At 40.8% G+C, this 144,179-nt stretch overlaps 1 protein-coding gene and 1 pseudogene across 1 annotated transcript; one reads left to right on the top strand and one right to left on the bottom strand.

Moving 5' to 3' along the window:
- Positions 1–9,984: 9,984 nt before the first annotated feature.
- vstm2a (V-set and transmembrane domain containing 2A) lies at positions 9,985–120,282 on the top strand. Its single transcript, XM_085467473.1, has 5 exons — positions 9,985–10,532; positions 11,707–11,873; positions 88,676–88,726; positions 90,975–91,308; positions 116,521–120,282. Exons 1-5 carry the CDS (start codon positions 10,454–10,456, stop codon positions 116,595–116,597), a joined length of 708 nt encoding a protein of 235 aa, XP_085323599.1. The 5' UTR covers positions 9,985–10,453; the 3' UTR covers positions 116,598–120,282.
- LOC146701158 (general transcription factor II-I repeat domain-containing protein 2A-like) lies at positions 107,901–109,063 on the bottom strand (annotated as a pseudogene).
- Positions 120,283–144,179: the final 23,897 nt, after the last annotated feature.

A 144,179-nucleotide genomic window follows, 5' to 3' on the forward strand; every position in this document is an offset into this window, starting at 1 on the left:
AATATAGGATTTCCTGGCTTCTGATTGGCCAGTGAAGTATCATGAGGAATGTACAGGAAGTGTTTTGTTGTTGTCGAGGTGTGCAGAGAGTAAAGGAAACATCCACATAACGAACCTTCAAGTGTAAGATATAAGTATAATCATTTAAATCATTCTCCATGTTTCATAGTTGTTTTGTGCCCTGTACAGTAATCTCACTACTTTTAGTAAGACAGCAATGTAATGTGTTATTGTATTATATTCAGTAAAAACATTGCAGTTACAGTTATGTTGTTACTTGCATTACAACGATTCTTCAGTTACCTGCAGAACAAAATAATTCATTTAATTGATTGATTGATTGATTGATTTATACAGCAACAAATCACAACAACAGTCGCCTCAAGGCCATTGGAAGATCAACTCTACAATAATACATACAGAGAAAAACCCAACAATCAGATGACCCCCTATAATCAAGCACTTTGGCGACAGTGGGAAGGAAAAACTCCCTTTTAACAGGAAGAAACCTCCAGCAGAACCAGGCTCAGGGAGGGGCGGGGCCATCTGCTGCGACCGGTTGGGGTGAGAGAAGGAAGACAGGATAAAGACATGCTGTGGAAGAAGAATAAAATAAAATTCAATACAATACAATAAAATACAAGCTCGCCATCCGGGAGGGGCTCAGAGTAGAGCCGCTGCTCCTCCACATCGAAAGGAGCCAGCTGAGATGGTTTGGGCATCTGACAAGGATGCCTCCTGGGCGCCTCCTGGGTGAGGTTTTCTGGGCATGTCCCTCCGGGAGGATTATACAGTGGGGCAAAAAAGTATTTAGTCAGCCACTGATTGTGCAAGTTCCCCCACTTAAAATGATGACAGTAATTTGCACCAGAGGTACACTTCAACTGTGAGAGACAGAATGTGAAAAAAAAATCCATGAATCCACATGGTAGGATTTGTAAAGAATTTATACGTAAATTAGGGTGGAAAATAAGTATTTGGTCACCTCAAACAAGGAAAATCTCTGGCTCTCACAGACCTGTAACGTCTTCTGTAAGAAGCTTTTCTGTCCCCCACTCGTTACCTGTATGAATGGCACCTGTTTGAACTCATCATCTGTATAAAAGACACCTGTCCACAGCCTCAAACAGTCAGACTCCAAACTTCGCCATGGCCAAGACCAAAGAGCTTTCGAAGGACACCAGGAAAAGTATTGTAGACCTGCACCAGACTGGGAAGAGTGAATCTACAATAGGCAAGCAGCTTGGTGTGAAAAAATCAACTGTGGGAGCAATCATCAGAAAATGGAAGACATACAAGACCACTGATAATCTCCCTCGATCTGGGGCTCCACGCAAGATCTCATCCCGTGGGGTCAAAATGATCATGAGAATGGTGAGCAAAGATCCCAGAACCCCACGGGGGGACCTGGTGAATGACCTGCAGAGAGCTGGGACCAAAGTAACAAAGGTCACCATCAGTAACACACTACAACGGCAGGGAATCAAATCCCGCAGTGCCAGACGTGTTCCGCTGCTGAAGCCAGTGCATGTCCAGGACCGTCTGAAGTTTGCCAGAGAGCACATGGATGATACAGCAGAGGATTGGGAGAATGTCATGTGGTCAGATGAAACCAAAGTAGAACTTTTTGGTATAAACTCAACTCGTCGTGTTTGGAGGAAGAAGAATACTGAGTTGCATCCCAAGAACACCATACCTACTGTGAAGCATGGGGGTGGAAACTAGAGATGGACCGATCCGATATTACGTATCGGTATCGGTCTGATACTGACCTAAATTACTGGATCGGATATCGGAGAAAAATAAAAAATGTAATCCGATCCATTAAATATCACGAAAGCACCTCACAAAACTTGCAACACGCCGTAACTCACCTCAGAACGTTAGCACGTCGGAGCAGTATGCATCACGTGATAGAGCGGCTGTGGCATGCGGGACCTGTCGGTGGTCTGGATAGCAACCCGGCATTTCATCTCCGACAAAGTTATCCCAGAGAGAAGTAAAGCAAGTGTGTAAGTCCATCTCTGAATGTTTGTAAAGCATTCCTGCGTTAAGCTTAACAAGCGACTGCCTCTCCGGCTGCTACTTCAATCATGAAACTGATCAATGATCAGCTGATCGGCTTTTCTGTCGCGAGTCCGTGTCTCTAGTTTGCTTTTGGCCCACTTTGCACCAGAAAGAGGAAACCAGCGGCTGAACAACAGCAGCACGTTTAAGCTTGATCAGCTGTTGTTTGAATGTATTTAATATTACTTTCTACTCCAGGATCTTTTTCTACAGCTGACGCTGGTAACTGTGCAGGGGCGGATCTAGCAAAGTTTAGCCAGGGGGGCCGATAGGGCATTAACAGGGAAAAGGGGGCACAAAGACATACTTTTCTTTCTTATTCTCATTTAAAATGTCTAGCTTTTAATAAATAATTATCTGACACCCAAAGTTTTAATTTGATGTAAAATGAATAGAAGTCAATTACTGTATATAGTGACTATTAAGTCTAATATATATACCCTAGTAAGCTATAGTACTTTTTCCTTTGGGAAGGTACCATCTGTGCAGTCTGCAATTTTGTTGAAGAAAGATGTTGAATCTATTTAATATTTCTTGAAAAATAATTGATTTCTGTGCATTTTTTTTTCACACTGCATCAAATTAAGGTTGATTACGTTGATTAAGCATCATGAGGTGGAGCGTGAGGGGTGGTTCCCTATTTTTTATTTATTTATTTTTGTTGTTGCTGGGAGTTGGAACCCTATTAGTTAGGTTGCTTAATATTTATGCTAAGTACTCTTTAAAATACCAGAATAGGGAGGATGGTGTAGGTTTAAGTTTATTAGATTGATCAGTATTGCTGAACTATGAAACATTTTTTTTTTGCATACAGGTATAACAGAATAGCTTTAGTGTAGTTGTTGTTTTAAACTTGAGTATGAACTTATACAAAATGCAGCAAGATATTTAAAAAACAGTTTTGTTGATTAAAAAACACTATATCGGATTCATATCGGTATCGGCAGATATCCAAATTTATGATATCGGTATCGGTATCGGACATAAAAAAGTGGTATCGTGCCATCTCTAGTGGAAACATCATGCTATGGGGCTGTTTTCCTGCCAAGGGGACAGGACGACTGATCCGTGTTAAGGACAGAATGAATGGGGCCATGTATCGTGAGATTTTGAGCCAAAACCTCCTTCCATCAGTGAGAACTTTGAAGATGAAACGAGGCTGGGTCTTCCAACATGACAATGATCCAAAACACACCGCCCGGGCAACAAAGGAGTGGCTCCGTAAGAAGCATTTGAAAGTCCTGGAGTGGCCTAGCCAGTCTCCAGACCTCAACCCCATAGAAAATCTGTGGCGGGAGTTGAAAGTCCGTGTTGCTCGGCGACAGCCCCAAAACATCACTGCTCTCGAGAAGATCTGCATGGAGGAATGAGCCAAAATACCAGCTACTGTGTGTGCAAACCTGGTAAAGACCTATAGTAAACGTTTGACCTCTGTTATTGCCAACAAAGATTATGTTACAAAGTATTGAGTTGTATTTTTGTTATTGACCAAATACTTATTTTTCACCCTGATTTACGAATAAATTCTTTACAAATCCTACCATGTGGATTCATGGATTTTTTTTTTCACATTCTGTCTCTCACAGTTGAAGTGTACCTCTGGTGCAAATTACTGACCTCTGTCATCATTTTAAGTGGGGGTACTTGCACAATCGGTGGCTGACTAAATACTTTTTTGCCCCACTGTATCTCTCGGCTGGCCTGGGAACGCCTTGGTGTTCCCCCGGATAAACTGGAGGAGGTGGCTGGGGAGAGGGAGGTCTGGGCTTCTCTGCTTAGGCTGCTGCCCCCGCAACCCGGCCCCAGATAAAGCAGATGAAGATGGATGGATGGATGGAAAATACAATGAAATAAAGATCAAACATACCTTTTTTTTCTTTTCCTACACTAAAAACTGCTTATTTCACATGTGCAGGGATGAGGAATATGGCAGAGCAGTCTATACAACTTTTGCGGAGTGGAAATGCGGATATTTCTTTACTCATTGCACGAAAGAACAAGATCAGGATGGTAAAGTGCAAACTGGGCTCATGACAGAAACAATGGCATTATACTGTTAACACTGCATCAGCTCATTGCAAGCATCTGCACAGACAGTATTGTAATATAAAGCTAGAGAAGAACCCAGAGTGATGTTATAACTGAGTGCATGCTGAGCCCAGCAGCCTGATCTTCAACAGGTAACAAAGGCAGTGATGAGCAGTGAGGCTTACAGCACTGTACCCTCCATTTCTACTTTGAAGTCTTTGAAGTCTTTTGGGGGCTGCTTTTTTTTAAACATTTCTTTCTGTTGTTGGTTATGTGTTCATACTGAAGAGTAGAAAAAAAAGGTCATGTGTGTATGCTGATTACGATATGGATTTGTGTAATTGTGTGGGACTAGAGCCTCAGCTTTATATGTTTTAAGGCATTATTTTCGAGTCACAATGGCAACACAGTTAGTTTTTGTAGTTGTGCAGCCATCTGTAACGCACATGTAATGTGTCTGTTTTTTTGCTGCTTCCACTCGCTCCATATCAAACAGGGCAACAAGTTGATCTGCAGTGATACATGGACATGTTTGTGCTCTTCGTCTTTACAAAGGAAGGAATTCTGTATAAATGTGAGTGAAAATAATCAGGCCTCACTGTTAAGACTGTGTTTCAAACAAATGACCAAACATCTTTATTGCTGTGATTGACAGGATGTCGGAGGAACATTGGGAGAGCAGCAGCCTTTGACGTATCATCTGTAATGTCTTGATTCATTTTTAACTCTTATAAGAAACAGGTTTTACTGATTGAGAATTTCAACTCGTGGGGAAAATACCAAGGTGACTGAGAAAAAGCTGTAGTACACTGTGAACAGGTAACTATTGCTAAATGAATTCCAGTGTTGGGCAAGTTACTTTGAAAAAGTAATTAATTATAGTTACTAGTTACTTCTTCAAAAAAAGTAACTGAGTTACAAGATTCTAAAAGTAATTAATTACTTGAAAAGTAACTATTGTGATACTTTGAAAAAAAATGTTTAACATTTTTCCCAGGGTATAATTTTTACTACTTTTGATGTTTCCTCTACATTTCACCTTTAAAAACGTTTTAGTTTGCCTTGTTTGGTATCATCAGCACAACCTCACGTGTCTGAATTTACAGTTATGTTTACATTTTGACAAATTGTATTAACACAATTGATTTAAAATCAGACAAAAAACATAAAATCTGAGTAGAAAAAGTTGTATTTTTTACTGTAACCACAAACATGTTTAATGCATCATATTTCATAACTTTAAATGCAAATATAAATTGTTAATTTTAAAATCCTATGCACAAGTTTTGCAAACAACAAAGTTATTTGCAGCCATTTACCTTTTACCCTCTTTTTTAATAACCATTTCAAACTATTCACAGAACAATCAGCTGTTCTGCATTCACTAAGAACAGCGGTCCCCAACCTTTTTTGCGCCACGGACGGTTTATGCCCGACAATATTTTCACGGACCGGCCTTTGAGGTGTCAAATACAACAAAATAAAACTAGTACCAGTACCGAAAAAAAGAAGATTTATTCATAACACACGTGAAAAGACCCAGGAAAACCGAGTTAACGATAAAAACGATAACAAAATAACGCTGAAAATCAATAAAAACCCTGAAAACCCACACATTTCAGACCTGAGCCTCAACTCTCACGGCCCGGTACCAAACGACTCACGGGCCGGTACCGGTCCGAGGCCCGGGGGTTGGGGACCGCTGCACTAAGATACCACACAAATTATTTGTGTCACTCTAAATATTTGTGTCCACTATAAAGGAGAACATCACAGCCTGATACTTGCTGGTCTGATAGCAGGTGTATCACTCCTCCTGTTCTCTACCTGGAGACAGCCATCACCTGATTGTTCTGACACCAGTGTTGGGACTAATGCGTTATTAAGTAACGTGTTACAGTAACTACGTTATTATTGTGGTAACGAGCACGGTAACTAATTATTATGCCAAAATCAGGAACACGTTAGTCATTACTGGGATTTAGATAGGGTCGTTATTCGTTACTTCGTGTGGTGGCTATCGCGGAGCTTCCACAGATTCAGTAACATTAGCAAGTGGTGGAGGCCAGCAGGTGGATGAAGGAAAAGGGACGCAGAAGGAAAAGAGACCCGAGGCGGCCGAGTGTCAGGTGAACTGAACTTCAGGTAAGAAGTTATGACCTGCAGTCTATCTGGGTCAGATATAAACCAAGTTTAGGTGGAGTTTATTTTCGTTATGCTGACTTTTTAGAGTCAGTTACAATAACTCGTACTGCGTTCTAGCTAGCATGACGGAGTTTCTATACAGCTGGGTGGGTGCTATGATGTTACTGATAGTGAACTTTATTTTGTTCATAAGGTTAATTATTAGAGTTTCCAACCGTCCCCTAAAAAACGGAATTCTCGTATTCAGAGAAAATATTATTTTTGTATTGAGATGAAAAAGGAAGAGTTTGTCCCGAACTTCAGCTACAATGAAAAAGACACAAAGCTGGAGTTATTCTGTGTTTACGCTGCACAGCTGCCTGTTCTTCTCTCATTCTCTCCCTCCCTCTCCTGTTTCTACTTCAATCAAGAAACTGATCAATGATCAGCTGATCGTTTTTTCTGTCGCAAATCCCGTCTCTCTTGTTTGTTTATCGCCCACTTTGCGCCAGAAAGAGGAAACCAGTGAATGTCGCGTTAAACAGCAGCAGCACGTTTAAGGTTGATCAGATCTGTTAGAATTTATTTAATATTAATTTCTAGTATCAGCTGATGTTTGCTGGAGCCACAGCTGTAAAACTGCAGGTCATGATGTCGGTTTGGTTATGTGGTGAGAGGAAAAACATGAAGATGAAACCAGGAGATGTCCTTACTGGATCATCAGAGCTGAACAGGTGATGGAGAAACAGGTTTACCTTTTAGGTGACATGAATGAGTTGAAGGGAAGTTATGAACTGTTTCTGAGAGACAAATAACCCCAGGATCCTTTTTTAGGTAGCTGACAGCTGGTAACTGTGCAGGGGCGGGTCTAGCAAAGTTTTGCCAGGGGTCCAGGTGGGGCATTAACAGGGAAAGGGGGGCACAAAGAAATACTTTTCTTTCTTACTCTCATTTAAAATGTCTCACTTTTAAAAAGTAATTATCTGAATCTTACAACAAAGGATTGATAGATTGATTCATATATACCATCAAAACAGTGTACATCACTGTCACAACAGCGTTTGTTTTCATTCAAAGGCTTTATGATTTTTCCTATATTTTTTTGTCCCAGTCCAGCCCTGTATGCAGCTCATCTGCAGTCTGGTGTTACCTACATCTTCCTACAGAGATTGAAAATGTGACGTCATTTCCGGCGTAAAACCGCAAAGAATTGTAGGTACGAGTGGCAAGCGGTACTAGCGCGCGCAGGCTTTCACAAGAAAACAGTCACACAGCGATAAAAAGAAACACAAAAAATGGCAAGAAGCTGTTGTATTATTAACTGCAATAGCCGGTCGCACGACAGCCACGGGAAGCCGACGGGTAAAGAGATCGGTTGTTATCGGATTCCATCGTGGAAGAGAAATTGTTCAAGCCGTGTTACCGAAGTAACAAAGAGGCGACGGATGGCCTGGATTGCAGCCATTCAAAGACCAAATATAACGTTCCAGAACACTCCAGCTCACAGGTTAGTCTGCTCCAAGCATTCCCACAGAGGTACGTCTTCTGTTGTAGTTATTACGTAATTTATCATAACATTGCACTATGCTGCTTTGTTCACTGTGGCTTTGCGGGCTAATGTTTGTTGTGTTTTGTAGGAAAACCAGCCTACAAAATGCAGGAATGCGATCCAGACTGGGCCCCTCTATCAGCCTGGGTCAGACCGAGTTTAAAGCTCCTACCACAGCCAGATTTGATCGGTTAAGAGAGAGAGCGAGATCAAAACACGAAACGTCACGCATACATGTGCCCAAGTGTTGTATTGAAGCAAGCAAGTGATGAATAACCATTTTCCAGTATGTTGTTTTGATATGTTTTGTTTTTTTGTTTTTTTTTGCATTGTTGATTTGTTTTTCACTGAAGCAGCTAATAAAGCACAATGGAATACAATTTTGACTCTTTCTTGTGAGATTCAATAATAGCATGAAGCAATAATGCTAGTTATAAATAATGACAATAAATTGAGTGAATTATGAAACACTTATTTTATTTCTATTAGATCTGAAAATGTTGTGTAATACTACAACCTGAAACGTCAAATACATGCGTTGGCCTGTACAGGAGATAAAGGAAAAGAAGTTTAACAACAGCTGTGAGATGGAATCGTCCAAATCACCAAAGTAAACTGCACCTGGGCTTGTTGCAGGGATCTGAAGTTACTAAACATTTTGGACCATATAATAATAAATATGTGTGTGATGAAAGTTGGGCAGTACTTACTCCACTCTGTATGCTCATATGGGTCTGACTCTTTCACTCCTTTGATTTTTTCCTTGTACTTTTTTTTTGCCTTTGCGTGAACTCTGTCTCTGTACGGACCGGACCTGCCGTGTTCTCCGTCGTTTTGTACATAACTGTTTTTGGACCAAATAAAATGCAAATAGGGATTAAAACTGCAGAATTAATGATTACCACCACTGGAAATGCTAGCGCTTGATGGAGTGTTTTGATTTTGTTGCCACTCGTATCCACAATGCAATGCGTGAATGTCACGTGGTCTGTCAATCTCTATTTGGAAGGCAGAATTTCTGTTCTGAGTACATCGAAAGCACCATGACTGCAGTTTTATTGTTGGATGTAAAAAGCGCACATGACGCTGTGACGTAGGCTAGAATCATGGCGGCGGTCAACGACGGTCCAGGCGTGGGATTTCTCTCGTGGAAATGTGCACATTATTTTTTCCTTTCTGTTGGTAGGTGGCACAGTGCACTTGTGGCAAGATCGTGCTAACATGTAAGCAAGCTAGAAGACTGGCATCCTTGCTGGGTATCCAGTAAACGTGACGAAACTATTCAGGAAAAAAATATGTATATATTATTTAGCATTACTCTGGTTTTAGGTGGCCTATCAACACAATTTAAAAACTGGTATATATCACCTTGTTGCTTTGTTATCTTTAAGTGGTCAAACAGCAGCACTTATGCGATTGTTTTGCTCCCTTAGCTCCAGGTGTTGTGCCAAAAAGTGATCATCAGGCATCAAGCTGCCGCTGCAGCTTAAGCGGGCGAAAGTGATTGTCTACCTATTGTCTATCTAGCTGTCTACTAGATTTTCTAGTAGGCAGCTACTTCTGATGCGGTAAGGTGCGGTAAGCTGAAGGCAGCTTCAACCGTCTGGTTGTTGAAAAATAGTAAAGCGACCACACCGCATTTTCTTGTTAGTAAAGGTAACGGCGTTGTAATGATAGAAATAGTAATTAGTTATATTACTGAAAAAAGTAACGCCGTTAGTAACGCGTTATTCCCATCACTCCTGAATTCTGACTTTATGCCAGTCGACCTATACACACCTGTCCGCCTCCCCAAAGGATGAATGATCTCCATTCACGTTATGAGCAGACATTAGTGGTGCCACGATATGTAAGCACTGCATCAAAGGCCAAAATGTTCTCACTCTTTCCGGGAGACTAATAGCAAATTCCAGCAGGCTCTCTTTTAGCTTAATGACTCGGGACATGTTATGCTTGCCCTGCCATGACCCACCTCCAAACTGTCATCTTTCTTATTTGCTCACTTGTGAAGCTACAATATTTAGACGAACTCCTGACTGCGTGAGTGCACCAGATTTTGACACACCCACATTTAATACGCGCTCTTGTGCATGTTAGACAAACTTTAAGGTTCTCTTTCAAAAAACTGAAGTTTTGTGAATAAGTAGGACCTTTAAAAATCTGTATTCGCATCATTTGGGCATCATTTGCAAAAATGTCCAAATAAAATAAGCTCGTTAAAAAGTAGTAACTGTAAAGCAAACGCTCGGTGCTGCTTTTGTTTAAATTAAGCGGTCAAGGTGACAGGAAAAAAGGGCCGGATGAGGACTAGATTTGCAGAGGTGTGGGGAGAGTGTGGATGCCACAGTGATCCACTAGACTGACGTCTCTCTGGTAGCGCAGAAGAAGACCGCAACACGGTTATTTCACAGACTTCAGTGCAACCAGGCAGTCGACAGTCTCTCCCGCAGAGAGGCACAGAGAAAGAGAAGGAAGGAGAAAAAAAGAACTTCGGCAACGACAAGCTGTAGCTTTCCAGCATGTTCAGCCTTCTGAAATCTCCGTTTAAACACACTCGCCCAGCAACTGTTTGATTTTGCTGGTGTGCAGGATTTTTCCCCCCTCTTCGCCCCCTTGGAAAGATTCGTCTTTTTTCTATCCTCCTCCGGCTGATGTAAAAAGAAAAACGAGCCCCTTGATCTTGGAATGATGTGGACCTCACACGATACTGTTGGATTTGTTTTCTTAACCGGATTTTGCGTTCAATTCGGATTCTCTTTTGAAGGTAAGGATGGCATATTTTCTTAACCAAAAGGGGGGAAAAACAATGTTGGCGTGCGAGCGCGATCGTGTCTGGCTTTGCTGCCCTGCACTGGTGGGAGAAAGTGTTAAAAGTGCGCAGCTTTGCTGGCGGAAAACGGGGAAAAGAGGCTGTTGTGAAGGGATTTTTTTAAGTGACTGGAGAAAAAAGAAAGGGAAAGCGATCTCAGAATGAATGTTTCTCCTGAAGCTGATGACGGAAAAAAAATGCAACTGGTGATTGTTTCAGATCAAGTCGTTTCACGTCGCGCTCAGAAGAGAAGGGGGGGCTCCTTCCCCCTCTTCCCCCCTTTGCACCTCTTTCACAGCGACGCTTGATGGGGAGATAAAACTTGTCTTAAAGGCTGCCTTTCATGAGAAGCTTTCAGCACCGCGGACAGCTGCAGCTGCCTGCGTCTGTCCGCGCTCCTGAAAAGCTGACGCTCCGGATTCCGTGTGGCTGCTTGGTGTCGCTCGCCACTTTCAAACTGCGTCGGTGCGGGCTCTCTCACGCTCGCCTTTGGCCGCATCGCAGCTACAAAGCTCTAAACAGTTTAACCGGGAGTTTGTCGAAAAGGACGTAAACGACGGTTTGGTTTAAAAGTTTACAAATGTCATGTCGTCACCGCTCCACAGAAGGCTATCTTCAAACCAAACTCTTTTATCAATCTGTGCTTTAAAAAAAAAAAAAAAAAACACCCGTGGACTGAATCACACTCAGGCAAACACCACGAAGCTTAGTTGGAATTTTTAACGCGGTTTCAACCAGCTCCGCCGTGGCTACAAAGATACACGCATGTATAATAGGAAAGGTTTTTTGCGGAGGGGGGCATGGCTGCTCCAATTTAGTTTGTGAATAATGTAGCAGGAGTGCGTTACGTAAATTCCAGATGAAGACGCGTCATTATATGTGACGGTGGTGATGGTGGTGCTGGGGAGTGTGTGTGTGTGTGTGTGTGTGTGTGTGTGGGGGGGTGCTCTCTAATTAAAAACAAGAAGGCACCTTTCGTCAAACGTGTGCCTTAGTAACGCAGCTGCTGCGGCCATCAGCGAGCAGGAGACTCGAGTGATTCTGTGCGTGTAGACGACGCACAAACTAGCCTCATCATTATTACCCCCACCTCACCCCCTCCTCCCCCCGCTCCTTCTCTCATCCGCAGGTCGGTTCACGGACCTGCCCTCCAACATGACCGTCAAAGAGGGTCAAAACATAGAAATGGCGTGCGCGTTCCAAAGCGGAACCGCCTCCGTGTATTTGGAGATCCAGTGGTGGTTCGTGAAAGCGCCGGAGCCGAGTGACAGCGAGGAGGACATCGATGCTCAAGAGGTACAAGGGAATCTCTCCCTCTCTCTCTCTACATCTCTCTCGGCGCGTGCCCTTTCCCTGTCAAGAGTTGTGCGAGGCTTGCTTGGAGCACACCCACTCATGAAGGAAATAAGGGCATCCAGTTTGTATCCCCTGCTATTCCGCACAAGCACCTTATGCTATCAAACCTCGTCCCTCTGTAGCCGACAGAACACTAAGTTTTTGGGTATTTGTTTTCTTTTCTGGAACTTTTTGTTAGCTTCATCCCCCCACCCCCAGCTGCTTCCCCGAAGCGGTTAAACATTTCTCATTTCCATAACTTTTCAATCCGTGGCTCTAAGTTCAGTTCGACTACTTGGGCTTCCAACTTTTCCCTGAAACAGTTTAAAAAAAGCCCTCCGCAATCCAAGCAGGACGCAGCCCCATCAAGAAGAAAAATAAGAGCATTAATCACAGAAAAAAGTGGAGGGTGGGAAAGGGAAAAAATGAGCTCGTTCTGGATATTAATTACATGATAAATGAAGTAAATGAGCCCAACTATTCATGGATGGATAAAAAGTGGCTGAATCAATACAGCCAAAGCATATTCCTGCACGCTGCCTCATTTAACAGTGCATTGGAGGCTCTTTGGCATTTTGTTATGTATTGCTGCTGCATTACTGCTGGTTATGACAGCAAATAATGATCAGCTGCTTAGTGAATGAGAGTGTTTACTGCATTCAAATGAATGGAAATGACTTGCTTCCATGTTGTGTGGTGAGGAGCTGCGTTTCGTGATGTGCGAGGCCTGTTGTCATGACAGACATCAAACGGTGATCTGTACATTTCTATGACAAAGGGGAAGCGAGAGATGTGTGTGACGGGAGGTAGCTGGATATCCATGTGGCTTTAATTATTGTTCCATTGTTGCCCGGCTCTCACAGCAGCGTCGGCCAGGCTTTGATGTGGGTTTGATCCCACATGACTCTTGGATGTTGGGTTGAAGTGGCCTATTGATGCAGACATCACATTGTTACCCATATTTCTTATCAGGGATGGCTGTGTGACTGAAAGCTGCTGTGTGTGTGTGTGTGTTTGGCCTGCAGTGTTTCACTTTGAATGGCAGTGTGCGTGTGTGTGTGAGAGAGAGATAGTAATAGAGAACGAAGTCACTTGGTCTCCTGGAAATTTAGAGGAAATGAACACAATGTCTTAGAATGCAAATGTTTATGGAAATCCAAGCTGCATGCACGGAAAGTAAGACTCGGATGTTTGAAAGGATGATATGAAAAGACTTGAGAAGACAGACAGCAGCTCAGTGCTGAAATAGTGCAGAGGAAGGGTAGGTGGGCGGACACTTTATCTGCAACTCTTAACGACCCAGGTTTAATTCTTACCTGCACAATTATTCTACTGTGAGCTTTTATTTTTTTAATGCAAATATGCAGTTATTGCCTGTAGCTTTTATTGTGTGACAAGTTTTACAATAGTGGTAAAGGATGGGAAAAATAAAAGAAGCAAGGACATATACACAGAAACACTATATGAACTACACTTCTTGTTTTTTGAACTAAGTCCGTCTGTTTGTAAATGTAGACTGCATTTTGAGGTGCTGGATTATACAGACCTGTGTATAGGCACTGAATTTAAGCCTGGGACTGTAGTAGATTGTCACCATTGTAACAATTCAGTCTGTAAAATTTTCTTCCATCCTAAATGATCCACAATTGAGGGTATTGTTGCAAAGTGTAAGTGTTTCCGCAGTTTCACACGCAGTTCAGCCACAAAGTGTCAAAAGTGTCAGGCCATGTAACTTAGAAGTACGTATGTGTTCCAGGTAGGGAACAGGCATCCTAAATACATAGTTTAAAACATGTGCAGAATGTAACAAATGCACTGCTTCTTTGTGATTGTTTTACATGTTAATATATGAGACTGGGCTGGTTGTTGTTCCACCATGGTGCAGTGCTGTTTGAAAGTCATTTTCTATCATTGTAACATTGTGGAGCTTCCTGTAGGATCAGTGTTGGGTTCCTTCATAGAAAAAATGAATAATGCATTTTTTTAAACGTACATATTGGATAGGTAACTCATTACACTGCTAGTTACATTACTTTCATATTACTCTGCAACAGTCTGTCAAGTCGTAACATTATAACCCTCTTCATAAGAGTGACTCATATTTCAGTGTTTGAGCTTTTATGTTATATTTAAATGTGTGGTTTCAGTTAGCACATGCATCTCTTCCTAGATGCTCTATCATGTAAAACAACTAACATTATCAGTTTTTATAATACTTCAGCCATTGTAGAAATAAAAGAAAGACGAAATCAGATGACTTTGTGAGTGTGAAAGTAGGTGTGTTACCCAGAGGCAACACTGCAGAGGGATAGTGTCGACTATTCCTACAAATATACATTCAGTGAATAAGTAGAAAGTGGATTCAGGCTGACATGTAGACACTGAAAAATGTAACACAAATCCACAAATTTATGTAATATTTCATAGTAAAACTCAGTTCTTCTGAAGCATTCCCAGGTCCACTCAAGTCAGTAAAGAAAGGAGTTTCTGCCTGCATCAGATCTAACGTTTGCCATATGCAGCAGGATTTGGTAATGGGTATTTTTTGTAAAGCACTAGAATTAACTTCTAACAAAATGCTAAATCAGGTCATTTGTGTATCCACATAAGCACAGTTTTCTCTATTTTTGCTGTTGTTGAAATATAAGTTAAACTTAAACATGTCAGCAGTATTAAACTCAGTGCCATCTATAACCAACACATTATTCAGTTCAATTCTATTTTATTTTAGTGCCAAAACCATAACAACAGTTACCTCAAGGTGCTATATATTGCACTTGTGTATACAGAAATTCTATATGCACAAGTTCTGTCTAAGTGGTGCATTGCTCCACCGATCGCCAGACCTCGTTTTTTTCAGCAGTGCTCACAATAGTGGCTTCTCTGCACTGCAGTATGAGTCCAAGAAACTGGACAGTTCGATTGAATGAGTGACTAGCAGCAGGATCTCCAACCGCTGCACCACGTCTGGTGGTGATTTTGAGGAGCTTTTTCACTGGACAGAGTGCACATGTGGCCTTATCAGCTCTGAAACACCATCAAGGACAAACTGGTCTGGGATAAAGCAAGACGTGCGCCTCACACATGAAGGAAACACCTTTATTAGAATTCTGCAGTCTACTGAAGAGTCACTGGTGACCCATCTAAGGTCAGGGTTTGATTAATGCCCGCCTCTTTTTGATGCAATTTTCAGCCCATTATCACTCACAGTGTTTAGCACTTGATTTTAAATAGATAAATACCTTTTGTTTTATTAAAATTCATGTATCCATGTAGTATATGCCAAACCCAACCCTAATCACAGAATGGTCACTGTTGAGGTGGTTATTAAATAATGCATCAAAAGCACTGAACACCAAGACGCCCTGGCAATATTTAGTCTTCTGGAGATACCTGTACCAAGGCCAGCCTGTGTCTGTTAATAGAACTCAAACAGCTGCCATTTTAAAAGGTAGTAGAGTGATGCACTCAGTACTAGTACTACTAGGACTAAAGTGCATCATTTGTGTAACATCATATTTTGCAGAGTTGCAGGCTGAGAATTTTTAGAACACGTTCACAAACCGAGTGACTCCTCTTTATCAGGATGCTATTCATTGGCTCGTGTATATTTTTGATATGCGGTAAAAATATATATTTGTGCGTTGACTTTTTCTGATCTTTCCCTGACCCTGTGATGGGGACCTGGGGTCTTATTGTATTTCAAATTTTCCCAAGTGTCGCGGAAGCACAGAGCCCACAGTTGTTCATTTTGGCCTTGCAGTCGCTGAGCTGTGACAGAGTGCATCTGAGGCTGCTTTTTCAGGTGAAAATTTAAAGGAAAATAGCCCAGGGGTTATGATGGTTTATTATGGGGGAAATGGTTTATAAACTGCGAGCTCTGATTGCACTGAAGACTTGTTTGGAGTTTTACATGTTTTGAAACTGGTCTTTCGCTTGATTTCGTTGGTGGGAAAGTGGCAGTATGGAGAGATTATTTTAATATTTTAAATGGATTTGAAAAATTTTTGACTCCATGAACAGAGTCTCAGACGATAAACATGTAGCAAAAAATGTACAATTGTGTCAACTGCACTTAGATCACTGCCGATAAAATAATGATCTGTCACAGGGCTTCTTCCTGCGCTTTCTCTGTTTGTTAAAGGACCAACATGTGGACTAAGAGTAGATGTAGGGGGCATGTGAATTCTTTGGTGAGATAATCCCTTCAGAAGATGATAACCACTTCTGCTTCCCCCCACTGTTTCCCATTAATATTAAATTGATGCTGCGTAATAATATTTTCGACTATTCATTTGGATCTTCTAAATAATTATTTCTGCATGAGGGCAAACTGTGTTGTAATATAGTCTATAACAATATCATCAAATCCAAAGAATAAAAAATCAATACATCTGATCATTTTTAAAGCTCTGCTTAAGGTTTGTTTAGATTCGTGTTTGACTAGGGCTTAGTAAAGACTATTACATACAGTTAACTGTTTGAAAAGCAAGGAACGATTGTGGTTTGGGTTAAAAGAGATCAGTGTTGAGTGTCAGATGAAAACAGGAGGAAATGGTGCATTTGATCGGGACTATTTTCAGCATTAATCCGCATTTGCTGCTCCAATGGTTATTTCTGACAGAGACTTCTCAGTTAGAACATTTATCTACTTGCAGGTTTTTAGCACCGTGATTAAGATAAGAAAAAATAAACTATGCTCAATTTGTTGCCGTTTTCACTTATCAGCTTTTGGAATAACAAAAAAATAATATTCATGAAGCGTCTGTGCTCATTGCTTTTCCAAAATTCCCCGAGCCTACCTTGGACACAGATTAGAGTAAAAGAAAGGAAAACAAACATGTCAATAGAGAGAGCTGTTTGGCTTCAGCTTCCACAACAAGTGCTAAATGATTCTCCTCTCAGATTATAAATGACGAGCTGCCAGTTCATAATTATGCACAAACACAGACAGACAGAAACAAAATATTCACACCTCCATGACAAAGAGGAGTCGTGCCGCTGACGGGATTCGCTACACTTGTGATTTTGTTGATTCAAGTCAGAGAGTAAAGACACACAGAGAGGAGGAGAGCGATCGCAGAGCATGAGTGGGAGCTAAACATTTGCTGTTACGGAACAGGAGCAGATTGCTGTGGAAACACGGGGTCATCAGTCTCTACGACACTTTGGCTGCCGTTCTCTAACAGAGGCTGTCTCACCTGTCAATTCATCTATAATTATGCAGCATTGTTTTCAGAATGTTGGGTTATAATCCAAAAGGACTAAAGTGTACCTCTAAAAGAATATAATATGCTGCACATTTATATGAATGGATATGTGGATGCAAGCTTTTAAGCTAAGAGCAGAGGAAAGTAGTTTACTGGTGGTCTTGTGAAGCACTTCTGCCATTTAAAAAGACCAAAGTGCCGCACCAGTGAATTTTTTATTTCAATTTCCAATGCAGGGTACATTTTCCAAATCAGCTCTCCAAGATGGCCATAATGAGCTGGAGAGGACTGGCGTGAGAGTTGTGGTGCATCATGCAGATTTTTCTTCATAGTTCCATTACTCTGCTTTTCATGAATCCAGTTGAACTAACTTCCACAACTGCTTTATTTTTAGTCTCTGAGGCTGTTCTTGAGTTCCCACCAGTTAGCCTCATTAAGACATTAAAACCACATCGCTTTGTTCTACAGGTGCCCTTAGAGTGTCCCTGACCTGGAGGATAAAGGAACCCTGTTCCACTGTGTTTGACAGTGTTGAAAGATTAAAACATTTTAGGAAGAAGTCACTGTGGCGTGAAAACATGCACTATATGGACAAAAGTACTGGACCTTGTTTCTCATCCATTTTTAATCCATTATCACTGGGACCACTTTAGAGTTTTTTGCTCTTCACTGGGATTTCCACATCTGCTGTCTTCTGTTTTTTATTAATTATCAATACGTCTGGTTGGCTGGCCATTTATTACTGTGTAATCATACATTGCCATTAAACCTATTTGTGTTTTACGTATGTAGACCCTACAGTAATAGGGAGAAGCCCCCAACAATCACACGACCCTGTTTGAGCAAGCACTTGGTGACAGTGAGAAGGAAGCCTTTAAGCAGGAAGAAACCTCCACACTCAGAGAGAGGCAGCCATGTACCACGATGTGAGCAAAGACAGGACTAAAAATCCTGTCGTTGCTCACATCGTGGTACATGTCAAAGGTAGCCAGAGATTAATAATACCTAATGATTAAATGCAGAGTGGTGTGCAACCACACAGGGTTAGAAACAATAGAAGCTCCCCCCAGCAGCCTAACAAAAGGGGGATTCAGGATCACCTGATCCAGCCCTAACTATAAGCATAATCATGAAAGTAGAGATAGTCCTCTGAATCCAAACTGGGAGCTCGTTCCACAGAAGAGGGGCCATGTACGCTATCGGCTCTGCCTAAGACCGAAGCGCTTTATTGAAATACTATGAATACTATAAATTTGATATATTTGAAATATGTTGTCTTTGTTGTCCCCGTCAGGACTCTTGCTGCAGCATTTTGGATCAACTGAAGGTTTTTAGGGAGTTTTTAGGACATCCTGATAGAAGTAATAAATGCATCAAAATCACTCAGAGACAGGATGCTTCTAATTTTTTAAGGTATTGAGGCAATGTAAGAAAAAACTCCTGCGTGTTGGTTTAGTGTGTGCACTGGAGCACAAAAACGACTCTCCTGTGACGAGTCCTTTTCATCACAATTTTTTTTACAGCTTATTGACTTTGGCGAGATAGATCCGCTTCATTTGGTTCATTAAACTAAATGACCAATATTGCTGTGTGATACGCAAATGTTGGTATCAACACAGACTAACTAAAACAGTTTAGTTAACAGTTAAGGACATGGATACTGTGGGTTTTTTTAGAGACATGGAATGTAAATGTGCCTCCCTTTAACTGACTGTTGGTCAGCTTCTGTTGTTTAAATGTACTTTGGGCTATAAAGAATTAACATGACGATATTTTTCATAAAAAAAGTATATAACACAGTTCAGTGGGATGCAGTGGGGTTAAGTTAACTGGTGATTCTCTGCGTCAGGGTATACACACTCTAAGACAGCTGGGATAGGCTCCAACCCCCCAATACTAATTGCATTAGTATCGTTTAAATACCAGTGTTGATGTCGATACTATCGATATTTGGATCAATCTGCCCACCTCTAATGACCAAAATGTAGCATCATTGCATCAGTTCAACCTCTTGATATTTGAGAGGTTGTTAGTAATATGCTTATGGTTGTGGCTAGGTTTTTTTATATATATATATCCACCACTTTATGTTGATTTTTAACCCATCTGCCAATCTTAGAACAATCCTGTCATGGTCCTGAGTCTGTTGACTCTGTGTTTTTGTTTTGATTAAGACTGTTGTGTGTTTTGGATTAATTCTTGCTAAGATTTGCTTGTTCTTAGGTTTTGGTTTCTGTTTAGTGTCTAGTCTGTGTCTCTGTGCCTGCCCTGCTCCCACGTCTCCTGTCTAAGTTATCCCTTTCCTTGTGCTCTCTCTATACTGTGTCAGTATTGCGATCTCAGTCTGTATCTGTAAGTTCAGTTGGTGTGCTTCCTGTTTTACTAAGGTCCGTGTCGGTATTCTGCGTTGCTTCCCTTGTCTCGTCCTGCCCAATTAGTCCCAGCCATGTTTCCTTTCTGTCTCCCATTTCCTGATTACCCCGCTGTGTATTTCAGTCCTCTGTCATCCCCTGCTTGTTGTCGTGTCGTACCCTCTCCATGCTGTGTCTTGACCTCCGTGTTATGGTAGTTTTCTAGTTCTCCGTTCACAGCTTAGCTTTCTAGTTTCTCCAGTTTCCTTACTAAAGCTTAGTGTTTTGTATTCATGAAGAGTTCTTCTAAAAGCTGCATTTAACTTTCCTTCTCCGAGTCCTGCATTGGGTCCCATCTCCTGCCTGCCAAACACACCTGGACAAGATCTGTAAGACTCAAAAGCTTGTTTAGCGTTTTTTAAATTACACCTAGCATTTTGATGAAAGTGGATATTTCAATTAATATTTAATACCTAAATATAATTCATACCATTATAAAACATTCCAACAAATGTGAATAAGCGTGCAGGCTTTGTTTTCAGATTTCTGACTTCAGCCAGTCATTGCTCACAAAGGATTTGAATTAAACTGCTGAAAACAATATTTGTATTTCTAATTAATTTGGTTTGAGAATTACTTTTGAGCCTCTGGAAATGGAAGCACTATGTATAAATGGTTAATGCAATATTTTGTTAAACCCCTTAAATTAAAGCTGAAGGTCTACACTTAAATGAGATTTTGATTGCTTCATTTCAAGTCCATTGTGAAGGCGCAAATTTAGAATATTGGATCTTTGTCTGAATACTGGCTGGAAAGGCTGCTGCTTTGACCTTCCTCATAGATGTACAAAGCCTACCTGAAGGTTATGTCACGCATGACGGACAGGGCCTCATTTCCATGCATTTGAATGTTAAAAAATACATTAACGATTTTATTTAGTTTTAAACTCTAAATCCCTCTTATTCTGAAGAGGTGGATATAAATCTTTTCAGGCTTTGATCTCTTCTTTTTATCCAGCTAATCCGCCCACTGTTGTTTGCCATAAGATCAATTTACTGAGTAAATCTTTACCACCCCGTCCACTGGTAATTCTATTTGGTGTGGGATTATGTTTGGATAAAAGTGAGGGAACGGGAGAAAAGCTGAGTTTTATCTGTGGAGGTAACTGTTCCGATCATTTCAGCCACTGCTCTGTGAGCTCTCGGTTATGTATTATTCCCACAGACGTTGGGAATAAATACATAAAAATAAAAGCAGCTTAAAATCAATGTAATTCTGTGTGTGTGTGGGGGGGGGGACAAACATCTTTGTATATCTGGAATATCATAAAGGCCACACCTTGACAGTATGAATTTCTAAGCTGAAGTAAAGGTTTAGAGAAAAAATCGGAGATGATGCTGGAGACCTGGCGCAGATGTGTGCTGTTTAAAAATGTATACTGCATTTCATTACTCAAATACTGCCTGGAGTGCATGAATGGTGAGACTGCTGCTGGATTCAAACCTAGATCTCCATGAAACACATCACAGCACTGGCATGTCTTTCTAAAAGCGAGATGTTTTTTTTTTTAAGAAAAAAAAAGGAGGTGGACATGATACGAGGTCACCCTCAGCCGCCAGAGAAAATAGAGATCAGCTGAAGCCTGGGGTAAGAATACAAACGACCATTATATAAAGCATCCACCTGCGCACTTTGACCAAATAACACTCAAACCACTGCGAGCTTTACCTCTCTTAACAAGTGAGTTTATAAATCCACTGGGTGTAACAGCAAGGAAGCATAAAATCCATTGGCAGCCATGCTCTTTGAGTGACCTTACTGTCTGCCTCCCTGCCTCTCCATCATAGTCTGACTGCAGCTTATGCAGCCTCCTCCTCCACTCAAGCTGAGATAACTGCACCCGGAGTCAATACCATGCACCAGGTATAGTCTGCTGACTGCTCTCCTCAGCCATTCTGGCCCCTGCCATTCCCGCACACGCCTGTAATGATCTGCAGTGGTTTGTAAACAGCGAACATGAGTTCTCCACAGGAGCCTGTTGTGTATGTGTGAGCATGCACGAACACATGAAAGAGCTCGCTGCTTTGTTATTCCACCTGTGGACTGTCAAGCGATCCACTGACAGGCTCAGCTGCAGCGGCGGAAGAAAACCAGGCTTTTGAAATCACTGGAATTCACTGCAGAAACGACCGAGGGCTGTTTCCAGTATTGGTAAGGGGGTGGCAGGAGGTTGTTTAAGGTGGGGTGAGTGTCTGTGTGTGTGTGTCTGTCTGTCTGTGTGTGTCTATTTGTGTACCGGTTTTTCCTACCTTTGTGGGGACCAAAATTTGAAATTTACTATACTTGTGTGGGTCAACAGCCCATGGTCAGGTTTGGGGGGGAGGGAAACTGCATCAAAGCTCCTATGGATGGTACAGTATGAGCCGGCACTTGGTGACAGTGGGAATGAAGAACACCCAAGAAGTTTATGTTCTGCTTTATTTATGGTGAGTGAGTTTCTAACATATTTTTAGTCTCTTACTTGCCCAAATTTATGGATGTAGCTTGCTAAGCAAGCTAGTGTTAGCTAATGGCTTGTTTTATTGTAGGGTCTACCTTATATATACAAAGCACCTTGAGGTGACTGCTGTTGTGATTTGGTGCTATATAAATAAAATTTAATTGACTTAATTGGTGTGTAAACGTCTTCCCATTTCTGTGTCCAGAAAAACTAACATGGTGTGAGCAAGAATGCTAATACTAAGGCTTCAAGATGTAAAGTTCAAAACCATTGGGCAAGTTTATAGTTTAAAGCATCAAATGTGAGGTAAGAGAGCCAACAAAATGAGATGGCAAATAAATGTATTTCATTTTAGAATGATGTTAAATGGTAAACCAAATCACTGAGACCTATATAAAGCATGAGAGTGTATTTGTTTGCATCTATAATTACCACAAAAGCCCCCTGAGCCACGGTCACCATTGGGGCGACCGTGGCTCAGGGGTTTGGGAACCGTATCTGTAACCGGAAGGTCGCCGGTTCGATCCCCTGGCTCTCTATCCTGGTCGTTGTGTCCTTGGGCAAGACACTTTACCCTACTTGCCTACTGGTGTTGGCCAGAGGGGCCGATGGCGCGAAATGGCAGCCTCGCTTCTGTCAGTCTGCCCCAGGGCAGCTGTGGCTACAACCATAGCTTGCCTCCACCAGGGTATAAGTGCGAGTGAATGAATAGTGGCATTGTAAAGCGCTTTGGGTGCCTTGAAAAGCGCTATATAAATCCAATCCATTATTATTAAATTCAAGTGACTTAATACAATTGACATGTTTTCTTCAACTTTATCTTTGTTACTGTCAGGCCAATTTTAAGCATTTCTGCTTAGATATTATGAAATGAAAATTATGAAATGAAATAATGTGATTTCTCAAAAAAGACATAAATCATATACGATTTGTTTCATCATCTTGAACATCAGCTTTACTAAACAGAAACATCTGAACATTTAACTGAAATGACAGGTGTCCTTCCTTCTTGGAGTCAAAATTCATTTTCTTGAGTTTTTTTATAAAACTGAAAGGATGAAAAAAATAAGATCTGAAATGAGAGATTGATCCAAAATAGTCCTTTAGGGTCTGAAGCTCAGGTGTATCTGTTTGACTGACAGCTGACAAGGGCATGGAGAGACAGTGTGAAGGATGCTACACTGAGAAATTCCACCAGCAAGGTAAGCAGCAGGGCTGAAGGATAACTGACAACTGGTTTAAGCTGCAAATAAAGATTGTTACAACAGAGCAGGTAATTAGCCATGGTAACATATTTGCTAATGTGGTATTTTTGCCAAGTCCCCTGAGAACTTGTTGTTAAAACTCTGTGACTGTTGTTCAGATTTGTGCTGATATCTGAAGGCAAGCGTGTCTGTCAGTCTTCCTACAACAGAACATGAATGAGTCCAGTTCTTCACGTACTGTGTCCTGCTCAGTTTAAGCACACAGAGCTCTTGGTTCCAGGGCTTATTATATTTGCTTACGGTATTTAAAAGTGAATTAATAATTTTTTCCCCAAAATACTGTGTGAGCTTTAATCCTGGTGTTTTTATGCAAATGTATTTGAAGCTCTATAAGCCTGTTCTGCAGGTGTGCTTTCAAATATGCACAAATCTGGTTTAAATGGTTGTTACCATCTATGTGTAACACACAAAAACCAAGTTAATTTGGAGGAATTCAATAATACATTAAAAACTGTTTAGTCAGAATTTGTGTGTATTGATCAAGTCCTTTATGTGAGTGTATGAAAGCATGTCCATGTGAGTGTGGGAGTACTTTTTATACTGTGTTGCTATGGTGAGACTATACGTAATGATAATGGTTTCTTTCATGTTTACTCATCTCCGGTCAGCGCATGTATAGACCTGGATATGTTTTTTGGTACTGCTGTGAACTGGTTAATATATTTGTAGCATTATTCCAAACTTCAATATTTCTAAGCTGTTTTTATAATATCTGTTTTTATGAATTCTGATGTAAAGGGTACAGACAGTGGACTTGAGTTAGCACACACTGAGTACACGGATGTACATGTAAGTCAGGGGGGCTCAGCTCCCAATCATAATGTCATGCATCCAGTGACTTGTAATTAATATTAATGGAATATGCTGTTTGCAGATGTAATCAACGCTTCTCACATTTGCAATCCTCAATACAATTGGATAAAAATGACAAGGATACATTTAAAAGCAACCTAATTAATTGCATGACCTGTTGTAGTGTCTAAGAATATTTCAGAGTGAATAATCATAGATTTCAATCTAGTCCACCTGTTTTAGGGTGGAGCCTTTAGTTATCAAACCCGAGGCAAAGTGTCAGACATTAATCACAACAACGCCAAATCACAACAACATTCGCCTCAAGGTGCTTTATATTGTAAGGTAGATCGTACACAGTGTTGGGAAGGTTACTTTTAAAATGTATTCCATTACAGAATACAGAATACATGCCCCAAAATGTATTCTGTAACGTATTCCGTTACGTTACTCAATGACAGTAACGTATTCTGAATACTTTGGATTACTTAATATATTATCATGCTTTTTACAACAACGTGAATGTACTATTGCTGTGTGATTTATTAGTATTACTGAAGGTCCGCGACTCCGAACTGTAGTAAAGGGACCTCTGACTAATACGGCGGGGTCCCTGTCGGCTCGTAGCCGAAAAATAGCTTTACTTTGTTGTGTGGGTCAACTTTTCTTACGAGAGACAGAGAGAGGCGTTGAAAGGCTGCTCCAACGGAACTTATTGTTTCGGAGGAAAACACAAACACAGCGTACAGTCGAGTCTTAATAGCTTACTTACAACTGGGCTCGTCAGGCACTCTTCTTGGCTGAAGTGGTTATTATTATATTTACATGCTTCCAGCTCCCGTTTTTCCTCGATGACAACTCGTACCTTTCCACTCCCCTTTTTCTCCCTCCTCGCGCTCACAGACCCATAACGTGTATGGCAGTCCATTCTCCCTGCAACACGGACTACACTGCCCATGATGCTACATTCTTTAGAGCTATGCTTGTAGCATTCTGCCTGTTAGCTTAGCACAACAACAACAACAACAACAACGAAAAGGCGCTCTCTCACCCAGGAAACACACAGTCGCAGAGAGAGAGAGAGCGTCGCCCTGTAACCATGGCAACCGTAACGCTGCTGCCTGGAACAACAGAACGTAGCTGTCAAACAAAACCCAAACAGTCCTGACCCGCGACAAAATGAAACAGGAAAGTACCGCAGTGTAATCCATTTATTTCAACAAAGTAACTGTATTCTGAATACCACCTTTTTAAACGGTAACTGTAACGGAATACAGTTACTCATATTTTGTATTTTAAATATGTAACAGCGGTACATGTATTCCGTTACTCCCCAACACTGATCGTACAATAATACATACAGAGAAAAACCCAACAATCATATGACCCCCTAGGAGCAAGCACTTTGGCCACTCCCTTTTAACAGGAAGAAACCTCCGGCAGAACCAGGCTCTGGGAGGGGCTGTGATTGGTTGGGGTGAGAGAAGGAAGACAGGATAAAAGACATGCTGTGGAAGAGAGACAGAGATTAATAACAGATATGATTCAATGCAGAGAGGTCTGTTAACACATAGTGAGTGAGAAAGGTGACTGGAAAGGAAAAACTCAATGCATCATGGGAATCCCCCGGCAGCCTACGTCTATTGTAGCATAACTAAGGGAGGATTCAGGGTCACCTGGTCCAGCCCTAACTATATGCTTTAGCAAAAAGGAAAGTTTGAAGCCTAATCTTGAAAGTAGAGATAGTGTCTGTCTCCTGAATCCAAACTGGAAGCTGGTTCCACAGAAGAGGGGCCTGAAAACTGAAGGCTCTGCCTCCCATTCTACTTTTAAATACTCTAGGAACAACAAGTAGGTCTGCAGAGCGAGAGCGAAGTGCTCTAATAGGGTGATATGGTACTACAAGGTCATTAAGATAAGATGGGGCCTGATTATTTAAGACCTTGTATGTGAGGAGCAGGATTTTGAATTCAATTCTGGATTTAACAGGAAGCCAATGAAGGGAAGCCAAAACAGGAGAAATATGCTCTCTCTTTCTAGTACCTGTCAGGACTCTTGCTGCAGCATTTTGGATTAGCTGAAGGCTTTTCAGTGAGTTTCTTGGACATCCTGATAATAATGAATTACAGTCGTCCAGCCTGGAAGTAATAAATGCATGAACTAGTTTTTCAGCGTCACTCTGAGACAGGATATTTCTTTGTTATTTCTTTGTTTCGCAAATGGAAGAAAGCAGTCTTACATATTTGTTTAATATGTGCATTGAAGGACATATCCTGGTCAAAAATGACTCCAAGGTTCCTCACAGCGTTACTGGAGGCCAAGGTAATGCCATCCAGAGTAAGAATCTGGTTAGATACCATATTTCTAAGATTTTCAGGGCCGAATACAATAACCTCAGTTTAATCTGAATTAAGAAGCAGAAAGTTAGCGGCCATCCAGGTCTTTATGTCTTTAAGACATTCCTGCAGTTTAACTCATTGGTGTGTGTTATCTGGCTTCATAGACAGATAGAGCTGGGTGTCATCTGCATAGCAGTGAAAATGTATGCTATGTCTTCTAATGATGCTGCCTAAGGGAAGCATGTATAATGTACACAGAATTGGTCCTAGCACTGAACCCTGTGGAACTCCATAATTAACCTCAGTGTGTGAAGAGGACTCTCCATTTACATGAACAAATTGGAGTCTATTAGTTAGATATGATACAAACCACTGCAGTGCAGTACCTGTAATACCTACAGCATGTTCTAATCGTTCTCCATAGACCTGTAAATGAAGCAAACTGGTAAGGGATTTGTTTTATATTAAAGTTTTCGAATTCATACCAACCCTCCCTTTATTATGCAGACTCAGCACAGAGCATCATGTCAACCAGTTTCTCGACTGCAGAATAGATTTTTTAGTCTGTCACATGAAGGTAGTGACAGCCATCCTGTTTAGAGTGGTATGAACCCTGTACAGTGCTGCCATTTCATATTAATATGCTCTATTTCGTCCGCTGGCATTATTTAAGTTTGCTACTGGAAAGCATACAAAGCATCCATGAACTACATAAAAAATAACTTTTGTTTTTCCAGCTAACTTCACTATCTTTACTACTTGTACAATCTCTCTATTTCTCCATCTCTCTCCATCCTCCTCACTCAACTAGACACTAGAAAATGACTAAAGTATAATTTTATAATAATTATTATAACAGCAAGTGGGGGATCCACAATTGACAACAGGACAACAATGTCTAATTATGTGAAATCATCATCAATCAATGTGGATAAAACAGAAGCTACAGTTTTATCATTTTTGATAAATGTAAATGTTACAGTGAATAAAAGGAATAAACTGATCCATGCCAGTTTATTGCAATATTCCAACTGAATACAGGCGCTGCTGGACATAGACAGGTAACATCATTTTGACTTCCTGTCACCTGGATCTGGAGCTGGACGGCAAACAAAAACTGAAGCCAAGTTTGATCAGAATAGTAATAGAAATTTTTAACAAACTAAAATAATGGTAAATGGCCTGCATTTGTATAGCGCTTTTCTAGTCCATAGGACCCCAAAGCGCTTTACACTACATTCAGTCATTCACACACACATTCACACACTGGCGATAGCAAGCTACATTGTAGCCACAGCTGCCCTGGGGCGCACTGACAGAGGCGAGGCTGCCGGACACAGGTGCCACCAGGCCCTCTGACCACCACCAGTAGGTAAACACGGGGTTAGTATCTTGCCCAAGGATATTTGGCATGCAGCCAGGATGCAGCCTGGGATCGAACCACCGACCTTCTGATTAGTGGCTGACCTGCTCTGCCACCTGAGCTACAGCCACCCCATAATAAAGTACAACAGCTGCTTGGCTGACAACTCATGATGTATTTAGAGAACAACTAAAAGTAAGCAGACACTTTATAAGTCACAGCAATATCCCCGCATTATCGAAACAGTTTGAAACTCAGAACTTTTACTGTATTTCAGTTAAAACGTGTTTTTAATCTGCATCAAAGATGTTTGTCATAAAATTATTTCTGAGTCTTCTTTCCGCCGCCGCAGCAGGAGTCTATTATTGATGACAAGCCACGCCTCTGTGTGAGCACGCGACATCAACAAGACATAAAACCTGTTTTCATCCTGTACTGTCGCCAATAGAAAGGTTAGGAAAAAATAACATTTGAAGATAATTCCAGGAAATAATGCTACAATTATTAATACTATTAATAGCTATTTTTAGGCGTGCTCTGATAAAATTTGAAGGCTCTTGAGCACCCCCAAAAAGGGTCTAAACTCACCTAAGATGTAAGTATATGTGATTGTTCCTGTTTATGTGAAGTTTTTCCATCATTTTTAATTCTAATACACAACACAGAGTGACTCACATATCATACTTGTTACAGTTTGGGATGGGGTAGAACTCCTCACACTTTTTTTTCCATTTAAACCCAAAATAATTAGTTTTTTTTCCCCTTACTCTAACCAAAATTTTTTGTGGCTAAATTTTACAAAATTGAGTGAAAATTATTAATTAATTGACGTTAATTCTTAAAAGTAATTGGGCAGAATAATCAGACATCTATGTCTTTACCGCAGCATCTGCCATCCTGCACGAGCTCAGCTATTTTATACCAAATATATTTCATTTAGTTACCCACTTTCCAAATAAGCAAGAAAGTCCAATTCCTTGGTGCATAGTGGGATGTATCCAATTCTACAGCTGTGTCAGTGCTCATGTTAAAGTCAGGTGGAAGTCATGCTGGCCAGCTGTTGAGATAAATATCTGTTGCTGCTTCATTATATCTGTTTTTTTCACCTGCAGGTTACATTTGGCTCCAAAGCACTTGCATTAAGGCCTTTTGAAGAAGAGAATGATGCCAGTGTTACAGCTCCAAAACCGCTGGCTTTTACCTCAAACTGTTTCTCCAGTTTGAGATAAAAGCCAGGATTCTTACAAATGGACAATAATTGTACAGCAGGCTACACATGCTTCTGGCCAGTAAAACTTATATGACTAAGCTAAGTGCAGAGTGGAGTTTATTTTTGGTTCTCTAACAAGCTGTTGTCCACATGACTCCTTGTGTTACATTATATTATGGATTGCATTTTAATGGTAGTAATCTTGTAATGTAGCAAACGACTTTGAAAAGAAACATTACATAATGTATATACTGCTGTTTTCTACACATAGACTTAACTTGAAGGGGTTACTCAGGTTCATGACCACCCACTGGGACTCATTTCAGCTGTCGGGGAAACAATGCCAATCGCGATCCACTTAGTAGTAAACCATTCTCTCACTCTTATTTTGAAATCCCGGTCTCTGCTAACCAGAAAACCTGGGTCCTTCCTGTGTTTCCTTACTGGCCAGCTGCTGAGATGTCTTGAAAGTGTCTTGCCTCACAGTTGGACAGGCTTCTGCTCGACTATCTTTGGCTGCAGCTGGTGACAGTTGTCTGACTGGTTATGAGCTGGAGGACCACTCTAACCAGAATACTTTGTAGATGGTGAACTGGCTCATGTGCTCACTGGGGCTGCAGAGCAGCAGAATTACAACCAGCCGCAGTTCAAGATTATGATGTTTGAGTCCTTCCATGGGACTTGCTGAAGATGGAGATGACTATTGCATCATTACTTTTTGTCACAAAAATGCATATTAATTTATTCAAGAACGTGCTGGAGTGTATAACTGTGGCAGAAACTGTGCTGTATCGTGAAAGTACACATTCCAGAATTCATGAATGAGAGCAAAAACTTTCAAAGCAGAAGCTTTGAAATATGGGAAGAGGCATTTGCTGCAGGGTGTATGCCTTATAGTAAGTTCAGCAAACTTAAGTATGCAAGTCCTAAATCACACCGGTTTAACAAATAGTGTAATTCTCTGCCTTTGAAATGAAAACCTCGTGGCTGTTGCAGTTTTATGATGTACGATTCTGAAAACACACAGACTTGTGTACATTCAGCAGAGCCCCAAACTAAGCTAAATATACACTATTAGCTCCTCTTCCTACATCACGGTGGTGAAGCAGCAACAGCTTGCATCAGTGAAGCATTAAGTCCCAGCTTTGCAAGTCTACGCTGTTCATGTCATACAATCTGGCCAATATACAGGGCCATTCAGAGACACACGGGACAGTAAATGAGGATTTGTTTTGCATGCACGTATGAATCTCGCCCACATATTTCCCCGGAGGCTTCCTGTATCCTTATTGCATCACACCTCCCATATGTTTTTTCCATCTGCCCATCCCTTTTATCCCTCCCTCCATCATCTCACTGCCGCGGAGCAAATGAATAGACTCAACATGGCTGAAGCCACCCTGGCTGTAACAACAGAGCCATTTAAAGTTCCACATCAGGGTTTTCCTGTCACGTTGGAAAGGAGAATTTAAAGGAGAGTGACACAGCTGGCAGAAGCAGAAAAACCCTACTTTACTGGTTAACCTTATTTACTGGTTCAAATCTGTGATACGTCTGCAGTTTCTGAATAGTTATCACTCATTTTGCCATTCCTAAGCAAAGACAATCACATCTTCACGAGGGACCAGAGCCTAATAAGACAACCGCAAGGCTGGAAAAATGGCCAAATAATTCAAACGGCCAAAGTATAAGGGACAGCAGTTAAAATCTTTAAAAGAGCAAAAATCTGCTCTGTCACCTTCACATTTCAAAACGCATCATGTTTATATTCTGACAGTCCAATGAGTCACTCCATCCCTTTGATTTTCCAAGAAGAGAAAAGCAGGCAGGCATCTGAATCTGATTTATCGATATGGAGGAGTAGAGCTGTGGATTTTTTTTCCCTTGGAGATATTGCAGAGTCGCTGACAGAGCTCCTATCATTCTCTTTGACACCAGAACAGTCAGTCATATTCCCTATCGCTCACTCACAATCCCATCATGAAAGAATAAATGCCCACTAAGGAGAAAACCTTGGCCTAGCTTTTATTCTGTATTTGCTTTGTATGGTATTCATCATTTATCAAATATTAATGTGATTTTAATTGTTTGGTTATTCTCCATGTAACAAAAGAGTCTGAACGTTCAGTCATTCATTGTTGCAGTGTTCCGCTGCAGTATGGTGCATGTACAGGTCCATACATGTTTGGACAATGACACATTTTATTATTTTGCCTCTGATCTTTTTTTTTTAAACTGCTGTGGTGATGTAAAAGCAAACTGGCACACTTGAAGCTTAAGCTGGTGTAATAGCTTTAGTATGCCATTTAACATATTGTTGCTACCAATTTCTGACACTCACCGGTCCACAGCCCCCTTCTGTCCACTGAATTTTGGGTGAATGGTATGGTGCTTCCTTGTCTTGATGTCAGTAGCTTCTATCCTTTCCTTTGGCCAGCTTATTTTCCCAGCAGGGTGTCTAATTGCAGGTGTTGATTGCCCAGATCTTCCTATTTCACTTACTCCTCTGGATTTGCCTTCATCTCTGCAGGTATCTCGTAGTTGTGTCTTACAGTACTCTTTATGGTTCCCATTTGCCTGTGGGATTCCCAGGTAGCTGAACTCAGCACCTGCAATTTTGCCTTCTAAGAGTGCAGTCCAGTCAATTCAGACTACATTCCCTCTCTTTTTTACCACCTGACTGCACTTCTGCGGTCCAAATGATGTTATTCCTGTAGATTCTAGTGGTGTGGATCAGTGAGTTAGTCTCTCATTGACTGCAGCTATACAACAAGGTGGCTAACGATTGTGCCACTCCGTTGGAATTCAGTTGGTACCCATATCCAATCTTGTCAATGATCTTACTGAGGAGGTCTATGCAGAACAGCAGTGGGACCAAAGCATGTCCTTGGCAAATCTGCTCTTGATGGGGACCTGTGCTATTGTCCTCTAGTGTTGTTCGCCAGATCCCCAATGAATTCTTGATGAAGGAGTCCCTTTGACCTTCTATGGCTGTAGACATTCCAGGATCCATGTATAAGGCACTGAGTCATAGACTTTCTTGTAGTCAATCCAGGTGGTGCATAGGTCAGTCAGTCTGGTCTTACAATCTCAAGCAACTGCTCTCTGGCCCTCTGGTGTTCCTTACAATTCCTGTGTGTGCCCTGCTCATGTATTGAGCCACGTGCCTGTTCATCTTAGTTTCTATGATCGGTAGTTGGATCGGTCTGGTGCCTTGTAGGGATCCTTGGGATCAGGACTGTCCACTCTTTGGTTAGCCATTCTGGGTGCATCTCATCAATTAACAGCTGGTTCATTTGTCCACAAATTACCATCAGGTAAAACTATGTAAATCATGGTAAATTGGATCCTGATTTTTCTGCATTTTATTTTCCAAATGTACTGATAGGCACTAATAATGTCTAATGACCCAGTGGATCTTTTGTCTGTCTCATCTACATTAGCAATATAAATGCATAATTTCCTGGGGAAGATTTGCTAGATAACAGTTCCGGACATCACCAAAAAAAAAAAAAAAGAAAGAAAAGAAAGAGTTTCTTGGAAAAGTGAGGCTGCTGCAATAATGAGGAAAGGAAAGGAAATGACAATGATGATTCTTTGGGTTGTTTTGTTGTTGTTGTTTTTATTGTTGTTATTTATGTCTTAAAAACAACAGCAACTCTTAATTCCAACCACTTAGCCTTTGATTTAGCTACTTCTTATTGATTCACAAACAAAAAGTAAAAGTCTATGCAATGCACATTAATCACCACTCCCCCATGTCTGTACATTCACTGCAGCTAATACAGAGTATTTACCAACAGCTTCCCCTTAATCCACCATATTCCTTTTGGTGCTTTAATCAGCAGCAGATAATGACCAGTGATGACAGAAAAAAGGGCTTATCTACATCACAGTGGGACCGGAAATTAAACATGGATTAGGTGGATGGTTTATCCTTGCTGTTTGATAGGAGAGGCAGATTATAATACATGCCTAATGATGGAGGTTTTAAGGTTGGCTGTAACTTTAACATCATGGAAATCAGCTTTTATACACTGGCGTTTTTTCAGTGTTGATCTGAATGCATGAGCTCCGCTTTCTGTCTTTTATTGCCACTATGGGAGTCATGATTATATTGAAAATAGGACCTGCTCCTGCTACTTGATCACATGCACATATTCATTCCAAAAGATCATTGCTTCTCTCTTACATTGGTTTTAGCTCCACCTTAACAACCTTTGGATCTTTTTCCTTTTCAATAGCAATAATTATGAAGAATGTTTGAAAAGTACTTGTCCCATGTTGCTAGTGCATAATCAGAGCAGAGCTACACACATTCTGTTCTTTTTGATCTGACACAGACTTGTTATTTTCCATCTGAAGGGTGACATTACATTTGTTCTTATCGTACACAAGGGTGGAGAATCCAGAGTCAGACACACGGTCGTCAATAGCAATCGGACTTTATTGCTTTTTGTGTCAGGGGGGATATGGGGATGGCGGTGTGTGGTGGGAGATGGCATGTGCCGTTTTCTAACAGTAGCCCCTGATAATTCAATCAGGCGATCCTTTGCTGTCACTGGTCTTCTTGACCTCTCTGTTCCACTATCACCAAAAGGATATTGAATTCATTTGGTGTCACAACAGCAGTTGTCAGACACAGAAGTACTTTTTCCAATTGAATCTGATGTTTTTCTAAATGCCGTCAGATGATGCCTTTGATCTCAGCCCTATTGGAGTGCTGTGCTGGAAACATTGCCAGATTGCAGGCCTTTATTTGCTCTGGCTCCCCATTTTTGCTATATAACAGAAAATGTTTATATGCAGAATGTGTTCTTCAACATGGCCACAGCCAATTTGGTTAAGAATATGACCTATTAATAATAATGCAGTCTTATGGTGAAGATTTGTTTTCAGTACCGTATTTTCACGACCATAAGGCGCACTTAAAAGTCTTAGATTTTCTTCAAAAAGTACGGCGCGCCCTATAGCGCAGTGCGCCCTATGTGTTGTAAGGAGGACGTAGTAGAGAACACCATGAGAACGTTAAAGGGTGAAGTGTGGGCGTTGATCATATATACCGGGACAATCGCACATACCTGTATAAAAGAACAGGTATGTGCATTATGCAGGACATCGTTGTTTTAACAACCCTGAAAATGGCAAAGAGACACGCTTACGAAGCACAGTTTAAACTGAAGGCCATCAGCTACGCGGAGGAACATGGAAATCGAGCAGCGGCAAGAGAATTTAAGATTAACGAATCGATGGTTCGCAAATGGAGGAAGCTAGAAAACAAACTCCGGCAGGTCAAGAAAACGCAGCTGAGTTTCCGCGGACATAAGGCGAGGTGGCCCGAGTTGGAGGAAAGACTCGAGCGGTGGATCATCGAGCAAAGAGCGAGCGGGAGAAGCGTTTCGACGGTCACCATTCGGCTAAAAGCAGTTTCACTAGCTGAAGAGATGAACATTGAACATTTCCAAGGAGGTCCGTCTTGGTGCTTTCGTTTTATGAAACGGTGCCATTTTTCCATCCGGACCAGGACTACGGTAGCGCAGCAACTTCCAGCGGATTATAAGGAAAAGCTGGCCATCTTCCGCTCCTACTGCAGCAAACACATCGGCGACAAACACATCCAGCCCAGCCACATCACAAACATGGACGAGGTCCCGCTCACTTTTGACATCCCGGTGAGTCACACTGTGGAGAAGAAGGGGACCAGCACGGTAGCGATACGCACAACGGGGTATGAAAAGTCTTCTGTCACTGTTGTGCTTGGCTGCCATGCTAATGGACAGAAACTGCCGCCTATGGTGATTTTTAAGAGAAAGACTTTGCCTAAAGAGAAGTTTCCAGCAGGAATCATCATTAAGGCAAATGAAAAGGACTGGATGGATGAGGAAATGATGAAAGACTGGCTGAGGGAGGTGTATGTAAGGAGACCAGGTGGTTTTTTCCACGCATCACCATCGCTGTTGATCTGTGACTCTATGCGTGCCCATCTCACAGCCGATGTGAAAAAACTTGTGAAGCAAATGAACTGTGAGCTTGCTGTCATTCCGGGAGGCCTGACAAAGAAACTCCAACCGCTGGGCATCGGTGTGAACCGCCCGTTCAAAGTAAGGCTGCGAGCGGCCTGGGAGCGATGGATGACCGATGGGGACCACAGTTTCACTAAGAGTGGAAGGCAGCGCCGGGCGAGTTACGCCACAATTTGCCAATGGATTGTAGATGCTTGGGCTAACATGTCTGCTGGCACTGTTGTTCGAGCTTTCGCAAAAGCCGGCATCGTTTCCGAGGAGCCGCACGGCACGGAAAGTGACTCTGACGGTGAAGACAGTGAACTTGGCATGTTTGATGGAAATTTAGCGCAGCTGTTCAATTCAGACACAGAGGATGAGGACTTCGATGGGTTTGATTGATGATAAAAATGTGAGTACCAAACTTTGTTTTGCTCCTGCTTTATTTTTAAACACACACACTTGTATGCTTGTGTGTTGTTGATGATGACGATTACCGGCAATAGAAATGTGAGTAAGGTACCGAACTAAGGTTTGCTCCCGCTTTATTTTTAAATACGCATACGGTACTTGTATGCGCCCTGTAATCCAGTGCGCCTTATGTGTGTGTTAAATACAGTAAGGGCACACATAACTGAGACTGCGCCTTTTAGCACAGTGTGCCTTATGGTCGTGAAAATACGGTATATATTTTATTGACAATGAAATTCCAGCTGTACATAGTGGGAAAGCTTAGCTGCAGCCATTTTTCCACAAATATACACAGCGTCAAATATACACCCTATCATATTAATCTTGTAGGTGGTTCTAATTAACACTTAAGTACATGCAACAAAGCTATGGTAAGGTTTCTCACTCTTCTTTTCAAGCAGCAACTTCCTGGTTCAAAAATGAAGAGTCAAAAACTACAGTTTGTGTAGTAGACACTTGAGGGTAAGTTCAAAATCAAGTCAGTCCCTACAGTCTCTCATATTAAAAGGATTGAAGTCATAGAATTAACATTTTAATTTTAACATACAGCCATAAACCAATTTCAAATCTTTATAATTAACTAATTATACATTTATTACTATTTAAGGTCAAGATTGATTTTGACAGCTGTCTGATGCTTCACCTTTGCTATTTTGAACCAATGAGCTACGTCTCATCCATGTTTGTGCTTTTAGTGCTCATGTTAGTAGCTTTTTTAATGGAATTGCTCAACAAGTTTGGCTTCCTGTGAGGTAGACACAATTTACAGAAAATTGTGCTTTAGTTTAGGTGAGTGAAAATCTAATTGTTGGTTTATTGTCTGTGACATTATTGGCATTAATTATCAGATATCTGTGTCTTTACCCATAAAGCTTATGGATACAACTTTCTAACAAAGCTTGGTGGTATTAGGCAGTAACTTTATACCATTATCCGGTCAAATTATCTAGCCAAAAAGCTACCATTAACAACTAGAAGGCTGTTAATATTAGTCAGTTTTATTTAAATATCCAATCCAATCCAATTTTATTTTTTAAAGCACTTTAAAATACCCAGCACAGGAACAAAGTGCTGTACAGAAAATAAGTTAAAACAATAGAATAACAGAAAACTGCAAAAATACATAAATAAAGCACATAATACATAAAATTAAAACAGCCCTGTATTAAAACAAAAACAAGATAAAACAGCATAGAAACACCTAAAAACAACTAAAATAAAAACCAACATCTCACGTGGTGTCAAAGGCCAGGGTAAAGAGGTGGGTTTTCAAGAGTGACTCAAAAACAGGTAAAGAACTGGCCTGTCGAATCTCTAAACGAAGCTCGTTCCACAGTTTTGGAGCTGCTACAGCAAAAGCACGATCTCCTCTAAGTTTACGCCCAGTCCTGGGTACATTCAGGAGCAGCTGATCAGCTGACCTGAGAGAGCGGGTGGGTGTATAAGGGTGTAGCAGCTCAGAGAGATAAGATGGGGCTAGGCCATGGAGAGCTTTAAAAGCAAATAAAAGAATTTTAAAATGAATCCTAAAAGAAATGGGCAGCCAGTGAAGTGAAGCAAAAATAGGGGAAATGTGCTCAAACTTTCGAGTGACAGTTAAAAGATGAGCTGCGGCATTTTGCACCCTCTGTAGATGACTAATATATGATGCTCTGACCCCAATATAAAGTGCATTACAGTAATGCAGCCGAGTGCTAACAAAGGCCTGGATCACTGTCTCAAAGTGCTGCCGTGAAAGAACTGGCTTTATTTTTGCAGCTGCCTGAGGTGAAAGAAGCTAGATTTTACCACTGCCTTAATTTGACTGTCAAGCTTCAGTTCACAGTCCACTTTGACCCCCAGGTTTGCGACAGTTGGCTTAACATACTGGGCCAGGGAATCTACATACACATTGGGGGTCTCAGTGGGGCTACCAAAAACCATCACCTCGGTCTTTTTATTATTGAATTTTAAAAAGTTAACAGACATCTAAGTCTTAATGTCATCGAGACACTGAAGTAATGGCTGTGTAAGGTATCTACCTTTTTTCTTTAGAGGGACATAGATCTGACAGTCATCAGCATAAAAGTGGAAAGCAATGTCGTGCTTTCTCAGTACAGAACCAAGAGGAAGCAGATATAAAGAGAAGAGGAGGGGGCCTAGAACTGAGCCCTGTGGGACACCACACAAGAGGGGAGCGGAGGACGACACATAGTCACCGAGGCTGACACAAAAAGTTCACCCTGCCAAGTAGGACCTGAACCACTCCAGTGCTGTGCCCCTAATGCCCACCCAGTGCTCCAAACGAGAGAATAAAATGGCATGATCCACGGCATCAAACGCAGCTGTCAAATCTAAAAGCACAAGAACAACACAGTCCCCAGCATCAGTCGCTAAAAATATGTCATTAAAAACTTTTAAAAGGGCTGATTCAGTGCTATGAAAGGGTTTAAAACCAGATTGGAAAACCTCTAACACATTTTGCTTTTCCAGGAAGGCTGTTATTTGGCTGTAAACTACCTTTTCAAGAATTTTGGAAAGAAAAGGTAGTTTGGAGATAGGCCTGTAATTTGCAAGAACCGTAGGATCAAGAGCAGGTTTTTTAATCAGGGGTTTGACAACTGCATGTTTAAAATCTTTAGGGACAACACCTGACATCAGACTATGGTTTACCAGCTCAAGAACCAAAGGACCAACTGTAGGTAACACCTCTTTTAAAAGTCGAGGAGGGACAGCATCATTTGGAGACCCTGCAGGCTTAAGATGACCAACAGTCTCCTTTAAAAAGGACAGAGTCACAGGCTCAAACCTGTCAAAGACAGCAGAGCAGGAAACAGAGACTGAGAGGTCATAAGCACAAGGACAGATTTGAGCCCTTGTGGAGGAGACCTTCTCAATAAAAAAGTGTAAAAGATTTTCACAGGCTTCTGATGAGGGCTCGATACAGTCAGTATATGGTGCATTAAGAACAGAGTTAATAGTTTTAAATAAAACACGCGGGTTGTGACAGTTTGACAAAATAATGTCAGATAAGTGTTTTCTTTTGGCATCTTTTACAGTTCTTTGATATCGATGCCAACAGTCCTTCAGCATCTGGAACGACACTTGTAGTTTGTCCTTTTTCCACTTGCGCTCAGCTCGACGGCAGTCGCGTCTGACAGCTCGGGTCTGACAGCTCGTCTGACAGCTCGGGTCATGTCGTTCAGATTTAGTTTTAGGCAGTCTGTTTTTTAATGGAGCCACAGTGTCCAAAGCTGAGCTCATGGTTTTATTCTACCTGTCGTCCGACAGGTAGAATAAAACCATGAGCTCAGTTCCTCAGTCTGGCTGCATAAAAAATCCGGGATCTTACAGATCTGGTCAAAGATTGTTGAAAAGTGTTCAGCAGTGGACGAGTTAAAAACACGACAGCGCTGAGCAGCAGCGCGAGATTTAACTGAGGCACAGGCGAGAGGAACTTCAAACATCACAGGACTGTGGTCAGAAAACAGCATCACAAATTTCTATGTTAAAAACAGAAAAGCCATGAGATAAAAACCAGATCAAGTGTGTGTCCACGTTCATGTGTGGGACCTGTCACACATTGCACCAGATTAAACAAATCAATAAGGTTTAAAAAGCCCCCATCGGCATATCAGGACAACACACGTGAATCTTAAAATCCCCAACAATAAGAACACGATCATATTTTGGCATGAATTCAGCCAAGAAGTCAGCAAAATCACTCACAACAAAGTCCTTATTAAATTTTGGAGGCCGATAAACCACCGCACACAACACTGTGTGAGAGCAGCCCAGCTCAAACACAGACAGTTCAAAGCTGGTGAATGACGGGGTTGATAGTTGCTTACATTTAAAATGACTTTTAAAGATCGTAGCTATTCCTCCTCCTCGGCCCAACATACGCGGGGAATTAAAATAGCAGCAATCTCCAGGTAGAAGATCTGAGAAGATGCTGCACTCACCGGCGCTCAGCCACGTCTCGCACACACAGAGAAAATCCAGTCCTCGGGATGTGAAAAAATCCTTCAGGATAAACGTTTTGTTCGCTAGGAACCTAGCATTTGCCAGGCCAATCCTGGCGGTAAGTGGCAGATCCCCATCGCTAGCCGTCCTAGAAGCCCGACACAGAGGCCGCAGGTTCTGCAGATTCACACCACGCCGGCGGGGAGGAGAGCAGGGTTTTCGGGACTGGAACATCCCATCCAGGCCGATGACGGGTACCAGCCAGGCACAGACAGGTTCCAACGATCGCCGAGAGAAACAGAAGTTTGGCACCGCTCCTTGTTTTCTGGATCAGGGCTTAAGCGAATACCTTTCAGCTTCACCAGGAAGCCAGCCCGGCGACCCCGGCGACAGCACTTATGCCGGAGTGGTGGATCTGGAACACGGCACAGGTGAGCCGGGATCTCCGACATTAGCGGGGGCAAAGTTTTATGTCCAGCTTGGTTCCACTTTGCCCAGCCTTTGGCAGAAGGTTGGAGATCCAGTAGGGTTAGGCGATCATACACCAAGAGAGAGTTGGCATTTATTACAATAGTCAATAAAATCAAAACAAACAAACATAACACTGGCAGTGACAGATGGCAAGCCACACGCACCGGCGCCATCTTGAAACATCATAGCAGAGAATCTAAAGATTCACATTAGCAACACAGCCTTGCAACGCAGCCATCCGTTCCTCTTGACACATATGCTGTCTTGCCAAAAGTATTCACTCACCTATCCAAATCAAGGTGTTCCAAACACTTCCATGGCCACATGTGGGTTTTAATCGAGCATCTAAGGCATGCACACTGCTTCTACAAACAGTAAATTCAAGTGTGGTACTGCGATAGGATGAAACCTGTCCAGTTGGTCCAGAAACACTGGACACACACACACACACACATATATATATATATGTATGTATGTATGAGGAAGACAGTATTGCTTTACGTTTTACTCTAGATCATAATGGTAACAGCGTATTGCCAAAGGAAAAGAGGAGGATGATTTGTTTCAGCTTACAGGACTCATGGCCCATAATGCTTTCCCTGAGGAGCTTAGATCTAATGTAGTGGACATTTATTGGCCATCATGATTAATTTCTCTAATGGCTCAGAGTCCTCTTATTCACCTACCATCACTGAGATTTAGATAATTACATGCCAACTGCCAGATTTTAGATCTCCTACTCTATTGTTCCTTATTTAGTAGAAAGAATGACTTTTAACCCTTTACATTCCACCTATACCTTTTGAACATGATATATCTTAACTAAAATGGCTACGTCATCTGAATTACAATGAGTAGAGAGGTATAAACAAAGTCTTGGCAGTAAGCCTGCTGTTAAAGGTTTCAGGATAAAGATTTAAATTTTTTGCCAAATCCAAGCAAACATTTACATAATTATCTTTGGCTTTGTCTAGACAAGTTTGAGACAGTGGAGCCATAGAAAGAGACCTACCACAAAGACGCTTTTTTTTTTCTCCACATGTGCCCCAGTGACTCAGAGGAACCTTTAGAGATACCATAAATAGTGCAAAGTCATTTCTAATGACTAACAGAAGTAGAGCTGGATTAACCCAATGGGGGGGCTGGGACTCTTGGCCTCAATTGATCATCTGGTTTTCTTCCCCTCTGTGTGAATTGTAGGAGTGTAACTGAACAGGAATACATTACTGAGATAATGTGCTCTGAAAAGCATTCAATTTTCTGCCTGATATATGAACCTGTGTAGGGAAATGGTAAATGGTAAATGGCCTGTATTTATATAGCGAAAGGTTCACATTATCATTATTATTATTATTATCATTATTATTATTATTATTATTATTATTATTATTATTATTATTATTATCATCATGCTCTTGGGGGTGGTATGTGTGTGTTTTGCCAGCTTGGGTCCTTGAGGAGAGGCCTGGGAGTTTGAGGGTTCTGCACAGTATCGTAGCTGTTCCTAGGACTGCACTATTAAACACAGAGATGTCTGATGTTGTGCCTGAATTCTGCTGGAGCAACTCTCCTTGTTTTGGGATTGCTGCTTCTATTCCCATTGGCGCCACTTTGGACTTTACATTCTACATCTACTTTACTATTTTCTTGTGCTAATTCTTCACGAAGCTGTCGGCTGGGATTTCCAGATTTTTCACTGTTCCAGTCTTTTGTTTCTTGTCAGGGGCCACGATGTTTAGTTGGTAGTGGTTGGTGGGTGTGTAATCATATATCACTGATTCACCTAACTGTTCCTATTTCAGGTGTAAGTTCCCAGGTGGAAATGTTATGACGGAAAAACAGAAAAAAAAACTTTGAGGGCAAAACTTGTTTCGTGAGTTAAACTCTTCCAGTTTCTGAAACTACGAGAAGCCCTTAGCATAATTTTTTTACAAAACACAAACCTAAACATTGTGTAAAAACAGAACAAAGTGATGTGAAAAACACAAAAGCTCCTCACATAAATATGAACTGCAGGCTTGTGATTGGCATGTCTGCAACCTACAGTACTTCCTTATCCATGCTTTGTCACTCTTTCAAGTAAGAGAATTTGCAATTCAATATTGTGTCTAATATTTCCAAGTCCTCACAGCTCCAGAGAACACCTTTTGCAATATGTCAGTGACATCAGTGAATTTGGAAAATTTCTGCCAGGAAGGAGAACAAGATTTACAAGCCACATGTAAACTGCAAGGATAAAGCCATATCTTTGATGAAAAACGTCACTGTTTTAATCCAATTACTTATCTTTATATGGTGCACGTAGTTTTACAATATTTCTGTGCATGTGTCATTGAACTTAACTAAATAATCTGATATGTTCTGCAAATTTAAATTTGATAAAGGATTTGACTTTTTGAGGGTTTAATATCATTTAAAAATTACAAATTGGGCTCAAATCAAAAGCAGCCAATGATTTTAGCAGAAATCAGCAGCTTTTCAGGTTCGTTGGAAAATCTAAACAAGACCACTTTACAACCAAATAAAATGTCAATCAAATGTTATAATAAAAAAAATAAAACAAAGACACAATTCTTTCTTTCTTTTTGTTAGCATGCGTCACAGTTTTTTAAACAACAGCTGGTCAACTTAAACCAATGATTTTAGACAGCTTTTAGACATTTTGCCAAATGAAAATTTGCTCAGTTGGTAAATAGGAATAACTAAGTAACTGAAATTAGATCGTATTCATGTCTTTGTAATTGGCTGAAAAAACCTTCAACCTTTCACATTTCAGCCAAATTAGACGAAATGTAACCCAGAAATCATGGACATCTGGCATCCAGTTGTCCATGAACCATCCAGATGGAGGGCAGCAACCCCTCCTCCCTCCCTGACGACCTCAACGCTTTCTACAACAGGTTTGAGACAGACAACATCATCCAGCTTGAGGAGTCCAGATCCTCACTCAAACCTGGTAGCTCTGCACTCACCTTCAGCACTGAGGACGTGGTGAGAGCGCTCAGGAGGACCAGGGAGAGGAGCTCTCCCGGGCCTGACAATATCAGCAGTCGAGTTCTGAGACACTGTGCAGGGAAACTAGGAAGTGTGTTCAAGACTCTATTTCAACACTCAGTTGACAGTCACACCGTCCCCCAGCTGTGGAAACACTCCGCAGTCATCCCCATCCCCAAAAGAAACAACCCAAAGTCTCTGAATGATCTTCGTCCTGTGGCCCTCACCTCCCTGGTGTAGTGGAGATATCAAAGATAGGCACGGCTGTGGCACTGATTCAGTCTTAGAGCAATACGGTCACCCCGGTGTGTTGGCCAGAACACCACTTAAGGCCAAATTGTCCCAGAGTACGAAAGAAGGAGGGAGCTTGAGGTTCCGTTTGAGGCACTTTATTGTCACCACTGAATGTCTGGGGCTGTAAACACAGCGGGTGTACATAAGTGTGTGTCTGTGTGTGTGATTTCCTACAAAGGAAATAAACAAGGGAAATAACGATAAATAAAGAGAATAGACAAGTCAAATACTCAAATATAAACATAATACAACATAGTTAACATAATGACATATAAAGATCAGAAAAATATAATACACTTCAAACTGCTCACACTATGCAACTAAATCCGGTTGTTCAGTGATGACGCGACGAATCCTACTTCCGGGCCTAATGTAGTCTGCGTTTAATATGGCTTTTGTGTTGTTAACATGTTTAATGTTATGTATGTTCTTCTATTTGATCTCAAAAAGGCCAGCCCACCTTACTAACCGGATGATGTCACTAGAAGGTGGGCTGGCCCAAACAGACAGAAGACTGAATATTAAATGAACTTATATAAACTTATAAGATAAGATAAGATAGAACTTTATTAATCCCTCAGGTGGGTCCTCTGGGAAATTCGGTTTCCAAAAGCACAGCACCGACAGAAGTTACAGTTACAGAATATTATATATATATATATATATATATATATATATATATATATATATATATATACACACACACACACATATATAAATACAGAGACAAAATATACAAAGGGGATAAATAGAATAAATAGGAATAAAAATAAAAATACAAGTGAATTGCACATTTCAAGTATTGAGGTCTATTGCACCATTGACTATTTACAAAAGTATTGCACAAAGGTATTGTACAGTGAGGTGCAGAGGCACTACAGCTTAGTTGTTCCCCCCTCCTTTGTCCTCCTGTTTCCCCTCCCTCTCCCCTCCAGAGAGGAGTTAAACAGTCTGATGGCGTGTGGGACAAAGGAGTTTTTAAGTCTGTTAGTTCTTGTCTTGGGGAGAAGCAACCTGTCACTGAACAGACTCTTCTGGTTGTTAATGGCCGTGTGCAGAGGATGCCCAGCATTGTTCATAATGTCCATCAATTTTTTTAGTGTCCTTTTCTCTGCCACTGTCACCAGAGTGACATATATATAAATACCAGTAAAACTATTCTATGAACTTTGGGGCCTTTTATACACCTGGTGATGAAGGCCATGGAGAAGATCATAAAACAGCACATTGTAAGAGCAACTGACCGCCTGATGGACCCACTCCAGTTTGCTTACCGTGCACGCAGAGGTGTCGATGATGCAAAAATCTTCATTTTGGACTCCATCCACAAACATCTGGAGCTCCCTGTCTCTGCCAGACTTCTGTTTGCTGATTTCTCATCAGTGTTCAACACTCTGCAGACTCATATCCGGGCAACTAAACTTTCCTCCCAATTTCACCTGGATGATCAGCTGATCCTGTGGATATTGGACTTTTTGACCAACAGGACTCAGAAAGTTCAGGTCAACAACTCTCTTTCCGGTCTCCGTTCCACCTCCACTGGCTCCCCCCAGGGCTGTTTGCTCTCCCCCCTGCTCTTCATCCTCTACACCGATGACTGCAGATCCACACAGCCCAACTGTCACCTGGTTAAATATGCTGACGACACAGTTCTCCTGTCACTGCTGTCAGGCCCTCACAACACCACGGGCCCGTTCTGCAGGAGTTTGTAGAGTGGTGTGACAGCTCCAAACTTGAACTGAACGTGAGCAAAACCAAAGAAGGTGACCTTCTCCAGTAGGCTGGGGGATCTGGCTGCTTCAGTCACCACCACCATCCACGGAAAGCCAGTGGAGGTAGTTGAGGAGTACAAATACCTGGGAACCATCTTTGACAACCTCCTGAAATTCTCTGCCAACACAGAGGAGATTCTCAGGAGGTGCCACCAACGGCTACACCTCAAGAACAAGAACAGACTGCAGCACACTGCATCAATGTACTCTAAAATCATTGGCCTGCCTGTCAGAACTCTGGCACAGGTTTCCAGCCAACAGGCCCTTAGACAGGCATCAATGACCCCTCTCACATTCTTCACCCTGCATTTCAATGGCTCCCCTCTGGGCTGCAGGACTGACAGGAGGAGAGCCACCTTTGTCCCCAAAGCCACTCTGCTTTTTAACTCCAGCCGATAAGAACATTTCCCACACCAGAAACATAAACTACACTCTTCTTATACTACCGACACTTTATTCACTTTTAGTCACTTACAGTTATTTATTCACCTATTCAGTCACTTTAATTTTAAAGCTGTGTAATTTTAAAACTGTATATACTGTATATTCTGTGTATGTATTATCTCACTCTTATTGCCTGTTCTTATTGTCCTCATCTTCAACGTTATGCTGCTCTGTTGTTTGTTAATTGCCCCTTGGGGATAAATAAAGTCTTCTGATTCTGGTGAAAATTACAGCTTTAACCCTAGAGCTGTGATTTAAATACAGCTTTAAGGTTACACAAATAACTCTGACAAATTTCACATTTTAAGATATTTCCGTGTGGACTAAAGCTGTGAACTCTGTCATCCCTGGAGCTGCTATATGAACCTTTCCACATTACTTTTCATTCTCTGCCAAAGGATAAACTAAACTTTTCAAAATGTATCCAAATGTAGACGGAACCATCAGATTCAATGTGTTTTAAAAACGTTCTTGTGAAATTTCTGCACATTCTCATTGCATAATTAAATGATCTCATCTTCCTCAAGCTTTGAATGGCATGAGGACTAAAACAAAATTGGTTCTTAGGATTGCACATCAGTAAACACAATCACTCTGTGTTGTCACTTGTGTGAGGTGTCTCTTGAAGAAAGGAGACAATAGACCATCATGCTATCAATGTGGCAGGATGGAACGTTTTGAATGTCAAGCAGGGCGTAACTGGAGCTTTCATCAGAGATGCTTTTTAAGCTCACAATACTCACGTGTGCGGTGATGCTGGCAGCTGCAGGACCTGATACACTTCATTTGAACAACCAAGTGACAGCTGAGTGACAAAAACATGTAGGAACTCTGCATTAAGTATTCCTTCCTGAGGCAGCATCCTCATCAGTCATTCCTGTCGATCTGCAAGCATTAGGCTTACCGACAGCTCTGACGCCTTACTGTGTTGATGGACTGCTGAGACAAAGCAGCACAGGTGAGGCGAGATGAACATGTGTGCCTGGTATTGGTAATTTTACATTTGATACACTTCGCATGTTTGAGATAGCTATTTTCCCATCAAGAAGCATGAATTTATGCATATTGTTTCACAGTGGGTGAAGTGATACTGGAGTTTGGCCTTCATTTCAGTGAATAAATGGTGTAGAACTTGCAGAGGGATTCGATGGGATATTCCGCCAACATTTACATAAAATACCTCTTAAAATAGATACGACAGGAGATATTAACAATTTAGGAAAGTAACTGCAGAAAAAAATGCTCAGACTTAGTATGTCAAATTTGACCTGCTCTACGACATATTCAGGCACTGCTGGGCCTTTGTCGAGCATCTGTGGCTGATTGCCGCCTTCGGCTTTGGCAGCATGTTTGGCATTGTCTGTTGGCTGTAGTCACCCCTCATCAGTGGTCATTTTGGCAACCCATCATGTTGAATCAGCAACAGCTGTCCTACTGGCTTTTCAGCACAGACAGTTTACAGATTTGTGAAATTTCAGAGGAAAAATGTGAACAACATGTTACACAGAGCTCTGTTTAACAACCGCCAGCTCACCTAGTAGAGTTCAACAGCACTGAGCTTTTCTTTACTTCAATTTAAGTTTTTTTTAGCTGTGCCAGAACTACATAGTGAGGTCTGAGGCAAAGCCGCTTTGGTACAGGTATAAAAACTGAATAGATTGAATCCTAATGACTTTTTGATTCCCTTTACAATGTGGCTGGCATTTCCAGCATGAAATATGTCAGGGGCTTATCACTCTTCTTTAAGAGATCATTTTAATTTGAGTAGGATGCCACGTATGCTGATAAACTACAGTCAACATTAAATTTTATAACCTGTGCTTACATTGGCATTTCTTTTTTGTGTCACTTACTTATGGTGATGTCTTGTCAAATAAAGGTTAACCTTTCTTAATAATGCCCTGGTTAACTGTAACGTTTGATTCGTTTTAGGATAAACTGTGGCCCATATGCCGACAACATATGACAACTACAAATGGAACACATCTCACCACCATGATTACATGCTGCATGTGGGTCAAACAAAAGTAGTAGATGTGGGCCAGTGCAGGACAAGAATAACTTTGCTATCTTGGGACTAATGTATGAAGGTATTCTTCTCTGGTAGCATGCAGGGCCAAAACACCAAAGAAGGTGAGAGACAAATGGATAATCTATTTGCTTTAAGTTATCTCACATGCATGTATCATTATGTATCTATGAGTAAAATGAGCTCAGATTATTTCAGTTGTGGCTGTGCACAGCCACTTCAGTTAGAAATTTATGCAATAAAGTGTAAGAAGAACACTACTGTAGATGGCTTTTTAAGTCACTATAAATGAAATAATGCTCTCAAGACAAGGAGTTACTTTTTTAGGCATAGTGTAGATTGTTTTATCTCCACTCAGGTTCAGATAAAAAAAATTGTTCTTGTAGCCTGTTCCAGTGGAACTTCTAACAAAAGACACAACAATGTTGGTTCCAAGGCTGCAGTTAAAGCCTTTGAGATACCGACCTTTTGAACATCTCCTTCCTTCATAAAATAAAGATTTAGAGCATTACATATACTAGTAAAAAGCCATCATAGAGGTGGTTTGTGCCAGGCCTGCAGTGCCTTTAGTGGATTCTGGATGCTAATTTTGGTGACTGCTGAATGTGGTATGTGAAACAAATGCAAATGAGTAACATAACATCACATTCGTGGAGGATGATGAATATGAAAATCAAAATAAATGGGATTTATAATAAAATTTAAAAAATATATATAGATGTTTTGTTGCTGTATGTGTGACAATGTTTGTGCAAAGGCAGAGATTGTATACACTACAGTCATAGTAGTAGAGAGAGTAGTACGTTGACTTTCCTGTATTTCTTTGAGTTAAACACTCACTATATTCCAAAACACCAAAATTAAAATTGCAGTCCTGAAATATTTAATTGCATTACTTTACAGGTATCAAGGGTATCCATCCATCCATCTTCTTCCCCTTATCCGGTTCAGTCACAGATCCCATAGGGTCAGAGGCGGGGCTAACACAGAGAGAAGTTAGAATCACCAATTAACCTAACTCCTCTAAGGGCATGTCTGTGGACTGTTAAAGCAAGCCGGAGAACCCAGAGAGAACTGGACACAGCACGTAGACTCTGTAAGAAAGGTGGTGGATTTAAATGCAGGACCTACTTGCTGTGGCACAACAGTCCTAACCACAATGCCACCATGCTACCCGGTATCATAGGTAATATTTATTTATTAAAATGTTTTGTAAAGGGAAAAAAACTTCAGATATATTATAAATGCATATATAGAAAGAGTATAAGGTTTGAGACCACAGTATAGAAATATAGAATATAGAAAACATCACGAAACAGTAGCTTTTTACATTAAGATTATTGCATTAATATAAACCGTATCTCTTTTTTTGTCCTAGCAGTGCACAGACCATTTTCTCTATATATACAGCAATTGCCTGGCTTTCACAATGTGACCCATTCGAAATGAATGTGCAGCTGTTAAAATAAAATAAGGATTCATTAGTCCTTTGATGACCATGTGAAATGTCCCAATTAAAAATCTTTTTAGCGATTCTCTTTCCAGACATCTTCACAAGTCTATTCCACAGCTGAGAGACGTGACATTTATATCTGATTTATGTCTCCACTAATGGCCAAAACTGAAGTCAATTTATGGACTTGTGAAAAAGATCAATAATGCACAGTGTAACAACTTAACTTGGTCACAGTACTCTGAGTCACGAGAGGCACAGTGAGACACAGGACACACTTAACTATGTTCATCACAGATCTCAGGGCTCTAACATAAGATTTATGCAAAACTCTGACAGTCATGTCGTGTGCTTGAGCATCATCAAGCCTAGAGATATACTCTTCAGCATATGCTTGTGGTATTAAAGCAATGCACCCTTTTTTAAAAACGAGGTTTCTCATTTGTGTTTGGCATGATTCTCTGATGATCACCATCACGTTTGTGCTGCAGTGTTTAATATTCAGATGACATAATAAAAAATAGTCAAACGTGAGCTTATACCAAAATTTGTTTGACTTATACTCAATGACTAAAAGGTGTTTTTAGTCTTGTTTAAAAACACAGTATAGATGGAAGTAATTTCATAAAAGATATGACAAATACAAGCCTTATATGCTGTGTTGTCATATATTTCTCTCTCTCTCTCTCACACACACACACACACACACACACACACACACACACACACGCACACACACACATGCATCACCTCTCTCAGCAAGAAGGTCCTGGGTGGACTTTGCATATTATCCCCATGTCTCTGTGGGTTTTCTCTTCATCCCACAGTCCAGATACATTCATAGGGTTTAAAGTAACTGGTGACTCTAAATTGCTCGTGTGTTTGAATGGTTGTGTGTCTCTATATCAGGGTTGGGCAACTCCAGGCCTCGAGGGCCGGTGTCCTGCAGGTTTTAGATGTGTTCTTGATCCAACACAGCTGATTTAAACAGCTAAACAACCTCCTCAACATGACCTGAAGTTCTCTAGAGGCCTGGTAATGAACTAATCATGTGATTCAGGTGTGTTGACCCAGGGTAATATCTAAAACCTGCAGGACATCGGCCCTCGAGGCCTGGAGTTGCCCGCTGTGCTCTATATGCTACCCCTGCGACAGATTAGCGACCTGTAAACTGCATTGCACGCTGAGGCAGCTGGGGTAGGCTCCAGGGCATCTTTGACCCTGAACTGGATAAGTGGAAGAAAATGGACATATATGTTTGCGTGTGGTGATATACAATGTTCACTGTTAGATGATTCTGATTATCCAGGGAAGATTTTCAAAGAAAATTTCTTTGAATTTCTAAGCAGCACTGGAACAGCTGCTTAGAAATTCAGCACAATGAACTAATAGTTTGAACTTAATTTCCTACATGAAATCTCTAAGGAAATTAGTAGGGAATGATGGGTCTTCAAAAAAGGGTTTTCATATTGTCTTCTGACAACCCCTCTCCCTCTGCTAGAAACAACATCTTGGTGGAAAAAACTGAGCCCTATAAACTGGTAATTAGCCTGAAAATGAGACAGATTTTAACTGTGGAAAGTAGAATATGCGAAACCACCACATCCTCAGAAAGAATGACCTGAATGTCCTAAATAGAGGTTAGTTCTTTGGTTGGTTGGCTGAGTGTATCATAGCCCCAAGTGCTGCAAAAAAAGTGAGAGAATGCAATTTCAAACGATTTATTTGGGATAATTTTAATCTCGCTGTAGCTACACTGGTCAATGAAGCAAAGTATTATGTGTCAAAAAGAACAAATGCAGCCAAAAATCATTTTACCTGGGATACCTCGGAGGATTAAAAGAGCCCGAGAACATTAAAGAGTGTGATTAGATGAAAGCACTGTCAGTCCTGATGTTCGGTTGACATTGATGGGGTGAATTCCAGCAGCAGAAGACTGCTGCTGACAGACAGGGAGACAGAACAAGGAGAGGCAGGTAATGATGGAAAAAGTAAGAAAATACGAGAAGGGATTATTTCAGACGGAAAGAATTTTGGAGAAAAGAAGAGTAAAATGGCTGAATATGGGAAAGGTCGGTGTATTATGTGTGATAGCGCGCCACTGTACCCACTCCACTGCAGATAGTTAAAGATGGATGCGAGAGAAAATGTCTGTGTGGGTGTGTTTGTGCACCATGCAACAGGAAGAGGGAGAAGCGGAGAAATGGGACTCGACTAGGCCTCCTATATCCAGGGATAATAGAGCTGTCACAGTGTTTTGACTCAGGGCATTGATTCTGCCTTTAATTGCTTTAGGCCTCCACTGGCAGGATAGCAGTCTGAGGATATTAAATGCAATGTATTGTTGCACTAGAACAGTTATGACACTGATCACACACTGATATGTACTCATGTGTTGTCAGTGCCAATAATCCTTTTATCGATTGGGGCCGCCACCAAACAATTACAGCGATTGTGTTGTGGCATAACTCAGGCGGGGTAGCACTCTGTGTCCATCCAGCATGGGTATTTTATTGAGTTAGACTAATGATTTCCTCAGTTTTTTATTTATTTTTTAAAAGAAGTGTTCCACAGTTTCAAATCGCTTTTGTTTGGGCTTCTCTTAGGAAGAGAAACGCCGAGAACTTCATTCTGTTTTGACATGGCATGCTTAACCCAAAACCTTTGACTGGTAAAGGGAGAGAGTTGGCTGATACAATAGCGAGGAGGAAGGTAGATGTATTGTATGTGCAGGAGACACGATGGAAGGGAAGCAGGACATTGGGAGTGGATTAAAGCTCTTCTACCATCGTGTAGATAGGAATAGCAATGGAGTAGGGGTTATCTCAAAGGAAGAAAATATGACAATATTGTGAAATGAACAGAGTATGGAAATCGAAGGGGCGATGTTGAATGTTGTGAGTGTGTGCACCTCACGTGTTGTCAGTTTAAAGGAAAGGAGGAATCCTGAAGTAAGTTGGATGAAATGCTAGGGAGTGTCCACAGGGGAAAAGAGACTTAAGTGGACATGTAGGTGAAGGTGATCGGGAAGTGTTGGGTAGGTTTTATGGAGAAATACAGAAGGACATACTTTAAGAAGAGCTAAGGTGGTGTTATGGGAGGCTGTAGCTAAGCAGCATGGGATGACTCTGGGCATCGAGAAGAGGAAGCGAGTGAAGGCAGCGGCAAATATTAAGTGGTGGAGTTGAAGAAGGGAGAATGTTGCACAAACTTGGAAAAGGAGTTAAGTTAGACGTTGATTTGTAGAGACAGGCTGACTGATGACATCAGGCAGAAGTCTCCATGGATCACAATGTTTGCAAATAACATTGTGATCTGTAGTGAACAGTGTTGGGACTAACGTGTTATTAAGTAACGCGTTACAGTAACTACGTTATTATTGTGGTAACGAGCACGGTAACTAGTTATTATGCCAAAATCAGGAACACGTTAGTCATTACTGGGATTTAGATAGGGTTGTTACTCGTTACTTCGTGTGGTGGCTATCGCGGAGCTTCCACAGATTCAGTAACATTAGCAAGTGGTGGAGGCCAGCAGGTGGATGAAGGAAAAGGGACGCAGAAGGAAAAGAGACCCGAGGCGGCCGCCGGTCCAAGTGTGAACTGAACTTCAGGTGAGAAGTTATGACCTGCAGTCTCTCTGGGTCAGATATGAACCAAGTTTAGGTGGAGTTTATTTTCGTTATTCTGACTTTTTCCGTACTGCGTGCTAGCTAGCATGACGGAGTTTCTATACAGCTGGATGGTGCTATGAAGTTAATGATGTTGAACTTTATTTTGTTCATAAGTTATTAGAGTTGCCAACCGTCCCGTCTGGTATTCAGAGAAAATATTACGCGTTTCTTATTGAGGTGAAAAGGAACAGTTTGTCCCGTAATTCAGCTACAATGAAAAAGGCACAAAGCTGGAGTTATTCTGTGTCTTTGCTGCACAGCTGCCTCTTCTTCTTTCATTCTCTGCCCTCCCTCTCCCGTTTCTACTTCAATCATGAAAACTGATCAGTGATCAGCTGATCGGCTTTTCTCTCGTTTGTTTATCGCTCACTTTGCGCCGAAAGAGGAAACCAGCGGATGTCGCGCTAAACAACAGCAGCACGTTTAAGCTTGATCAGCTGTTGTTAGAGTTTATTTAATATTAATTTCTAGTATCAGCTGATGTTTGCTGGAGCCACAGCTGTAAAGCTGCTGGTCATGATATGGTTTGGTTATCTGGTGAGAGGGAAACATGAAGATGAAACCAGGAGATGTCTTTACTGGATCATCAGAGCTGAACAGGTGATGGAGAAACAGGTTTACCTTTTAGGTGACATGAATGAGTTGAAGAGAAGTTATGAACTGTTTCTGAGAGACAAATAACCCCAGGATCCTTTTTTAGGTAGCTGACAGCTGGTAACTGTGCAGGGGCGGGTCTAGCAAAGTTTTGCCAGGGGGCATGTAGGGCATTAACAGGGAGAGGGGGACACAAAGAAATACTTTTCTTTCTTATTCTCATTTAAAATGTCTCGCTTTTAAAAAATAATTATCTGAATCTTACAACAAACGATTGATAGATTGATGCATATATACCATCAGAACAGTGTACATCACTGTCACAACAGTGTTTGTTTTCATTCAAAGGCTTTATGATTTTTCCTATAATGGTGGGCCGGTCTCTAGATTTTTTTGTTCCAGTCCAGCCCTGTATGCAGCTCATCTGCAGTCTGGTGTTGCCTACATCTTCCTATTCATAAGGCAGAATTTCTGAGTTCTGAGTACAATCGAAAGCACCATGACTGCAGTTTTTGTGTTGGATGTAAAAGGCGCACATGGCGCTGTGACGTAGGCTAGAATCATGGCAGCAGTCAATGACGGTCCAGGCGTGGGATTTCTCTCGTGGAAATATGCACATTATCTTTTCCTTTCTATTGGTAGGTGGCACAGTGCACTTGTGGCAAGTAAGCAAGCTAGAAGACTGGCAAAGTTATGGAAGCAACACATTAACAAGAGAATTCTGAGTAAAACCAAAGTTACTTCCCTAGTAACTAGTTACTTTGAAAGTAACGAGTAACTTGAAGTAACTGAGTTACTTTTGAGAGAAGTAACTAGTAATGTAACTAAGTTACTATTTTAAAGTAACTTACCCAACACTGGTAGTGAACAGGTGGAAGAGAGCCTAGAGAGGTGGAGATATGCACTGGAGAGACGAGGAGTGTCTGTGTAAGCAAGACTAAATACAGGAGTATGAATTAGAGGGAAAAGATATTTGGTGACACTGGTGAGCTAGGGTCAACCATCCAAAGGAGCAAGCAAATGCACAAGGTGAAGGAGCGTGAAGATCCAGTAGGGTTGAGTGGAGACAAGTGATTTCTGACAGAAGGATGGCAGCAAGAGTGAAAGGGAAAGACATTAATTTAAGTAATTGTGACAATATAGAGAATAAATAATGTTTCATGTTTTCACATTTTCCTGCATTAAGAGTCCAGAATCAGTTCAGGAGATGAGGCTTTAAGCTGAGGAGGGTGGGTCACTGATGTCGGGCCAACACAGCGCCCAAGCCTGTGTTTTTTTTAATGGATTAATTCTAAGGTTATGAGAATGCATCATTTTTCTGCAGGACATAATTACACTAATTGATGTACATTTATGAGTACAGCACTTTTTTATATTAAATAACTTTATTAAGCTAATGTGTTTCTCTCACCCTAACTTTCATTTTTATCGCGGGCAAACCCAGGCAGTTATTAACTATGACAGTGACTTATAATTAAATGGTCAAATAAAACATTTTCTATAATATCATCTCAATTAGTTTGAAAGATTTGCTGCAATAACCCTAATACAATCACCACCATTGTGGGAAAACCTGGCAGCACAGCGTGCTGTAGCTAGTGTAGATGTTAAGTTCAAATTTTCTGATAAAAGATGTTAAAAGAAGAAAAAAGGGACAATTTTCTCCCTGATTCCATGCTTAGACATCTCTGTAGAGGATGCACAGAGATGAAAATGATATCGATCGTCTCATCTGACTCTGAGTAAGATGGGAATCAATGCACATTTCCACAAATGTCATACTGTTTATTTTAAAGCTGCACTATAGCCATGCCTCATTTTAGTGGCCCCAAATGACAGCAGGAGATAGCAGCTGGTGTTTTAAAAGTTCTGATGGATTTTATTTCCCAGAACCGCTGTGAGGTTATTAAGTGTCCTTTTCTCATATAGTGTCCGGCGGCACCAGAGTTTATTTTATCTATTCCTGATAAATCCATTGTGTGCTAGCTGGTGGGCTAGAACACTTTAGGTTTTAAAGACTAGCCCTTTCTTCTGTGTTGTTGTCGTACTTTTCAGGACCAAAATGAAGAGATAAATGCTCTTTTTGATTTCACAGTGGTCTCTATTGTTGCCAGATGTCTTAATAATGAATGTAAATGCAATGAGTAATGACATCATCTTTCTTTTTTTGCTCAGTATCTGACATTTCGATACATTTGTTATAGCAGCCTTCTTTCTTGCTTGCTTTCTTATGTTGACTGCACAAGATGGAAGCTGTTGTTTATTATGACGATGATTTCCTGCTACCTATGTTTACCTGAATCCATTGATAGGCTGGAGAGGGATTCTTTTTTGAAGTTGCTCTCTTTAATCAGATTGTTAGATTGGACTGCTCTATATAACTTCCATTGAATAGTGTGTTTTAGCTATTTATTAGTTTATATTTTAGGGTTACCAAAAAATGTGTGATAATCATATCTGATAATATAGAAAAAAAATCATATTTAAGAATATTTTATTGAGGCTTAAAAATTGCAGCATTGAGTGTAAGTAAATAAAGGGCATTTTTATCTTTCTTTTACAGTGACGTACTACCTAATTTTGAGAATGATTGCATTGAGGTGCCAGCCACATTACAATGCAATAGTAATGACACAGCATGAGGCAAATAGTTACACATACAACCTAGGTAATGTTTTTCTCTGGAAACTTTACAATATAATAACTAAAATAACGTCACCTTATAACCCTTCAGGAGCCTGCACAATATTGCAATGTAGTAAAAGTGAAAAATATGTTTTACCTGTGATGTTATAACTTTAATTGAGCTTTTTAATCAGCTGCTTAAATCCCTGTTTTTCCTCTTTGTGGTTGCATGAGTATTTTTCCATCCACTGTTTGCTCTTCCTGTCATATTTAATGCAGCTAGCTTATTCAACTGGTGAATGCTCCAGCTATGCATGGCTGGTAGCAGCACATCACCAGCTGCTAGCATCTCTTCCTTCATAGACTAGTTGGACTTGACGGCCTTGGCCATGGAACACTGGAAGAAGGTATTATGGACTGATGAATCAAAACTGAAACTCTTCGGTTCATCACACAGGATCTTTTTATGCCGTCGAGTAAGTGAAAAGATGGTTCCACAGTGTGTGGCATCAACTGTCAAACATGGAGGAAGAAATATGATGGTCTGGGGCTGTTTTGCTGGATCCAGGTTCGCTGACTTGTACAGAGTGAGGGTCACCCTGAACCAAAACAACTACCACAGCAGTCTGCAGCACCATGCAATACCCTCTGATATGTGTTTAGTTGGTCAGGGGTTCATCCTACAACAAGCTAATGACCCAAAGTCCAAGCTGTGTCAGATCCACCTCGGGAAAAAAAGAACAAGATGCTTGAATACATGGAGTGGCCAGCACAGTCTCCAGACTTAAATCCCAACGAGCTGGTTTGGGATGAACTGGACAGAAGAGTGAAAGCCAAGCAACCTACAGGTAGGGATGGGTATCGTTTAGGTTTTATCCGATACCAGTGCTCGAACCGGTGCTTAAAGAATGGAGAACACAAACTTTGTCCTAAAACCTCTCAGGTTTAGCTGCTTTTTTTGTAAAAAGATAACAATGTTAGCCTTTTCTGCAGCTATAGGGATCATATATCATATATATCATATATATGGTATCAAGTCAAGTCAAGTCAAGTTGGCTTTATTGTCACTTCAATAACTCACTCTATCAAACAAGAAGACAGCCACATGTAACTACGACGGTGTTTGCTAGTTCACCTTACATGCATTAATGTAATAACGTGGTTAGCCTACTCAACGTAAATTGCACACGAACAACATTAAGCTACTCACGCAGAGAAGAACGGCTGCTGCTGCATCATCATCATCCGTCATCATTTCTGCTACACTGGCAGGGCTAGGGGCCAGGACTCTCCTCTTCGGGTTCTTGGGGTATGTTGCTAACTCTGGGTCCGATAACAGGTACCACACCCACAGTAGATGTGCACGGTGTGAGGTCTTGCAGCAAGCTATCAAATTTTTAAAAAAATGCTATACGTCGCCAGGTGTTTCATCAGATTCGAGGTGCTACCTCCTTTGCACAGTATCACCTTAAAGCACGTGTTGCAGACTGCTGAGTTTGCATCTTTTGCTGTGAAGTACAGCCAGACTTTTGACTTTTTAATCTGTAGCTCTGCTCTAAAAGAACGTACGTACCTGGGCCCGCCTACTATCCTTGGAAGGGTAAAATGATTGGCTAGAATCCAAAGTGTGTGACATCTCAAGAAAAAAAAAGCACCGAAATGTGCGCTGCTTTTCGGTCTGGTTAATACCGTTTATGTCAGATACCGGTACCCATCCCTACCTACAGGTGCCACACTTCTGCAACAGATATGGGAGAATATTTGATTTCTATTGTAGAAAGAATGCCACGGGTGTTTTCAGCTGTTATATCTGCCAAACTTTGATCAGTCAAAAGCTTAGAATACATTTTGGGCTATAAACTGATTCCATGATTTCTGTTTTGTTTTTTTTTACTCCAATTGCAATGAGACATTAAACTGCATAATTTTCAGTAAAAAAAAATGGAAAAATTGAGGTGTTCTGAAACTTTTGACCGGTAATATAAACTATATTACCAGAATGTTGTTTGCAATGGACAAAATGACAGATAGACCTGCCTGTGGACTGTGACATTTGTAGATGACGTTAGTATCTATAGTGAAAGTTGGGAGCAGGTGGAACAGACCCTGGAGGAGGTAAGCACTAGAGAGAAGAAGTGAAAGTAAGACAGGATACATGTGTGAATGAGAGGGAGACAGGTGTAATAGTGAGGAGTGGAGGAAGTAAAGGTAGATGAGTTTAAATACCTGGGCTTGACCATGCAAAGCAATGGACAGTGCACAATAGAGGTGAAGAAGAAGAGAGTACAGGCAGAGTGGAGTGGGTGGAGATGAGTGTCAGGTGATTTGTGCTGGAAGGATAGCAGCAAGAGTGAAAGGGAAGGTTTACAAGATGGCAGATAATACCTACTATGATGTATGGTTTGGAGACAGTGACAGTGACAAAAAAAGGTGGGAGGATAAGCTGGAGGTGGGGGACTTGAAAATGTTTAGATTTTCTTTGGGAGTGCTCAGAATGGAGAAGATACATCAGAGAGGAAACTTGTTGAGGAGTTTGAGACAAAGTTAAAGGGCAACAATGAGATGCTTTGGAGATGTGCAGAGGTGGTAGTGGATATAAAAAAGACTCATGGAGGTAATGAAGAAGGACATGCAGAGCATTAGTACAGCCAGGGAGGATGCTACAGACAGGGTGAGATGGAAGCAGCTAACAGAAGATGTTTTTCACTATATCACAGGAATGTAAAAAAAAAAAAAAAAAAAACAGAAAGGGAAAGGGAAAGGGAAAAGTGCATGAAAAACAAAGTTTATCCCCCTGCCAAAACTGTGGCAGAGAGCTGGGCTCAACAATATATTGTCTGGTTCCCAGGTTTGCACGTGGCCTCAATATACCTCAAACACATCAAAACTAAGCTGTAGACAAAAAATAAATTCTGGGTTTATTTCTTTCTTTAGAGTACTGTTCATGTAGTGAGTTTGTTTTCTTATCTCTGACCTCAGGAATGAAGAATATGGTTTATATTGGCATGAAATTCCAGACAATGAGCCAAAACTATATACCGTATTTCCCGGACTACAAAGCGCACCTGAATATTAGCCGCACAAGCTAAAATCAGGGGAAAATCCTGTTTTGTACATACATTAGCCGCACCTGACTAAAAGCCGCAGGTGTTTCAATGTTGACTTATCATATGTAAGAGAATATGCACAAAGGGTATTGTCAGGAAAGAGATGGCTGTTTGGAGACACACCACTTTTATTAATATTTTGAAAAACAAGTTATGGGTACATATTTGCACATGTAGTACATAACAGTAGCCTACAGCACACCAGAAAAATAGATTCGGACTACCTTTTAGGCTCAGGTGCAGTGACACAGCTTTAACAAGAAGAAAAGTCAGTCATTCACCACCATTTTTCTCTTCTTCCTGCGCACTAAAACCACCAAAGTCCTCTCCTCCAGTGTCGGATACAAACAGGCTCAGGGTGGCTTCGTCATCCACTCTCCGCTTCTCTCCTTCGTTGTCACTTTCAAAACCAAACAAATCCTCGTTGTCAGTGTCAGAGTCGAACACCCTCTGAAGGGCCGTGGCGGTGTCCTCCTCTCCATCATGCAGCAGTCCAGCCCTTCAAAATCCGTTGGTGATCGTGGATGCTTTCACACTTTTCCACGCTGTCAGAATCCACCGGTGGAGTTGAGCATAACTTGCTTTTCGCAAGTTTATCGCCGCTCATCATCCACGCCTCCCGCTGAATGCGTAGCGCTACTTTGAAGTTTGTTTTTCGCGCTACTTCGTACGGCACTACGTTGCCTGGCGGACGGACATGTGACTAACATACCACTCTTGAACCCCGATCCTTCCGCCAGGCAACGTAGTGCTGTACAACAGCGGAACACACAAAACAAATCGTCTTACGATATGACAAAAATCATGGACAATCCATAGAAAAGCCGCACCTGACTAAAAGCCGCAGGGTTCAAAGCTTGTGCAAAAAGTAGCGGCTTATAGCCCGACAATTACGGTATAAGCTGCACAGACCTGCAGAGCCAGCTGGCCGTCAAATTCAAAATACCACCAGTCCAATTTTTTTTAAAGCCAGGATTAAAGAATTAATGAATCTTTAATTTAAAATAAACAAATGTTTCTCAGTGGGTCAAAGTTACCTGAAGTTCTCTTGTTAAAATTCCATCATTTTGTATATCTGTTTTAATTCCAGCCCACAGGAATGTGCTCATTTAAAACCCACCTCATCCTGTGGAGCTGCTTCATCACCTGAGACTTCACATTCATTCCACTCTAACTCCTTACAGTTAATTTAAAATGGCCACTTTAATCTTGAGTCATCCTGTGGGTTTTTGTGTGAATTACTTCCGAAGTCTGATTTCTTTCTTTTTTTTTTTCCTTTTTGTCCTTGTTATCCTTTTTGTTTTGTCTGAAACTGTAATGTTACAATGGCACCTGGAATAACTGCCTGCAGACACAGAGAGAATAGAAAGAACAGGCTTGCTCTCAGTGTGGACGCGTATAGTGGAGTTGTCACGAGCTTGTACAACAGTTGGATTAACATTTAGGCAATTTTCCACAGAGTGCTCGAGATGATTAAGCAGCTGCACTTTTACATTCGGGGCCCAAAAATTACATTTCCAACGATGCTTTAAGTATTATCTGTGTTCTTAACTCGCACAACCGTGGATGTGATGCCACAATACTGACATGTGTGTTTCCAAGGTGCTGCTGCAGAGCAGGATGTGATGGTAAATTGCACAAACTACATGACACTGCTTTCTGCATCTACGCAGAGAAAATTGAAGAAATAATTCAGCGCAATAAGTTAATGCAATCATGTCCTCCAGACCTTGTTTATTCAAAATGAATGAATCGTGGCTTGCTTATACAAATTGAATCCTCCCACACTGCAGATATTCTATTGAGAGGGTTCTATCAGTCTTGGGTCAATGACAGTCTGAAGGCCAGTACAGAGTTTGAAGTCAGAAAGGAAGACATTCTTTACATCACAAATCATGTGTGTGTTTGTGTATGTGTGCTTGGAGTGGAAAGCGGCTGCTGCAGGAAAGACTGATTCAATATTCTCAGGTAGAAGCAGACAGAAAGCACTTTGGGAGAGTAAAGAAAGTCATTTCGAACTGTCAATCAAAGAGAATCACTGACATCTGCCTGAAGATGGAGGTATCAATCATGGAGAGTGCACCACCGTTTATTTTGGTAATACAGTGACATTAGACCCAAACCAAGGACTGGTTAGAGCAGATAACTTATGGGAATGGTGACTGAGGCTCGTTGCAGACTTTGAACCAAATCGCTCTAAAGTTTTCAGACTGGAACTGATGCTACATCTACGAGCTTAAGTGGTTCCTGCTTTTTGTTATCCAGATGTTGCCATCAAAACTGAGAAAAACAACAAACACTAAATTATTTATTGCTCTTAGACAGTTCTATTGCATTGCAGTGTGCCCTCAGTGAAAAATACTAAGGTTTTAAATACTACTTTTTGCACTATGCATCTTTTTCTCGGCGTCATCGTATCACAGCAGTTTAACTTAACGCCACAGCCATAAAATCTGAGCCTAACTATGTGTGTTGTCTGTGGATTAATCTCTAAGAAGGTCATGAGAGCCTTAGTATTTTCTCCCAAGTTACACATAAATGCGAGTCCATTCCTCCATCCATCTCTTTCACATTTATTCTCTCACAGTGGATTTTAATGCTTTTTCTTTTCAATTAATCAGTTTAACAGTGGGACTGGTTGAATCTAAACAGAAGCTTTTAATGTCACAAACTTTCTGAAAGTGTCAGGGTTAAGTGATGCAAATGAAAAAAAAGCTTTATTGACTATAAAAATAATCACAGAGGTTCTGCGCAAAACTGGCAGGAGAACCTGGGAATCATGCACAAAAGGAAACTCACCGAAACTGAAGAAACTAAACTGACTGAAGGACAGAAAACAGGAGAGGAGAGGAAAAATGAAGCAGAATATGAGCTATAGGAAAACATGTAGACACGTGACCGTGAACAACAGACAGTCTGACAAAGAAACTGATGAAGAAATGACTACGAATTCATTGGGAACTGATTACAAGATGAGACAGAGCAGGGAGTCAAAGGTGAGAAAATCAAGAAAAGGTAAAGACAGTTAGGAACAATGATAGAGAGTAAAATTAGAATAAAACACAACAGAAAACTAAACTGCAAAGTAAAACAGAAAATAACCCAAAAAATACAAATAACACTGAGATATCAGGCCACACAAAACACAAAGAAAGAGAGGAGAAGACACGGGAGAAAAAAGGCACAACATAGAAACCACTATTGGTCACTTTAGACCAGGATGTCCTGCAGGTTTTAGATGTGTCCTTGATCCAACACAGCTTTAATGGCTAAATTACCTCCTGAACATGTCTTGAAGTTCTCCAGAGGCCTGGTAATGACCTAATCATTTGAGTCAGGTGTGTTGACCCAGGGTAAGATCTAAAACCTGCAGGACACCAGCCCTTGAGGCCTGGAGTTGGACACCACTGCTTTAGACCAATAAAGCACTATATAAATTACCGTCTATTTCCATATTTGATAATCCATTTTAAATCAGATATAAGGGAATAGATTTTTTCACTGGCAGGCTTGTGAAAGAATCAAATGTTGACTTATGATCATAGGTTAATTATTCTTTTTAGGCAACCAAGAATTTCAAGTTGCCAAGAACACATATTTTTCCATATGTGCATCCTCTGAGGGCCCTGAACAAGCAGAGTCTGCATTTTCTAAAAAAACAACAACAACAAAAAACATAACCATAAATTAAATAAAAGTAATATAGTGTACAGTATCCAGGGGAATCTCCAAAAGTTGATTCTGTTCATCTGGAATGTAGCGTTTGTGGGAGAAACTTTTCGTCACTCATCCAAGTGACGTCTTCAGTCTCAGCTGACTGTAGGTCTCCCCAATCGTAGAAAAAGTACATTTGGATAATGACTGAAACCAGCCCACTGAAGGAACAATGGGCTGGGAGGTCAGTTCCTTAATCTTAATTATGCAAATTCTCATGACCATTGAACAACAACCACTGACCAAAACCCACTGATCAATGGCCATGAGTACCATTCACAGAGAGTTGGGGAATGGCTGCAATCACAGCGTTGTAAGATGGTGACAGATGTACCCTTAGGCCCCCTACTCAATTCAGAGATGGTCTTTCCCTTTTCACGTAAATGGCCTCCTTGACTCCGCCCTCAAACCAGCGTTCCTCCCTGTCCAGGATGTTACATCCTCATCCTTGAAAGAGTGTCCACTGGCCTGTAGGTGTAAATAGACTGCAGAGTCCTGGCCTGACGAGGTGGCTCTTCTGTGTTGTGCCATCCGCTTCGCCAGAGGTTGTTTGGTTTACCTGATGTATAAATCCTGGCACTCCTCCTGGCACTTAACAGCGTGCACTATGTTACTCTGTTTGTGTCGGGGGAGCCGATCCTTGGGGTGGACCAATTATGGTACGTCCTGAGATTTGATTTTCACCCAGGTGTCATCCACATACCTGAACCAATGGCTTGGTGGTGTTCCAGGGTAGGATAGCAAAGCCCTCTTTTCCACTTCTTCCATGTACAAATTGGCCACGATGGGTGAAACTGGGGAACCCACGGCACACCCATGTTTCTGCCTGTAGAACTGACCCTTGTATGTGAAGTAGGTGGAATGAAGACACAGTTCCAAAAGCAAACACACTTGGTCGATGCTGAGAGTGGTCCTGTTGCTGAGGTTGGGGTCATCCTGTAATCTCTTACGAGCTACCTCCAACGCCTCTGTGACTGGGATGCATGTGAAGAGAGATGTAACGTTTTCGGTTTCATCTGCCTCCATAATGACATCTCTCACCTTCTCAACAAAATCCAGGGTGTTCTGGATGTGGTGTTCAGAGCTGCCCACCAGCGGGTTGAGGATCGAAGCCAGAAACTTGGAGATGTTATAGGTGATCGAGTTGATCATACAGACAATCGGTCTTAAAGGTGCACCCTGTTTATGTATTTTCGGTAAACCATAAAGACTTGGTGTAGACTCCCCTGGGTACAGCCTGTGGTATGAGGTCCGGTCAATAGCCTTGGCTTGTTCTAACTGCTTCAGACAGTCTATCACCCACTTCCTGTAGCCACTTCCTGGGTCTCGTTTCAGGGGCTCATAAGTATTTTCATCACTGAGTACTGACAAAATTTTCTCATGATAGTCTTTCTGGTTTAGCAATACTGTGCACCTACCCTTGTCTGCCGGAAGGATGATAATGTTGCTGTCATCACTAAGTGATGTGAGTGCCTTCCTCTCCTCCATGGTGATGTTGGATGCTGGGGGCTTTGCATTGCTGAAACAGGCCGGAACTTTCATCCGTAGTTGCTCTGCTTCCACTTCTGCAATATTGTTGTTACGAATATTGCAGAATATTGAAATATCCAGGGGAATGGTGTGTGTTCTGATTCTTCATGTAGAGGCTGTGAAAATCCACAGCACATTCATGGATCGCTGACTTGTCTTTGTTGAGATAATGAGCTTGATGAAATGTTGGACAGGCCAACAAAAATGAAAAACGGAGCTGTAAGATTAGCTTAAAAAGTTTCTTATTAATTTAATTGTGAAATTGAGAAAAAATGAATTGTTTAACAGTGTTTAACATACACCCCTCTGTAAGTCATGGATAAATGATTACAGGATAATGCAGGACCCCATGGATATTGTGCTTCCCAATTCCTAAACAAATTAACAACTAATAAAATTAGCAGAAAACAACTGGCACGCGGTGAGTGTAGTTTGTGTTCTTGATCAGCGTCTCTTCCAATCGGCTCCTGAGAGCACCTTAAGCCAGTGTGAAAAGAGGCAAATGTGGTTTTTGTCACACGATTTCATTACAGCGGAGTCGAAGCCTGAGCCCGGACAGCTGAGTAACTTTGGGGTTTTATTGAAAAAAAGAAAGAGAAGAGACGTAAAGTCACTTATGTGCAAAGCTGCTCCAAGTGGAGTAATCAAGTCACTACACTCAAGGACAGTTAGATCACTGTGAGTGCAGAATTTCCTTCTTCACACGTGTTTGTTTTGGATGTTTTGAGTGAGATCATGCTTTAAAGCTGGCTGCGCAGCCTGATGGATGACCTCCTTTTAGCTCAGGGTCAGCCACGCTGTGTAGAGTGAGACTGTTTGCTGCTCTGAATAACAAAAAGCACAGCTTTAATTTTTTGGACAGTTTAGTCACATTTGAACAAAATGATTTTCTTCAACGACACAATCTACAGTGGAAGTGATAAATTAAATGTATATAACAATTTGCATCAGTCTTATGGCATTTATCTAATACCTTTATTAGAACAGAAGGGAAATGTGCTTATGTGAAGCTTCGCTCTGCTGCATTTAAGGAATTACGTGCTTCCAGAAGCCCAATATTTACCTCATTATTTCTCACATTTTCCACATTTGTTCTACTTCACATCAGCAGTCCCGACAACAGCAGACACTGCCTTGACATACTGGTAGCAAATGAGTAATTAGCCACATAATTATGTGTGTATGTGCTTGGGAAGTCCAATATAATGGTAAATAAGTTCCATGTTATAATTCTCAAGATATCAGTGCACAGCATCAGCCCAGCTAATAAACATAAATCAGAATTATTTCTTTAATAAAATAAATCATTATCGATGCTTCTGTTTGGATTCATTGTATTTTGAGAATAAAGGTCACTTTAAATCAGGCATAAAAGAAAATCAGTAAAATAGTCTGAAAATTGAAGGCACACTGTATACAATAGAAATGACTATGAGTGTCAAAGTTTTAAGTTAATCACCTCAAAGAAGTTTGAGATTAAAATCTGCTGCCTCTGTCCTTTTTCACTTGAGTGTTAGTTATCAGGTTATCAAGTTAAGAACATAGTCATCACTCATAATTTAAAATTTTTTAATCCAAAGGGGAAGTGGTGTGAAGGGTGTATTTTAACCGAAACCTAGACCTAATAGTTGATTAACCTAACCAATCACTGAATTAGACACTAAAAATTGAGTGCAACCCAGAGATAGTAAAAAGGCAGAGATACAAACATTGCTCTGCTAGATTGTAACCCACAACCTATGCTACTGCCACTACGCCTTTTTGTTTAAAAGGGTAACTTCATCTTTCTGTTACAACTATTGGCACGAAAAGATGCCCTTTGTGTAAGATGAGACGACAGTGGATTTTGGGAAAGCGTCGATAAGCACTGCACCTAGAGTACATGCAGCCAATGGTGCCTTGCTAATCACAAAGTAGTTGTGTTTTAAAGCGTCCTTCTGCTTTGTAATTTAGCTCACTCTGTGAAACCATAATTTACTGATTATTTTTATTCAATAGGACCTTAAAAATGTAGCCCACAAACTTATCAGGAAAAACCAGAGAGTATACTGATATATATCTATGCAATCAAACTTATTTTTATACCCAGTGAGTAGCCAGTTGCTGACCACTGAAAAAGATACACATTTCAGACACTTCCAAACTGTGTCCAACTGTCAAAGTCCTTGGTTAAAGGAAGAGGCTACAAATGTAAAGTATATTAGACGTACATTAGGAGACCATACACTATAGACACAGATGGCCTCAGTGTGAATGTAAAGCTGTGGCTCATGGGCACAAACTCCAACATACAAGCATCAGAATGTATTTTTCTTACATACATTTTGATTGATCGATGGCACTGTAGTAAAGACAAGATGGTGAACTAATATAATTTTTTTCCATTGACTATTTTACCTCAGCAGAGGCAAAAAAGTTAAGAGGAGAATTCAGGTTGATTGCGGTGTCAAAATGATTGCCAGGGGAGGTCGCTAAAATGATTATGATTTATCTTCTGGGGTCTATAAAAAGCCACAGCACTTGAATTTACTGAATTCAGACTAGATGGAAAGATTTTTTGCTCTGGACCAAATTTTGTACAAGCTGCTAATTGAATCGAGCATTTTCACACTCAGTACGGGGTATTGTCATATTCCAGTACAGTTGCATCATTAAAATCACACATTTCCAATCATAACTGCAAGTCCAGTTATTTATCTCTCGCCATCAGTGCCCACAAGCCTCAGCTGGCTGCTTGGTGCGCTTACCTCAAGAAACAGATGAAGATACTAATGCCTGCTGCTGAGAGATTTGAAGAAATTGTCAAAGGTTGCTCCTCAGATTAAAACCCCATCCATTAACCATGAGTAACATGCAATTAAACCTCACAGATTGAATGGCCGTATGTCAGCTTGATGGCTGTGTGATTTGTGGGTCTAGAGTGGAAAGGCAGGACTGAGTGAAAGCTTTAATACTGGCAGCATGACTGTGTCCTCTGATTTATGAAAATGTTTTACAAATAATGTCTTAATATTGTAATATAAGCTTGATATACTTTATCCCAGGAATTAATTTCTTGCATGAGAAATCAAGTCCAGTTTTTGCTGTTTCACGCTTTTAAAGGAACATGACATCTAAGTGAAACTTCTCCCCTTCTGTGCCTTCATTTCTTCCTTTTAACTTTGGGGAAATTTTTTGATAACTATTTCATTACTTTCTGAAGCCAGGCATCTGAACTTCAAAGCTGATATGGATTCATAGCAAAGTATTCTGAAGAGAGTCTCTCTTGCAAACTTTTTTATCTGCGTAAAGAGGTCTATTGCTTATAAAATCAAAGCAAAATCAAAGCCCAGCATCTCAATAATGCAGGACTCACATTTTCCATGACTGTTTTACTGGGAGAAAAGTGAAACAGTTTGATTTTAAACTTGAGGCCAGTTGTTAAATAAGGCTGATTTAAGACACCGTTGGTGTTTTCAATTCATATCTGCTCTGACTGACAAAAACACCACCCCTTTATCCACTTCCCAATCCCCCTGTGTTTTTCGTCACTGTGTGTTGCATCATAATTGACCTTGTCACTGTATAGAGAACCCATTAATACTCCTGATGGGGAAATAACAGCATGTATGATTGATGGGTCAATTCATTTCTGTGAAGTAAGATCATATCTTACATGCATACTCTGCACGGGTTACAGCTATTTAATCATTATAACAATTTTTCATGATAAAAGTGTCAACTGTCTGCCCTGAAATATTGTTATTTTACAGAAATGGAATGACACAATACAACTTACTGATGTTCAGGATGTCTGAAGGTTTGGGATCAGTTTGTAGCTTATATTTACCCGCCACACCCCTTAGACTAGAAGATAGAATAATCCTTTAATTTTGGTTGTAACAGCAGCAAAAAAAAGCACACAAACAGAACTGGACCCAGAACAGAAACACACACAATTTTTATAGAAAAAAATTAGCTCTTTAGTCTAAAACGGTTCACTTCTAGTTACAGAGGGTGGAGTGCTGATGCTAGAAAGCTACATTCATAACACAAGCACAAACCCAAATACAAATAGAAAGATTTGATTCCCCAAATTTGGCTGACCGAAACTATGTTGACAAGGACAAAACCAGTATCTTTTAACTTATGACCACAGAGGGCATCATTTTGACGCCATGGCAATGAGTGCAGCCATGTGGGGGAATCGTAGCTGAAGGTTTGAAGTCCAGGAGAACAAATCCGAGCAAATAATGAGCGCTAAGCAGGAGGAGGGGGCTGTTCCTGTCAACGAAGTTGGGAAACTGAAACTGTGAAAGTGGGAAAACTATGTTTGGTCTGATTAGTTTGAATTTCTGCTACACTGAAATGGTACGGTCAGAATTTGGCACAAACAATAGGAAAGCGTGGGTCCTGTATCAACAGTTCCACCTGTCCCATAATGCACCCACTATCACGGCAAAGTGTGTAATAGATATGTCAGTCCACTGCGACCATTTCACATTTTCTCTCCACATGCAGAAGTTGAAGTAAGTTGCAGTAAGCTAGAGTACCATATAGGGAGACATTTTACTTCAAGCCACCATGACAGTAATCACGGCAAAGCGTTCAAAGCGCCTTGCTTAACCTTCCTGTTGCATGCAGGGCAAATCTGTCCTATTTACAAGTTAAGACACTCATAAATATTGTGTTTTACATCCTCCACACTAAGCACTCGAACATACAAAAGTGGTGATCACCTCTTTTTATTGAATTTTGAGTTTTTTAATCAACTTTGTTACATCTGTGGTGTTTACGCCATAGGAAATGAATGGGAATCCACCCCCACCCCCCTCTTTGGCCTCTGAATGACTGCCTGAACGACCCACTGAACAGAATTTGGTGGTGAAAAATGTTTGTTATGTTTAAGAGCTGTTAAAACAGACTAAAGGGTTTAATCAATTCTGGCAATTAATGACCCTGGAATGCATTTCAAACCTTCAAAACTTCTTGGCTTTAAATATGTTATCTCCCCCTGCTGGTACTGCAACGTCTGCATGCTTGTCCATTCATACTTTGGAGAGGCAAAGTGTGAATGGACATGGTGGACCTGCATGCAGTCTTTTGGGTTGGACGCTGAACTCTTACATTATATTGTTAATCACAATAGGGTTGCACTATTCCAGAAACTCTCAGATACCCCAGCTCATCACAACCAGTTTCAAAAACCAACTTCACCACATCTCTCATAAACATCTACGTATCTGCCTTGCTAAATCAGGCTTTATTATATGTATTTTTTTTTTTATTAGTTTGGCTGTTATTTACACGCGGTAGTATTGAGAGGTACTTCACAGCTACAGTTCCCTGATGTTAACACATTAGTCAAGCTATGTCCATTAATAGTGGATGGTTGCTGTTAGGTAAAACTGAAGATGTAGACTGTAGATTGATAGCTTTATTTTGTGAGGTGCCAAAATGTGTTTGTATGGATTTTGGAGTGCACTTAAACACAGATTTTCAGACTTTGATTTTTTTTTCCAATGCTAAGCTCAAGGCTTGGGGAGAAAATCTAAACTCAGTTCCAAAAGAAATGAAACAAAATTTAAAAAAACCCTTCAGATGCCTCTGTGTCGCTCACAATGAGCAACTATGCAGTTAACACCCAGAGAGCCATTCTCAGATTTAAAGCCGACACTTTTATCACAGCTCTGGTCCTCACACAAACCCTTGATGAAGTGTTTCCTCCTTTGTGTTTTTATTGATTTTGTTTTTTTATTTTTCCACGATTTTCTTGATGTGCTGCTCCATTTCAGTTCTTCTACATTCTGTAGAGGTTAGTATGGGAACAAAGTTCTTTATTGTAAATATCTTCATGTGGTTCATCAGGGGACCTGCAGAACAATTATTGTATCAATTTTAAAGAAGTGACTATATGAAACAATAAATGGGGAACCTATGAGACCGGTCTGTGCAGCTGACAAGTTTAAGCAGGCCAGAATCAAAAAGGAACCTCATAAAAAAAAAGAAAAAAAGAGAAAAAAGAAGAAAAAAGAAAAAAAAAGGAACCTCATATAATCTGAACAGCTCTAACATGTCTAGCCTAACACGACAGATGGTTTGTTACACAGAACTGTCAGAGAACTTATTTTTGGAAACTGATAAAAGAGCACTTTTAGAATTTTTTTTGATAGGTGACTGGATCAACCATCTGTCTGTCATCATCATCACAGGCTGAAACAACCATGGGCATGTGCCTCATTGGACACTGATTGGTCTGACAAACTGTTTGACAAACTGTTTGACCAAAGGCCCAGAGCTTGAAGCCTCCAAAGGTAAAAAAAAAACAGAGAAAAAGACAGTAATTCTGTCATTAAAACATTAGATGTTGACATGCAGACAGGATGTCTGCAACAATACTGTCGGATCCACCTGATCTGATTAGACCAATATGACCTAGTCTGAGTTAGATCTCAGGTCACGTAGATTAAGTATAAGATTAAAATTCACAGGGTCATTCAGCTGTTTATTTTCCCAAAAGGACAGTGAGTCATGTCTGCATATACAAAAACTGAATTATCTTCAAATACTGTCTACTAAATTATGTTTTAATCCTCTGAACTGATACCTTTAAGCTGCTGCAGTTCAAACTGACAACAGACCATACAAATACTGACATTACTGAAGCATGACACTGCACATGTGACAGAGATGATCCAATAAATGTGAGACGCGTTTCCGTCCACTGTTGGAAAGCCTCCTCAGAGAACAGAAAGTATTTGAGTGAATATAGAAGAACGAATAGAAACAAATACACAAAAGCAGGATGAATGTGAGAAACTGCCTTTTCCATATTTTTTAGGTAAATGATACATGCTTTCACTCTCTTTTCCCTTTGAAATCCTTTTGCTATGAAGCACCAGACTTTGGGCTGGCTGCTACACATGGGCATGCTGTGTGTGCTGTGCCGCGGTTTTCAATGAAGAGTGAAACACTTAGCTCTTTTGGGTGCTGAAAACTGCCTTTTGCAGCTTACGTTGTGAAGTTGTGGTGAAAGGTTTGGTTTTACTTTTCAGAGACATAAATATTTGGATTAAAATGTGCCAGCAGTTGATCCTCATTTCTCTCTGGTTACTGTCAGACATCAGGTGTTTCATCAGGGATGTTGACCCTAAACTACTTTGTGAACAGCAGTTTTGAAGAGGTGTAGAAAGATTTCTTTCCTGAAATAAAAATGGTTACTCATAACTCTCGAACATATTTATTTTCAGTGTGACCCAATAGTCTGCTCTGCCCATATTAGGTTTAGCAATTTTCTCACCCACATAAATATAGTGAACTAGTTCACTATTTATGGTTTTGAGATTTTTTATTGTCTCCCCAGAAACACTTCCCCTGTGTTTTTTCCTATTTCCATTGTGTTTTATGTGCTTTTGCAGCGTTTCAGTCCGTTTGGCCTCTCAGGGCCACCGTAGTTTTTCCCTTCAGTAAGGCAAATTTCAACTTTCAGGGAGAGTCATAATAACATATAACAAGCAAAAAAGGGGTTAACTTGTCAATGTGTTTTTCCCCCTCCATGGTACTGAGGATAATTTGCCTTCACAAAGCTCTGTTGATAATCTGGCTTTACATGTTTTAACTTGTTGACTGTAGAAGTAGTGACTGCCAAATTTTGCCACATTTGTTCTCTCCTGACACAGCGTGCTGCTTATTGTCATTCATTTTGATACAACTTGGCTTGCGGGGCTGCGCCTGTAATTGTGATCTAGTTTATTTCAAAGACCTTTTTCATGTGCTGCCTCCATTATTGTACCAACCTCATGGCGCTTCTTTAACAGTCTCGCACCATTACTGTAAGCAGACTACAGTCATCTGTAGTGCTTTGAAGCCAGACTGCTGTTCTCCTGAAGTCTTATGGGGTGCAGATCTAATCTTTTCAACTTTTTTTGCACTCATTATGAATCTACCCTGAACACATCAATACATTTTGACCATATTGTGTTACCGTCACCTGTAGGTCTGAAATAAAACAAGTCTTTAAAAGTAATCTCTACCAAGACTGTTGACATATTATAATGTGTCCATCAAAGACCAAAGAGAAGTTGATTGCATTGCTATTGACATCAAACTTTAATGAATTAACCCAAGGTTGTCAAACATAAGGCCCCCCACCCCCCAACCCCCATTGCCATTCATGCTAAATTAAGTAAATTAAATAAAATATAAACAATTAAATTACAGAAATTTCCAGTTTTTCAGCTACCTTCTCTAGAAATAACAGTTTTTTTTCTGTGAGTTAACGAAAACTTTCAGGCACAAATAAGATCAAAGCGGCCGGTGTTTGGCTTACGATGTAAAATGGCTTTGACATCTCTGGGTTAAACACTGGTGGGCTGGAGCTTGAACAAGATGGGGTTGCGTATTAGTTGAGCCTATATAGACTGACTTTTTTTTTTCAAAATTAAATGTGATTCTCAGTGTGGACACTGATAAATATAAATCTCCAAAGGCTTCACTCGTTGTTGTAGCTGAGCTTTAAAAAATTGTCTCAAGCCGTTACAATTTAGGGATGTCCTGAAATGTCACCTCTCGGCTCTCATTAGGATTCCCATTGGGGGTGGTAAGTACTTTGTCATTCTGTTAGCCGTCGACTTGAATTGGCATTTCACTCAGTGTCTCTTACTCCATTCAGTATGCTTCAGAGGCTGCCTTTGCCTTGGTCCCCTCATCCCCAGCTGTGCCATTTCACCTTTTTGTCTCTCTGGAAATGGATTAGCCAGCCACTACAAAAATTAAACTGCCAAATCAATTAGTGCTGCTCAAAGGTGCCGATTCATTTTCATGCTTGTTCATCACGCCCTTTTCTATGCTTGTCTGTTTACATCCTTGGATTATTGGCTTCCATGTGCCGGCCTACAAAGGTAAACAGTTAGGAGAAGGGGAATGAGATTTTGAATAAGAAGAGAATTTCCCTGCAGGTTTACAGAAAATAAATGAAAGAATCCAGAGGGACACTAAATGAAAAGTAGAAGTGCAAATTTTTTATACAGTATAACAAATTAAAACTTCTACAATCCACTCATAGCAAAAGTACTTGGTAAAATAAACATGTACACAGAGAACATGCAGTATAAGCTGTTGAACACACATCTGTATAAATATGCACAATTCCCCATGCATTAGCTGAGATGCAAATACATTAGTGTGAACTGCAGTTTTATTTTTTTAGGCATCTTTTTAATTTTTGCTTTTGTGGTTGATTTTTTATATTTTACCTTTCCTTTTTGCCCTTAGAGTCAGTTTTTTGTTCCTTTTTTCCTTTAGTAATTATTCTTCTGTTTATGATTTCAGAACAACAAACCTGAGTTTCATTTTCCTCCCTCTGCAGGTCCAAGTTAAATCAACGGTCTTTCACTCTATCCATTTATTTTCTGTCAACACCTCAATAAAAGGAGCACGCTTACCCAAGGCTTTATAAATATGACAAAACAATTGTGTTCACACGTTCCTACACAGTTTTAGTCCCGAATCTACATGTAGATGTGCAGACAGTTATAAAATGGTCACCATTTCATGCACATTTTGCATCTCGTTATGTTTAAGCGATGCCCCAGATATCTGGACTTCCATGAAAATGTCTGCAGACACTATTGGTCCCCCGAGGATAGAGCAAGTGTGGGCTTTGATGATCATCTTGCATGACAGAAAGTTGACATTTTTAGCTTTTAGTGAAATGATGTGACAGCTATTGGATGGATTGGCAATAAATTTTGGTACATTCACTCAAGCTTCTCTGATTACCCCCTTTAGTGATCTCCTTATAGTTGACATTTGTTTTTCTATGACTACTTAATTTATTGCAACAAATATTTCATCTAGCATCTTCGTTTGTTTAAAAGTAGCCCATTACTTTGATTTTTGAACAAATATCTACAACGCTTATGACAACTTGTCACTCTCAGCTGTATAGAGGTTAGTAAGGAGTGTCAATTGCAAAGTGGTTTTTTCTTTGCATCACACCATGAGTAGTGTTTAACTGGTTAGCATTTGTGCACCAGTGTATATATGCAACTATATGCACCCAATAAAAAGAACTCTCCATCATATGACAGCCAGTAGTTTTAAGAAATGACGTGAAATGCAAAATGTGGACCTGAAATGCAGATTGAAAGTAAGACAGAGGTCAATACAAAAGATCCCTTTATTATGGTCAATGAGAAGATCAGAGTAAAAAACAGCCCATGAGCACAAACAACAAAGTAATTCCAAACTGGCAGCAAGATCACAAGGAACATTAACCGATGCCAAAACAGAGACTGACGGGAAGACAGAAATATAAATACACAGGAGCGCAACTGGGGAAGTGGACAGAGCTGTGGGAAACAAAACACAGGTGACAATTATCAAAGACATTGTGAGAGGAGGGGAAAGGAATGCTAAACACAAGATACAAACGTCAAGCAGCTATCAGAAGGTGAGAAACATAAATAAATGGGAGTTTCAAGGAGAGTTGACACAATAGGATCGGACAGGGAGACATTACTAACTGGCATATATTAGTATGCTCCATTTAATGCCTGTGGAATCATGCCTGACTGTTAAACAATGGAGCATATACATGCACATCATAATAAATGTTCTGTGCCCACCACTCATTCATGCCTCCATGTAACAAATAGGAGATACTGATCTTTCCGGCATGGTGGTAGACATGTACAAGGCACCAACAAGGTCAAGGCCACGAGAGTTTAACCTGTTTGGATATATCTTTGACCTTTTCATCTCAGACCGCTGTGTTGTCTGTAAGAGAGACTTTACCCTGGTGAACAAAAAAAAAATCTTAAAAGGTTTTGCTTGCAGTTACCCACAGTTTGAAGCAAGTCAACATGCCAGGTCTTGCGATGTTTCAGAAAGAAACATGTCAAGACCCTCAGATCAGATGTGAGTTAGCACAAGTCCAGACATCTGACATTTCAGTGAGACAGGTTGGAATGGTGCTACCTCTGTCCAAAGCATTGAATAGAATAGAATAGAATAGAATTCAACTTTATTGTCATTGCACATGCACAGGTACAGGGCAACGAAATGCAGTTTGCATCCATCCAGAAGTGCTTTAGTGATATAGATATATTACAATATATATTAGCAATAATATAGATATGTGAGTATATTACAGAAATGGGTCTATTATGGTATGTTATAATGTACACGGTATGAAGTATGTTGTGAATATTCTATAACTATAAGTATGTACAGGCTGTAGTGAGTACAAGCTATGTACAGGATATGAATATAAATATGAAAAACTATACAGAATATGAAATAAATAACTTTACAGAATCTGGGATATACAGCTATACAGAAATGGGAACTATGCAAGTTGTAAACAGTTGTAGGATTAAAAATTATCGAATGTACAGAATGATTATTTACACAGAGCTATACAGTAGTGCAGTTAAGATAAGTGAGGGTGTAGATAGTTTCTACAGAGGCTATATAAAGTGCTAGTGGTTGTGAGTGGTGGTTCAGTCCATGTTATTATTGTGTTTGAGGGTACAGTTGTCCATTGTGGGTGTGTGTATGTTCAGTCCATGAGTTTAACGTGGGTCAGATGTCAGGAGGCAGAGTTCAGGAGTCTGACAGCTGTGGGGAAGAAGCTGTTCCGGTACCTGGTGGTCTTAGTCCGGAGGCTCCTGTGGCTCCTCCCAGAGGGCAGGAGGGTGAAGAGTCCATGTGATGGGTGACTGGGGTCTTTGATGATTTTCCCAGCCCTTTTCAGACACCGCTTCCTGTAGATGTCTTTTATGGCAGGAAGTGGTGCTCCGGCGATGCGCTGGGCAGTTTTCACGACCCTCTGCAACGCCTTCCGGTCCGAGGCAGAGCAGTTCCCGTACCAGACTGTTATACAGTTGGTCAGGATGCTCTCGATGGTGCAGCGATAGAAGTTCACCAGGATGTCTGAGGACAGGTGGTTCTTCCTCAGAGTCCTCAAGAAGAAGAGGCGCTGGTGAGCCTTCTTGACCAGCTTGGAGCAGTTGGTCGTCCAGGTGAGATCCTCGGAGATGTGGACTCCCAGGAACTTGAAGCTGCTCACACGCTCCACAGCCGTCCCCTTAATGTGGATGGGTGGATGTGGGTCAGCATTCCTCCTGTAGTCCACGATGAGCTCCTTGGTCTTCTCGGTGTTAAGCAGCAGGTTGTTTCTGTCGCACCACTCAGCCAGACGATCCACCTCCTCCCTGTAGGCGGCCTCATCGTTGTCACTGATGAGGCCAATCACCGTGGTGTCATCTGCAAACTTAATGATGGTGTTGGAACCATCAGCAGGTCTGCAGTCGTGGGTGAAGAGGGAGTAGAGGAAAGGGCTCATCACACAGCCTTGTGGTACACCGGTGTTCATTGTGATGGTAGATGAGCAGCGGTTATCCAGCCGGACATGTTGGGGGCGGTTGGTCAGGAAGTCTAGTAACCATTTGCAGATGAGGGAACTGATACCCAGGTCTGTCAGTTTCCTGATGAGTTGTGAGGGGTGGATTGTATTGAACTGAAGTCTATAAACAGCATTCTGGCGTAGGTGTTGTTGTTGTCCAGGTGTGAGAGGACAGAGTGCATTGCGATGGAGACTGCATCCTCTATGCTCCTGTTCCGGCGGTATGCGAATTGGTGGGGGTCCAGGGTGGGGGGGAGACAGGATTTGAAGTGTGCTAGGACCAGTCGCTCTAAGCACTTAGTGATGATGGGGGTGAGTGCTACTGGGCGGTAATCATTGAGGCAAGATGGGTTGGAGTTTTTGGGTATCGGGACGATGGAGGTGGATTTGAAGCAGGCCGGTACCACAGCGTGGGCCAAGGACAGATTGAATATGTCTGTGAGCACTCCTGCAAGCTCCCCAGAACACGCTCTGAGAACACGCCCGGGGATGCCATCAGGGCCTGCAGCCTTGTGGACATTGATGATTAGTGATTGGTGATTAGCAATCGTAATCTGGCGGTGAAGATGAAGATGCCTCAATCCAGAGATACCAGGTTTAGGTGAAGATGAAGAGAAGGGTGGGTTGCACAAATAACAGTGTGAGAGGGAGAATGACAGAAGAGCGCAGAGATTTAAAGTTGCAAAGTGAAGGCTGATTCACTTGGAGAAGTTGGGCGAGAAGATTACTGGACTAGAGCAATGATGTCAGAACTTAGTTTGACAGTGTGGGAAAGTGGAAGTGATGTAAAGAACAGACAAGAGTCAAACACCCAGGAACGCAGCCAGAGGAGTGATTACCGATCTTCCGTATTGAGCTTGCGCATAAGTGTCATTATATAAGTCTAATATATGCATTATTCAGCTGGCAGCTGATCTTCAGCCATTGCACATCACAGGTCTTTATGCCTACATGTCTGTTTACTCCCCAAGTAATCACTGCACGAGCTTGTATGAAGCAAACACCTTTGTAACCGTTTTTGAAAAAGAGAACAAACATATTTAATGTTTCTGCCTTTTTTTCTGACTGTTAATATGACTGACTTTTAATTGTTTTTATCGGCGCTATACAATGAAGGGAAGCAAGCAGTTTGTGTGAGCAGAAGGGTAAATAACATGCTGCAAACCCCTCATCAGGGTCCAGATGTTTCAAGCTCTGTATTTTAAACATTGAGTTATGGTGATGCGACTTCCCTGCGCTTTACAGGGGTAGGCAACTCCAGGCCTCGAGTGCCGGTGTCCTGCAGGTTTTAGATCGCACCCTGGGTTAACACACCTGAATCAAATGAGTTCAATTCCACCATCAGGCCGGGGGCTTTCTGTGTGGAGTTTGTATGTTCTCTCCGGGTACTCCGGCTTCCTCCCACCGTCCAAAGACATGCAGCTTGTGGGGATAGGTTAATTGGATAATCTAAATTGTCACTAGGTGTGAATGTGCGAATGAATGTGAGTGCGAATGGTTGTCTGTCCCTGTGTGTTGGCCCTGCGACAGACTGGCGACCTGTCCAGGGTGTACCCCGCCTCTCGCCCTATGACAGCTGGGATAGGCTCCAGCGCCCCCCGCAACCCTGCAAAGGATAAGCGGAAGCGGATGGATGGATGGATGTTGTACACAGGAACTGTGTCCTTATTCCAATAGTTGTGACAAAAGTCATGAAGAGAGCTGAAAGCAATGATAGTAAAGCATGTCGCTGCAGTGACACTTTTAATTTCAGCTTAGTGAAGCATAATGTAAATCTTTTTTATGCTGTATTTGTGCTTTGAAACTATTTTACAGTTCTACAGTTCCTTCCTTCATTGGATAAAGTAATCGAAAAATTGTAGACAATTTGAACACTTTCATGTGTTCTACACGCACAATTGCAGACTTTACATGTTATTAACATAGCTCTTGTCATAAACCAATGGACCGTGAAGGGGATTAGCGTTTGCATCTGAATGGGACCCCTGTCAGCTGTGGGATGTAATTAGAGTTAACAACTAAGCTTAGAACCAAAACATCTTCAAGTGGGAGTCAGTGAGCTTTGTAATTAGGAAACACTTTATAGGGTGCACTACTGTGCTTTATGTATTTTACACCCACTGTGGCCTCACTTTGTTCTTCACGAGGAGCCATATTGCTCCCGAGGGCCGCGGCTAGAGGAGACATTGGATTGGAAATGCGTGCAACATTCAAAACTCATTATCAGATATGATTAAGTTGTCCTGGCTGTAATGCATCTTGAAGAGAACAAACAAACACATCCATCATAATTGGAGATATGTCATTGAGTATCAATACACCGTCAGTTTGTAAGGGCCTTACACATGCAGCGTTCATTTCTCTATTGCATTGCCCTGAGGTTTTGTTGATATGTATTTAACAAGATGAACAATCTTATTTTAAAGTGGTTAAACAAACGTGTGAGATTCTGGCTGAACTGAAAGTGTTTAAAAAGAAGCTGAAGAAAACGCACACTAAATACAACCTCTATACTTTCAAGCTATTTTACATGCAAGGTGTCCTTGTTATTTTGAAGAGATTATGGAGGTTCAGGTTTTCAATGACAGAACACGTGTAGCAAACATAAATCTCTCTGTATACTAAAGCTTCAGAATCGAGGAAACATTCACTCGCCATGAACCCTTTGATGGTTTCTCAACCATCTGTCATCATGAGCTGAAGAAGTAGTTTTTAATTACCGCTTATTTTTGTTAGATCAGTTAAAACAAACAAAACATATGATAAAAAAAAACCTTTAATGATGTAGAATGCTGTGCAGCTCAATACAAGAGAATAAAATATGACCAAACAAAAAAATCTAATCAGAAATCTAAATAAATGCGGTGAAGTAAAAAAATAGCATCAAACTAAATACATGTATTTAAGTAATAAATATGGCATATACCAAAGTAACAAAGAAAACACATTTTGAAATGGATTACTACTCATTATGTGTGTAAAGTGCCTTAGTGTGTGTTCAGAGCTGTGATCGTGCTGGGCTGAAATATATTAATAATATGACGTGAGATTTGATGATGATAATAATGATGGATTGCATTTATATAGCACTTTTCTAGGCACTCAAAGCTCACATTCACACACTGGTGGAGGCAGCTACAGTTGTAGCCACAGCTGCCCTGGGACAGACTGACAGGAGCAAGGCTGCCATATTGCGCCATCGGCCCCTCTGACCATCACCAGTAGGTGAAGTGTCTTGCCCAAGGACACAACGACCGAGACTGTCCAAGCCAGGGCTCGAACCGGCAACCTTCCGGTTACAAGACGAACTGCCAACTCTTTGAGCCACGATGATGCATTAAAAGAACACATGATGGATGAAGGAAATTCTTGACTGGTTGGTCAAAGAAATAAAAAAATCAAAAATACAGGAATAATAGACAAAGACAAAGTGATAGGTCAAAGGTCAATGAATGGTCTTCGCGGGTCCCATCCACTTTGCCAGCAGGTATTTCACCCGTAGTCACCAAATATCCTTCCCTCTCTGTGCTCTGAATTGAATGACTTCCAGTGTTTATGCGGCTTAAGCTCTAAGGTAATCTTCAAACAATTTGTTTTTAACAGGTTATCCTGCTACATGGTCGAAGTCGGAAATAAATAAATATATTGTGTGAATGCAGATGATAAATACAAAGACAGTCTTTAAGTCGTTCGCTTGCTTTCAAAATAAAATGATCATCGCAGCACCTAAGTCACAGATTTGGTGCAGAGGATCATTTCCCTCATACTGGAAGAGGCTTCATGACAACAGCTCTACAGCTGAACACATACACAAAGGTTACTTTAAATAAGGAAATATCTGTGCTGGATCCATGAATCAGATCCTTTCTTCATTCAGAGCACGAGAATGATGGAGCGTGTTCAAACGAAATGAGCTCCGGATGGGACAAGGGTCAAGACAAATGTCAAGAAGACAGCAGTGTCAAGAGAAGAATTCAAGGCTTTCTCATTTTAATCTTGAAGCATTAAATATGACATCCATCCTTTGTATCAGTGACCAAGCTACAATGACTAGTTAACCTAACATGTATGTCTGTGGGAGGAAAGCATAGAGGAAACTCAGAGAACATGCCAATTCAGGGAACTGAACTTGCAGTTAAAATTAGAACCACATTCGTACTTTGTGTGATACAATTGCTAAGCTGTTGTACTGTATTTGTGCAATCTTCTTCTGCAGATGGAGTTTACCCAGTGGTTCAGGTCGTTGCTATTTACGTTTTATGTGAAATATCATAATATAATATAATCTGTGTTATGTTTTAAACATTACTCGCCCCTGAAAAATATAAATCTTTATAAAGAACTTACTCCAGATATATCTTACCAACATTTTGTAGGAATGAAATGTTACATTGTACATGGAGACTGTAGCTACAGGGATGGTCTCTTCAAGCAAAAATAAGAAATATATAGGTTTTTTAATGACTATTCAGATGCCAGAAATCCGATCATACCTACTACAACACGTCTCTTTGCTGAGTTTGAAAAAGTCCAAATGCATTGTAAACAAATGATCATGTGTTCAACTTTTTACACAACGTTTTCTGTGTGAATTCAGTTATACAAACGATGTCATCTAATCCATCCAACACAACGATCACAAGGTGTCATACATATTCAAGACTCCTTTTTATTCTTTTGTCAGATGAATTGTATTTTTAGACAGGCATTTACTTTCAAGACAATCACATGCCTTGCGGTTCAAGCTTGAGTTTGGAGATTTGTAATGTGATGTGCAGATTTGGGTCCATTCGTGTCTTTAGTTTATCTCTATTTCTGTAGCAAGTCTGCTTGTCTTGTTAGTTACTATCTCTTTAAAGCGACAAAAAGAAATAGAATCATCGAGTCAAAAAGCCCTTTACTATATTCTCACGCTGAGCTGCATTTTGCAAATGTACAACCCCAGACATGTTACTTACATGTTACCAAAATCTCATATCCTGATATATATCGTTATATCGAACAGCCCTAGTGCAAGGGCGTATTATTAGTTCCAAAGTGTGAATTCTGTTTGTGTTACACAAAACATATCCTCATGTTGCTCCATTGAATGCTTGTGTATTTCCTGTCGCTGTCATTGAAGAGACTTTTCTATCATCTCCAGTCCATGATGGATTTCTCCCTGTATCATTATTGAACGTCAGTGCAAATGGCGGCTCTACAAAGAAAGCCTTGCTCTTTCGGGTCTTTGATACATTTTCTATCCTTCTCCAGTGGTGCAGCATAGGAAATACCCTGACATTATGTCACATTGTGCACATTTAGTCAGTCATATTACGAAAGACACATTTAACACAAACAGAATGGATCGAACTCAGTCAGAGAGTGTTATTATAGCTTTTAAAGCATGAGGATATTTGAAATACAGCAAACATGTTTGAGAATTCTTCCATCATTATATATTTTTTGCTTGTTTTTTGGGAGGGGGGCAGTATTTACAGATGTACAAAAGACCAGATAAATCAAATCCAGATCATCGTATCTTCTTCCAGGAAGGAAAGAAAAATGTGCTTATTGTAGACACCAATCGATAGATCAGAAATGCTGAGCTTATGAGTCATATGCACCCCTATTTATTTTACATACAGTCGACCACTAGTCACTTTGCAAGGCACTTGTGATTAGCACAAAACAGCAAAAAGACAGGCATGTAAGATACAATGACACAATGGATGTGTCATTGTATCTTACGGATTTTCAGTCCTACCTTGGTGGGAATATTGCTCAGATGCCAGAGAGTTGAGTTGGTTCATCTGAATGTCGTGTTTTCCATGGGTGAAATGTTTTGTGTCACTAATCCACTGCAGGTTTCCTCGACGTTATAAAGACTACATTTGCATGTTGAAAGCTGTGAGGTCGGTTTTATAATCATTTAATGATCATTGATGTACAAATTATCATCACTGTTGATCAATAGCCATGAAGACTATTCACAGAGAGTTGTGCTGTGGCTCCAGTTACAGTATTATGGTGAGCAATATATCCTTTGGACCCTTACACAGTTCTTCCAAGTAAATTACGTGATTCCTCGCTCAAACCAGTGTTGCTTCCTGTCCAGGATTTGCGTATCCTCATCACTGTTAGTGTGGCCATGAGACTGTAGACGCACAGTCCTGGACTGGTGAGGTAACTCTTCTGTGTTGTGCCATCCACTTAGTCAGAGGATGTTTTATCTGATGTATAATTCACAGCAGTCACCTTAGCACTTCCATATACACTATATTACTGTGTTTGTGGCAGGGACCCAATCATTAGTGTGGACCAATCTTTGATGTAGCATGTTTTGGGGTTGAAAAGCCACAGAGTCACAGTGTTTAGTGAGCTTCAACCTCAGTTGTTCCAATACTCCTGACACATAAGGGATCGTTAAAGGTGTTCGCGTAGGCGTCGGAAGAAGTCAGTTGTATGCAGTAGTGAAGCTGTGGCTCGAAAGTAGATCGGGTCCTCTACTAGTCCAGTCCACATGTGTACTGATGCATCCACTGGTGTAAAAGTAAAATGTCTTGAATGCAGCTTGTGTTGTGAAAATGCTTTGTGACAAAAAAAATGCTATATTAATATTTATTTACCATTTTTACAATGTCTGCTGATGAAGAAGCAAGCAGGAAAAATGAAGTTCGTAAGCTGCATCAATAAACTGTAAAGGTGCTTTTGAGCACACACAACATCCATCCCAGAAAAAAACAAAATACTAGAATTATACACAGTAAAACTTAAGCATGCCTTATTTGGAATAGCTATACCACAAATTATTTATTACATAATCCAATAAAAGTGCAAAAAGCACCAACAGCACACACACTGTGTCAATTTAGCTAAGGCTAGGTATGTCAGAGAGCTAGCATGTACAGATGCTTTCACATATTTAGTTTCACTTTTTGTTGATTTTCACTTACAGTGGTGACAAGTTCTGCCTATTCAGAACTTATCACCAGTGCACATTTAATAACAAGAATGCTAAATGTTGCTTAACTTGGGACTGTAGTTCAGCTTGCACCAACAGCATACTTGACTACTTTTTCAGGTGGGGAGAGCTGTTGTTTTACATGAAGTTTAACTAGTTTTGAACAGTCTTGAAGTAATTGTGAGGTAATTATTAGCATAATGACTTAGCAAGAGTGACATTCCCTGCTGATTAAGAAAAGTGGCTTTACTCATAAGAGTGACTGGATATACATCACAGAAGCATTTAGGTGATATGTTGTACTTTAATGTCATATATAAAGATCGGTTTAGGGCTATTTTTCTGTGTATTTCAATACTACTTCTAAGCTGTAGTTATAAATTGCAGACTGGTTATGAGAGGCTTTTCCCCACAGCATGTGGTATAGCCTGAGATTAAAGGGTTTAATATGTCATATGAAGTCCACGACCTGAGTTTAACCTTCTTAGATTGTTTGTGTTTGTAAAGCTTATGATTGCTGGGTAAACTCATTTAATATTTTGTTGCCTGAATATGTTTTCTTTGCGGGTGCATGTCTATCATGCAGGGTCAGGGCTCTAAAATGAGATATTGTCCCATCATAGTAAGAGGTGCAATGCAATCACAGCCGCAGCGATGGGTGGGCTAGTCTGTATTTCGCTTTAAATGATGACCATTTTTCTTCATGTGACATTAATTTAGTTTCAAAAAGTCAATGAAGCTTCTTTGATGCACAATAATTGCAGAGCACATTTTACAAGAAGTCAATTTGAGATTTGCATGAAGAATGGCAGAGTGTCATGGTGGAAGGGTTTTGCAATAAAAAGACAAGCGATTGAAATTGAGATACTCGTGAATGACCGCGGCTTTGGCTCAGAAGGCACCCATGTGAAAGAAATGAAATATAAATGGGAAAATAATTGAGGTTTATCCCGACAGTGTCAGGGAAAACTTTTGCATTGCTGTCAGGCTGGAAACTTACTTCAGAGAACATCTGTCAGGTAGACATTCAGATAAGTTGAAACAGTTAAAGGCAGCACAGATAGTTAATCTCTTTGAAAGGTTTCCTTTTATTTGACATGCACAGCAACATCTTAGTGCCAGACAAATGTCTTTTTACAGCAGGTGATAAATGCAGGGATTCTGAATTGATATTGGACATTAATTATGTCACAATTACTTAATTGCACTTGTACAGCACTGGGTGACTAATGGGTTCACGCTCATAAAGTAAGTCAGTTTGGATAAAATATTTCAAAATATCTGAAAGATGGGGTGAACCCAGACATAGATTTTTCTTAATATGTGAACAAGGACAGCACATTCAGTTGACCAAGAGTCAGTGCAGAGATGTATTGTCCTGAAAACAAATAAAAAAGATGCATAAAAAGATTTTTGTCATTTCTTTTATTCTCCCAAACAAAGTCAAAGAAGATGGTTCTGTTTTCTGTGATCAGTCTTTGGATTGTGATGCTGTCTTCTTACGATGTTACACAGTTTATATAAAGCCAAACATGCATGCAATTCTCTAATCCTGATGAAATTCTGTAGCAGTACATGTTCACATCTGTGGCTTTGTTCAAAGTGTTTTTGTACATTTAAAAAAAAGAATCCTTTGAAATGCATTATTGGTTCTACATAAATATAATATATGAGCTCGTATTTACAATACCAGAGACCATGGGAAGTCCTTGTATTCTGCAAGAAGTAGCAGTGAAAGCCAAAATAACCATTAGTGATATATATATATATATTTATAATAGTCACAATGTTTACCTTGTGAGATTTGTCAGTGCCATATAACAACGTTTTTTTACATATCTGTTTAAAGTGGCTGTTTGCACATTATTTTTATTCCTATTTATTCTATTTATCCCCTTCGTATATTTTATTTATATTGTCTCTGTATTTATATATATGTGTGTGTGTATAACTCTGTAACTTCTGTCGGTGCTGTGCTTTTTTGGAAATCGAATTTCCCAGAGGAACCCACCCGAGGGATTAATAAAGTTCTATCTTATCTTATCTTATCTTATCTTATCTTATTATTGAAACTGCAGACATTAAGGTGCTATTCATCATATCTCAATGTGCCAAGAACACAAAATCTGAAATCCTTTTAAAATTATTTATTTATTTTTACATAGTTCAGTGTGGAGGGAAAGGTGTCTGTAAGAACTGGTATTACCAATCAAGCTAGACTGACTCATGTACAGATGAGGACAAAATTATTAGGCTAACTATGAAATTTTACGTTTTTGTCAAAATGTCTCCATTTGCAAGTGATTTTCCACATAATATTTCTAAAAATGCTAGTTTTCTTAGCATAACAATAACAGAATTATTTTAAAAATAGAGAAATGACATGGTTCAGTATTATTAGTCCTCTGAAACACTGGCCTTTTGAATTTAGCCATAGCAGAAACCCCTGCTGTATAATTGTGCTTTCACTGTGTAATACTTCAAGCTCGTAAAGTCAAGTTAAAACTGTAAGTTAACTTTCAATTTAAAATGAGCTCCAAAAGAAAATGTTTCATATGGTATGTCTTTTCAACTCCTGCGCCTGGGTAAAAACCTTACAGTTGTCAAAATCTACTCATCCTAATCTGTGGCTTTCCTATTTACAGAGGATAAGACTGATCACACTGTCAGACTTATTGCTAATTTATATCTGATGATTATACTGTGTGTGGATGTTAAACAGTTCAAACGAGGCAAGAGGAATGAAGGCAGTCAGGAACAGTTTATTAGCTTTAACTTTAGAAACCATCAGAAGAAAAGCCGCACGAGACGCTGTGTGAATGTTTATCCTTTCATTTTTCGTTCCATCGCTTCTGTTTGGTTTGGTTTAAACAAAAAAGAGCTGAGCACCAAAAGAGGTGAGGTTTCAAAAAAGACTGTGGCTTGAGTTAAAATTTTACATTTTGAAAACTTGATTTTCTGGGTTGGTGTTTAATGCTTGGCCCTGCCACATGCCAGAGTGTCCTCGGCTGTGAATTTCAAGTGTCTCTGGATGGCTGGTAACAACATGCCATGATTTATCTACTGTGTATGAGAACAGGTGAATATGAAATGCATTGTAAACATTTTTTTAGAACTGTGTAAAGGTCAAAAGTCACTTTATAAACATAGCTCTGCTAGAAGCAAGTGGTGTTATTATTAGTGTGTGCTCAAATATGGGACTTTGCAGGAGTGCTGGACTTTTTCATATTTTAAGTAGCCAGTTATCAGACATTTTTAATCTACTGGCCCCCATATTTCACATATTTTAATTTTGATCATAAGAAAGGCCAGTGAAAGTTTCCAGGTTTTATCTTTAATAGTTTTTGAGATATTCATGTTTAAACACTGCTTCAGGTTTCAGTGTGTGAAAAATGGCTTGAAACGTCATAAAATTATTTGAAGTATATGAAGCTAAAATTTCATAGCAATCATTTTATGTCCACACTTTGTGACATAGATTTTTATGCAGAGATGGATGAGCTAAAAGCCCATGTTTATTTGAAATTAATTGAAGCTAGTCTTTCAGCACTGATACGTTTCCCGATGTGCAAGTTGCCAATTCCATAGTGCCATACTATCAGAGACGCAGAGTCTTAAACGAACCCCTGATAAAAAGTTGGGTGATCACTGTACTTATTAGTTTGAAGGATGCAGTGTCCACGTGTTCAGCAGAGGTGAGTGGATGACAAAGGCAGAATGATGAAAAACAGGGCTGAGACAAGACAGACAGGACATGGAAATTTGCTGATGAGTGGTTAGGCTGGTAGCTAATATTGGACATTAAGTAATAATTCTAGAAAGTGGAACAATGAGAATATGGATATCCCCAACAAGGGATACAAATTAAAACAAGGAAGAAGTGATTTTACATTACATAGTTACAGAATTCAACTTTGAGTCTATTATCCCTACAGGAGATTCCACGATCAAATATTGGAGAAGTCATTAAATCATTCTTCATCCACCATGTTTCCTGAACACAGCAGCCTCCCTGGTATGGCAGAGCAGAGCCTTTTTCTTCTGCTCACAGTCTGACTTGATCTTCCTCAGGTGACATATATAGACTGCACACGCAGCCCATATAACCACCGTTATAGTGGTTTGTAAAAAGCAGGGGCTGAAATTGATGACTTGAACCAGTCCCAACATTGAGGCTGAGGACAATTAATCGTGCCTCGTCGTTAAAGACATCTTCTTGTTACAATAGAGCATGCCAAGTCTATCTGTGAAGTCACAATGTAGGAGCCGTGCATACATGCAGGCAGAGAAAGCTATGGCTCCTAATTCTTCTCATTAATCACCTGTCTACTGCACATCCTCTAGAGAAAAGCGCCCTGGTTCCTCTGAGGTAATTACAGCACTTGAAGGAACGCTCTCTGCAGCAAATGCTTATAAGTAGCCATCTTATCCCTCAGTCCTCCTGCCCTTCATTTTTTGTCTGAACCGTGGAGCCAATAGCTTCTATGTCCTCTGGAGAAACTCATTCTGTATTGTGCAGCTCTTGCTCCTCCTCAGCTTTGTAGTCAGCAGGCTTTTCTTTTTTTATTTGCTTCTTTTTTTTTCCAGGCACGCATCCATTTGGCATCCGATGTGGGATAAATAAATTATAGCCTCTAAAATCAATGCTCAGTCCATGATGTAGGCTGTAGGCTTAGTGCTTGCCACCATGCTAGAATTATGCTCAAACAGAGGCATTTTGTAAGCCCAGGAGCCACACTGCTGTTCACTGTTTTTTGTGCCATTGTGAAAAGTTATTCTCGGCTGTCTGACATTTTATTATTCGTCATAAGTTTTCCTAGGCGGTATTACTTTTCACTGCAGAAGCTGATAGAGGTTTTGAGGTGTGATTTGTCTCAGGAAGCTGTTCATTTGTTACACATCATCCTCGTTTGAACCGCTTTTGTTTTCTTTTCCCACTAAATTCACAGCAGCATCTGGAAGCTCTCTTTAATTTCTCCACAGAAGCACTCAGAAAATCTAAAAATAAATCAGAAACCGTGGCAAGAGTGGCATTTACTTTTAAAGACAGAACAGTAGCGATGCAGTCACTCAGTCCGTACGCTGTGTGTTGATGTGGTTTTGAAAGATTTATAGCCTTCGGTGCATAGATCATGCCGTCTCTCAAGGTTGTCGTAGGACTGTCAGAGTTGGTTTTAGGGTTTCTGACACTGGACTCGCATAAAATGTATCTCTAAACATGTCCTGAAAGTGGCAGGTTTCTATACTTTGCTCATGCTCCCTTTCTCTTTCTCTGCATTTCCAGATGGAGATGATACAAGAGCCCGATCCTGATGACGAGGGGACGAAAATAAGTGTAAGTACAAGAACACATCACGTAGGCCATTGCTTCTCGGCCATGTGCCGTCGTGACCAAAGTTGGCAGTGTTTCATTCCGAGCAAACACAACAGCAGCTGATTTTCTCGAATAATACACCTTCAACCAGAGAAAGGAGCTAATCAGTGAAATCAGTGGCAGTGTATTATTACTGTCAAAGTGGTTCCCTCCCTGCGCTCATGCTCCACCAACTATTCCGCCCCTTTTCCTGACACTCTGTATGCGCCTTCTGTGCCCAGTGCACCACACAGCCTTCCTCTAAATGACCTCATTGGAGCCCTCAGACACTCAGGCAGGCATGTGTAATGGAAAGTGACAGATTTACGATCAAGCGAAGTTTGTAGATGCTGGTTTCTTAGAAATTGGGTCAGTGATTTTCTGTGTTATACACGGTCCTTGCCTGTATGACAGTCTTCTAGCAGAAGACGAGTATTTAAATATTCTTTCATTTCAGTAATTAATGTGTTATTATTAAAGGGAACTTATTATGTCTCTTCTTACATTCTGTCATATACATACTCTGAAGTATGTGTGTGCTCTTATGTGTAGTGGTTAATACTTATGGTAGAAGTTGGCAAAGTGTCAAATTATGGGGTCATTTTATGTGAAAGTGAGTCAAAAGCTCAGGCATCCAAGTGGCCTGTTTAAGAAGCAGCCAATCAGAGAAAAAGGTACTCAAATTATGAGTCTCAAATTGAGAACTGGAATACAAAAAAAGTCTCAAACAAGAAGGTTGAGCCAGTATAACTACACAGAGAATCTGTGACCCGAACATGTTATGTTTCCCCATACAGTGTCAGTGTTAGTAAGTATATTTGAAGTTTTGTTAATGTCTGCTGACTGCATGCAAGTATACATTTGCGTCCTGTGAAAAGGTGTCATGGCCGACAATTTTGATTGTTAATATTTAGCGCAGGCACAGCTTCTGAAGCAAAACTGCCACAATAACATTTCTAAAATACCCAATTAAGCTGATTGTAGCATAAGACTGAGTTTGTGTCATTCTTAAAATAAAACAGCAACACAAAAACAGCGATACCATCCTGTTCATCCCTGTACTGGGACTGAAGCATAGAAATGTAGCAACAGATGTAGCAGTGTTGTTCTTTTTTCTGTTGCAGTGCTTTCAGAACAGATTGGTTGTAGGGATGGCATTTAGTCTTTGATTTACCTTTTTGTTAGCACTGAAGTAAAAATGTCATCTTTTTCCCAGAGGCTATTTTCCATTGTGACGTTCTCCCTAAAGCCAACAAAGAAACATACTCTATCCCATCTATACAAATGATGTCCAGTCCCATAATGAACTTGACAGTGTTTTTTTTTCTTTGTGATAATGTCATGTGAATCAGAAGATGGAAAATTTACATGTGCCTGCACAAAGCTCTACGCTTTTACCAGCATATAAAACCGCTTCTCTTAGATGCCACCAAAATTGTTTTTCATCAACATAAAAACGTTTTTCATTAAACTCAGTCTGCAAAATTACAAAATGTTCATACCGAAAGTGTGTGTACTCGTCCATGTTAACCATGAATTGAAACACGGACCACAGTATACTGATGTTTTCAATATTTAACCAAGAAAAAAGCTTTTACCTCAATCCTAATCTGAAGTGCTTTTTTGTCTTGATTGAGAGAACATAGCGATATGTCTGTCCTTTAAAAGTATATAAAAATTATACGTCAGTATAAGGAGAAAGAGGGTTGTGAAATGAGCTGAGCAAGAATCTGCCTGTCATGTGTGCCACCCATACGACTAGTTGAACTGCCGTGATTAACGCGCTTGGCTGACTTTGCTGCCCTGCTCTCAGAGCCGTACAGAATCACTCCTTCACCCCTTATTAACAAATGCACATTTGTGGGTTTTAGAGTGGTTCGTAGACTTGACAGATGTTTTCGTCCTTGGCGCTTAATTATTTACCATCAACCTTAGGAAAATGGATGGTCGTGAAATAAAGCGTACTGTCAAACAAATCAGTTTGTTTGACAGAATGGGTACAAAAATAAACTATATAAAAAAAGTACAGTTTATTAGAATAAATGACACTGAATTTGTGATTTTATTTTTTTAATCTTATTATTTCCACATTCGAAAAGTAAAATTAGGATATGTTCATGTCAAATTTTGGGGAAAACCCAGAGTGTGAGAGTTATGTGTTGTGCAAGCAACTTGTGGTATTCATCATGCCATCAAATGTTGTGACAGTCTTTTTTAATTACTCTAACAGACTGTGAAAGTCCAGGGCAATGACATCTCACACAAGCTGCAGATCTCCAGAGTCAGCAAGAACGATGAAGGTCTATACGAGTGCCGTGTGACACGAGCTAACTACGGAGAGATTGTGGAGTACAAGGCCCAAGCCTGGTTGAAGGTCAACGCCACGTCCAGGCCCCAACGACCACTGCCACCTCCTGAGAAGAACTCCCTACGGCACCTGAAAAACAAGAAGCCAAGAAAGTCCAGCTCATCACTGGGGCAGGACATGAGTTCAGACCAGAGGGTGGTCTCAACTTCCACCTCTCACACATCCTCCAATACAGCTAAACACAACCCCGGCTCAGGTAAGGCCCACAGGGAGCGTTACATAAAAAACTGTGGAACACACAAAAAACCCTCCCATCACTTATGTTTTCACTACCACCATGAAATCCTGATTTGCAATGCTCTTGACACATTTGTGAGTCACCTACTTTGCTTAAAAAGTCTGCTTGGTTAAAATTCAAGATTACCAAGGATAGAACTTAGAATGAGGTTATTCAGCAACTGAGCTTACAATCGACTTCAGTTTTAAGAACTAACGTGCTCTCAGTGAAGTAGGAAAAACACCAGCACAGCTGTAATAGCTCAACATGACTACTAAAACTACATGACTTAAAATACTGTATGTGTGCCAACTAAAAATACACCATTGATTACTATGAGCCTTTTCACAAAGCTGCTAGCTTCCCCTGAAGGCTAAAGACTGACAACATTTGCAGCATTAACGCCTGCTTGAGAAATCCAAATTCATCTAAGCAAATATTTAGCATTATGTGTCTACTTTGGTGAATTCAGAGCAAGCAATTAAAGCTTCTCTTTTGCTCCACAAAAGTGACATGATTGGTTTGAATGAACTGAATTGGTAGATACTAAGCTAATGAATTGACTAGCATAATAGCTAATTATTAGCAAAACTTTGTTAGCAGTCAGTTGTCTAGCGCCAATGTTTTTAATGCACAAAATTGTGCAAAAGGCCATGGCAAAGTAAAAAGAAGAAGAAAAAAACATACACAAACTCACTGTACTGCAGAAGACCAGTGTTTTAAATTTTCATATTTTTAGTAAGCACGTATTGAAGCAGAGTGTGATTTATTTAATCTCATGTAGCATGTTATATTTGTCTTTTCTCAGTAGCCAGCTACAAGTCAATCACCTCCCTCTAACATCCCCAAAATGTTGCTTTAGGCTTTTAACTAATTCTAGGAGATAAGAACACTTTCTACTCTTGCATTCTTTTCAGTGAACACCTGTAAGTTTTCAAAATCATTTAAAGACTTTACTGTTAATGTCTAAGGCACTATATAACCCAGCCCCCAGCTGTGTTTAAGAAATGTTCATAAGCAGCCTAAAGTCTCCAGGCAGGACTCCTTGGGGGTCTCCACCTCCCCACACACACACCTTCTTACAGAGTGTCTCCTCGCTGTAGGCTCCAAGCTGCAGGCTCTGTGACTACACAGCTTAGTGTCACAGGCCAGCCAAAGCTGTATTGAATTCTTTTACAGATTTATTATAGTCACTGCAATATCAGTTAATTGTTATAATCATTCCAACATATAGCATTTCATGTTTTTTTACATCCTCACCAGCCCATAGCGATATAAAACACAAACACAGAGACAACATTAGGGCTAATCACAACATATAGTTTCACCATAATTAATTTTTTACCCACAAAAAGATTCGCCATTGAACTGCATAATGCTGGATATTTTAAAAGATGCTTAAATGTTATTATAATGCTACATAAACCAGCTCGAAATTACAATTACTTTCATTTAGGTGTAATATAATATTATGGCTAAGAATATCAACTCTACCTCTTTTCTTTAAGTATAGTGACGCTGAAAATCTTTGTGTACCATGTCATGCCTAAACATCTGCATTGAGCTCCCGGAGAATAGTGATGTTGAGGTCAGCTGAGTTTCCACTGAAGCAGTTAGACAAAAGTGAAGAAAACCCAAGTGAGAGTAAGAGATAACACACAGCAGCCAATCACAGCCAATAGAATTTCTCTTCAGTCACCTCTGTTGCTGAAATTTTATAGATTGTAAATAATTTACACTTCTGAGTAAGGGTTGATAAAAGTCAGCCAGATATTTCATCCAGCATATCCCATTAGACATGCCAACCACGGGTGAACCTAATCAAAAGAAGATTTCTGGCTCTGTCGATCAGCTGGACACCAGCCGCCAACCATGACATGTTAGTGAGAGGGAGAGAAGGTAGGCGACCCAAAAAGCAGTCTCTCATAGCGTATCACTATATATAACCACCTATTAACCCTGCCTGTTTGTTGCTGACCAAAAGAGGATGGTTACCTGAGCAAACCTACCTGTTAAGTTGCTTTGAGTGTCTTTTTAGGGTTTTTTCTGGTAGAGTTTACTTAAAAAAGGCTTTAACAAAATGATTGTGATATTAAATCAGCATATTTTGCACGGGTGTTGATTTATCATTTTCACTTCAGTGTGTACAATCGAGGAAACTCATACGTCACCATTGAAACCGCAGGCGCCTCTGTAGTAACCTCCTCTCAATTTTCCCTCATGTGGTTTTATATTAATTTTCTCTCTCTCTTTTTTTTTGACTATCCGACTATGTTATAATTGCGCTGCTCCTCATCTCTAAATGCCAATCATTTCTCCACTGGGCAGACATTTCAAACACAAAGTGGACCCTGCTCTGGGCTCAGATAGCCCTCTGCACCGTGTAGCGAAACACAGAAAGATATTACTTGCCACTGAATAGAGGTAAAAAGTTGAATAATCCCCAGGGCTGCAGAGCCTGAGATTATGAGGCAGCCAAATTATGCTGACAACTGTGTTGCAGTGAGTCCTCTGTGTGGTGTGTCTGACACTGATAAATGCCTCTCTGTGGCTGCTCAGGCAGCCTTAGCCCCCTTCTCTGAGCGGCAGAGAGGTGGTACAGCTAAGGGCGACAGAGTTCTATTACAGCCACGCTCAGGTTTGAGGCAGATGAGCCACAATAGGCAAATGGGCTGAGATGAAATTAAACCTGGGAGAGTGCAGATATTTTCCTTTTCCGCATTGCTGCATCTGTAAACAATGAGGCGCTTTCCAGATGGGAGAATGAGACTGAGGCTGGTGGAGCGGCTGCAGTAGCAGAGTGGTTTGTTCACAGCTACTCCCCACCAGTGTGTCAGCTGTTGTTAGATCACAACTCGGCCTCCATCGTTCCTGGCAGTGTTGTTCTGTCAAAGCTCAGAGGTGACCGGAGCAGGGGAAAAAAGGAAAGAAAAATGTCCCCCAAGCCAGACTTGTCCCTCTGCCCCTGAGGCCAGCCTTGTTCCCGCACGGAGGTAAAAACAAATATGGACTCAGTTTGATTGCATAAGCATTCATCCAAAAAAAAGAGAAAAAAAATCACTGACCTTGTTTTAAAGAACTACCATATTTTTTTAAACTGCCTCAACTGCGTATGTCTAAGGAAAGAACACCAGTGAGTCATCATTCCAGTAGGTGGTTGGGAACAGCACGACTGCTGTTCGTGGCTGCATTTCTATTGCTCAGGCACTCACATGCAATGGCAGTGTGTCGCTTCAGGTTCATTAATCTAATGTGGGTTCTTCCTTACTTGTCTTGTGGGTGCATCTAAATCTGTCTGCTATGTGTGAATGCTCAGCAGGAGGCAAAGCCCGGTCCTGAGCACCACTGAAAATTCACGGTGGATGAATGTAAACGTATTTGTTTTAAATGATACTTCAGCTGTGGCATTTTCAATTTTCAGCTACAGCTTTGTTATTTTCTGCATTGAAAGGGCTTATACTGACATCTACTGATTTGTTAAAACCAAAGTAAGGGTGCTGGGTGGGATGTGATCGTACATGCATATATTAGGATTGCAAGTGGTCCATAAAGGACAGCTATACTGGCCTCAGTCTGGATCAAACCTGATGGACTACACACAGCCCAGTTTTCTAGTTAAAGCCGTTGCTTCAGTCCAGAAATGTTTCTTGCAGTGTGTGTTCCTCAGTACCAAGTTTGTTCCCACATACTTGCTGGTTCCTACTTGAATCTGGAGCCCAGTCTTCTGAGGATGGACTTATATCTGAAGTTGAAATGAAGAATTTTCAACTGGAGCACTTGTTCCTGTTGGAGCACAGTGACACAACAGTCCAAGATGGCAACAGTGCACCAACAACATTAGCAAACTAAAACTTTCATTCTGTATTACTACTGTTACAATGTGACTCGTTAAACAAGCCACACCTACAACAATGACTGGGTTCTATTCATGAGTTTGGTTGCTTCCTTTTTTTGTGCAGTGCAACAAAGTAGTCACCCCAAGAGTGATGTCACTCTCAACTGGAACAGCCAGATAAATGAAATGCATCAACAGCACACAGTGTATATGGAAACTGCATGGATGAGGATAGTTCACAAACGAATGCCGTTGTTGTCTGTGTAACTCAAACTTAACATATTCACACATTTCATAATGATCATCACAGGGTTTAAAATTTATCAGTTTTCAAGGTTTTATTTGGTACCTGGTGCGCCTTTACTATACTACAGAATTAACAGAGGGTGAAGGATGGTCACAGATGGCACAGAGTGGCGAATCCTTCCAGACATTTGCTTGTTACATCCAGAGAAATATGATCATGAATACGAATGAATATGAATATGGCCATTCTTTCCTTTGAGGTAAATTGTTGCCTCACCTTTCCGGTAATTTTCATCTTCATTTCTGTTTACAATTAAAAGCCTTTACATTCTATTGTTTCTTTGAAGTTACACGTTCTTAAGGCATTTCTTGTGGTACCAAATTGTTAGTAATAAATAACTGTATCCGTGCTTTCTTTGAAACTCCAAAGTGTAACTGTACCAAGTTTGATCCAGGCCTGGGTGTTGTTGCCAGTTTTTTCTTTTTTTAATAATAAAAAGCACATAATACACCTAATAGTCTACGCTCCTTTAAAATTCTCTGGCAAGATGCTCAGCTATAAAAGGCCCATTACTGTCAAATTATCATCAAAGGTTATACAACCTGTATTGATTTGGAAGAAGGTGGTAAAGAACTGTACACCAGTATATTAACTTAAATATCACTGATTAAGCAACTGTTCAGTAGAAGTCTCTTAAAGACATTATAGATGTATACATTAGTCTTACTGCTCACAGAAGAAAAAACCCACATAGATTGTGTTATTTATTAATTAATTGAATTTTAGTAGATTTCCAGAATCAGTTGGGACTTTTGGTAAAAACTGCCAGCAAAATCCCGTTGGCGTCGGCACTTTGGTCCATTTATAACAAACGTGTGCTGAGGAAGGCTCGTGTTATTAGTAATTGTTTTAACCATCCACTTCGCAGTGAGTTTGACTTGTTGCCCTTTGGCCGTCGTTTTAGAGTACCTGTGAGGAAGTCCAAAAGTCCATTCATCCCTGCTGCAACCCGTCTCCTTAATGGCAAATAACTGTCTTGTGGCTTTTTATTATAGTTTTGTTTACTCTTATTGTTGCCCTGCTGCTAAACTAATTTCCCTTTGTGGGACAATAAAGTATTTGAATGGAATTGAAAACTGATAATTTAAATATTTCTAGAGTAGGCTTAACATCATTCTTCCTGATGTCCAAGAACAACATCGATATGCTGGTCCAGTGGTTGTTATTGGGACCTGACGTCTCCAAAAATGTTGGAGTAGTTTTGCCATTAGGCTCTTGACAACCAGATATTTGAAGATTATGCCACTACATTCATGCCTTAAAGAAAAAGGTGTGTTTGGTGACACTGAAACAGTCGGATTTCAAAATGTTACTTGCTTTGCTTCATCATTTCTGCACGAGATTTAATTCAAAATACATTCAGGGATACCCGACTGTCGGTCAACATCACTATTCATGATGTACTGAAGCACAGGGACCATGAATATAAATAAATATGCTTTTTTAAATAAGTTAATTATGAGTTAATGATACGTGTTACTTAATTATGCATTTAATAAATTATTTCCACTTTTATTTAATTAATGACACCTTTAATTCTTTACTTATTTGATGATGTATTTATTCATATCAATTTTGTACTTTTAGCCCTCCATAAACCAATCAACTCTTTGAATTTATTTAAAAGATTACAAGATTTCAAAAAATAGTTTAGAATGATTGTAAAGACACAATTTGAGCAAAAGCCATATTACGGTTATGAGAAAACATCAAACTTTTAGAAAATAAAACTACTTTGTAAAACAAGTAACATTTGTAAAACCACTGTTTTTGATGAACAGTGGTTCTTCATCCACTGACTGAGAGGCTACATCAAGGCCCAGAAGAAATAATAAAACATTTGATAAACTGGACGTAAGGAATAATAATAATGGATTGGATTTATATAGCGCTTTTCAAGGCACCCAAAGCGCTTTACAATGCCACTATTCATTCACTCTCACATTCATACACTGGTGGAGGCAGCTACAGTTGTAGCCACAGCTGCCCTGGGGCAGACTGACAGAAGCGAGGCTGCCATATCGCGCCATCGGCCCCTCTGGCCAAGACCAGTAGGCAAGTAGGGTAAAGTGTCTTGCCCAGGGACACAACGACCAGGACAGAGAGCCCTGGGATCGAACCGGCGACCTTCCGGTTACAGATGCGATTCCCAAACCCCTGAGCCACGGTCGCCTGTTAGGAAATTCCACACATTTTGAATGAAAAATGATTTGTAAGTATTTATTTGTATTGATTTTATTTGATTTGATATACCTTTATTAGTCCCACAAGGGGAAATTTCATAAGGCTGCCGACCTATTGCACGCAATGGCGGCGCCATCTTACCCTCCGACCATACATACATTACACAAACATCACATTGGGGAGACAGGTCAGAGAGGTATAACAATGGAACATGCACCACATGAGGAAGGATAAGGAGAAAAAAATAACTCCTCCCAGACTGAGCTCCAACAGGGAGATCAGTTTGAGAACAGAAAAAAACACCTCTGCACATGAAAAAACTCTTAATACACCAAAGAAACACATGACAAGCAACAGGGGTGAGTAAAGGGTGAGAGACAGCTGATTTAGACAGTACATCCGGGGGTGCGTGCGCTGGTCTCCTTGATCCACCGTCAGCATCGGAAGGGAATAAGCGTCGAAGGCGTTTGGAAAGGGAGGGGGGGATGAGTGTGTGCATATCAGTGTATATGTATGTGTGTGTGTGTCCAGAGTTCAGCTGAGACAGTGTCCTTCACCCTGCCAGGCTAAGTAAACAGTCTTCCAGCCAACCCAGGTGGCCTTGTAGGGAATGGGAAGGAACAGACTCAACACAGTCGTTATCAGGGTGTTGTTGTTCAGCTCCAGCCTTGCGACCGCAGCTGGCACCAAAGGGGTCTCCGCATAAGTGATGGTGGTTTTTACTTTAGTGCGAACAGCTCATTTGAATTTCAAAGCAGTTCTACAGTCCAACACTGGTCTCTCAATCTCCCGTTGGATAGCCGCAAGCTTCGCCATACTTGCGTTCTGTGATGTTGTCATTTCTTGTGCTCAAGGAGCCGATTCTGAGAACTCACGGCAATGTGCCTCCCCGAGATGTCATCCAATTTGCGCCCAGAGATGTTATTCCGAGCGAGCCCTTCCGAGACGTATCCAGTATCCATGTATCCTGAGTATTCACAGCAGCCATAGCCTCTCCAAGATCTTATCCGTGCTGACTCAATGAGCCCATTTTGAGAAACTCACGCCTCTCCCATCGTTCCAATCCCAGCGGGCAGCCTTGTGGGGGTTTGAACAGCCGGTTCTGCTTTCTTAATTCTTCAATAAGTCAGGACCAAGCCAGCTCCGATCAGCCAGAACCCTGTTACCATGGTTCCTGTTACCATGGTTCCGAATGCACTCGCTCCCACTGCTGAACCAGCACCACTGATACTCTCTGAGCATGATGTGAGGAAAGCTCTGAGGGCAACAAACTGCAGGAAGGCAGCGGGACCAGATAGCATACCGGGACGTGTGCTAAGAGTATGTGCAGATCAGCTGACCACAGTTTTCACCAGCATCTTCAATGCCTCTCTGGCCCAGCAGGTAGTCCCCACCTGCTTTAAAACATCAGTGATTGTTCCGATCCCGAAGAACACTCGCCCAGCCAGTCTAAATGATTATCGCCCAGTAGCCCTAACATCTGTAGTGATGAACGGTTTTGAGAGGCTCATGAAACCCTTCATCAGTTCCTTCCTCCCTCCTGACTTCGACTCACTGCAGTTTGCATATCGGACAAATAGATCTACCGGAGACGCTGTAGCACAGGTCCTGCATACCACACTGAGCCATCTAGATGAGGGATGTGGAAATTATGTGAGAATGCTGTTCATAGATTACAGCTCAGCTTTCAACACCATAGTGCCCCACACCCTTTCGGGTAACCTCCAAGATCTGGGATGTAGTACATCTTTGTGCAGGTGGATTTATAGCTTCCTGACCGCGAGGCCACAGTCAGTGAGAATAGGGGATGTGTACTCCCATACACTCTCACTGAACATAGGGGCTCCCCAGGGATGTGTACTGAGCCCCCTTCTCTACTCCCTTTACACCGCGGACTGCACGGCCAGACACCCCACTAATTCCATTGTGAAGTTTGCTGACGACACAGTGGTGGTGGGACTCATCTCCAGGAATGACGAGAGGGCCTACCGGAGTGAGGTGGATGGACTAGCAAAGTGGTGTGAGGCAAATCACCTCTCCTTGAACATCAGCAAAACAAAGGAGATGGTGATCGACTTTAGAAGACAGAGAGGTGAGAAAACTCACACCCCAATTCAGATCAATGGAACCCCCGTGGAGAGAGTCTCCAACTTCAAATACCTCGGTGTTCACATCAACGAGGACCTCACTTGGAGCACACATACGGAATTCCTTATTAGTAAAGGCAGACAGCGCCTCTATCACCTGAGGCGTCTAAAGAGGTTTAAGATCTCCAAGAATATACAGAGGAGATTCTACACTGGTGTCATTGAGAGCATTTTGTGCAACAACATCATGGTGTGGTACGGAAACTGCACAGTACAGCAACAGAAAGCCCTGCAGAGGGTTGTGCGCACAGCTGAACGCACTATGTGAACACCTGTACCAGCACTGCAGGACATCTACGCTGAAAGGTGCAGATCCCGGGCCATCAGGATCACTAGGGACTCCAGCCATCCCGCCCATAAACTGTTCAGGCTGCTGAGGTCAGGGAAACGCCTCTGTAGCCTGAAAACAAGAACAGAAAGGTTCAGGAGGAGTTTCTACCCACAAACAGTGAGACTCCTCAACCAAAAACGCAAACCGGATAATATGCTGGACAATCTCACACATAGTACATAATTTGCACTTTACTTTCTTCTTTCCTGAACCTTATCTTATCTTATCATATTATATACATTTGTACTTATGTAAATATGTATATTTTTATAGTTTTTCAAATCATTACAGTGCAATACTTTGCACGATTATGGATATACTTATAATCACAAACACATGGCTGTTACACCTGTTACACTTTTTTATATATATTATACAGGATATTATACACTTTTACATTTTTATATATGATTCTTACTCCTTAGTTTAGGTAAAAGTTTTTCTAGTATGTTTCTCACAGTCGGGGGGAGTATTTTTTAGCCAGGAAAAACATTTCACTGTATGTTGTACTAGCTATAACTACATGTGACAAATAAATAAAGAATGAGAATGAATGAATAGGTAGATATCTTCAGCACTCAGGCTCACCCGAGCCCAAACTTCTCGTTGAGAAAGGGGTGTCAATTGCATTTAGGGACCAGTTGATCCAATCCATATTTCTTCTTTTAGGTTTTAGAGAACAGACTGTGAGAGAGTGTTCCAGGGAAAAGTAATACAAAAAACACGAGACTAGACAAGACACCGATTAACACTGACAAATACTGTGAAAGGTGTCAAATTTAGATGGGCATCAGATTTGGATTAGTCATTTCCACAAGGCATATAACAGGAACAATGCTGATAGAAGCTGAGACCAAGTATGTTTGGGTAAGAACCCATCAGAATAAAATATCCCCACGCCCTCATTAGCTGTTTATTCCCCTTTTCAGTGGCTAAATGGTTAAAGAAACACTTGTAGTGTGTGGTCATCCTGGTGTGGTCGTTTTAGATGTTGTGGATGGTCATTTAGAAGCTTTATTCCTTAGACTGTGTTACCACATTTAGACTCATCACAGCTGAACAATCAAGCTGCATTTTAATGGCATTTACACAGTCATGTTAGCTAAGAATCTAACTATGGCTTGGGCAGTCTATGAGTCAGTTAGAGAGTCTATCAGTCAACAAGCAAATCAGAAAGCAAGTTATATACTGGAGCCCACGGACAAATAAGCAAGCGAGTCAAAGAGACGGTCAGCCAGCAAGGGATCAGCAGCAATAGATAGAACTGGCATGAAGCCAGTTTGAGCTCCCTGTGGAGGTGCTGTGGTGAATCACCTCCCTGCCTCACTGAACCTGGCTGCTTCACTGGCCTGGAATCAATATTTCACATCACTGTTTCACCGAGCCAAAAACATTTTGGCAAAATGAGAAGTGTTGTGTTAGGTTAAGTAGGACAAAATGAAAAGTATTCAATATGGGTCTATTCTATCTCAGCATGCACCAAGAAACCAGCAAAAAGGTCTCCGCAAGCTTAGATACTTTCACTCATTATGTTTCCACATGATTCATTCTGCAGTTACTTCGACTTTGGAGGATGGAAAAAGGGAAAACTCAAAGTGGCATCATGTATTGCTTTAAACACTATGTACAGAATTCAGACGACTCAAAATCTCCCCTGGAAACCTTTTTCTCCAAAGCTTCCCTCTTTAGATAGATGATTCCAAATGACATGTAAAGACACAGTGACCTTGTCAAGCAAACGATCACAGGAAGTGGAAGAAAGTGCTTTTAGCTACAGCGATGGTGAAATGAAATAATAAGCTAAAGCTCTTTTTGTGTATTCTCTCTATATATGTGTATGTTCAGTTGTGTTATTAGAGACTTCTTACATTTTCCCCTCTGCTCATCAATTAAAATGCACAGCAGAACACAAAACAACAACAATAATAATTCGCAAATGCTCTTCCTTTGTTGTTTTCTAAAAATAGCACAGGAGCACAGACTTTACCTTTAGTATGCTTGCTGGCAAGGTTAGTTTGAAAGTGAAAAACAGCTCACAAAAAAGCTGAAGGAATCTGTGAGGTTATGAGAATAATTGCTGCAGACGGTGTTGTTTTCCCGTACTATGTGGATTGCTTACATCATTTCAGGGTTAGGAATGGAACAAATGGAAACAATCCTGCACCCAGTGCATGCAAGAAGGTGACAGACTCATATGCAAGTACTGCAGATTTATACAGTCTTTCAAAGTGACTGGCACTGTTGGGAGGAGATAACTGTTGTACTTTAGATACAATTCCCACACATATTACTGTTATCTGGGGATACAATGCCATTATGAAATGGAGGACAAGAGGGTGAGAAAATAAATCATCAAAAGCACATTAACAAGACAAGTTAATTTGTATAGCTTCTTTGGACCATAAAACCCATGTAAAGATAAATGCACTAACGTTATGTCACTCGGTTAGTAGATCCCAGTGTAAAGGCTCAAAGTGCTACTATCTTGGTGTTTAGAAACTAAATGCTACACGTGAATAACGGACGGACAGTACATCCTCATATGATAGCAATTGTCCTTGGCAAGGTATGCCCACATCATTTTTAACTCCGATCAGCATCATCATTTAGAAAACAAGAATCATGTTCTAAAATTACAGTTAAGATTTTACCTATTTCAGAATCAGAATCAGAATCAGAATACTTTATTGATCCCTGGGGGAAATTATTTTTTGTTACAGTGCTCCATTTTAAACCAACATTAAGACAAGACAGACAATACGCTAACTAAGAATAGTACAATATATACATATATATACATACATACATACATAAGTCACTTATAAATAAATAGTTGGAAAAGAAACATGTGTAGCTGTAGCAGCAAACAGTGTGTTAAGTGGATGCGTTGTACAGGGAGATGGCCACAGGCAGGAATGATTTCCTGTGTCGTTCAGTGGTGCTTTTCGGTAATCTCAGTCTCTCACTGAACGAGCTCCTGTGACTGACCAACATGTCATGGAGTGGGTGGGAGGTGTTATCCAATTTCACTGTTATTTTATAAAAAAGTGGTCTCACATATCTGATGTGTCCACACACCAGTGAACACACCAGAGAGCAACTTTCAGTTGGTTGCAGACTGGAACATTGAGAGATTTAACTACCAACCTTCCAACTACTAGATAACTTGCTCTATCTAACGAGCTACAGCGAGCCACATTTGTACCTTTGTGACCCTCAAAGGATGACATGATTACATTTAGCTCTAATAATTTTGTCCCTGTCTGCCAACAGGGACAAAAATAGACTTTTACTAGATAAGTGGAAAAAAGGATGGATGGATATTTGCTTGGGTGTTATTACAGGTTTTCTTTTGACTTTTCCATTCCACCCATTTCTTATGATTCTGTCACAAAAAAATGACTTATTTATATCTCTGTGTTGTGTATTTTTTTTTACTGTTAAGCCATATTGCTCAGGGTTTTCTGTCCTGATGCTTGATTTCTTCAGTCTAGCCATCCACGTTTTCCTTTTATAATCAAATCAAATCAAATCACTTTTATTGTCACATCACATGTGCAGGTACATTGGTACAGCACATGTGAGTGAAATTCTTGTGTGCGAGCTTCACAAGCAACAGAGTTGTGCAAAATACAATAATGTAAACAAGCAAAATACAAGAATGGCTACATCTGAAACTAATAAATATATGTACAATATATAATAGTATATGCATTTCTGGATGTGTATACTAAATATTTTTCTACCTGTGTGTGTGTGTGTGTGTGTGTGTGTGTGTGTGTGTGTGTGTACACATATTTTACAAATTAAATAGAGTAAACAATAAATAAAATATATAAAATAAAATATACAGAGTGAGACATGTGCAAAACAGTGGCGTTACTGTACAGTATGGAGTGCATAATGTTAAAGTTCCAGTAGTGAAGCTGAGGTGTCTATGAAGTGTTCAGCAGTCTGATGGCCTGATGGAAGAAGCTGTCTCTCAGTCTGCTGGTTCAGGACCGGATGCTGCAGAACCTCCTTCCTGATGGAAGCAGTCTGAACAGTTTATGGCTGGGGTGACTGGAGTCCTTGATGATCCTCCCCGCTTTCCTCAGGCACCGCTTCCTGTAGATGTCTTGGAGGGAGGGAAGCTCACCTCCAATTATCCGTTCAGAGCACCGCACTACTCGTTGGAGAGCTTTGCAGTTGTAGGCGGTGCTGTTGCCATACCAAGTGGTGATGCATCCAGTGAGGATGCTCTCAATGGCACAGTGATAGAAGGTCCTGAGGATGCAGGGGCTCATGCCGAATCTTTTCAGTCTCCTGAGAAAGAAGAGGCGCTGCTGCGCCTTCTTCACTGTTTTGTTTGTGTGTACTGACCACGTAAGATCCTCAGCCAGATGTACTCCAAGGAACCGGAAGCTGCTCACTCTCTCCACAGCAGCGCCGTTGATGGTGATGGGGGTGTGTACTTCTCTGCACCTCCGGAAGTCCACTATCAACTCCTTTGTCTTTGCGACGTTGAGGGTGAGATGGTTGTCTTGACACCAGTGGGTCAGGGCGCTGACCTCCTCCCTGTAAGCCGTCTCATCACCGTTGGTGATAAGATCCACCACTGTAGTGTCGTCCGCAAACTTCACAATGATGTTGGAGTTGTTAGTCGCCGTGCAGTCGTAGGTGTAGAGTGAGTACAGGAGAGGGCTCAGTACACACCCCTGTGGAGCACCAGTGTTCAGTGTGACGGGGGATGAGGTGATGCTGCCCAGTCTGACCACTTGGCGTCTGTCAGACAGGAAGCTAAGGATCCAGCTGCAGAGGGAGCTGCTCAGTCCTAGATCCTGCAGTTTCCTGTCCAGCTTCGAGGGAACGATGGTATTGAATGCTGAGCTGTAATCTACAAACAGCATCCTCACATACGTGTCTCTCTTCTCCAGGTGTGACAGGGCAGTATGTAGTGTCAGGGCTATGGCATCATCAGTGGACCTGTTGTGGCGGTATGCGAACTGTAGAGGGTCCAGTGAGTCGGGTAGTGCAGAGCAGATGAAGTCCCTGACCAGCTTCTCGAAGCATTTGCTTACGATGGGGGTCAGGGCTACAGGTCGCCAGTCGTTCAATGAGGAGATGGTGGAGGATTTGGGTACAGGGACGATGGTGGCCATTTTGAAGCAGGCTGGGACTACAGACAGAGAGAGGGAAAGGTTGAAGATGTGTGTGAACACTCCAGCCAGCTGAGCCGCGCATGACTTGAGGACGCGGCCGGGAATCCCGTCCGGACCAGTAGCTTTGCGTGCGTTCACCTTCCTGAAGCACCTCCGCACATCCTCCTCAGACACAGTGTGCGCACTGACGTCATCCGCGGTGCGCACACTGTCCGGTCTCATGGTGTTATAAGTTATAAGTTATAAGTTTCCTATTTTACTTTTACTAGCTGTGGCTGTGGTGGCTGTGGCTCAGGTGGTAGAGCAGATCAGCTACTGATCGGAAGGTTGGTGGTTTGATCCTAGACTTCCCCAATCTGCATGTCAAGTGTCCTTGGGCAAGATACTAACCCCAAAACTGCCCTCCGATGCGTTCATCGGAGTGTGGCTGTGGGTGAATGTAGATTAGTTTGCACTTGTGTTTAGAAGTGAATGGGTGAATGAGGCATGTTGTATAGAGCGCTTTGAGTACTCTGGAAGAGTAGAAAAGCGCTATATAAGAATCAGTCCATTTAGCTCTAAATTTTAGACACAGCCAACTAGGAGTACCGTCATCTTTTGCTACAGTATTTAAATCTTACTTACAATAAATAAATAAATGAATGAACATCCTCCAAGTAAAATAAAACATAATTTAAGCTTAATTTAACACTTACTTTGATTTTGTGCACATATACTGGAGCATGGGTAGAGAATGGACACAAACACAGTGAGAACATGGACTCAATCGGTAAATATACATGTGAACTGTCTAATTAAACTAAGCCCTAAATATGTATTTTGCTAGTTTTTTCTTTTTGCCAGACTCTCCAAATTGACCAGCAGATAAAAAAAAAAGGTTTTTGTTTTTCTTCTTCTTGTATTGTGGTTTCCATGTAAAAGAAAAAAAATGAAATTAAATTTTGGGCAAACCTCCGATTTACTGGACACAACTGGCAGTCTTTATAACTTATGAAGGACTATGATGACTACAAGATGTTGCTTCAGAGATTTCATATGAACATGGTGCAGTGCTGATAGTGTGGCTGATCTTTTCTTTTACCTGATAGAATCATATCTATGGTACATGTGCCTTCCCTTATTGTTTGTGTTCTCTCAGATAAGCAAACTGAAAAATGGCTTTGGAAATCCCACACGAAACAATGGAAAGCAGCACAACAGCAAATCAATAATGTATGAATAACAATCTCTGTGCTGTTTTGTACGTGGCTTGATCACCAGATTCTGGGGGGACTAGAGCGTAATAATTCAGAGTCAGTTCAGCAGATTTTGAAGTGCATCTGGAAGACGTCACAACTAACACTAAAGAAATGATCCTACGCAGCTGTGCAGGGTGGTGTGCAGTGACCCATCATTGTTGGGTTATATCCAGAAGGAGGTCATCATGACCTAATCAAGCAGCCCTGCCTCACTGCATTATACTGCTGCTGTATTTGGTTGTAAAAATAGCAGGCTGTCTTTTATCAATGCTTCTTGGGTCTTCAATAGGGAGTTCGGCCAACAACTACTTTGGATTTGAATCTTTTGAATTCTATTATTGCTACTTTTCCTTTCCTTTAGGTTGTGTATATAACGCAGGTTGTGAGTTACAAATAAATGCTGTATTGCACACATGAGCTATGTTAGATATCCTCAGAGTTTTTCAGTTTTGTTCAGTTTAGGTTGTGCAATTTTCCCTACTCTATGAATTGAAACATAATCCCAAAGCACAATATTTTTATTCTGTACAGATGGCAAGTGTTTTTTAATCAACTGTTGCTCCATTTTCATCTGAAAAACACTCAACTTCTCCTATAAAACTACTTTTGCTTTGCAAACTTCAAGTGTTATTATTTTGCACTCATTGAGCCATAAATACTGCACTGTGAAATGGAGAATTGCATCTCACCTGTCAGTTAAACCTTCCTGTTAGCTGAACTCTGCTTAAGCTAAACTCCTGTTAACAGTCATTATAAAGAGTTCTAAAGGGGTAGATATCAAGTGACTTTGTTTCAGACCCTTAGTTGCCCTGCTGAAATTAGGAGTTAAAAGATACATGCAACTAAAACATGACAACACACTCTGCTAGATCAGGGGTGGGCAAACTTTTAGATTCGTGGGCCACATTGAGTTCTAACATTTGACAAAGGGGCCGGAACAGGATCAGATAGAGGGCATGCTTTGAAAACATCACCTCATTGGGGGAAAAATACACATCTTGGGATATGGAGAAAACATGTGCTTTAATTTCCAATGAAAATGAAGAAAAGCGTTACAATAAAATCTCTGACTTCGAAATGAGTCTTTAAACACTGAAAATCAAATAAATGAACATTTTTATTTTAAAGCACTGAAGGTTCTGTTATCCTTCAGGATATCACCATCACTCTCCTTCTGACTCTCTCTTTTTTTTTTTTCTCAAAAATGGTAGGAGATGCAGATGTACTTGACCTGTTCCTTTTATTCAATTTGTTTCCCCGGTGCCAAAAGTCAACAACGACCAGTGCAAGAACAAAACAATTGCAGCAAGTCAGTCTGTGAAGCGTTATATTTGATCTGCGCGCACTGTTCATTTTAACAACGTGCGTATCACGGAGAGACACACATTTTAATGGGAGCAGTGTTGTTGGTCTCCTTTTTTAGCCAGCGCATCAAAGTCTGGAGTTAGTTTTGTTGTGGCGATTCTCAGGATGGATCTGAGGTGTAGGTCTGTTAACTTGGATCTGTGGCTGGCTTTGTTGATGTTGATGTTCATGACGCTGAATGTCCGTTCACACACGAAGGTAGAGCCGAACAAAGCCAACATCATCTGCGCTTTTCGCCTTAGATTTGGAAACGCGGCATCATTGAGTGAAGCATAGAAGTCATTTAGTTTCAGAGAGCTGAACTTCTCTTTTAAGGCAGGGTCGGACTGAAGGTCGATGAGTTCGAGCTGAAGCTCCTCTGGAGCTGTTTCAGGGTCTTGTGACAGAGGAAAGGCCACCAATTGGAGTGACTTGTCAATTTTATCGAAATCCAAAAACCGACGGCAGAATTCTCCGTGCAGTGCATCCAGTGACTCACTGTATTTCTTTACTTTTGCTCCGGCCTCTTTCAGCGTGGCTAGTGTAGGAAAATGAGTGAATGACTTGTTCAAAATCTGCCTAGAGAATAAAGCCAGCTTGGATTTGAAGGCTTTCACGTTTGTGTGCATGTCATGCACAAACAGCTCCTTCCCCTGCAGTTTCACGTTGAGCTCATTCAAGTGTGAAAATACGTCCGTAGCAAACGCAAAGTCACACATCCAGCTGTTGTTGCTCAGCTCAGGAAATTCATCAGTCTTCCCCTGCCGCTCCAAAAACACGCCAATCTCCTCTCTGAGCTCCCACACTCGTTGAAACACTTCGCCCAAACTCAACCAGCGAACACAGGAGTGATAAAGCAGGTCCTGGTGATCCGCATCAGTTTCCTCCAGGAACGCAATGAACTGACGGTGCTGAAGTTGACGAGTTTCACCACAGGATTCACAACATGATTCAGCTGTAACACCGATTTACATAGAGATTCCTGGTGGAGGATGCAGTGGAGGAAAATGACATCCTGGTCAGGGTTTTCATCTTTCACTTTATTCTGGATTCTCCTGAGCAGGCCAACGTTTTTTCCCGTTAAATTCGGAGATCCATCTGTGGTGACGTTAACAAGCTTACTCCAGGGAAGCTTCATGTTTTCGATGGCAGCAGACACTCGTTCAAACAAGTCCTCTCCCCGTGTTTGTCCTTTCAGAGACTCCATTGTCAAAAACTCCTCCGTTATTTCAAAAGTTTTGTTGATTCCTCGGATAAAAATGAGGAGCTGAGCAGTGTCTTTGACATCGTTGCTTTCATCCAGTGCTAAAGAATAAAAAGTGAATGACTTCGCCTTTTTGTTTAATATGCTGGTGATATCTTCATCTATTAGTTCTACACGGCTAGTCACTGTCCGCCGTGATAAACTGATTTTCTCAAATTTGTTATTCGTCTCCGGGCACAAAATACAGTGGGGCAAAAAAGTATTTAGTCAGCCATCGATTGTGCAAGTTCCCCCACCTAAAATGATGACAGAGTTCAGTAATTTGCACCAGAGGTACACTTCAACTGTGAGAGACAGAATGTGAAAAAAAAAATCCATGAATCCACATGGTAGGATTTGTAAAGAATTTATTCGTAAATCAGGGTGGAAAATAAGTATTTAGTCAATAACAAAAATACAACTCAATACTTTGTAACATAACCTTCGTTGGCAATAACAGAGGTCAATCGATTACTATAGGTCTTTACCAGGTTTGCACACACAGTAGCTGGTATTTTGGCCCATTCCTCCATGCAGATCTTCTCGAGAGCAGTGATGTTTTGGGGCTGTCGCCGAGCAACACGGACTTTCAACTCCCGCCACAGATTTTCTGTGGGGTTGAGGTCTGGAAACTGGCTAGGCCACTCCAGGACTTTCAAATGCTTCTTACGGAGCCACTCCTTTGTTGCCCGGGCGGTGTGTTTTGGATCATTGTCATGTTGGAAGACCCAGCCTCGTTTCATCTTCAAAGTTCTCACTGATGGAAGGAGGTTTTGGCTCAAAATCTCACGATACATGGCCCCATTCATTCTGTCCTTAACACGGATTAGTCGTCCTGTCCCCTTGGCAGGAAAACAGCCCCATAGCATGATGTTTCCACCCCCATGCTTCACAGTAGGTATGGTGTTCTTGGGATGCAACTCAGTATTCCTCTTCCTCCAAACACGACGAGTTGAGTTTATACCAAAAAGTTCTACCTTGGTTTCATCTGACCACATGACATTCTCCCAATCCTCTGCTGTATCATCCATGTGCTCTCTGGCAAACTTCAGACGGGCCTGGACATGCACTGGCTTCAGCAGCGGAACACGTCTGGCACTGCGGGATTTGATTCCCTGCCGTTGTAGTGTGTTACTGATGGTGACCTTTGTTACTTTGGTCCCAGCTCTCTGCAGGTCATTTACCAGGTCCCCCCGTGTGGTTCTGGGATCTTTGCTCACCGTTCTCATGATCATTTTGACCCCACGGGATGAGATCTTGCGTGGAGCCCCAGATCGAGGGAGATTATCAGTGGTCTTGTATGTCTTCCATTTTCTGATGATTGCTCCCACAGTTGATTTTTTCACACCAAGCTGCTTGCCTATTGTAGATTCACTCTTCCCAGTCTGGTGCAGGTCTACAATACTTTTCCTGGTGTCCTTCGAAAGCTCTTTGGTCTTGGCCATGGCGGAGTTTGGAGTCTGACTGTTTGAGGCTGTGGACAGGTGTCTTTTATACAGATGATGAGTTCAAACAGGTGCCATTCATACAGGTAACGAGTGGGGGACAGAAAAGCTTCTTACAGAAGACGTTACAGGTCTGTGAGAGCCAGAGATTTTCCTTGTTTGAGGTGACCAAATACTTATTTTCCACCCTGATTTACGAATAAATTCTTTACAAATCCTACCATGTGAATTCATGGATTTTTTTTTCACATTCTGTCTCTCACAGTTGAAGTGTACCTCTGGTGCAAATTACTGACCTCTGTCATCATTTTAAGTGGGGGAACTTGCACAATCGGTGGCTGACTAAATACTTTTTTGCCCCACTATATCTGCTGTCTCTACCATACATTCTTTTAAAAACTCGCCCTCAGACAGTGGTTTGCTGGCCTTTGCTATTTTGAATGAAAGCATAAAACTGGCCTTGGTACTTGACTCTTGAATGGCAGTTTGACTTTGCTGAGCCTTCAAATTAGCTGCCAACTTCTCAGCAGCAGCTTCCCGTTCTTTTGTTGAGAGCTTGCTAGCATAATTAGCGTGCTTTGTGGCAAAGTGATGGCTAATATTATACTGTTTAAAAACCGCCACAGTTTCTTGGCATATCAGGCAAACAGCAGATGATCGGTGTTCAGTGAAAAAATATTTAGTTGTCCACTCCTTTTTGAACACTCAACATTCTCTGTCCACTTTCCTTTTCTTGGGTATGCTCATCTTCATAGAGGGTCGGTGGGTCACAGGGTAAAGTGCAAACGTGGAGTAATAGGCCTGCGCTTCACCTCAAGAAAGCCAATATATCTAGAGTGCGCCATCTAGTGAGGAAACATCAGAATTGCAGGGGAAATAAAACATTAACAAGGTTAATTTATTAAATTTTTTTCAAGTTTGGCGGGCCGGATCAAAACGTTTAACGGGCCGCATGTGGCCCCCGGGCCGTAGTTTGCCCATGCCTGTGCTAGATAGTCAGTGTTTTGTGGTACTTAAGAGGGAAGTGTTAGAGCTACAGCGAGATTTTTAATGAGGATGTCTTTCTTCCACAGCAGAACACAGGTGCTGTCTGCAGCCCTTTTCAGACATGACACGCTCAGAATAGTTTACTAATTATTGGATTCTACTAGAGCATCACTACTGCATCATTCATAGTTTAAAATATTTTCTTTCTTACACAGGATCTTGGCACAGCCTCTCATCCTGTATTTGAAACAATCTACCTTCCCTTGCCTTTAAGCCAGCTTTCAGACGGAGCTTTTGTGATCGCAGTCAGAGCTGAGTGTCCATGAGAGGTCCATGTAATGATGGCGGTTTCTTAGTGACATCATACAGAGTCAAGAACAGAAAAAACTAGAGCAGTTTGAAAACTTTGGCAAAACAGTAGATGTAGGATGAACACAGTGGTGCAGCATGGCAACTCAAAGCCCTGAGAAAAACAATCTTTCATGGTTTTACTTTTATTGACAAAGAATGATGAAAAATAGAAAATGAAGTCAAAGGCACATCCTCCATCCTGAGGTAATTAACAGTTTGCAACAGTGAAATCACAGTTAAAGCTGCGTACTTTTATATACAGAGTAGATTATTGTAAAATAGTTCAGTAGATATGCAGATTTTTTTGTCCTGTATCACTGCATCTGTGCTTTTCTGCGGCTTCTAGCTGGAAGCTGATTAATTATTCTCTGTGTGAAGGATGTTTTGGCCTAGAGTGATTGCTGCTCCTCTGTGGCACTCCTGTTCTCTAGATCACCTCGAGCCAAATGAGATGTGGTGGGGAGGAATAAAGGGTCAAAGCCCTCCATCTCTGCACCACCATCCCTTCCTTACGTCCCCTAACCCTCAGCAGCCTTGACAATCCAGAGCTGCGAGGAACAGTGGGCTCCCCTGGTACAGTTTCTTCTTAGAACTGTACCAGTTCTAAGAATGATTCCAGTATGACACAGGAATCTAGTAAATGTTAATATAGTTTACTGAATAATGTGATTTTTTTTAATGAATATTACTGAAATCCTGCTTTATTTCATGGTATTTCTTTCCCTATCTAAGAATTCAACACTAAAAGTGTCCTAGTATTACGTCCACAGACATCTGCTGGGCCGATTGTACAGCTGTCATTTGTTACTTTGCTCTTATCAGTTCTGGCTCAATGTTTCCAAGACGCAAGCGGATCACACTGTAGGCTGAGGAGGTTGTGTTCTAGTTTGCAGTTGTTAGTCATGTCAGATGCTCAGTAAACAGTCAGAGTTGCCCGCAGTGGTGATAGCAGCTTGTCAGGTCTTAGGCAATGCTAACTGCCCATGCAAAATGTTTTCAGAGCAGTCCAAAAGCCTTTATTTACAGTTTTCCAGGATTTCAGTAAAGGTGCTAGAATTAAATGAATGTATTTATAACATCAATCACACATAGATTAACATTCCCCCTGTTTATATAGGTAAAGGCACATAAGACGACTTGGTTTGCATCTCTTTGCAGTCAGTTTATATGTCTCTCTCTTCTCTTTGTCTCTCTGTTTATGTGTTTCATTTGCATTTCTTTTAACACATTTCTGTCTCTGGTCTACTTTCTTCTCTTTTTGGTCATGTTTAGACTCAGTGACACCTTTTTTCTGACTCTTTCCAATCGCTTTTTGGGCTAATTTGCATTTTTTTTCTTTTTTCTGCCTTTTAGTGTTTGGTTTTGGTCTCTTTCTGGTCATTTTCACTTTCTTTGTAGTTGTCTGCCTCTCCTGGTTTAATCACAGCACTTTGTGTTTCTTTGTAGACAATTTCAAGTCTATTTTTGGTCGTTTGAATTTCTTTCTAAAATTCACATGTTTAGAAACAGGTTTTCTGGGATTAGGTGTGTGGAGTATTTGAAACCCTCAGCCTGTGCAGCAGACACTTTCTTTTCCTTCAACCATTACAAGCTGAATCTCTACAATTTTGCTTCATTTTTGTCAATCTCATATTTCAAGTACAGTGGTCCCTCGCTGTAACGTGGTTCACCTTTCGCGGCCTCACTGTTTCACAAATTTTTTTTGTGCAATTTTGCTTTTTTGTGTTTGTTTGTTTGTTTTTTTACAGGGCATTGTGTTCTGCCTCCTGATCGGCTGTAGACCATTGTCAGTCACTCTCCTCCGTGCTGTGTCTCCCGTACAGAACAGAATGCGTTCAGCTTGTCACATTTACATAAATCTTCGATCGCTAGCAGTGTGACTCTGAAGTGCTGTACTTTATGTCTGCAAGTTTTCTCCCCAACAAACACAACAATGTCGACAAATGTTTTACACGGTCAAAGGCACCTGCGGTAGCACCCAAAAGGGAAAGATGCTACCATCACACAAAAAGTTGGACATCTGGACATGCTAAAAGAAGATAGAAGCTACCGTATTATAAGGTGCCTGAATATAAGGCACATTAAGCGATCAGATATGTCAAACTTTCCCCAACTCATTCTTCTTGCTTCCGTACCATTGATTCATTAATGTTGAATTTTCTGGCAGATTTTTTTTTTAAATGTCTTTTTAGCTTGACTAAATAAAAACATAAAAGCTTTTAAAACGGTAAATGGTCTGTATTTGTATAGCGCTTTACTTGGTCCTAAGGACCCCAAAGCGCTTTACACTATACACAATCATCCACCCATTCACCCATTCACACACACGTGATGGCAAGCTACATGTAGCCACAGTCGCCCTGGGGCGCACTGACAGAGGCGAGGCTGCCGGACATTGGCGCCACCGGGCCCTCTGACCACCACCAGTAGGCAACAGGTGAAATGTCTCGCCCAAGGACACAACGACCGAGACTGTCGGAGCCGGGGCTCGAACCGGCAACCTTACGATTACAAGACGAACGCCCAACTCTTGAGCCACAATCGCTCCTAAAACCTACTCAACTGTCTATATACTGTACGTAGCAGGAGCTGTATGGGCTACATTTAGACTCTACTCCATCTAGACCATATGTTGGACAGAACCTGAAATACAGATGTGGGTGTAAAACAACAAGAAACCACATGTCGAGCAAAATAAACCAGTTGTGTATATATATATCATTCATTTTGAACACACTCGCACAAAATAATAAACAGAAAGAGCTAGCAGGATGACACAGTGTCATAGTTCTTGAGTAAAGCTAACACGAGGATTTCATTGAAATAGAAAAAAAAGATCAGAAGTTAAATTGCTTCTGAGAGTATTTGCAATAATCAGAATCTTTCTTCTAAAAAGTGTCTTGAAGTAGCACTTTCATTTACCACCTTCAACCCACAAGCACCTGCTGTTGCTGCAGAGATCGTGTTGTTTTTCTTTTTCAAATGCCTAACGGTGTTAGACTTATATGTCGGCAGCTATAGTCACACACTATATATACCCAAGTGCGCCTCAGCTTAATGGCACACACTAATGACAGGACATCAGCCCGCATTTACTAAACATGTATGTGCAGATTTGCAACAGTAACTAATTTTACGACTTCACTTTACAACTATTTTTCTTAGTTACCAAGTTGATACTGTAATTACTGCATTACTGCATTGTTGATACAGGGCAATCGTGGCTCAAGAGTTGGGAGTTCGCCTTGTAATCGGAAGGTTGCCGGTTCGAGCCCTGGCTTGGACAGTCTCGGTCGTTGTGTCCTTGGGCAAGACACTTCACCCGTTGCCTACTGGTGGTGGTCAGAGGGCCCGGTGGCGCCAGTGTCAGTGCGCCCCAGGGTGGCTGTGGCTACAATGTAGCTGCCATCACCAGTGTGTGAATGTGTGTGTGAATGGGTGGATGACTGGATATGTAAAGCACTTTGGGGTCCTTAGGGACTAGAAAAGCGCTATATAAATACAGGCCATTTACCATTTACTGTAGAGATTTGAAAAAACTTTAATCCTCACCTTAAGCTAAGGTTTAGCATTATCTTATCCAAGTCAGGCACCAAATATTATAATTAGGAGCCTTAAAGTAAAACTACAGCATTTTTTTCTTCTTGTATTGAGAAATACCTCAAATTTAAAAAAAAAAAAAAATAGATCTGTGATATGTCTAAGGAGCTTGGAAAGAAAGGTGACTGGACTTCTTTAAATTTCTTGAAGATGTTTCATCTGAAAAGCATCTTCAGTTCTAAGAGCAACTGGTGGAGAGAAGACAGATGGTTTGAAAGAGGAGTGAAAGAAGCCATCTATGTCCACTCTGAACGACCATCTTTGAACAGAGGCGGTGGCTTACAACACCAACTGTCTATCATCTATAATCCAGTTCTGAGATCCTTCCAAGATGCCTTAATGCCCACTCACATCCTGGGCCATTTGACCTCAGGAAGTCACATGGTAGGGTGGGGCCAGGCTTCACAATGGATTCACCCAAAACCTTGGCTGATTGTGACCCACACCCATTTTCACACCTTGGCTCCTGTGATTAGGTAGACAATCAATAAGGGGTCCATGACCCTCTTGTGGGGACACTCCCCTAGGGCTTAAATTCTTGGACTCTCCACCACTCGCTGCTCTTAGAACTGAAGAAGCTTCTCAGATGAAACGTCTTCAAGTAAACTTAAAGAAGTCCAGATGCTTTTCTTTCCAAGCTCCTTAGACTACGATGACCTGGATGACTGAAAACCTTCACAGAGTGAATGGTGTGATATGGTAAAAACAAAAAGTATTTAGCTCAAGGAAAGAACCACCATACTTGACAGTATACGTGAGCTTCATTGATGTCAGATTCAACTTTAAGAGAAAGAACATGGTGATTATTTAATTTGATTTGTTATTACATGTTTATGGACAAACTCTTTCTCACTAAGAGGCTTTTTTTAATGCTCCAGTTCTTGTATTTCCAAACATGAAAAGTCATTTTTTCATATGTGCTGTAGGCCTTAAACAAGCTCATAGGAAAGGATTTGTGTTCCTGTAGAGAGTTTTAGTCACGGGGAAGAAAATAGAATAGTAACAGTGTTTTTGTGCTTCTGTTTCTTATCTTTACAGGTACAAGAATATCATCCAGCTATGGACTGGCTGTCCTCCTCGTGGCGTGTGGTTTGGTGAGGAATGCCTTGTTATAATTTGAGGAACTGACATGGTTTGCACCCAGGTCTCTCTCTCTCTCTCACTCACTCTCTCTTTTTCTGTTTGCTCTCAAAGCGAATGAGAAAAAAAATGCCTGTTTTACTCCCTGCCCCTCTCTCCCCCCCCCCTTACCCCACACACATCTCTCCACCATATTGCGGACAGCACAGTTGCCCCCCCCCCTCGTGTCCTAGCCACTACTGCTCTTGCACCCAGCACATTGTTATTAGCCAATGTAAACACCAGTCACATTTAAAGCTGTCGGATTACCTTTTGTACAGACGTCATCCTGACACCACCTGAGGTGCAACGCTCCTATGTGACAACTGGACTCTGTATCTTGTTGGATAAATCTCATGGAAGAATGACTTTCTTATGGTTTCGCTGTTCCAGTTCATGCGTTCATTGCTCAAAAGCGAACAAAAAAAGGAGAGTCTATATTTGTGTAATATATATAATTCTAGATCTGTATCTATATCTGTTTTATTTGAAGCACCTAGAATTACTGTATGTGCTGTATACATAGCTACCACTCACCATATTGACCATGGAACTTCAATGTGAATAGGCACTCTTAGCCCTCTCGAAGAGATAATTTATATTCAAGTATGTGTTAATTTAGACTGTTACCATTAACCAACAGGTTAACGAAAGGTTAAATTTTCCAATTTTTCTTTCAGCTGTATCAGCCACCCAGCTTTCCATTGTGCATAATTTAACATCTTGTTAGTGATCCATCCGGGGATATGCATGCTTATCGGTCTGAAGGCTTAGAAGAGAGGATAACACATTAGTTGACCTACATGAGTCAAACATTTGGAGTTCAGTGTTACGATATTTTGAATTTAGCTTTATTTTAATGTGCTAACTTTGATGTGAAAAAAATGTCCCTATGTCATTTTAATTTGTATCGCATCCTTGGTAGGAATAAAAAAGGATGTCACAAGTTACGAGTCATTCAAAATTGTAATATGTGACCATTGGATGATTGATGTTAACTGACCTGGACCTTTGCTAAATGACATGCTTCAGATGCTGTGCACCTCCCTGCTATAATTACAGAGGATGAATGAGGATTTGCCCACTTTGGATGATGAGGATAGCTAGCATTTATTGGTTATGATTCCTAATGCATACAGTGACACACATACAGGTACAAGTCTGAGTGGCAGGGTGGTGACATGAGATCCAGTGACACAGAGAGTATACTCATTATGTGAAATACGTTTATTTTTTCTCTCTTAATCTCACATTAATATATTTTTAGCTTTATCTTCAGATGATATATCACAGAGCTTTTTATTCATGCATAGCATTTATTAAAAATATACCGCTTTGACAATCTGACACAAACAGAGGCAAAGGCGTGGTGGGGTTTCATAGTACACATAGCTTAGATCATTAGCATGACTGAGGATAACCTCCAAAAGAAAAACGGATTCTTTCCTTGTTAACTTTTGAGCTGAAAGGACATTGTGCACCAATGTTCCAATTTAAAGTGAAATATTTATGATTAAGCGAATAGCTGACAGATGTCTCAAGAAGGATACTGTAAATGAATGTTATCGACCATAAAATTCAGTGCCAGAGAGCACCAATCACCCTGCAACGAGATCAGTTCTTTATTTCCCATCTTTCTTCTTGCTTAGCCCAACTTTTAAGGTGGTCAAAGATAAAGCATGATAATAGAAGTCATAATTTATTATATGGTGTAAGCTGGCTTTCATGCATAGTATATAAGGAGTGATCAAAAAATTCTGGGAATCCACCCCACACCCCCTAAAAAAATCAACTCTTGGCCATATCATTTAAAATTGGCCAACCTCTTGTTCAAGATCATCTTCTTGTGCACAGGTGGTATTTTTAGATCACCCTGTACATTTATCCCTGGCTTGCCTCTGCAATATGTGCTGATGTCCTTCAGTTTTATTAAAATCGGATTTTCAGTTTCAGGAAAAAGTTACAGGGAGGCAGATAATGCACGTAAAAAGCAAAGATTGTGTTGATGTGGGTGAAAAACTGGAAAGCAATAGCATTTCCCTGAGGCACCTCGCACCAATGCAGGACCAGACACACAGCATGTCATGGTGCACAACCTCATGAATGTCAAAAAAAAAAAAATGATGAGCATGCTTCTTATTTCCCACCTCATCTGATCTGCTGCCTTCAAACTATTGGATCACAGCTGGAAACCCAGATCCCATCACCAGCGACGGCCGAGTCAAGTTGCTGTTTGGTCACCGTGCAAGTTTGAGGTCCACGGTGAAATCACAGGATGTACACGTCATGTGGTAAAAGAATAAACTTCCAGGGAGTGATCTAAAAATAGCAGCTATGCTGGAAGCTGTCTGGACATTACTGAGAAGATGATGTTGAATGAGAGATCAGAGATGTTTAAATCAGGCAGGGTTTTCAATTATTATGGACCTGATCTCAGGGCGTTTTGATCACACGCATACAGCATTTTGAAATGATTACTGTGTATGTCCCAAAAAAGGTAAATGTTCACTTCACTTTGAGCTTTCATTCTGCTTTGCAGTCAAAGCTAAATCATATTCTCCCTTGTATAGATGCATTTCCAATAACAGTTGTGTGAAAACTTGTTGATCCAGCTCGGAGCTTCAAAGGCTGACAGAATGTGTCGTGCTTTGGGATAAGAGCAGAGACATCTTCTGATCAGAAGCATCAAGGCTGGGTACAAGATGTGCGGGCGATGGAGGGCGACCCTGTCTAATGCCTCAAGTTTCAAATAGCTTCAATGCACATTTAGACAGTTAATCTAACATCGCTGTCACATATATGCCACTCGACGGATTGTTTTGAAAAGCTATGTAACATGATTTAGTTTACAAGGAGAAAACAATCTTTTCCAGTGTATTGAGAACGAGATTTGAATGTGTGCCAGAGAGTGGACGGTGTGTCCAACCTCATGTAAAAAGATGCAGAATTGTACAACTTGTAAATGAAATAATCAGCATGAGAACATTTTTTAAATCCATTTAAAAAGGCAGAGGCCAGTGATGTTCTGTACTTGTAACAATGGTGTCATGTACTCATATTCAAGTGTAAACAAGTCCAAAGTGGGTTTTCATCTCTTCAAAATGAAAATGGGTAAAATGTATTTGACAAAAAAAAAAAGTATCTATCTATCTATATATATTAGAAACATCTCCTTTATAAAGCCTTCATCTTAATCTAGGGGACTCACTTCATTGTGGGTCCTTGCAACATACTGAATAACAAAGAAAGAGAGATGGGAGCAATGATTGATTGGTGTGGTTAAAAAAATAATAACTAATACTTGGTATGAGTGTTGGGAGAGGCTGAATTGCTTACAAGCAGCAAGGTCTCTATTACCAAAGAGGAGAACAGTTCACTGTGATGGTAACAGCAGCAGTTCCTACACCCAGGGATGTTATTTCAGAAACATCACACAGCCATTTTTGTTCTGTTTTATATGCCAACTCTTCACCCACTCTAGATGTATTTGTTTCTTCTAATGTATTTCATTTCAATGCGGTCCTGTCTGTTTGTTGAGCTGTCAAAACTTCTGATGAATTATAATTCTCTTTTCTTTGCTATTGTGTGAGGCTTCTGTACTGCAACATTGCAACAGTTTGTATTATAATGACAATATCAGAATAATATTTAAATAAACCATTTTCACAGATGAAATTCAAACACTGAGGAATCCCATCTGTTTGGTTGCTAAAATACTGAGCTTTTTAGTGAGTGAGCTAGAGAGCGCTGACAGTGCTAAACACTGGCCCAGTTTCCAACTTGGAATAAATGTTGGAATTATTAATAGCTTTTTGTTTGATAGCACCGTAGAATCTTGCTTTATATACCATCAAGAGACTGAAAAATGTGAAAAAAGCTAAACAGAAAAAGAAACAAATGTTTGCGATTGGCATCATTTTTGAATTAAATGGTAAATGGCCTGTATTTGTATAGCGCTTTTACTAGTCCCGCCTAGGGACCCCAAAGCGCTTTACACACCCAGTCATCCACCCATTCACACACACATTCACACACTGGTGGAGGCAAGCTACAGTTGTAGCTACAGCTGCCCTGGGGCAGACTGACAGTCTTGACTGAATTACTTCATAATCATAAAAAAAGTGGCTGATCCAAGTATATAAGAAGGGATTAAAGGTTTTGATCTATTATGATATATCATTCAGAAATGATAAAGGTCATTGTGCTGATATATTCTGCTTACAAAAATGAATAAAAGGGGGGGGGGGGGGGGGTTGTCATCTATAGACTGAAAGTTTACTTAAAAACTTAAATAGCTGTTATAGTGGAATGAAATGTTGATGTTGTTGATGCTCTGCTTCTTTGTCAAAGCCCTTATAGAGTCGCGGTATTAATAATGGTACCACTGTGCTTAAATCTAAAGTTCTTCAACATGAAGAACACTGAGGGACATAAAGATTCGAACACAATTTTTTAACAAGTCGTAATCGAAGCACTGTGATGCTGGTGGTAAAAAGAGTAACAAGTATTTAGGCAGTTTGCAATTTGGTCGCTTGCTTTTGGCAGCCTTCATCAGTGCAAAACTTAGTAACAGAAAACAACATCCCAGCTGGTAAAAATGAGCCGTCAAATCTCATCATCCACTTGTCTGTTTGAAAGGTAAGAAAGAGCACTAGCAAATTAAGAGAGCGAGATCCTCTTTCGAACTGCGGAGTGAATTTGGCAGCAGCAGCTCAGCTAATCAGGTTTACTTAATCAGTGAATTCAGAATGCAAAACAGGCAAAGTAGCAAAAGAGAGCAAAAGCAAGAGAGACACATGAGCAGCAATATGAAATTAACCCTCAGACCGTGTTAGTTATTTCAGCAAGCAATGACAGTTATTTATGTGGAGGCAAAGAAAGAGCAAACCACCGACCGGCCTCTGGCACTCGAATCAGGACACTGTTTGTACTGCTGCATAAAGAAGTAGGGGGAATTATTGTACGTGGAAATTACTGCCCTCTCTGCACCTTGCATATTCAAATATGTTGTGTTGCTGCAGACGATGAATCACAGATGGGTAAGATCTGTTCATCCTTTTATGTGTTTCCATGGAGGAAAAAATAATACTGTTAGAAAGACATTTTCATATGCTCATAAAATATACACGTATACATTGTAGAGACAAGGTCCGTGCTGAGAATGAGAGCAGCTCTGATTCCAGCTTCAGTGTGAAGTACCCCACTGGTGGCACTGTGTGGTGTTTGGCAATGTGCTGTCGGGAACTTCCTCACACCTCAATAACCACGAACACTGCGTGGATGGAATTGTGTAAAGGTTGGAGAAAATAGAAAAAAGGAAACAAAGCATGCTGTCCCATTCTTGAGAACTTTGTAGAGAGCTTCATATTCCTAAAAATATAATATTGTAATTTTTTTCCATCTGTTGTAAATGCTTACAGTATACATTACACTTTACAGCAAACGACTTCCCAACTGTTTGTCATATTTTAAAAATTAGTGCTACAGTTCGATACCTTCAGAACCAATTTTGTGGCAGGTCTCTCAAGTAAAAAGGTAAAGTGCTCATGGTCTCCCCAAGGTTTTGTTCACTAAAACTTCTTAGTTAGATAATGATCAAGATCAGGGTGTATTTGGAAAAGTATGCCATCTGCTATTGAAGTCTTCCAGAAATAGTCACATGCTTTGCTAATTCATTACATTTCTTTCATGCCCTCTCCAGTATAACAATCTCAGTACCGAATTTGAAGGTGGCCTGAGAGACAGTAATCAATATTCTTTTGATCAATAGTCACGACACTAAAGCCTTGAAGACTCTGAACAAAGAACCAGTGTTATTCTTCCTTGTAGCATGGTCTCAAGTTAATAAGATTCCTCTGGTGAGCATGAGTATAAATGTGTAAGTATTGAGTAATTTACTCATTATGTCCGCATAAGGAAATTTATAGTAAAAGTGTTACCAGTTATTACTAGTTAGATAGTAATAACCACTTTGATGAACATAAAACTGCAAATCAATACCAGAACCCAAGAAACATAAAGAAGTTGCGCAGCAGTATTTAGGGACTCTGCAAATAGAGAGATGTTCAAGGGAAAATGTTAAACTGACCAACATAAAGCAGAATGAAAGACAGTGTTTCTCCAAAATTATTACCAAACATCCAATACGGAGAAACACGCCACACAACCCATCTGTATCTTACATGTTTGGAAGCATGAGAACCGTTTGGAATGAATCTAGACATCTACATTTATTTTAGTTTCTCATCATGAATCGCTTTGGAAAACACTATCTAATACAATTAAGGTTGTGGTTAAGGTCAGGGATACGGTTATGGTCAGGCTTAGGGTTAAGGTTAGGGCTGGCATACATGGCTGGAATGTGTGTTACCACCGGGAGCATCATTCTATTGGATTCCATCTACAATCCAGCGTGTATCATAGGGACTCGGTAGGTTACCTTTCACGTTACTATGAGACGCCTCGGGAAGTGACAAATTGTCGGTATGTTATGCGTTGGGAATGAGAGCGGTTTCTCAGCTCGCAGCAATCCATGAAAAGGTTTTGCTGTTTGGTCTTATTTTGATATATCAAAAAGGAATACAGCTCTCCTACATGCTTTCACAAATCCTGCCTTAAGATAAAAGGTCCTCTGATATTTTAATGAGATCAGTTCTACTCAAAGACATTTTAACAAACTCAAAGTAATTGAAGGGCATTAAACTTTACGAAAGTTTCTGTTACCTGTCAGTGTGTGTGTGTGTGTGTGTGTGTGTGTCTGTGAGAGAGAGAGTGTGGACGAATAGTCTTGCATTATTTATTTGGACTCATTAAAAGTAATCAATTGAAACTGACATTGATGTAAGGGTCTTTATTGGGCTTTCAGGAATCCGTCACTGTAATGTACCGCATGACTTTCTGACCCCACTTGATTTTTCTGTTCGACGAGGGGCCAAAAGGAATGGAGATGTTTTTTGTGCAGAGCCGTCAATACGAAGGATTCCTCGATGCCGAGGGATTTACCAACCCCAGAGGCTTTGGAAGAAAATCATACTGGCATATCGGCCAAAAATATACTATGTCAGGCTTAGAATGGCTGTCAATGACTAAATACAACAACAAAGGCAGTGTCACCTTAGAGAGTGAAAATAAAAAGCTATGAGTTTAACCCAACATGAGAGACAGAAAGAAGGGTTTTGAAGACAGTTATGGAATTATTCTCCAGTGGGTGAGTGGGTGTGTTGATTATGAAAACAGAGCCAGGGGAGTGCTATGTTGAATATGTGCTGACAGAATAAGAAGCTTGCCTCATTAAACTATGGAAGTATGGACAGACAGCTACTATTGTACCAAGCATTTTCCTTATGTGTAAACAAACAAATTAGTTTCAGTTCATGATAAATCACAGCCGTTGAAAGGTGTGTGTGTGTGTGTGTGTGTGTGTGTGTGTGTGTGTGTGTGTGTGTGTGTGTGTGTGTGTGTGTGTGTGTGTGTGTGTAAGAGAAAGAGAGAATAAGTTATGGTATAAAGCTTTGTCTACATCACACAGACGTGATGCAGTATTATTGTTCCAAAACCAATTGTTATGCTATGGAAGACTCTTCCTTGAGCTGATCGGATGTTTGGTTGGTTCAAATATCCTGCATATATCCTTGGGCAAGATACTACCCTCAAGAGTGTAAATGTTAGATATGAAGTATAGGGAAAAAAGGTTATTATAAATGTCTGAGTGATTCACGTTGTATATATTGTACTGCTCTGGGAGAGTAGAAACGTTCTTTATGAGAATCAGTCCATTTGTCATGCATTTGTAAACCTGATACAGATTGGGTGAGCGGTCCCCAACCCTTTTTGCGCCACAGATCGGTTTAATACCAGACAACCTTTTCATGGACCGGCCTTTAAGGTGTCGCAGATAAATACAAAAAAATAAAATGATACGACCGAGACAAAAACTGTGGTATTTTGTAGATATAATAATAATAAACTTGAATTCACTGTGTAACTATGTAACTTTATGAGCAGCGTCCTCCTAAAATGAGCCAACAACATTGAGAGTAACATCCTCCTCTCTGCCCCTTAATGCTCTCTGGTCACTATGGTAACACGTAAATATTTCTTTCAAAATAAGACACACAAAAACACAGGAAAAGGCCCAGGGAAACAGAGTTAACGATAAAAACCCTGAAATCCATAAATTTCACACCCGAGCCTCAACTCTCAACTCGGCCTTTGAATGAAAGCAAACACTGTTGTGACAGTGATGCACACCGTCTTGTTGGTATATTTGTATCAGTCTAATAAACTTCAACCTACATCATCCTCCCTATGCTGGTATTCTAAACAGTACTTAGCAGAAACCAAAGACTGCTTGGTTGATTTAACCTCCTGAACTATCTACAACACATGGTGGAAAACTGACATTAAGACAGAGAAGACTAGAGGTGAGACATGATCATTACTGAATATTAAAAATAATAAATGACAGATTTAGTGATATTTTCATAAACTTCATAGACAGAATAAAACTTAAATGACTTTTTGATGGCATTTTACACCATACTGGTACAGTATTTAGAAAATGTGGGAAAATACTGGCATCATATACAATACTTACTTCTGAAGAAATTACAATGGGACCCTGAAATTTTTTTACTGTGTACAATAATAGATTTTCTATACATTTGACATCACATGACTACTTTGGTTGTACGATTCAGATAATTATTTAAACTTTGCTAGACCCGCCCCTGCACAGTTACCAGCTGTCAGCTGCCTAAAAAAGGATCCTGGTGTTATTTGTCTCTCAGAAACAGTTCATAACTTCCCTTCAACTCATCCATGTCACCTAAAAGGTAAACCTGTTTCTCCATCACCTGTTCAGCTCTGATGATTCAGTAAGGACATCTCCTGGTTTCATCTTCATGTTTCCCTCTCACCAGCAGAGATGGGCAGTAACACGTAATATGATTATTTTTTGGATCATATATCGAGTACGGGAAAGAGTATGAGCGTGCAGCGTTTAAAACGTGGAAGTACTGACCTTACTTTGAGTTTGATTCCGTAAAAAGTGACAAAAACATTAGTGTCTGCTGCTCACTGCGTGGGAACGAAACTTCTTTTTACAGCGAAAAAAAAAACCCTAAACTTCTGAGCAAGCACCAAATACGCTGCCGCTGGAATGTGAAACTCAGAGAAACTCCTGGATTCTTCCACTGACCGCTGCGACACACCTGCACCAGGGCAAACCTCCACCTGCCCCACTCCTGCTATACAGGTGAGAATAGAGCAACAGGACTGCTGAGTCTTTGATTTTGTATATTTTGTACTGTGCTTTATGTGCATCTATTTGAAAGAGTGAGTGTAAACACAAAAAACTATTTTATTTTATGTGCTGGAATGTGCAGAAAATAGGTTTAAATGTTAAACAAATTTCTTCCAGTCAGAGAATGTTAAATATAATTTAACTTTTGCTTGATGCATAAAGTTAAAAGATAAAAGACTAATAAAGCAAGTTTTAAAAAGAGACTTTTTAATTTGATTACATTTTATATGATTATGCAGAAAAAGTAGCATTGGGCTGAAAGATCTATCGCTTTATTACCTATTTAGGTAATTACTTTTGAAAATAAGTAATCAGTAAGGTGACAGGATTACTTTTTTTTTTGGGGGGGGGGGGGGGGGAGTAATTAGTAATTAGTTACTGATTACTTTTTTCAAGTAACTTGACAAACACTGCTCCCTGGATATCCAAACCGACATCATGACCAGCAGCTTTTACAGCTGTGGCTCCAGCAAACATCAGCTGATACTAGAAAGTAATATTAAATAAATTCGAACAACAGCTGATCAAGCTTAAACGTGCTGCTGTTGCTTGTCCGCTGGTTTCCTCTTTCTGGCGCAAATTGGGCGATGAAAAAACAAGAGAGAATGTAAAAAACAAAAATAAAAAATCATCGGCCCATAAAACGAAAAATCACCATTGGCCCATTTATGGCCACCATATATACAAAACTCCAAAGCAGAAAGACGTAACAGCAAATATTCTGAGATGAGAGGGAGCAAAACAGACGGGCAAAGGCTGAGAGGACAAACACCGACTACTAAGGAAATCTAAAAAACTGTGAAATTAACATTAAAAAAAAAAGATGATGTAACCTGAAAGGGGATCGAGACCAAACTCAGGCAACAGAGACCAGAGGAAAGACATGGAAAATCAAAACACAGTGGAGCAGAACAACAATACCCCAAACTGAGAATTACAACAGCAAACCACCACAATAACAAAGACTGTGGCAAACATCCAAAGACCGGTTGTACAAAGAAGGCTTAGCAAGGTAACCCTGGGTTTTCAAAGGTATGAAGTTTGTTCACTTCTTACTGGGTTGCATCTCCATAGTAACTTATTGTGAGCTGCATGCATAGCATGCTCCAGAGCAGGCTATGTTTGAGAGAAGAGGTAAAAGCCACCATGTATAACCAATCAGTTCACTGGAAATAGTGTCAGAACTTCTGAAAGACTCCTCCGACTGCAGTATGCATACATAAGAGGGTTTTGTTGTTTTTCTACCATGACTATCAATAAGAAATGTAGATTTTAAGGGAACTCTTCATTGTTTTTTCCAAAATCTCTTAAAAAAAGTAATTATATTTTATATAAGAGTTAAATAAAACTATTAATCTGATCTCTTGTTGAGATGAAAATGTGCAGATATACATACTTAGGTTTGAATTATGATTTTATATTTGGTCTTCACTTGCTGTTGTACCATTTAATACCGGTAACACAATATGAGTAAAAGTGTCTTAAACAGAAATGGACAGTTCATGTTCATTTATATTAAACCTTATGGAAATTGTAATTATAGTCAGAGCTTTGGGCATTGGAACAATGGTGCAGTGATACCAATAAGTCAATAAACGGACACTGTCAGCCTTTTTTGTCCTGCCCTCTTTGCTGGCGCGACAAAAGGTTTCTCAAATCTCACCATCCCGAGCATTTAAAATGTGGAAATCTCTCAGATTTGATTCAGGAGAGAACCCCTCTCTCTAGATCAAGCCTGACCCTGGCCTCTTAGATAATTTGGTATTTATTTTATAAGATAATCACTTAAAGCAGACAATAGCCTTATTTAGTGAACAGTGCATTATTGAGCTTATGACACATTCAGTTCCCTCGTATCTACCAGTAAGCCTCACCTCTCAGTAGTTTAATCCGCCTCTGAAGCATTGTCAGCTCATAATGACGGTAGCACAGTTGGATCTTCAGCTAGCTGGCCTGGCCTTTACTGCTGTGAAGCAGCTTATTGTCTCTGAGTCTGCACAGATAATGTGATTGACTGGGAATTTAATCCACACGTGGAAACCGGCTACTCGACCACTGTTACACCTCTTTCCGGGATGCGTACAAAGCCCTCCCCCGCGCCCCATTCGGCCAATCAGATCACTGCTCCATCCTGCTCCTGCCCGCCTACAGGCAGAAGCTGAAACAGGAAGCTCCAACCCGGAGGGCGGTGCACTGTTGGACGGACCAATCGGAGTCTGCGCTGCGGGACTGTTTTGATCACGCGGACTGGGAAATGTTTCACGTGGCCGCCAGAGACATTGATGAATACACAGACTCAGTCTGTGGATTTATCAGGAAATGCGTGGAAGATGTCGTCCCATCCAGAACAGTCAAATCCTTCCCAAATCAAAAACCCTGGATTAACGGAGATGTTCGCGCGGCACGGAGCACCGCCTTTGCCTCCGCGAACACATCGGACTACAAACACGCACATTACCAACTCCGGAAGACGATCAAAGCAGCCAAACGTGAGTACAGGGACAGGGTGGAGCAACAGTTTGACAACCCTCGGAGTATGTGGCAGGGACTAAACACGATCACAGACTTTAGAGGGAAAACCAGCACACCGCAGACCACGGCCTCTCTGTGTGAGGATCTAAACGTATTCTACGCTAGATTCGACACAGCGAACACCATGAGACCGGACAGTGTGCGCACCGCGGATGACGTCAGTGCGCACACTGTGTCTGAGGAGGATGTGCGGAAGTGCTTCAGGAAGGTGAACGCACGCAAAGCTACTGGTCCGGACGGGATTCCCGGCCGCGTCCTCAGGTCATGCGCGGCTCAGCTGGCTGGAGTGTTCACGCACATCTTCAACCTTTCCCTTTCTCTGTCTGTAGTCCCAGCCTGCTTCAAAATGGCCACCATCGTCCCTGTACCCAAATCCTCCACCATCTCCTCATTGAACGACTGGCGACCTGTAGCCCTGACCCCCATCGTAAGCAAATGCTTCGAGAAGCTGGTCAGGGACTTCATCTGCTCTGCACTACCCGACTCACTGGACCCTCTACAGTTTGCATACCGCCACAACAGGTCCACTGATGATGCCATAGCCCTGACACTACACACTGCCCTGTCACACCTGGAGAAGAGAGACACGTATGTGAGGATGCTGTTTGTAGATTACAGCTCAGCATTCAATACCATCGTTCCCTCGAAGCTGGACAGGAAACTGCAGGATCTAGGACTGAGCAGCTCCCTCTGCAGCTGGATCCTTAGCTTCCTGTCTGACAGACGCCAAGTGGTCAGACTGGGCAGCATCACCTCATCCCCCATCACACTGAACACTGGTGCTCCACAGGGGTGTGTACTGAGCCCTCTCCTGTACTCACTCTACACCTACGACTGCACAGCCACTAACAGCTCCAACATCATTGTGAAGTTTGCGGACGACACTACAGTGGTGGGTCTTATCACCAACAGTGATGAGACGGCTTACAGGGAGGAGGTCAGCGCCCTGACCCACTGGTGTCAAGACAACCATCTCACCCTCAACGTCGCAAAGACAAAGGAGTTGATAGAGAAGTACACACCCCCATCACCATCAACGGCGCTGCTGTGGAGAGAGTGAGCAGCTTCCGGTTCCTTGGTGTACATCTGGCTGAGGATCTTACGTGGTCAGTACACACAAACAAAACAGTGATGAAGGCGCAGCAGCGCCTCTTCTTTCTCAGGAGACTGAAAAGATTCGGCATGAGCCCCCGCATCCTCAGGACCTTCTATCGCTGTGCCATTGAGAGCATCCTCACTGGATGCATCACCACCTGGTATGGCAACAGCACCGCCTACAACTGCAAAGCTCTCCAGCGAGTAGTGCGGTGCTCTGAACGGATAATTGGAGGTGAGCTTCCCTCCCTCCAAGACATCTACAGGAAGCGGTGCCTGAGGAAAGCGGGGAGGATCATCAAGGACTCCAGTCACCCCAGCCATAAACTGTTCAGACTGCTTCCATCAGGAAGGAGGTTCTGCAGCATCCGGTCCTGAACCAGCAGACTGAGAGACAGCTTCTTCCATCAGGCCATCAGACTGCTGAACACGTCATAGACACCTCAGCTTCACTACTGGAACTTCAACATTATGCACTACACACTGTATATAAATGCCACTTGTTTTGCACATATTCAACTCTGTATATTTTATATATTTTATTATTATTATTTTTTTTTTTTTTACTATTTAATTTGTAAAAATGTGTATACACACACACACACACACACACACACACACACACGTAGGAAAATATTTAGTATACACATCCAGAAATGCATACACTATTATATATTGTACATATATTTATTAGTTTCAGGTTGGCCATTCTTGTATTTTGCTCGTTTGTGTTGTTGTGTTTGCACATCTCTGTTGCTTGTGGGGCTCGCACACAAGAATTTCACTCGCATGTGCTGTGCCAGTGTGCCTGCACATGTGATGTGACAATAAAAGTGATTTGATTTGATTTGATTTGACTGCACAAACAGGGCAACAGAATAAAATTGTAATTGGCTGTGCATGGTGTTTCTTAAATCAGCTGTTGTTTGGGTAGTTTCTCAGAGATTCACACATGAACACACCTGCTTAAATTAAAATCATTTAGTTTGTAAGTACACTTAACACAGTTAATCTGTAATGTCTGGCTTTTGGTGTGGCTATTCATCAAAACACTTACAAACTTAGTGCATTAAATTATTATAGATTTTTGTTGATAAAGCTTATTATTCCAGGCTAAGAGGAACTATATTATAAATGTATAAGAAACCACTGCCCGTGTACAACTATATTAGAATATATAACATACCTACCTTATAGTTTATACCAAACCAACAGCACTGTCATTAAAGATAATCTTGTAATTATTTGTGCCTACATTTATTCCTTTTTCTTATCATTGTGTTGTGATTAATTGATCCAAATCTGACAGTCTAAAAACTGGCAGAGAAAATGAATGTGTTTATTGCACAGAAACAGACACAACAGAACAATGAGCAAAGATAAAATATTCTGGTCTGCCGGCTAATTAGATTGTTATACAGACGAGTGCTTATAATGATAAACAGTCACAGGAAAAATAGTCTAATATAAAAATGTAACTTAAAACCCTGCCGGGGGCTAGAAGTAATTTACCTCTTGTACCCGATGGTCTGTGAGCCAAGATGCATGCTAAAGGGGGAAAAGTGATAAGAGACTTAAAAACAAGATTTTTTTTTCTGAAGAAAAAACTGAATTTTGTGACAAAGGGTTTTGCAGTTACCAAACATCCAGTCAATTTAATCACTCTGGTAGGAAACATAACATTTGAAAAAATAACACATTTAATCCTGAGTTGGTTTCATTCTTATAGGATAATATGTAAATGTCTGTCATATTGTTACCCTTTGTAATAATAATAATAATAATAATAATAATAGTATAGTTTAAATGAACTTACTTTACCAGGTTCCTTTAATGGGCCATGTCACCAAGAAAGCTAACTGCCTCACAGCTTCACTGCACCCCTGTCGTGTTTCTAGTCTCACTCACTACCTCTGTGTCATCTAACTACCATAACAGGAACACATAAAGAGGGAAATCCTTAATATGGTAAATGGCCTGTATTTGTATAGTGCTTTACTAGTCCCTAAGGACCCCAAAGCTCTTTACACATTCAGTCATCCACCCATTCACACACTGGTGATGGCAGCTACATTGTAGCCACAGCCACCCTGGGGCGCACTGACAGCGGCGAGGCTGCCAGACACTGGCGCCACCACCAGTAGGCAACGGCTGAAGTGTCTTGCCCAAGGACACATGTAGCAGTGCAGTGAGGGGAAAAATGTATAACATTGGACTTTATAACATTATGTTTTAATGGAACATTGTTAGATTAATGCCTGAATGATGCAAAGTAACACCATTAATTCCAGATTCAACAGAGAGACATCGCTGGCTGTGAGAAAAATAAGCACATTTCAATTCACGTCTGTATGTTTCATGAAAACAGTATTAATCAGGACCACGAGTGCAGATTGAAGAGTTTTATAACCAAAGTGCAATACCAGCTTTGCACATCGACAGAAAGTGCTGATTACACACTCGTTCTGAAAACATCTTCCCCTCCTGAAAACAATACGCACTTTTTACGTTAGTTTGTGGAATTTGCAGTAAATTATGCTCCATGGACTGTATGTGTGACTCATTTAAATATTTTTCTCCTGGAAGTTAAACTGAAAAATCCATATGCGACATTACAAAAATACTTTTAGTCACAACATATGACAAATGCCTCTGTCACAAATCCACTGTTTTTGTATTAGACATAAGTAAATCTGGCCTCAAATCTTCCTTCTTTAATATTTCCAACTATTTTTCACAGGCTGTTTTCATTTGTTTGACTTATATTAAAACAACACTTTGTGACAGAGGAAAGGTAAACTGTTTTTAACCGCAGCCTTAAAAGATTGATGAGGTACAGCTGGTTGAGTGGGCGACATGGACACCCACGTTTATGAATGTGACACAAGAACAAAGCAGTTTTACATTGATACTACAGCTGTAAGTACTAAATCTTGGATGAGTTCAAATCTCAGTGATCTCGACCTCAAGGTCACGTTTTGCGATAACATGAGAACAATGTCGAATTTTGAAACTGATGCCATAGGTGCATCTACTAGGAGGCTGAGGGGTAACCACAGGTAAAATCCAGAGTGGTCAAAAGTGGACAGTTGACTCGATGGTTATCATCATGAGAGAATGGTAAATGGACTGATTCTTATATAGCGCTTTTCTACTCTCCCGGAGTGGAGTACTCAAAGCGCTCTATTCATTCATCCTCATTCACCCATTCACACTCAATCAAGCACTTCTAAACTCAGGTGCAATTAATAAACATTCACACACATTCACACTCCGATGAACGCATTGGAGGGCAATTTGGGGTAAGTATCTTGCCCAAGGACATTTGGCATGCAGACTGGGGGAGCAGGAATCAAACCACCAACCTTCCGATCAGTAGCTGATCTGCTCTACGATCTGAGCCACAGCCACCCTTGTCCTAAAACTTAATAGTTAAAACTTACTGCAGATAACAAGCACTGTGCAGTGTGATTGATCACAGAGATTTAGTGCCAAGCTAGAACAAACAGCATGCCTTTTATTATCAGACTAATGCTACTGAGCTTGAGTTTTGTATACTTGCCTTGGAAATGCAATGCGCCCTGTTGTGCCTGATGTTGACTGTGATTGGCCCTTGTTCTTCCTCGAAATGAGGTATTGTTCTTTCTGAATTTTCCCACCTCCACTGTGATTATCTGGAAGTAAACATGAATACTGGTTGGCCTTATAAGGTCTGTCCATCATTCTTTGTCCTGGTTCAAACTGGGATTGGCCACTCAGTTTTATGTATACGGTGCTTAAACACAACAACTCACCTCATGGTCTTTTATATTGTAAGCTAATATTTTCTTTCCAGAAAATGACGTTAAGTGATATTGATTGTAATTTTAATGATGTAAGCTTGTAATTTCACAGGGATCAAATATTTATTGTGCAAATGCATTAAATGTATGAATACCTTAAGAATAAGCCATATAAGATATCAATTTTATGATCACTTTTATGTAATTTTACCATTTTTGATCAACAATTTTAAAATATGCACAAAATTTACCGTCTGTAAAATGACAGCTACTAAAGCTGTCAACTGGGTTTTAAAGGTTTGTAATATTAGTAGTGGTTATATACTTTTAGATAAATATTTACAGCATAAAACTAGAATTTAACAGTTTAAATGAATTAAATAGACATTATTCAATCAAATAACATTATTGTGAAATAATGTCAAATTTGATCAAAGTTTTAAAGTTTTTGTACATCACTTACATTAACCACAACTTTATTTACACCTGTATCGTGAACATGTCACAGGAATAAGAAGAACAAAGGGTGTGTTGAGGGTTTAACCGGACTGTGGGGTGTCTTCTTCCTGTATGTGTATGCCATCACCACACCAGGCTGCAGCAAACAAACAAACTTGTTCAACAGTGATACACACTAACATGCTGATTAGACTTAATTACATCGGGAATTAAAAGATAATTGGGATAAGATATTTTGATGAGTAATGTCAATAAAAAAATTATAAAAACCTCTTTGGACCTTTGAATACTGTGTGAGCTCCACCATTCAAAACAGGGAGTCTTCTAATTACCTGAGTGAATTTTTTTAGTGCACAAAACAGGTTCTAATGACACATGTACTGGTTACTTCAATGGCACTTCAGTGAAATGACACAATCATTGATATTTTAGAAAACAGGAGGAATAAATTATACTCTTGACAATTTCTGCAGCTGCAGAATACCAACAGAATACAGCGCTGAGAAACAAGACTCCAGTTTGGGGAAAACTGTTTTGAAGAAAAAGCTTGTTTTTCAGTGTAATTGTAGGTCAAAAGGGGTCAGAGTGTTTTTCCACTGCTCTGCTTAGGTTGCAGCTTCATAAATTTAAAATGAAAAGCATATTTCTGCTGGGATTCAGCAGCAACAAACACAAAAAAACAGAAATAAAGGCTTTTCTTTTAGGCTGGAAATGGCTTCTGCTTTGAGCGCCTTGCTTCAAAGTTTATTTAAGATGTATGAGAAATGAACCTCCTCACATCCTGGGAAGATACAGCTAAAAATATGCGAGCATTTAAGGCTACAGATCGCCACTGGTTAGGGAAATTCAATTTCCTATTCAGACCTATTGGATATTATAATATCTCTTCTGCCTTAATGATGCAGTATTATAAGGTAGATCTTTAACTAATTCCTAACATCATTATTCTAGTGCCAGCATGAAATTATCTTTTTTTTTTTTTTTAATAAATAAGTTATTTGAAAAAGAAACCTGATACATGCAGATGTGGAACAGCCACTGGCATCTGTCAGAGGCCATCAGTAGAGGTGACTCCAGCACAGGTGCACTGAAACTATAATATCAAGCTATGATGAGATTCACAGCATCGTGAACTAATTTGCAGAGGCAGGTGAAGCTTGTTATTTTAAAACTTCACCTTTTTAGTTTGCGGCACTGCTTTTGCCTTTATCAGTGATGGGTCCTTGTGATGTAGATGACTCATAAGTCAATTAAAAATACTGGTTGTGTGGTTATGTCAGACAGCATCTAAAATCTGTTTTGATATCAGCAAATCAACTTGTAAAACAGACCGTCTCACAAATGAACCAAAAGGTTAACTCAAACAAATTCTCTGACATCTCTGTTCTCACACTGAAAAGAAAGACCTTGACATGTGGGAACACCTTAACAGAGAATCATTATGGCCTGCATTTGTATAGCGCTTTTCTAGTCCCTAAGGACCCCAAAGCGCTTCACACTACATTCAGTCATTCACCCATTCACACACACATTCACACACTGGCGATGGCAAGCTACATTGTAGCCACAGCTGCCCTGGGGCGCACTGACAGAGGCGAGGCTGCCGGACACTGGCGCCACCGGGCCCTCTGACCACCACCAGTAGGCAAACATGGGGTTAGTATCTTGCCCAAGGATATTTGGCATGCAGCCAGGAGGCAGCCTGGGATCGAACCACCGACCTTCTGATTAGTGGCTGACCTGCTCTGCCACCTAAGCTACAGCCACATTATCAGAATCATTATCCACTCTCTCTCTCTCTCTCTATTAGCCCTTTATTGATGGTGGGCTCGTCTTTACAGGAGCTCTTTAAACGACTGTAACACCATCATCATTCATGTTAGAGAGAAAATGCAAACTGCTTCGAAAAGCAGAGAAGCTGCACTTTACGGGGATATTCGGTGCATAGCATGAAGCGTTCACAAGCTACTGCCATCTGAACCCAGAAAGAAAACTCAGCCAAGATTTTTGCATGTGCGCTTTGCACTACCTTAAGCCACCAGTGACTTTTACAGAAAGGCACGCAATGATCCTGAAGAACAATTGTAAAATATTATGAGTTGTGCACTAAATATTTACTTCAAGTCAAATCTCTTCAAAGGCCATGTGTTCGTACATTTGGTCCACCAGGTGATTTGCTAACCTGAAAGTTTTGGCTGAACCTGCGCTTGTTCTACTGGACTGACTTTAAACTTGTTGTCTATTTGACTTGAGTGCTTATCTCTGCTTCATCATGAATGGTTTCCTTGCTAACGAAGGTTTAATTAGCCCTCTCAAGGCAGGCGTTGCAGATTTGCAACCCCACATACATATTTTAAGAGTTTTTTTTTACTCAGAAGTACCACTGCAGGTATTCTTTTGTGCATTAGCAACAAAAACTTAATTTTGAGCCTGAGAGGCTTAAAAACGTTTTCACCCCACCTTCTCTACATCACATGTTGGTGGAGTTGGTCAGTAAGAGACAACGTATCAGTTGCAATGATAAATCACAGAAGAAAATCCAAAAATTGATTTGCTAATGCTAGTTCTGTTTCAAGACAGAGTTCATGACTGATCTCAGAGCAGTTAAAGCAGAGCCAGTGTTGGTTTGTCTGTCATGCTAATCATGCTAAGTCCCTAAAATGTAAATACTATACGCTGTTAGGTGTCTCTAACAGGTGGATTTAGTAGCAGAAACACACACGGGCTCGGGATTGCGGTGAATGCCGTTTTATTTACAGTGATAGGGGATATTTACAAGGAACGAGGCTATGTACAGTGATTGGATAAACGTGTGAGGAGATGGAGCCGAGGGGATGGAACAGAGCCGAGGTATGCGGGAGGATAGGTGGCGCACCGGAGCGACCTGAGGATGAGGGACAAACCGAGGTAGGGGATAGCACCGAAAGTCGAGAGTTACATTTAGGTAAATGGGAAGAGTTGGAGAGCTTACTTGAAACACAGAAAATACCGGTGTCGGCAGTGGTCACATGGAGGCGCGAGGTAAATCTCCGTCACCGATCCGAGAATTGCAGGCGAGCAGGCGGTGAGGTTAGTGCAGAGGAAAAACAGGCAGGGAGACGGATCTTGAACATAGAGTTCAGTAGCGTTAATCTGGAGACTCGTTCTGCAAATCACGTTACCACTTGTGGAAGCGACAATACTCCGACACCAGACGTCTGTCGCACAGCTCTTTAAATGCTCCCTCTGATGACGTCTGATGCGCCGCAGGTGTGCCATCACCTGTGCCGAAAAGGGGAAACAAAACCCAAGAACACAACACACATGCCCACCAGCTCCTAATAATCTATATCCTCAGTAGAATATCTTCAGTCCGTCTCAATGAGCCCTTGTTATTGCTAGTGTTGTTATTGCTAGTGTTTGGCAGGACTTCCTAGATGCATGTGATTATTAAGTTGTGGGTAGAAATAGTTCTAATAGAATTAGTGCAGTGCCAGTAAGAGATGATAAAAAACAGAAGGCATTGGCATGTTTAAGGTCCTTTTTTTTGCAGTCTCATAAGGCTCATTTTATTTTCTTCCATATAAAACAATTTTCAAGAACTTCCCCTAACAAATGGAAGTTACAATATGAAAATACATTCCTAGTGGTGGAGAAGTGCTTTCTCATCCAGCAAATAGGTTCAGCTGTAACTTGGGCAACTCAGTGTTCACTTAGAGAACAGCTTATTGGAGTTACTCAATACTGATTGAACTATCTTCACCCTGAATTAACAAACCAGCAGAGAAGACAGGCAAAAATTCACTGCAAATCAAATAATCTTAACTTAATAACAAAAAATGAAAGCATGGGGGAAAAAAGCTAATACTCAAAAAACAAATTCCTAAAGGAAACTGTTACAGCAAACATGACATTTAACTCACACTCCTGAGGTATTTTTTACTGTTTACTTGAGTGGCTGCCATCCTTTGCCAGAATATCCATATAATGAGAGATGAAAGGTATCGACCTGAACTGCTTACATCACAGACCCTGAACCTTTTACTGACAAGTCAGCTGGAGAACTTCATGAAAGTTTAGGAGAAAGGAAAAAAAACAAGTGTGGGGCAGTTTCTTATGAAGTGTTACAGATTAACAAACAAACACCCTCAGAAGTGACCTATTTAAGTCTCTCAAGTGGAAATAAAAAGCATCCCTAGAGACTAAGGCTGTCCCTAATACCATCCCTTGACCTCCAGAGTTTCGGCTGAAATTAACAGCAAATAATTTCAGCAAATAAAACAAACTTTGAACAAGAGCAGGGAGAACATGGACTATATGCCCATGAACTCAAAAAACAACACCTGTTCTGGGTTTCAGTTTGTTCCTAAAATTCACCATAGAAGTATTGTGCTTTGATTAATTTTGTATAAAAGGCAGACGTGGATGTTTATGCCTGTTTAAAATGTGTATTGATAAAATGTCATCTTTTAGGTCAGGAAGGGTTTATTGCAGGTTTGCTCACCTTGTATCATTTTCATGTTATTTTAACTGTCTGCAAGATATTTTATGAGATTTACATCCAGACAATACAAATAAAGCATCTGTGACAGATCAGAGCTTCATATGTGAGAGAAAAGTGCCAGACAGGACAGAACAACAACAAAAGATTTATAGGTTTTTGTTTGAAGTTTACATGCATCAGTATGTTTTTATTTATTTTTGATATTCTATCATCCACACAGCATCAAAACTATACTTACAGACAAAAATATATACATACACTCAAATATTTTCATAAATGGTGCTGAGGATTTTATAGTGCCTTTTAACTTTTTAAGAACAATTCCTATTTACAACTTATTAGTGATCTTTTTATAACTGTTCTTTTCTTTTAAGTAGAATAAAAAGGATTGCTTTGACCGCACTTGTTGCAATGAACAGTTCTCAAAACAATGGGCGAAGCTTTAAGGAGAACTGTGGGCTTAAAATTAGAAATGTTTTTAAATGTTCAGGAACAACCAGGAGCCACAGAGGCTTGAGATCACTATACTAACCATCACACATGGGGCTGTTTTGTTGCCCGTGATTTTGATACATTAGACAACGTGAATGAAATAATGAAGAAGGAGGACTACCTCCAAATTCTTCAACATGACCTCAAATCAACAGCTAGATGGTTGAAAATGGGACTCGGTTGAATGTTCCAACAGGACAAAGATCCCAAACGCGCATAACTGTTTTTGGATTGGCTAAAATTACGATTCTCTCATTAACAACCAAAAACTTACCTTTAAAAATATAATTAATCATCTAAAATATTTGCTTTATGAAACGGTTGCACAGTAGCCTAACTTTTTTAAAGCTAATGGAGGCCTTCAGGCTTCAATTCACAAAATATCAGCTTGCAGTTTTTAAGCATTTATGAGATGTTAAATTCCTTGTAAACATACTAAATTGAAAAAGACAGAAGAGTGGAAGATTTTCTAAGTGGAAATGAGAAGCATGTCATTTCTATAAAGAGAGCAGAGATGAGAAGCAGCTTTTTACAGATGAAGCTCATATCGCATGTGAGAGCCATTCCAGATCTTGTGATTTGTTTGTAACACTTAATTAAAGCGATAGGAGCAGGGTTCGTTTTTCTTCTGCGCTTTGCCAAGCCACTGCTTTACACACAGGCTGATGAAATATAATTGGCACCGTCATTTTGTGGCCCGGCAACAAATGGCTACTTGAAGAACTCCCCCTCACTTTCAAGCCGCCCGTCACCTCGAGCACGGCCTATTGCTCCCGGTCTTTATGCCTTTTAATCATTCACTTCATTGCAACGATAGAAGGGCTGACATTGGGAGAATCTTTTATTGCCACTTTGTGAATGTCATTGAGTAGTATTGTAATGGATGTCATATGGCAGGATGGAGGACAGGCTGAATAGGTCTGGCTGAAAAGGACAGTAATATGTTTCTTTCCCTGTCTAGAAGCTGAGTTATAGTGTGCACCAGTCTACCTCACAGTTGACTTTAGGTTTGAGATCATCATTTTTGACACAGCTTAACAATCTGATCATGACTGTAATGAACTGATTACAGTGATGTGAGTAATAGTTTCATCAGATCCAGACAATTAAGTATTTATATTCATCTCTGTGTGAGTACGTGAGTGTCTAACTATGACTTACTGTGTTGGTATCGCATCTTGGTTTCCAACATCTCCATCTAACACAGAAATATAATAAAGCCTGATCCTATCGTGAGTTGAGTGCTTATTCATTCAAATAATATAAATAGTGTTTTTCTGTTGTGTATTCTGCCTCTTTGCTTTCAAACAGAATAACTCCAGAACTCACATTCTAATTATAGTTGGAGAATCGAAACTACAGGCATTTAGTACTAAATAAAGCTCGTCTATTCTGGTTGTCCTCATGTTCATACATGTTTCAAATATCTAATCACACAATCAAATGGCAATAGCACGTCTGATACTGGCACTAAAGTTCGGCAGAGACTGGTGATCTGGAGGGTGTTCAAGGGTCGACATGCTGCCATTACCTTGGTTGTAACACAGCAGACCATGCCAGGTGCCAACGCTATGAGTTAAAACAAGAAACTAACGCTAAAATTAGTAGCAGCTTGCCACAGTTGGAAAATGAGTAGAAGGTTCCTAATATGATAAGACCTGATTTCTGCTGTGACATTTAAATGGTGTTACGACCCCTTCTGCTAGACGACAGGAGGGGAGTAACATACACAAGCCCCCACGCGAAAACTGAGTAAAATGAAAGGTTTTATTTCAAACTTTAAACAGAAAACCGACAGGGCTGTTCAACAGACCACTGGGCAAACAATTAATACATAAAGAAAAAACAGTCAAGAGTAAAAGCTAAGGGTTGACTAAGGCAAGCTGGCGGCACAAAGCTCTAATAAAACTAAGTTTGGCAGTATACCGAGTTTAACACAAAATGCAACACTGCGAACAGGTTTGGCAAACAAAGTTTAAAAGCGAGGCAGATGAGGAGGACACTGCATGTTCACTTCTAAGCAGCAGTCCCCATAGTGTGAAGGATCTTCAGCCTTTTATACCCACAGGTGTACACAGTCAGCCAGTCATTTTCTCTTTAGTGTCATGGGATCTCCTGCGTGGTCTGGCACACTGCAATCTGCATAGAAGAGGGCCGGCACAGGTCTCCAAGTAACCAGTCATCCACGAGTCATAGCACACTTGGATTTGCATGAACCAAAAAAGGCCGTCTCACTCCCTCCAAGGCCCAGGGCTGTAACATATGGTGTTCTCAGAATTTCAGCAACATGAAAGCATGGATCCATCCTGGCTTCTATCAATGGTTTTTGATTTCGGTGTTGATGGCACGCTATACAGTGATCTTTCAACAATACCACCTGTGTTACCCCACTGTGTTGTTTCAAAACGGCTGCCTATCTGAATGGATGTCAATCCTTTTATGATCACGCTGGGCCCATCTTGTGATAGCTCTTTCCTGCAGGCTAACCCACCATGTCACAAAATTCATATCATCTGCTTTTTTTAACAAGAAAATATTTTCACTGAACTTACATGACCTCCAGAATCACCAAATTTAAATCCAATAGACTCACTCTGTGGTGGAACAGGAGATTCACATCATGAACCCACTAAACATTGGATGTTGGATAGACGTACAGATGTACAGTTCCATGACCAATTCTGGGCATCTATACAACGTCCAAATCAGATCCACAATTTGGACGTCCAGCTGTGACCTTGGAGGTGTTCAACATTTCAAATCTGGACTGGGTATTTTTTTGGACAAGTCCAGGAAATTTACATGATTAATACATGTAATGTTTTTTTTATATGAACACTATTGTGATCAATATGATACATATAAATATGGATTGTGTATTTATCTTTACTATGTGCAGGGCAATTTATTTACTTAGTACAGTGGATATTTTTTTTGGGGGGGGTGGGTACTTACTTAGTACTTAGTTCCTCCTACGCCGAGCGGCGCATCGGGCAGCTAGTGATCTCCATCGATGTCGGTCAGCAGCGACTGCTTCAGCTTCGTCCCAGGCAATGTCGACAGTTCTCAGATCGTCCATGAATGTTCGACGCCATGTGGTCTTTGGTCGGCCTTGCTTTCGCTTGCCAGTTCGTGGACGCCATGTCATGGCAATCTTAGCTGGGCGATGAGGGGGTAGGCGTAAAATATGTCCCGCAAAGCGAAAGCGTCTTTCTGCAACAACATCGGCTAATGGGCGGGTGCCTGCTCTTCGTAGGACCTCCTCATTTGTTATTCGGTCCCGGTAGGAAATTCTCAGGATTCGCCGCAAGCCACGTTGTTGAAGCACGTTCAGGTGTTGAATAGTTGCACTTGTTGAGCGCCAGGTTTCACTAGCGTAAAGTGCAGTAGGGAAGACGATAGAGTTCAGTAGTCTGATCTTGACCCTTACATTCAGGGAGGTCGAGTTCCAAATAGGTTGGAGTCTTCGCAGTACACCAACTGCCTTCCCTACTCTGGCGTCGACATCCCGATCAGAGACCCCGTCATTCGAGATGATGCTGCCAAGATATGTAAAATTCTCCACCTCTTCAGCACGTTGTTGGTTGATCATGACAGGAATGCGGGCACGTGCATAGCCAACTCGGAGTACCTTGGTTTTTTTGGCGCTGATTCTTAATCCAACTTTCGTTGCCTCCCTCTGCAGGGCCACGGTCAACTTTTGGAGGTCTTCCTGAGTCGAGCCCAGCAGGGCGATGTCATCTGCGAAGTCCAAGTCAGTGAGATTACGCGCTTCGTGCCAGGGCACACCGATGCCAGCTTGGTCAACTGATCGTCGCATGATGAAGTCAATTACCAACAGGAAGAGGAAAGGGGATAGCACGCATCCTTGTCGGACGCCAGTATTGATCTTGAAGAAGGCTGTGCAGCCGTCATCCGTCCGGACGCAGCAACGGGAGTTGGAGTAGAGACAACGAAAGGCATCTACAAACTGCTGAGGGACTCCATAGTGGCGTAGGATAGCCCATAGAGTCGGCCGGTGGACGCTGTCAAAAGCCTTCTCGAAGTCAATGAAATTAATAGAAATCTTCTTTTGGTATTCCAATGTTTGTTCAATGATCATGCGAGGGTGAAGATTTGCTCGACGCATGACCGGCCACTCCGAAACCCAGCCTGCTCTTCTCGCAATCGTTCGTTCACAGCGTGTCGTAGCCGATTCAAAAGAGCGAGGCAAAACACTTTCCCGGGTACCGACAGCAACGTGATGCCCCGCCAGTTGTTACAGTCACCCAAATCACCTTTTTTTGATAGTTTGATAGTTTGATAATGGTGCCTTTTGTCCAATCATCGGCTACATGTGATGTTGACCAGCAGGCGTTTAGGAGTCTTGTAAGGGCGGTTTACAAGGGGGGGTATTTTACATTTTCCTGTTCATTTTTGACTGCTTTATTTATTTTAGTTAATCAACTCATTTGTTTGTAACCTGTTTAAAAATGTAATTTATTAGAATGTGTTGAAATATTAAAAAGGTCGAAATCCACCAACACTAGACGTTCAGCAGATGACCAAAAAAAAAGCCTGGCTTTACAAAACAGCCCATTCAGTGGACCAAAATTGGAAGTCCAAAAATGACTTATAAATGTCACTTTTTGCAGCAGGAATGGGCGGCTGACAAATCTGCAGCAAGTACAGGATGGTATGATTTAAATATGGACAAAAACCTCAAAGGAATATTTCCATTCCTGCATTACTTCAGGAGTCTGTGTCAAGAAGAATTTGGGTGGTTCTCATAGATAGACAGACAGAGTAGCAGCACATTTAGCAAAATTAAAAATTGTAATTTAGTTAAGTAAATGTAGTAAAAATGTTTTATACGAGAATCAACTTCAAAAATGAGAGGGCTTTGGAAATATGGAAAACACTGTGCATTTTCACATCCTCTGATAAGTGTATCTCAAAATTTTGGGAGCTTTTCCACTACACTGTGCAAAAGTAGGGCTATCGTTTACCCAGGATGTTCAAACTTACACACTACCCTGTCCATTCAAATGTAATCCCAATAGGTCAAGTCATGCATTGCAGTGGGAACTGTTGCTAATCAAGTAAAGGCTTCTTTGTAGCTATGTGTCAGGCCCGTGTGTGAATTGACTGTTGGCAGTAGCGGTTTTAGATACAGGCGACACGGGCGGTTGCCCGGGGCGGCATCGTGGTGGGGGGCGGCATCACGGGCATCGGCAAAAAAAAACAATTATTGATTTTCCAATGCCTGACTAAAGCTGGCAAGGAAACAAAAAAAATTGTCTGCACTTTGTGGAAAATTGTTTATTTTAGCATTTTAGCATTGGTAGATTTTTTTTTTTTTCAGCCAGCGCATACTGGGAATGGTACAGGCACCGATCGGTTTTCTATCGCCCATTTGCTGGGAGTAAGGGCGTCCTCCGTTTGCGAGGTG

The sequence above is a fragment of the Copadichromis virginalis genome, linkage group LG9, assembly GCF_057382275.1.
Source record: "Copadichromis virginalis isolate Kocher_CV1m ecotype Utaka linkage group LG9, C_Virginalis_male_GT1.1, whole genome shotgun sequence".
NCBI lineage: Eukaryota > Metazoa > Chordata > Actinopteri > Cichliformes > Cichlidae > Copadichromis > Copadichromis virginalis.

Excerpts from the sequence above, each read along its gene's own strand:
- vstm2a (XM_085467473.1), top strand. The coding sequence starts at position 10,454 with ATGATGTGGACCTCACACGATACTGTTGGATTTGTTTTCTTAACCGGA. Across the intron at positions 11,874-88,675 it reads AGGACATCGATGCTCAAGAG|ATGGAGATGATACAAGAGCC; the intron begins GTACAAGGGAAT and ends CTGCATTTCCAG. Across the intron at positions 88,727-90,974 it reads ACGAGGGGACGAAAATAAGT|ACTGTGAAAGTCCAGGGCAA; the intron begins GTAAGTACAAGA and ends TTACTCTAACAG.